The sequence below is a fragment of the Lygodium microphyllum genome, chromosome 22, assembly GCF_053477565.2.
Source record: "Lygodium microphyllum isolate KBCC chromosome 22, Lygodium_microphyllum_v1.1.10, whole genome shotgun sequence".
NCBI lineage: Eukaryota > Viridiplantae > Streptophyta > Polypodiopsida > Schizaeales > Lygodiaceae > Lygodium > Lygodium microphyllum.
The window spans coordinates 64108676-64252854 of NC_141156.1; the positions used below are offsets into that span (position 1 = coordinate 64108676).

The window sequence follows — 144179 nt, forward strand, 5'->3', positions numbered from 1 at the left end:
AAAGGTAAAAAGCCTAAAACCTCCACAAGAAAAGTAGGACTCTTAAACCCTTTACACTTTTTCAAAATTAAAATGTGCTAGTGAGGCAATAATTCCAATAGAGTCCAAATAACCAAGTGAAGGAAGTGTTATGAAGGCTCCACCAATGTAAGTATAGAGACCTACCAACATATTGGACAATCTTGAACCCAATCGTTAGAGGAAAAGAAGGGAAGATTAGGAAATGGTTAAAGGAAGCTCAAAGGGAGTAAGAGCCTATATCAAAGAGAACACAACAACATTGATGACTTTCCAAGCCATAGAGCACTAGCTAACTTGAGGAGTTTTGAATCTCTTAGGGAGGAGAATATAGTACCTCATGAATAAGAAGAGAAAAAGATTGACCCATCCATACTTCAGTGGACCTAGAGAGCATAGAAAACCAATGCACCACAACTTTAAGGAAGTGGGCATTAGGCTTGTTTTGGGACTAAAACTTGTGGCCTTGTAAAGTACAATGTCATCTTTTGGTTTGGAAAATGGGTGAGAATAAAAATTTCACAAATCAAATCCAAATTTATGAGATGTTATGAGGTGTACATTTTGTCATTGGTGCATTATATACTATGTGAGAAGTGTTGTATCCATCTATGTTAGGCATGTGAAAAGTCCCTCTTGAGAGAGGGGTAAGAAGTGTGTCTACTACAATTCCATCTTTGTGCCCAATTGTTGCATGGGGCTCATCCAACTCTTCTCTATATTTAACCTCAAATTTGTTAGCTCTAGGTGGCTAAGTGTAAGTTGAGGATAGTCCTAGCTATAGGCAAATTAGTCGGAGTGCATCTATTGTGATTCCAAGAAACCTCATCCATATACATGTCTAGGGATATCAATGTCGAGCATCACCTTCCTCTACTTGCCTTGCGAATGTGGAGCAAAAAAAAGTAAGGGGATGAACTAAATAGAAGAGAAAAGCACATGAACTCAAAAAAAATGAACTTGGAAAATGGAATCTGTATACCAATGCATGAGAGTGTGTACCAAGGCACATGCTATGGACAACCAATAGAGTGCTTCCAATCTCCTTCTCTCTAGCAAGATGAAATGTGAACATATAAGATAATCATGAGATGGAGGAGAGGTGGCCTATAACTAGGCTAAGATAAAGCAAAATAATGATTAAGTTGGCCAACAAAATGGATAACTCCAAAAATTATAGGTTGGCTAGTTGAAATGTGCTAGCTACTAAAAAATGTAAGGCACTTAATAATATGCTTGTACAACCATGATATGTATAACATTAATGACCTATCTTAGATCACATGTGATAATTAGAATAAAATGTACAATGATAAAAGATGCATCATGGTACATACGACATTGACAATCAAACATGGCCACGGATACCTCAGTAGTGGGTGATTTAGCCACCATGAATGTTGAATTTGCAATGGAAAGAAATTAATGTTGATGTTGATTGTACCTATAACAAACCAACTCCACGAAAAACACATTATTGAGGTCATAGCTAGGCATGATCGGATTATTAGGATGCATGTGAAGCGATGGTGTTTACCCCCTTCTCTTCCCTCTCCCCCCCTCACACACACACACACACACACACACACACACACACACACACACACACACACACACACACACACACACACACACACACACACACACACACACACACACACACACACACACACACACACACACACACACACACACACACACACACACACACACACACACACACACACACACACACACACACACACACACACACACACACACACACACACACACACACACACACACACACACACACACACACACACACACACACACACACACACACACACACACACACACACACACACACACACACACACACACACACACACACACACACACACACACACACACACACACACACACACACACACACACACACACACACACACACACACACACACACACACACACACACACACACACACACACACTCTCTCTCTCTCTCTCTCTCTCTCTCTCTCTCTCTCTCTCTCTCTCTCTCTCTCTCTCTCTCTCTCTCTCTCTCTCTCTCTCTCTCTCTCTCTCTCTCTCTCTCTCTCTCTCTCTCTCTCTCTCTCAATCCCCTAAACTTACTTTACACCACCCTTTGTAATTATTTCCCACAACAACATAATATAGGCTTGCAAGAGAATAGGGAAAACATCAAAATTTCCTTTTAGATTATTTGCATATAAATCCAAAAAAGGATAAAAGATCAAACTAACATTGAGTAAGAGCTCACAAATGCCTATAGGGTTTCCAAAATGAAAATTCAAAGTTGTTTAGTGTTTTAAGAGTTCAAAGAGCTCTATGCTACACCAACACATGTTTGGGTTTCAAGGTGCCAAAAAGAGTGCCTCCTCATGTGGGAACAAACTAGGAGCAAAGAATGCTCGTTCTTACACCTCCTCTCATGAAACTAAAAGGCAAACTAGCTTGAGGATTTGAATCTTCCAACCTTCATTGTTACATGTAGAAAGCCATGCTTAGGGTCCACCACATCTACATGTGGATGAGCTTACATGCCTCACCACCACCACCACCACCCACTCACACTCCCTCCTTGGCTTTGGAGACTTGTGAGGGATGATGGCACCACTATGCCTAGAAGAACAATTCTAGGGACATTATGATCTTTACTGCATGGCCAAAATGTGTGTCAAAATCCAAGCATGATCAAGAATTAGAGGAGTCCTTGCTCTTGTCCTTCCCCTTCTATTTCTTCAACACCCCTAGATTCTTGTAGTCCTTATGGATATGTTCCTTCTTGCCATAGAAGTATCACTAACCCTTCTTCGTCTTCTTCTTTGATGTGTCACACCTCTCTAAAGAACCTAAGACACTCAAACAAGGGCTACTAGAATGAGATGGGAACCTCCCCCCATAAGGAAGGTTCAAGCTCAAGTAGCATTGATGTCCTATGTTGGAAGCCGGTGGGAGCATTAGATGTTTGATCTTGTAAGGTGTTTGCAACGATATCAAGATTTAGAGGAAATTTATAGAGAATAGGACCTACCAAATGAGCTTTCTATAGAGTGATCTGCATGTTTCAAAGTCAATCTTGGATTTCTGTCACTTGGAGAATGAATGATCGAATCATATCACTCACTTTAGATAGGATGTTCTACAATTGGATGTAGAGGTAAATAACATGCATGGTCAATGAAGCCTCACACATAAGCTAGATCTTCTCCCACACTGTAGGAGATGTCCCACATGAGGTAACTATCAATAAATTTTCATTTGAGGGACATTGAAGAAGCACCAATTATGCTTTGGCATCATCATTATCCTAGTGTATAGGATTGCTTTTGTATAATTATCTTCTTCCCAACTGGATGGATGAGAAGAGGGTCATTGGGACTACACAACAAAACTGGAAACAATGTACCAGAGCTGCTTTTGCACAAACTACAATTTCATCATCTCATTCCATGTTAGATAGTCGTGGCATTTAAGGTTACCATCAGTGTTACAACATGGAAGAGCCATTGATAGATGATATGCAAATATGATAAGTAAGAGTATCAAAAAGAGAATATGTGGGGTACACATGGTTAATAATCCCACTAGCATGAGTTCAAAAATTCAAGTAAGAGACCAATTAGATTAAGGGCAAGAGAGAGAAACAATACGTGGAGTGATCCATTGATAGATGATATGCACATACGATAAGTAAGAGTATTAAGAATATGTCTAGAATGTATGGTTAATAAGCCCACTAACATGAGTTCAAAAATTCAAGTAAGAGACCAATTTAGATTAAATACAAGAGAGAGAAACATGTGGAGTGTAATGAACAAAGGCATGATAATCGATGTGTGAATCTTCTCTTTGAGGCATAAATCAAGCTTAGAAAATGAAAGAAAGGGACAATCCAAGAAAAAAAATATTGACATATGGAGAAATACTGAAAATGGTTGCAAAGAGAAGAAAATGTTAGCAATTGAGTGAAAATGATGGCTAAGCTAATCAAAACATAGGGTGCAATTTTCAAAGAATAGGGTAAAATACTAAAACTATAGATTAGATAGGCTATCCAACAATTAGAAACTTCCAGTCAATTGTTGATGATCCACCCATGCTAATTGAATGCCAACAACAAGGATTGTAGCAATCAAGAAGAGTGAATCATACCTAAGACAATAATCAATTGAAGAAAACAATATTAAAACCAAGATACTTGGGTTACAATAGCATGTCAAATGAATGTGGAGTAGTAGAAGCAAAGAGGCGAATCTTCTATAAACATATATAACTAAATAGATAAACAAGAATGTATAAACTCCAAAATAATGAACTCAAGAAACAAAATCCTTATAAGAAAGCATGTGTGTACAAATGCATGGGTGTGGACAACCAACAAAGTGTCCTTAGTCTCCTTCTCTCTAGCACTATGCAATGTGCATGTGTTGGATGGGCATAAGATGGAGGAAAGGTGGCTTATAAATAAATTGAAACGAAGGAAAATAACGATTAGGTCAACCAACAATTGAGAAGGCTAGAAATATACATTGACCAATTGAAATGTGCCACCCACTAAGAATTGCAATGCATTCAAATAATACCCTTGTACATCCATGATATCTACAACACTAACATACCATTCATTATAGAAATCTTTCCCTAATCTATCTACTTTTCCAAGTGGTTCTCTCCTCTTGTGGTAGAAGCTAACCCCAAATCTATGCTTGATAGAGAAGTGTTGGTATGGCTAGTGTGGTAAAAGTCCACACTTTAATGTATGGCTCTTGCAATTGCAAATATGTGCATTGTCTCCAAGCACACCCAGTGCTACAAAACCTATGCTATCTTAGCCCCTACTCATTGGTCTTTCATTATCAATAACATAATCATTAATGCTATTCATAGTCTACAAAATGTGCTACATGTGAAGATCAACATCAAGAGCTCAATAGCAAGTGTGCATCAAGGATTGTCTATATTGATAAGGTAATTCATTTGCAACTTTTTTAGAAGTAGTAATACCCATATCTCGTCTACATTTATGCCAATAGTGAGTTATAAGGGAAAGAAAATATTTTGGACTTTGAAGAAAGAATCATATCAAGCAAGGGTCAAGCTTGCAAGTGCAAATGTATCTCAAGAAAGTGATCTTTATTCTCATCAATTTGAATGATTGCAAAGGGCACCATCTACCCTATTATTTGGTCAACAAGCTTCTTTGAAAGGTTTCCAAGTGAACGTAGGTCTCAAACCCACTTTATAGGCCTCACTTGACCATCGATTGCCAAGCAACAAAATGTAACACTACTATATGCTCATCATCAAACTTCTCCAAGGCCATGTCTTTGCTATCTCTAGCATTATCATCAAGTTCTACGCTTTGATTATTTTCCTAAGGTCATCATCTTAGACTCTATGCATCTACCCTTTCATCTCCATGCTTCATCACCTTCTCCATTTGCTCACCACACTACATCATATTAAGCCCCCATCTCTACTTTACCGTGACATTATTTTGTGCCCCCATCTCTACTTCATTGCCGCATCATCTTGCTCCCACAACCTTTTCTAATACCACTTGTACCTCCATTATCTTTCACTTCTTCACGCCCACCAAGAGCTACGCCAACTACTACTGTTCTCAACCTCTTGGGCCTTTTGATAAAAAGCAATATATATATATCTCTATCTAGACCATACCTAATGATTGCATGATGGTTGCACCAATTTGCCAGCTCAACAACATGTGCTCACAATGCAATATTGTGCTACTAATACATACATACATACATACATACATACATACATACATACATACATACATACATACATACATACATACATACATACATACATACATACATACATAGATACATACATACATACATACATACATACATACATACATACATACATACATACATACATACATACATACATACATACATACATACATACATACATACATACATACATACATACATACATACATACATACATATATACGTGTGTGTGTGTGTGTGTGTAAACATATAGATGACCTAGGAATCTCAATGGGATTGTACCAAAAGTGATGCTCTAATCTACAAACCCATGCTTTGAAATCTTATATAATATGACCTTGTCTCCCCAAGGTTCATTGAGAGGTCTCTAAATGCACAAAAAGTCTTGTAGGTCATCTAGATGTTATTGTAGACAATCTAGATGTTGTTGTAGGCAATCTAGAGAGTCCAAGGCAAGTACGATGTCATTTTTATAGAGTTGAAATTGAATCAAAGGTAAATATAATAGTCCTACATATAGTCAAAGGTAAGTACAACAGTCATGCAAGGCTTTCCTCAAGGCCTCCCAATCTATTTCTGTAATTTTCTATTTCATCAAAACAAAGACCAAACAAAGTAGCTCACAATGGTATCCTTGTTTGATCTTAGTGTCTTGCCACTCAATCATTTGGCATATACCCCCCAAGGTAATCCTTTGACATCATGATACCTTGTAGTGTCCTCATAAACATGGCCCCAGATATAATATCAAAGGCAACAAATCATTCTTCCATGTACACATCCTTCCTCTATGGTAGCTCTAAGTGTGAATATATGATCTAAGGTATTGTACCCTCCTAAAACTATGTACCCTCATGTTGCTATGTGTTAGTGCATCTATACCTAGATACTTATTTCATGATTAATGACGTGTTTGTATAGAATACAGTGCATGAAGAAGGTCTAAAGTGATAAATTGAATTGTTTACAGCTTGTGTCAAAGCATTAATGCCTATCTCTCATCTATAGTCATGTTAAGAAAATGAGCTACAGAGAAAACTAAATCTTTTGGACTTTAAACAAAAAATCATATCAAGCAAAGGTAAAGCTTGCAAATACAAGTGTATTTCAAGAAAGTGATTCTAATTCTCATTATTTTGAGTCATTCTAAAAGGCAGTACATATCTAATTATTTGTTTGACAAGATCCTTTGAAAGGCTACGACCTAGGAATGGGACTTAGATCCACTCCACATGCCATCCACTACCAAGAAAATGAGTGCAACATGAGCATAGCCTCATCGTCATGGACCATATCTTCATAGTCCTCCATCATTGTCATCAAATTCTATCCATTGATTATTATTCTAAGATCATACTTTTAGATTCTATCTATCTACCCTCTTAGATCTCGTGCTTTGTTACCTTTTCCATCTATTTACCACCACATAATATAGCACCCTCTACTTCATTTCCACATCATCTAGCTCCCACAACCTTGATCTACTTTCAAACTGCACGCCCTCCATCCACATCTTCATGGCCCCCATCGCCAATTGTCTGGTGCATTAGTCTTCCAATATATCGACCTCCAACAAGAGTCGCATCCATCCCTATAATATTTCCACCAATTAAACTTTTCACCTTCTCTTTCTAAGGTGGTATTATGTTTCATTCACAAGTCTCATAGCCACAAAGAAATCTAGGACATCCTATCTCACCTCTTAGCCACATCTTATGGCTTCAAAACCTTCTCTTTTTATCTTTAGATTTAGCATCATCCCAACCACTCTATCTCTTGAGACTTTATTCAATATTAGACCCCTTCTCATTGTCCCTCTTCTCATCCACATGACCTACTTGTTACATGTACTTATCTCTTCACTCACATCCTCATTGCTTCTTATTGTTAGGTTTAAGGGGCCAATAAAGTGATGCCTCCCAAAAACAAAACATACCCCACCCCAATTGAGTGATAGTTTTGTAAAAAAGATGCCGCCTTTTTAGCCACTCAATTTTATGATAATTTTTTTTCATATTATATATAAGATTGATATGTTACACAATTGAGCCATCTCAAATTATTTATATTTTGGTTTTTGTAAAACCTTAAAACAATGCATCCTTGAATGCCACTCTATTGTCCCTTGATAGTTACTCTTTTTGTGAACTCTTCATTTATAGCTAGAGCTACTTGATAGAAATATCAAAATGCCTTGAAGTTTTTTTAAAAAAAGCTCCATATGATATACATACTTGGACTATTCAAAAAAAAAATGTAAATCACTTAGAGAAAAAATTTACAATGGAAGATTTATTAGATGACACTCTATTGGCCTCTTTACGCTATATGTATTTTGTATGTCCTCCAACACACATCCTTAATTCACCTATGCCCATTTTCAAATTCATCCTCGACACACATAAAACATCTTCTTCCCAATGCAATTTACCCCCTACATTGCTCAGATTAAACCTCTTCATTTATCATTTTCCTATTTCTTACATCTTGTCACTCATAGTTTATCTCCCCACATTAGAATAATTCTTCAATGTCCTATCTTATCTTTGCATATTCTTCTTAACTTTCCCTCTTTATTGGAAATTCTTCACTATTGACTACAATCATGAGCAAGCATCCTTCATCTACTTTGACACACATGTTTTTACCTAGTGATTCTTTTAATACTTTGAAGGGGAAAAGGATGCTATCTTCACCCATCTTGCAGGCTACTTATGGAAGGAGAAACCCTTAAAACAAGGCTCTCAATGGCTATGATAGTGACTATATTTATCATCAATCTACGGAGGCACATTGATTACTCTTCTAATTATGCTCTAGTTCTTCTTCTCTCCATCTCACATACTTAGAGATAGCTTCTTGTATAAACCATTCACATACCCATTTAGTCGCTTATCGTGCCCACACCTCTCTCTTATACGTCATCTCCCACCACATTCTTGATCCAATGCTTTGAAATTTTCCATCATATCTTGCCCTTATGGCTTGCTAATCTTACATAACTCTTGCACCATGAACCCACGAGATGTTATTGTCACACATATCTTTTTAGGCAATATTTACCACTAGTCATTGCCCTCATCTTTTTTTAAAAGAAGAAAATATATTGAATACTTTGCTTATTTCATTGCCCTATTCAAGTTGCCTGTGCAATTGGCTCTATTGAAGGGGGAGAATAATACTATAGATTATGTTTTTGTGTTTGTCATTCCTCCTAAGCTACCTTGTTCTTTTACCATGTATCAATACATATTCAGTGCATCATGTGTCCATTTATACTCAAGAATGCATGGCATCATAAGTCCACTTCAAGAATAGGAAATTAGATTTGCTTCTTATGAATTGTTTCCCTACCTTATGATATCCTCTCCTCCTATATCCAACTCACCTTTGTCACATGAAATTACACCTATTTTGCCTCTCTTTTCAATTTCTCTACAAATCACATGTATCAATACATATTGAGTGCATCATGTGTCCATTTATACTCAAGCTTGCATGGCATCATAAGTCCACTTTAAGAATAGGGAATTAGATTTGCTTCTTATGAATTGTTTCCCTACCTTATGATATCCTCTCCTCCTATATCCAACTCACCTTTGTCACATGAAATTACACCTATTTTGCCTCTCTTTTCAATTCCTCTACAAATCACACTTTGCTTCACACCCTTCAAGGCTACAACACTATATATTATACCGACCTCTCATGAAATCATCAACCCACAACTCTCTTACCCTCATCCTTGTGGAAACCCATGTCATACCAAAAGTCATTGAGCAAGCTACACATGTCTGCAAGAAGAAAAAAAACAAGGGTTCTACAACAACAACAATAATCACAAGATCTTCATGCATAAGGATGATTGTAATGATTGGAAGAAAAGGGTTATATAACAAAAAAAAAGAGGACATTTTATGTATGATGCATCAATATAATCCTATCCTCTTTACTAGGGGGAGAAATTTCGTATAGAATATATGTTGAATAAAGCAACATACTTTGCATGATATTGTGTCCATTAACATCTAGATATTTTTCTATGGCACATTAGATCTTTGTATGATAGCTATCATGGTCACCCTTTTGTAGATGTACTTATCACATTCATTACGTCTTTGTATACATATCCAACTTCTACCATACAATACAACATATAATTCCATTCACTCTCAACTCTCTCATTATGCCCACTATTTTCTTTTTCATCATATTCACCATGTGATGGAGCCATAAATCTAAGCTTAAAAATGGGTTAATAATGATCTAGTTTTACTAGGAATTTTATGTTTTTTGTTCTTAAAAGTTAGCACAAAAACATGATCCTACTAGAGAGAGGGGAAACCCTCACATAAGGCCATGTCGAGCATGTGTAACAATATTGGTGTCAATGTATCATAGCCTGTGGGCATGTGAAAAGTGCTTAGCTACTAGCTAATCATGGTTGTGTGCTCTTACTATTTACGATTTATACAAGCATGAAAACTATGTTGAGTGTGAAAATGGATCTACTTGTTGGGATAAGTGTCAATAGGTGTGGTATAGCTAGTTGCCCTAGGACATCATATAGAGGGTCCTAGCATAGTCATGCCATGCCTCAATTATCATGTTTGGGGTGGATAGCCTCGTTTTGAAGCCCAAATGTTAGTATATGTGGTACAATTGGTTCCCCTAGTAAGGTTACAAACCATCACACATATTGATGCTCCAAGATGATTACCCTTTCCATCCCTACATATTCACCAATTCCTCACTTTTGTACCTTAAATAGTCATGGCATATGCTCTTTTCAATGTGGCACTTGTGTAGGTGTCAAGTCTTCATCTAGCTACATGTCTTCCCTTTCAAGACCATTTTATTGAATACAAATTCCCTTTTTTCTATGTCTAAAAATTTGAGAATAAGAGACCAAGTTGTGGTGCCCTCACCTACTCTCCAAGCATGTATGATGGGGATGTCCAGTACAGACATTTTCCTTCCAAGTGTAATGGCATCTTCCTTAGGGATCACCTTCTCTTCCATCCTACAAACCTTATGTCTAAAGATCTCATTGACTTCTTATCCAATTCTTCAAGAGTTGTCTCGATTACATCTATGTTGCTGCACAACCAATTCTTTTACATTTCACTACCCTAATCCATTTACATTTCACTACCGCAATCCATTTGACATTCTCTTCTACTTCTATATTTGTTTGTTCAACTACTTCAACAAAAGTTTTGATTTCTTTCTATATGTGTCTTTGTCTCTTTCATTTTATTCTCAAATTTAGGTGTGATGGTGGCCACATTTCCCCTATCTCATTGCTTAAGAATTTTAATATTTTCCTTGCATGCTACTAGTTCCACCTTGAGTTATCCAATAAGTTTTGTTATTCTTAGAAAGCTCTATAGGTTTACCTCCGTTCGCATTAATAATTTTAGTCTAGCTTGCCAAATTAAACTTAGTATATCCTATTGGCGGTTGCAAAAGCTATTTAGGATCAAATGGGAGAGGACCCATGAGAAAGAATAAATCAATGCACTATAATGTTTGTTTACTAGATATTTAGGCTTTAAATATTCTTTGATATAGCTATCTATGTCCTCTAGCTGTGAGCCACAATAGCCCACAATGACTCCTAGTGAAGGGAATGTACTCCTATATTCACTCCACCTCCTCACCTTTATGTCATCCTAATCGAGCTAGGACTCTTGGACCATGTATCGACGATTATAGCATATGCACGTCATTGTAAACGCTTTAGGACTAACAGTAATTAACAACTAATGATAGGATACACTAATTCCAATGTCCTAACCTTTCTCAACACATCCATTTCACTTCGCATTTGAGCTTGCATATCACTCTTTACCATTGCATAAGCTTCAACCAATTGTGCATTCATTACAAAAGTTCTAATATTCTCAATCTCTTCCTATATCATGTGTGCTTCTATCCATGCTAGCTATCTCATCATACACTACTTTATTTATTAATTTCAATTCCCTTCCATATCTGTTTAGTTCTAAAGAGGTGGCTTAATCTCTGCCTTTCCATGTGTAAGTGAACTTGACCTTTGGGTCCTTAATTGGTGTGTAGAAAGATACATTGACCATAATTGGAGTGGTTGCATTCTCAAATTTTTTGCTTGGAATATTTGACCTTTTTATTTCACTATTTGTAGGAGGTGTGTGGTTCTAAAAGTTCATTGATGCATCCAAAGTTGGTGCAATAATGTCATATCAATTTCAATGCATTCATGAGTGTGTTACAAACTAGTAATGTCACACCACCATGCCATGTTTGCATAAATAGCAAAGCATCTTATCCACATCATTAGAGAGAGGACAAAGAATCTAGAGTGTTATGATAAAACATATTTTCATTATCATTGGTGATGATAGATTCGAAAAGAAAGGTGAGAAGGATCGAAGCTTGCTTGGAAGTGAGCTATGGCGGAGAGCAAGAGCAAGAAGAGAGAGAGACACAAATGGGAACTCCAACAACCACAATGTGTGGCCAGGCCTTCCTTTATTCAAACTGTCACTAAAAGAATAAAGAATAAGTGACTGTGACGGGCAGTCGCCACCTGAAGTGTGCAGTGGTGGGTACAATCAGTGTAGTAATACACAGGCGGCTAGGCGAAGGTGCCTTTACCCCCAACAATCTCCCACTTAAAGGAAAATCTGCCCCAGTGAGAAAGAAAAAGAAAAGACAATACAACATGTACACATGTACAACATGATGAGGAAAAATACGTCATCTCATCCAATGCCCATCAATCTCTTGAGGAAAGCAAAGCGGTCGGCAGTGAGGCTTTTCGTGAGCAAGTCTGCAGGATTCTGCTCGGTTGGAATCTTGACAAGGTCAACAGACCTGTCCTCAACGACCTCGCGAATGAAGTGATACCTCACCTCAATATGTTTCGTCTTCGCATGGAAGACCGAATTCTTGGCCAACTAAATGGCACTCATAGAATCCGAATGCAGTGTAGGCATAGCATTTGTCATACCAAGGTTTGCAATCAAATGACCTAACCAGATAGCCTCCTTGAAAGCCTTTGTGGTTGCAATATACTCGGCCTCTGTAGTGAAAAGAGCCATACACTTTTGCACCCTAGACATCCAAGAGATAGCCCCTCCAACATAAGTGAAGACATAGCTAGAAGTGGACTTCCTACTATCTGCATGTCCTGCATAATTAGAGTCAGTGTACCCCACGACTCCTGTATCCTGGCTGCCATAACAAAGACACATATCTATTGTGCCCTTCAGGTAACTCATGATACCCTTTAAGGCATCCCAATGTTTCTTGCCAACTGTAGCCATATAATGTGCCACAACCCCAACTGCAAAAGCAATATCTGGACAGGTGGCTATCATGGCATACATAAGACTGCCCACAGATGATGCATAGGGAATCTTGGCCATCTCCGTCCTCTGCTCATTTTGTTGCAGACAATCAGCCTGTGAAACCTTCACATGAGAAGGTAATGGACAACCAATAGGCTTAACATCTTGTATGTGGAAGCCCTCAAGGACTTTATGAATGTACTCTCTCTGACAGATAGAGTAGTCCTTGAGATCTATCTCGCATAATGCGCATACCAAGTATATGAGAGGCTTGTCCCAGATCTTTCATCTCAAAGCTCTTCTTGAGCTGAGCCTTAAGAGTATCTAGCTCCTCATGAGCTGTCCCTACTAAAAGCATATCATCCGCATAGAGTACCAAAAAAAGTAAAGAACAATCATGGGCTTTCTTCTTGTACAAGCACGGATCCATAGCACTACGGTTGTGACTGCATGAATGCATCAAACTTATGGTACCATTCCCTAGGTGCCTGCTTCAAGCCATATAGACTCTTCTTTAGTTTACACATTAGGTGTTTCTTGCCAAGGTTTGTAAAGCCCTTAGGCTACTCCAAGTAAATCTCATCATGCAAGTCCCCATGTAAAAAGGAAATCTTGACATCCATCTGGTACAAGTCTAGGTCAAGCTATGTAACCAAGGCCAAGATTAAGCGGAGGGTGGTCATCTTGACCATAGGAGAAAAGACTTCATCAAAGTCAACACCATGCTCCTGCTTAAAACCCTTAGCAACCAATCGAACCTTGTATGTCGGCTTGGGGTGTCCAGGGGTACTTTTCAGCTTGTACACCCACTTGCATGGCAAAGCCTTCCTACCCCTGAGGCAAGGAAACCAAATCCCAAGTCAGATTCTTATGCAATGAGTCAAGCTTAGATTGCATTGCCCTCTTCCAAGAGTGACAATCACCTCTGCACATAGCCTCATCATAAGTGAGAGGCTCTCCTACATCTGTAACCAATACATAATCCATAGAGGGCGCAAAACGGTCAGGAGGTCGTCTACCTCTAGTAGAACGCCTCAATCCAGGATCTGCTGCCTAACCAACATCCTGTCTAACATCAGCATGTCTAACATCTGGGCCATGAGCATCAAGTGATGCTACACATTGTCTAGTTGGCCGTGGAGTGGGCTGAACAGGAGCAGGTGGCTCCTCCTGAAAGATAACTCTGCGTACCTCAACCACTTTTTCAGGCTCCATATGCATTTTGTCCTCATGAAAGATGACATCATGATTGCGGATCACTTTCCATGCTTACGGATCCCATAGATGGTAACCCATCTCTCCTTGCATCTCCATAGCCAATGAAAATTCATTTGACACTTTTAGCATCCAGCTTATTGCATTTGTCCTTAGGCACATGGTAGAATGCCTCACATCCAAAGACACACAAATGATCATAAGAGGGGGCTTGTCTGCCCATACCTCCATTGCAACCTGAAAGTCTATGCCACTACTAGGCGACATGTTAATGAGATGCACTGCAGTAGTAACTGCGTCAACCCAAAAGTGTTGTCGTAAGCCAACTTGGCTAAGCATGCTACAAGCCCTTTCCTGAATGGTCCTATTCATGCGTTCAGCCATACCATTCTGGGGTGGGGTGTAAGGGGCGGTCAATTGACACTTAATACCCCGCTCATCATAAAACTGCTCAAAAGCACGTGATACATACTCACCCCCATTATCTGACCTTAGGCATTTGAGCCTTTTCCCAGACTGGTTCTCTGCCAATGCAAGCCAATGTTGAAATGTGGCTAAGACATCGGATTTTCTCTTTATGGGATAAGCCTAAACCTTACGTGAGTAATCATCTATGAAAGTAACAAAGTACTTTGCCCCACCAAGTGATTGACAGGGCATGGGCCCACATACATCCGAGTGCACAAGAGCCAAGGGCTCACCCATGCGTTTCTTACCAGACTTTTTATGCATATTTCTAGTCTGCTTGCCATACAAACAATGATCACAAGAATCAAAATGTGAAGAGTCAAAAGGTGGAAGATACTACAAAGCACGGAGCATTTTCATTCCTTTAAGAGACATATGCCCCAAATGAGCATGCCAAAGGGATACATGGGGAATAGAATCCACAGACAAAACATGATCCAATGTAGCTCCTGATACAAGTAAGGGATAGAGGTTGCAAGACTTGGCACCTCTTGCAAGTACAAGCATGCCACGAGTAATCTTCCATACAGAGTCTCCAAAAGATACGAAATACCCTATATCATCAAGCTGTCCAGTTGACTAAGGTTGTGAGTCAATGAGGTACATGGCATACATCATGCAAAACAAAAGAATTGCCAAAAGGAAACTGTAGCCTAACATCTCCAATGCCCACAATGTCAAGAGACCTGTCATCACCAAGACGCACAGAACCAGACATGGTATGATATGTATGAAATCAATCTCGACAGGGTGTCATATGAAAGGATGCACCTGAATCCAAGAGCCAGCACTGCGCATACAGAGAATGTATCTCAGAAACCTGTAAGGCATTGCATGAAGAAGCTGCAAGTATGTAATCATCATCTGAATCAGTGGCCTACATGACATTAACCTCTTCTATCTTCACACTGGACTTTGCAGGTACAATACTGCGCTCGGAAGACTTTTCCTGCACTTTTTCTTTTCCCTTTTTCTTGCGCTTATCATCATGCATTTTATGGCACTGCGGCCTAATATGTCCTGCTTTCCCACAATAATGACAGGTAAGATCGGACTTCCGTCCACGGGACTTGCTATGACCACGTGACTTGGACCTGGACTTCTGAGAGTCCCTGCTCTTATGATCATTAGCATGCCTGCCATTTCTGCCACCTCTAACGGTCAATGCATGTGAAGAGCGGGAAGCATTGTTTCTCCTGTTGATTTCCTCAGTCAATAAAGCACTCTCAATATCTTTGATTTTCAGCCCATCAAGCTTGTTCGTGCATATGGCAGTATGGAATACATCCCATGATTCAGGCAAGGTGCCAAGCAGAAACAACGGGTGCAAGTTGTCTTTGAACTCAATACCCTGTGACAACAGATTCTTCATGATAGCATGGCACTGACTGAAATGAGATGAAAGGGAGGTCCCCTCCTTCATGCGAAGGTCCATTAACTGCTTTAGCCAATACATCTGTGACGCAGGACTCTGCTGCGCATAAAGCTCCTGAATCTTCTCCCATAAATCCCATGCACTTTGATTCTCATCTTCAACAACATTATGATGGACCTCTTCTGAGAGTGACAAAATAATGGTAGACTTGCATAGCTCATCAACTTCCATCCAAACATCATCATCCATATCTTCAGGTTTAACACCCTTGAAACGCAAGGGTTTAATCTGCAACTTATGTACCAAAACCTGCCATATTTGGAACTTCCAATATCCATAGTTGTTACCATCTAACTTGGCAATGTTAAAGAGAGCTGTATCTTTTAGATGACCACCCATACTGTCCCAAATCAAAGCAAAAAGGAAAATTTGCAGGTTGCTGTAATTAGCAGAAAATGCATTAAAACCACTGCTAAAACTAGATGAAAGGGTGGATTTCACCAAGAGAAGCACCTGTCCACCAAATATGACCAAGATAACATCAAATAGTAAGCATTGCCCTCATAGAAGTGCTCAAAATATGCAGATTTCAATTTGTTGTAATAAATAACAGCAGTATGTAAAATTGTCCCAAAATGAAGCAATCACTGATACATATGTCACTGTAACTGCCAGGTAACCAGATACATCCAACAGTGAGTTTCCAGGGACAAGAAGGTACCAAAAACTGTCAAACCAATAACCTGTCAAAGCAAGAGACATCTCATAGGTCCAAAAGTCATGCATGTAATGGGTTTCGGGGTAAGAGAAGAGACCAAGCACAAGCACAACTGATAGAGCAAGAAGCTCAATACATAACCATCCAAGATGCATACAAAACTGATAAACGTGTGACAGAGATAGGTGCCTTCCTTAATAGTCATATCAAATTAGCCCATAATAGACAAACTGCAGACATAAAGCTCTCAAGAGAGTAAATGCATGTAACTGTCCCACAAGCTCAAGCTCATCTGTAAATAAGACTCTCTGTAGATCCGAATATACCAAGAGGCTCCCACTGGAAGTGAAGTCAGATGCAAAGAGAGCAAGCAACGCTCTAATACATCAAATGCATAGCATCAGACATGCCAAATCCTAGTAGGGTAGATTCAAAGCATAAATCCCAAGCTATCTTAGACCCGTAAAGCATAAGCCTGAAAGCATTCAAAGAGCATGTAATTGACAACCATATGTAATGCCTAGTAGATCCAAAATGCTCAAATACATCTGAAGATGAAGCTCTAAGTAACTGTCAAGCATGGGCAAACCAAGTGGCATCCATATCTGACCAAAGCATAAATGCAAAAGTCAAGCAGTGACAATAGACATAGAGCGGTCCAAAGCATGCCAACTGAAACCAAATGCCAGTAAAAAAACAATCAAGTTGAAGATTTATACAAGCTCAAAAGCATTCCGGAACCAAAGACAAGCTCGATGTCATACCCCAAAGGCCAATACTTCATTGCATATCCCAAAGACATAGCCCGAAACCAATAGGCATAACCAAACATGAGATAATAGGCTTCAGCCCACTGTGGTACAATAGTGATTTACTGTTCAAAATTGAGTATTTTCAGCAAGAAAATCAGTCCAAAATGATGGTATAACATGTGCCTTGCATCCCCCAAACAATCGGGCATCAATAGGTACCAAACCGGTTAAGTAGAAGTGCCCAAACAAGCATAGCATTAAATGCCAATGTTACTTCTGCATAACATGACTGTGGGATTGCTGTAAATAGTCCTAGGAATGTACCGATCAGACCCAAAACTAATGCCAATGATCAAAGAGGCTTCAACCAAAGTTAGAGACCATTGCCAAGTGCATTGCCAAGCCCGAAGAAGCATGACATAGCCATCAATGAGGAGTAGGTGAGCTGCTATAGTGTGTTGTCCAAAATAGCAAAAAAAATGGCACAAATTTGCTTATCCCTTCTTCTACTCCTGTGCATCCACGTGGCCTCAATGGCAGTGGTTGGAGGCTCCGGGGGGTACCTAGGGAGGCCCACAACAAGCCTCAAGTGCCCAAATGCAAGAGGGAGCAAGATCCAAGCTCCAAGGGTTTGAGCTATGGCTTCCATGTTTGATTGCAACCTGAGAACTGAAGAAAAACACTAAAAGAACACTTCAATACCTCTGTAGCAATGCCCTGAGGGTGCCTCAATAGGCTGGGAAGGTGCTTGGAAAGCTGGGGAGTGATGGGAGCTCAGGAAGGTCGGCTATGGCTGCCGAGAAGGAGACCCAATGCTGTAGGTATTTGAATGGAAGCTAAGAATGCCATGAACCAAGCTCGAGAAGTTGGGAAGCCTCGCTCTGATACCAGTTGAAAGGTGAGAAGGATCAAAGCTTGCTTGGAAGTGAGCTATGGCAGAGAGAAAGGGTAAGAAGAGAGAGACACAAATGGGAACTCCAACAACCACAATGTGTGGCCAGGCCTTCCTTTATTCAAACTGTCACTAAAAGAATAAAGAATAAGTGACTGTGAAGGGTGCCCACCACCTGCAGTGTGCAATGGCGGGTACTATCAGTGTAGTAATACACGGGCGGCTAAGCAGAGGCGCCTTTACCCCCAACATGAAAGATAGATGGAGAGAAGAGATAGAGTATGCACTATAGTGACAAAGAGTGGAATCACACAAGATTGAATTGCATTCTCAAACAAGATGGGATATTTTTATATAGGCTTCACAATTAGTGGTATGGCTAGGTTGTTTCAGTAGGGTGCTACCTCACCTAAGTAGTTTATTGGTAGATTCCTCTAATTGAGTGGAGCTGATATGTGAAAGGTGGGTTCCTATGTGCATCGAGTGTGTAGGAATACCTTTTCTTTATTTATGGGAAAAAGCACATGAAAAAATAATGAAATCAAGCTAGTTTGCATCTTGTACACTCCTAAATGCATCTTTATACTTGCTCGGTGGGTATCATGGGTTTGACATTTTAACATTCCCCTTCAAACTCATTATGTACAAAGATTTAGGCATGACCATTTTTTTCAATAACCTAATCATCACATGACTTATTAAGGGTCATGTCTACCCTTGTAGAGCAAAGGCTCATTGGCTTATCTACTCAAGATTCAAAGGCATTCTTAGCTTGATCACATGTGGCTCAAAGGTTTGGATGGTATAAGGGAATTGGGCTTCTAAGCAAGGTGATTTTAGCCAAGGCTTATACATGTAAAGCTAGAAGGTTTTACAAATAGACTTGAGGAAAATTACAAATAAGAATACATACTTTAGAGAAGTCCTTCACCAATCGTAACATCAAGAGGAGCCTATTTAGCTTCTTCTTCTTCTTGAAAGCCATGGTAGAGGCTTCATGATGCTTTTCTTCTTTCGGTTTTGCCTCTTTATCTTCTTCTCCTTCTTCATCACTGTGTTGAACTATCTTCATGAGAACTATCTTTTGGGCTCTCTTTCTATGAAAGTAATCTTTCTTGTTGTGGGTTGTTATGTGACAAAAATTGCACACAATTCTTTGATTGTGAACGAACTTGTTCTTCCCTTTGAATTTAGATTTGATGTAGAGAGGTTCATGCTTATGTATTGCATTGAATTCTTGCTTGAACTTGAGTCTTTTCCTTTCTTCTAGAAGAGAGGCTTCAACTTCAAGTAACCTCCAAGAGGGCATATTGATAGGAGTGGTACTCCTATCAATATACCCTCTCATACTCTTCATGCAAGGATTTTAGCAAGACACTAATAGCAATATCTTCTTCCATTTTAAGTTCAATTCCTACAAGTTGGATTAGCAAGCCTTTCATATGATTTAAATAAGATGTAAGGGATGACTAGGATCTTATTTCTAACTTGAAAAAATCAATGAGTAACTTGAACTTAGAGCTTTTGGATTGAGATCCAAAGAGTTTGTTGAGCTAGTCTCAAGTGTGCTTTGTAGTGTCACATCCACCCATATGATGGATATAGGAATCATTGAACTCTAGCTTGATGATGACTTAAGCTTTGTTATCCCAAGTTCCCATGTAGCTACTTGAGTTACTTCCTATGCCCTCTTCTCTTTTCCATTGGCAATATTCCATAATCCTTTCTTCATAAGGATCAACTTGATCCTTGTTGTTCAAGTATGGAATGCATATCCTTTGAACTTGGTAGTGTCTCCTTCTACATTATTGGATGGCATACTTGCAAATTTGAATTCATAATTTCCTTGACAATATCAATCAAATTTTCAAGACATACATTCTATTAAAGTAGAGGAGAATAGTTCTCAATGTTGAAGGTGGTGTAGCTGTAATAGAGAATACATTCATGGGTAGTGATATCAATAAGTACTACCTAAGAGACACAAAACAGTGTGATTTTCAGCATTGCAATTGGTAGCATTGCCATGATTATCAAGAGCTTGGAGGTAGTAGATTTTAGCATGATTTGAACTAGCATTATGTCGATTATGGCAACTCAAATAAGCTTAGATATGATATATTTTATAAGGAAGATGATCAACAAAAAGTAGAGAAGCTCAATTGGAGTAATAACTAGCAATTGATGATCCCCATGGCACCTATAGATCAACGTGATTTTAGTAGTGCATATGATAGGAACATCACCATGTTTTAAAAAAATGGCAATAGAATCTAAAGATATCAAATGTATAGTTGTAGATAACACTTGACTATACTTCCACAATAGGCACTAGCCTAATCAGAGCTCTAAAGTAGCATATGGGTGCCAAATTTCCAACATAATATAGTAACACAATCTAGTATATGATGTGATCCAGTAGGAGTATGCGTAGAAAAGAAAACTCATAGTGAATGAGTGCTGCTCATTTTGAGCACTAAAGTTTTAATAGTGTGCATCAAACAAGGGAATGGTAACAACTCAACAATGGAGAGAATTAGCTACTATTGTTGGAGATGAGAATGATGTTAACAAAGCATGCCATCACATCAACATGAATAGATGGAGAGAATTAGTTACTATTGTTGGAGATGAGAATGATGTCAACAAAGCATGCCATCACATCAACATGAATAGATGGAGATGGAGATAGTAGTAGATCTCACACTCAATTTCCTAGTTAGTGAAGACAAGTCCTTCCACCTCCCATGCCATAGTAGTAGCCTAGCACTCATCGTCAACTCATAGTGGCTCCAAGGATCCATTTCTTAGAGTTCTCTCAGATACCACATTAATAGGTTTGAAAGAGAGATGGAGAGGAGAGAGAGTAAGAGTATGCACATCAGTGATAAAGAGTGGAATTACAAAAGAATGAGCTGCATGATCAAATGAGATGGTATTCCTTTATATGATTGGTCGGTTCCCCTAATTGATTGGAGTTTATAGGTTAAAAGGGGGTTTTGCTGGTGCATTGGGTGTATGGAGAGCATTCCTTTATTGATAGGAACAATGCATAGGATAAAATAACTAAATCTAGCTAGTATGCTCTTGTAGATTCCCTCAATTCATAGCATGGGTTTGACATTTTAACATAAGGTAATTTGAGATGGTTTGTTTATATTTAGAGCATTAAAAGTCATTGCTATATCAATGCAAAGATTACATAAAAGGCACATTGGTATTAGGTGCTCACCTATGCATGGGAGGAGATTCTACCCATTCTTCTTGTCATATACTCTTGTCTCTATTTTCTATCTTGCAATTTCTGTGCTCTTAATTTTCAACTAATAATTTTTATTGTATGTTGAACAACTACATCAATTGACATGAACGAATACAACAACAAAGGCTACAAGATTTACTACATAAGGTAATGATTCTAAATTAGCCTATTGCTTAGGCTTTTTAAACTTTTCTATGATGGCTTTGCTACCTCAATAAAATGCCCATTTACTCTCTTTTCTACCTACCTTCATCGTGGCGATCTAACCTAGTCATGCTTTGAGTTGTGCTAGTGTGAAGATCATCTATGATCCATGGTTCGGTTCCGGTAAAGCATTTGGATTGCTTAAGTGCTTCAATCTTATCTTGTACATCTCCAAACTCCAAAGTTTCTTGGTTATTCCCCTTGTTGGGTGGATGCACTATGGTGTCACCCAATTGAATCCTTAATTCTCTAATATTGGCTTTATTTTGATTTCTAACTTGTATGACTCCGAACATTCTTGTTGATCTTCATCCTCTAGTTCCTCTTGTTTTTCTTCATGCAACCCATTAGAAAGTCCTTTTGTGAATAAGATTCAATCTTCTTTTCCAATAAAGTTTCATTAACTATAGAAAAACTAGTGTCTACCATACATTGTTTATCTTCTTTCATCCTTGTTTTAATTTCCTTATGTGCCTCATATTGCACTTTCGTTATCATGTCCTTGACTTCATCTTCAATCTTCTTATTAGTTGTAGTTGCCTCCCTTACCAAGTTCTCCTCTAGTTTCTTCTTGGGATGTGAGCCCTTCATTGCCACATTTTTTGCTTCCCATTTGTAAAATCATTGACGTACATATTTCTCCCTTGGGCTTGACTCTTCGGGTTGGTTTGGATGGTGTTGCTAGGATAGTTAAGAAAGTTTAGGAGTATATTTCACTATTAGCGTGAGAATTCAAGTCTAATGCTCTCCCTAGGTTTACAAGGACACTTCAACATAGGAACAAGGTCTTATGTGAGAATTAGAGAAAGAGCTCTCATATGATGCTCTACATGCTAAGTGTGTAGAGTACATGTCCATTAGCTATGCGAGAAGGGAAGCAAGATGTGTAGACAAAATGACTCTACAGAATTATAGGCGAGGAAAGAGCTAGCTATGAGACACACACGCACGCACGTATTTTGTCACTACTCTCAAATTTGTAATCAATACAAATTTTTCTTCTTTAGAATAAATTTCTTTCTTTTTTCAAAAATCATTTTTTCCTCTACAATTAAGGGCTTTTTGGGAGAGGGAGGTTGGAGGGGGTATGCAAGGTAAAGGAGGGGAGGGAGATGAGGGGCCAAGCCAAACATGCATTGCACTTTTGGAAAATTTGGATACTTGAAGAATGAATGCCAATGTTCCAAACATGTTTGTAAAGATGACCTTCTCTTGAGCATTCTCAAAATAAGCTAGCCAAAAGCATCACTTCAAAGAAATCCAAGGATAACTTTCAAACATACAACCCTACTACAAAAAGCCTTGACTCAAATTACATCCACATGAAGAACCATCTTTGTATCCTTTGAGAAGGATGCTTGTAAGTTGTAGGCTTACATGATTCACTTTTATAAGAGATCAAGGCAAAACAATGGTGCAAAGTTGTGATAAGCCATGATAAAGCACCATTACTAGAAAGCAACCAAGTTTGAGGTCTAGACATTGAGATCCATGATATGTTTTCATATTCATATTGCTTGACAAAGATTTTTGTATGTGAGATTTAGAAAGAGGAGGTAGGCCTTAGAGGTAGAGGTGCATGGGACAATATTCATATAGATAAGACCCAAGACAAGGTTGAAAGGGGGTTTCACAATTAGATTTCATAGTGTAATTCATGGTACATGAAGAGTGAGGCCCAATGCCAAATGACCATAAGTTGTAGACCAAGATCACCTTAGCTTGCATGCATATTGAATTTAATCCAATGAGTAGTGAAATTTAAACTAGTAACACCTTAAGCTATTTCTAAATACATACATGATACAAGTTCATTTGAATTTTATGCTACCTTGTGATTACAATTCATTCAATACAATTTATTATGACTAGAATAATGATAGATGTGGGAACCCTTAATTTCAAAGCTAGAGAAATTTACATGGGTTTAAACAAATTACATTAATAAGCTTTGGCTATATAAAGAAACTTCAACACATAGTCCACCAATGTGATAGTAAATGGATAGTAAAATTTGTTAGTTATCCATACACTCTTAGTAAAAATTTCAAGTTTATAAGTATTTGTGAAAATTTTCTCAAGCTCATTTACAATCATTTCCCTTGGCATCTTTCATGAACATAATGAAGTTATCATGATATTGTTCAAGACATTAGATCCCATTGAAAAATATCACTAGATGTCCAAAACTGATCAAAATCTAAACCTCAAGTACTCTACAACAAACAGGATGACAAATGTAACAAGTAAAAGCATATACTAATTTTTTTGGTTTTGCAACACATTATTAACTCATATCTACTTCAAAGTTTGTATTCTTGCAGAAGGTCAATATGCAAATTTGGCTGCTCAAATACCCCAAATCTTGTTTAACTTTTATAGAGCTAAGTGGTGCTCCCAAAACCTTGTGCTTCACATCCAACAAGCCACCAAATATCGAAACTTATAAGACATGAAACTCTTTTAAGGTTTGCTAACCTTTTTTAACATTTGAGTTCTAGCTTGACTTGTGCTTTTGGAGCTAGTAGAATAAGCAATCTTACAGAGGCATAAGCAAAGTATGCATGTGTTCCTAGAAGGAGCATATACTTTCTTTTTTATTGCTGGATTTCCATAACCCCATGGCCAGCCACCATATCTTCTATGTCATGCAAGTAAGCATGCCCACAAAAAGAACTCTCACAAAGAAAGACCCTTTATAAAAGTGAGAAAAAAATGCTGTGAAGATAGGATAGGATACAAAAACTAAGCATACTCCGCACAAATTTGGCCATTTGCAAATGAAGATAGAGGGAAAAAAAAGTATCTTACATATATGGACAGAAAACACAAAATAATCCTGCTTTACCCATCTTGCATGCTAAGGAAGTAAGTGTAGCCTTAATACTATTAAGGCCAAATACACTATGAAGATAGGATAGAAAGGAATAGTAAGTATGTTACACAAATTTGCAATTTGCAAATGATGAAATAGAAAACAATTACATTTTGAGGAAGTAAGCTAGTTCTACTTTTTGTATCATTTTAGCTCATCAGAATGCAAAACATGAATACTTGTGATATTCTATGAGCTTGCTCACTGCAATAACATCACCTAGCCAAGCCATGCCTTCAAAAGAATCTAACCACTAGTGCATTTATTTTTCTCATACTGGTTAGTAAATGATCATTTTGTTGCTAGCATACTACCAAGTGTTTGATGACCACACATGTTGGCAACTTCAGATGGTGTTCTTCCACTTTTATCTCTTGCCTTTGTATCAGCACCAGCCTTTAAGAGTATTTCACATACGTCAACATGTCCCCAACCTGCATGCAAGAATCTTCCATTTAGAAATGCATCCAGAAGATTGAAGGAAATGTATTTACAATGTTCTTCAATTCAAAACCAACGCTTGCTACCACATTGCATGTTAAAAGTAATCCATACCTTGAATGTCTAATCTTGAGCTACCCAACAAATGAGCCAAAAACAGAAAGGGTCATATCATTTCTTCCTATCATGCCAAAACCGGCCTATAAATGTGAATGGATGAGGAAAAAAATTCACTTGATCTTTGATGTAGTACTGTGCCAAATAGGATAAAATAGAGGCACTAGATTGTGCCCTTGTCCTTGCATTTTATTAATTTGACTAGAATGTGAAAAATGGCCTGAAACAAAGAGAAAATAGACCCCCCAAAAAAAGGGAGCATGTTATACTGGGCCTCCTATGACACCAACACAAGCCAAGACATCACTCCAAAACAGGCCAAAATGTTTTTTTTTTAAAACAAAAACAAAAAGCAAGTGAGATATTGTACTGCTAAGCCACCAATGGATCTCTACAATATAAAAGATGAACTGCTACACCAGAAGTGAGAGAGTAGCTATCAAAATATGATTGATTTCTTTGTTTTCACATAAAGGCAGAACAGGGAAGGTTAATTGTCTACAGCCAAAAGTTCATCAAAATAGCACACCTGCTGATACATGCAGAGCAGTACGATAGTGATTACTCGTACAAGCATCTGCCTTTGCTTCATGTACTAGAAACTTCACCACCTCTGCTTGGCCTCTACTTGCAGCCCAATACAAGGGTGTTGAACCGTTCACATCCTTTGCCTCCACATTTACCCCCTTCTGTGTGTGACAGGTTTTCATCGAGGTTAGAGAAGGTCTCCATGCAAAACAGCAGTTTGCAGAGTTCTATAGGGAAAGTCTTACCTGAATCAACCAGCGTAATGCTTCTAAATCACCAACTCTGGCAGCATGATGGAGAGGTGTGCAGCCACAGCCATCACTTGCATTAAGATCTGCACCATTCCTCCAAAGTAATGTCATGCATTGTACATTGCCCCCCATAGCTGCTTCATGTATAGGGAAGCTGCCTCCTTTGTCTGGGACTGATGGATCAGATCCAGCTGAGAGTAGAACCTGCACTGCTTGTTCATGCCCATGTAGAGCAGCTGTATGTAAACTGATTCAAAAGAATATGCACCTCAAGAATTTCCATTCTAGATGAAAAGAACATTGCAACTATACTCAATGCATTATCAAGCTCATTATAATGGATCATTATGTTTAATGCCAACCAACTTTCCTTGACAAGTTTTGCCCAATCAAACTCTCTATAGGCCATTTCAAAACTTTAAAAATCTTAAATGATGTTAAAGAAAAATCCATCATCCACTTCTTACACTCATGCTTTGATCTCACAATTCTCAATTTATGGTTATCATAGAATACCTATGAAGCATCTACAATTCCATGTTCGAGGATATGCTTGCTGAATGTTACTTGTAAGGTTAGAGTGCATCTTACAGATCCTTCCAAGAGTCTTGTTAGTTCCTCATTGACTTTATCCCACTAATTTTGATTTGTATAGTAGTTTAAAGCGGCCTGGGGCAGGGGATGCAGATTTTGTTGCTGTACACCTGGGAAGCCATGGAGGATAAACCCAAGGTGGAAGAAGAAGGTTTTGGCACGGGGGAAATGTTCAGAATATGCCAAATTACGTTGCTATGTTTGCAAGAGAAGGGCGCCTTTCTAGCAAGAGCAGACAAGCAAAGGTGAACAAGGGACAACTCAAGCCACAGCCAGCACGACCAAGACAGTAGAAATAGGTCCCAAGCCTTCTTCCTCACAAGCTTTCAAGTCTCCCTTCAAATTTGTTTCGAAATTTCCAATGCTATGAGCTAAGCTATGGTGAACTCTGCCCCTGCCTTACGCCTTTGGGACTACAGGACAACTAAGAATTCTATTCTGGATCACTCCATGTGGTGAAGTATAAACCAGCACAGTTTTACATAGACCACAGTCAGCATAGCCAAGATTTTAAAAGCATGGCCATTCCCTGCCATCTAAATGAGCAGGTTGCTTAAAGCTACCATCTTGTCTCAAAATTACGCTAGGATGGATGCTTGAAGCTCCATTAATGGACATTGGATATTTATGGGCAGGATGCAATAGAAAAAAGGGGGCAATGACAAAATAGGGGACTAGAAGCCTGCTAGGGAGAAATCAAATAGGTTTTCAAAGAGGAAAGTGTATATATCTAAAAGAGGAGTACGACAAACTCACACTAACATGGGACAGCGATTTTCTAGCTTGCATACTGAATGGGACAAGGACAGGGAATTCTACATACGGAAACCCATCATTGTACTATGGTCAAGGTGCATGCAGAAAAATCCTCCACTTGGAAGAAGAGTGGCCTAGCAGATAAAGGATTGCAAAGAATAAGCTTGCAGAACCGAGTCTGACCAGTAGGTCACTTTTGGACAAGCTCCAGGAATATAAAAAGCCAATTAGATGTGTAGGAAGTTATTACGAACTAGTTCACAGCACTTTGATTCTACTCAAGATGATGGTAGTTGATTATTGGCAGTAAAAACAACTGCCTTGGTGCCCTCTTGTTCCCGTCCCATGCAAAAATCTGCAACTGGCTTTTACTTCTTTGCATTCTTTATTTTTTATTATTGCCATTAAAAACAGCTTAGTGTTACTAGTTAACCTGCCTAGTTCAACAAAGAAAATCTAGACCTGGCTTTCTTATTTATGATATAAAATTTACCTGCTTCGACCATTTTTTGTCCTCAAAGCTACATCAGCACCATTGGATAGAAGAACCTTCAGTACTGAAACTGAACCAGCTCTTGCAGCTAAATCAAGAGCTCTTTCTCCTTTGTAGTCACCTTCATTGACATCTACACCCCTAGAAAAGAACAGGGAAAATTATGAGACATAGCATGCAATAAGTAGATGAATAGTAACCATATTCTTTAGCTTCAGATAAACAACAAAAGTAGTGAATACAACTTTGAAGTCAAAAGTTGCACGAGCAACTCATGGCCCCCAGCAGCAGCATAATGAAGGGGAGTAAAGCCATTTGTTTTGTGGGGCATTATTAGAGCACCATGTTCCAAAAGTACTCTTGTGCATTCCTCATGACCATGAGCACATGCCTGTAAGATGTACGTCTCATTGTAAATCAACAAGCACAACCATTTACTACAAAAATATCAGATCAAGGAAAGTGATGCAACCAACCATACTTCATGCAGAGGTGTTTTGGCCTTCTTGTCCCTTGCATTTGGACTATCGCCCATCTATCCTGCAGCAAACAAATTTAGAAATCATAGTAGCCATGTAGCCCTCTTCAGGTGATACATAACATAAGGATGCCATCGCAATTCCAGATTCCAACCTGTAGAAGTTGTCTAACTTTCTCCAAATTCCCATCCCTTGCAGCCCTGTATGTACAATTGCTCAGCTGTAGATCAGATGGTTTGACTATATATTATGCAATTGTCAGGCATATAAACCCATGCAGACTCACAACCAGATGGATGAGGCAAAACACATCGATCAAAGAAGCCCATATACTTGAACTGTGGAAAGATTTTAAACTAACAAATGTTATAAAATTCACACATTGGCAATCTTTATTCAAAGTTTTTGCTTATCATCAGGGGCATGTAATACCAGTATAAACGAGGTAACGAAGACACTTTGAAGAAGTAATTGAAGTGTTATGCCCTACATTATAGTACATTCTTGGTGCAAACAAAAGATGCTTCAATGACCTATGTGCCAATGTGATTCCTCCATAACATATTGTACATCTAGTTCAGATGGTACGAATTTGTAATTTCCAATTTGCTTGTCAAGTTGTGACAATACAAAGGGCGATTCCTTGTGAACATCCAAATATGCAAGTATGAAAGTGCATGTGACAGGAAAGCTCAAAAAGGCATGAAGGTAATAAATGAATGTGGATATGAATCATCAGATTCAATGGTAGTAAGGGCAAGGGCATAAGAGAGGAACTCACTCACAAGGGATGTAGGTAAACATGGCCAAAGAACACTGGGGCTGGGGCTGCCTATTTACAGCCATATGCATAAACAAGACATGGGAACATAGGGAGGCCCGAAGTGGCCAACCCAAAAATGTTCTAGATCCTCTTGACAAATGTAGTGCACCTATGACATGGCAGCGTTTTCCTTGATAAAACAAACACATTTTGGTGGTAGAAAGAGGTAAAACTCTGTTTAAAAAGTGTTCAGAACATGGATACATAATTGACTAAAACTCTGTTTAAAAAGTTTTCAGAGCATGGATACATAATTGACCAAAGTTTTGAACATCTAAAATGGCCCTACATGATCATTTTAATGATCAAAAAGTGGCTTCTATTTGGCATACTTTTGTATTTATTTGAAGAGTTTCAGACTATTTAAAGCCACTCTTAGTTTCCTATCAATCGATGGTGGTGGATCATCATGGCAATCATCCTAGTGCATTCAGCTATCACAACTTCTTCTGTTCATGCCAAGCTGCAAAGAGCAGTGAGGCTAGAATGCATGTGAGATTGAGGTGAGGAGTATTTTGGCTCAAACGAATTAGGTTCCAAGATGGAAGCTTGAACTCATGAAGGCAATCTTGTGTATCGGAGTGACAATGACAATGACACTAATTGAAAGAGAAAAGCATCATGATATTGTATTCATCATTGTGAAAGTGATAGTCAAGTACAATACTTCATAGAAGTTGGGTTGTTCCACTCTCCTCACTATGCATATGGGATTCAGGACATCTCTTCCTGGAGCATACATCATTTGTTTATTTCTCAACACCCCACCTCAAATGATGAGTCCTTACACTTGCTGGATTTTGCCCCCCCTACATGACATGGCTCGGGAGACTAGCTCATAGGCAGTCTAGTCAAGTTAAAGCTTGAAACTTTAAATCTTTAGTAAGGGTTTTTTACAAAGCAAATCTACTAAGGGAAAAATAGAAATCCACTATGGGAAAAACATATGAAAGATACAATGAAATTTCTTTAGAACAATCTATCAGAGTTGTTGATGGTAGCGGAAGCATCTTCTTCTTCTTTTTCATTCATGAACTGGTTCTGGTAGTGATCATTCTGCATCTACTGTGCTCTTTTCTTGTGGAAACATTCACTTGCTGTATGGCTAGTCTTGCCACAAAAATGACATATAATCCGATCCTTGTTGTTGATGTTGAGTCCTCGACTACGGCCTCTTGCTCCATAAGTGTCCTTGGTGTACAAGAGACTATTTTTTGTGGTGTATTCCTTTGCATCCTTGCTTTTAACTTTGCTTTCTCCATCAAGTAGTGAGTATTCAATATCTTTAAGTAAGAGACTTGGATCATTACTTAGGGTGGACACAAGATTGTCATATGGATCCTTATTTACACTTGTAAGCAATACGGTTATTGCTTCATCTTCATCAATATTCTTCTTAAGAGTTGCAAGCTGGGTTTTTAGGCTCTTGAACTTGTTAATGTGTATGGTCATGGAAGCACTATCTTTTATATCGAGTTTATAAAACTACATGAGTAATTTTACCTTTGAATTCTTTGCTTGGGTACCAAAGATCCTATCAAGTCTCTCCCAAGCAGTTCTAGCATCTCTAATGCCAGAGATATGATGTAGCACATCATCACTTAGTCCCCAAGCAATAATGCTAGTGCCTTGTTATTCATCTTCTTCCATTCTTTGGGTTTTGGTGAAGCTATTGCAAAGATCCCACTTTCTGAATCTTCTTTCCCGTCATCTGCATCACCTTCATCATCTTCAAAGAGATCCCAAAGGTCTTTCCTCATGAGGTGGTACATGGTATTTTCCTTCCAAGCATGGAAGCCTTGTCCATTGAACTTTACTATTTGTTCGAGCTTTACCATTTTTGATCAGCAGCAAATCAGCCAACAAAAGAGTTGTACTTCAATGTGTCAAGAGACACAAGGTAATTAGTGTTTAACAACATTGCATGAGTATTAAAAAAATAGTATCTTGGAGCTCAATGTCGGATGTTGAAGCTTGATCTTTTTCTTGCTTGTTGATTTAGTGTGATGCTTTGCTAGAAATTACAGATCTCTGTGGTAGGAACTTGGTTCAAGTGGCAAAAGTGAGAAAATGTAGGAAAGATGAGCTTGAAGCTTGAGTGGCTATGGAGTCCACAGTTAGGGTTTTTGTACCTGACTGGTTTTTCTCAGATTTCAGCTCATACAAGAGATCATTTAGGAAACCCTCTGAGCTAGAGAAAGCTTGGAGGTAGAGCTTCAGTTGCCCTATGGTGACGGCGAGTAATCCGCTGTGTGCAAGGAGAGCAAGTCGTACGAACATCAGTAGATGCAGTTTCAACAACGAGCTCAAATTTCGTCAATGCTGAGCTATAGCCAGGGCAATGTTAGTGTCTGAAGTGATAGAAAGTTACCTAGGGAGTCAAGAGAGAGATCTCCAAAAGAGAGCTTGAAGAGATATGCTCTGATTTGAGAGATCCACAAGCTCAAAGTCAGATAGGTGCTATTTTGGCTATGGCTGTCACAAAGTCAAGTGGAGATGGAAGTGAGAAATGGAACCATGAGCTGGATTTGAGCTGACCTGAGGTTAAGAGGGACTAAGAGAGCAAAAAGGGGAGTTATGCAATGCATAGCTAAGCTCTGATACCATGTAAAAATGTCAGATCTAGAGCATGGCAGGAGCTATGGAGGTTGGAAGGTGAAGACTAAATTCATGTTGATATGGACAATGAGTAGACAACTATTACACAAGTGAATTAGGTTCCAAGATGGAACCTTGGACTCATAAATACAATCGTGTGAATTGGACTGACAATGACAATGACAATGACATTAATTGAAAGTGGAAAGCATCATGATATTGTATTCATCATTGTGAAAGTGATAGTTAAGTACAATGCTTCATAGAAGTTGAGTTGTTTCACTCTCCTCACTGTGCAATGGGATTCACGTCATTTCTTCCTGGAGCATATATATTTGTCTATTTCTCAACAAGCCAAAGCTAATTTACTAGCATGCTGTGATGCAAATGGTTATCATAATTTCGTTGAAACATTATCTAATATGAAAGACTTGAAGTTGCATGACATTGAGACATCCTTACTAGAAAGAGAGCAAAATTAAATCTGCTAGGAGCACTTCAATCACTACTTGTGACAATGTCTTTATCACTACAAGAAATGCAAGGCTTAAATGCAATCATTGTGGACTAACTAATCATGAAGAAAAGAATTGTAGAAACAAAGGAAAAAATCAATGCACAATTTGTAGAGGATTTAGCCACTTCAAAAGGGAGTGCTACCTTAACCAAGCAAACTATGGAAACAACCTGCTTTAAAATCATGATGTATCTAAACCAAATAAATCCAATGATGTATCTCTATCCAATGGACACCTATTCTAAATCCTACAATTGTAATGTCCACCATTTGCACCGATGATGTAGCCAAGGGGACAACTTTCCAAAACAATCCAAAGCTATTTGCTTACATCCTAGTCACACCACAAACTTATGAGTACGATAGGGGACTCATGAGGGGCAATCTTATTTTGTAATCGCATTCTTAATGATAGTAGCAATCAGTAATGACCAACCGCATATCAAGGGGGGATTTGTTAGCATATTTGATGCATATGGGAACTAGGTCTAAGAAATGTGGATGAATAAGAATAAATGAGGTGGTAATCATAGAGGTCACACACAAATGGATAGAATGCATCCCATAAGCAAAGAGAGGAAAGTGTGTCGAAGCTGAAAAGCTATAAATTCATGTACTTGCTCAACCATAAATCATCATCTTTCTTACACACATTCTTATTATATGAATGGCTCGCTCGCATACCCTCCATAATTTCATCACCAAGCAAATGCAATGTGTGACACATGCCCGCAAAAATATAATGATGCCCTTGAAGTGCTTAGCAAAGTTCATGAAGAGTTATGCAAGTCCTATGTGTGGCCAACCAAAAGTGTGAGGGACATGATAATGCCCATAAAAAAGGATAGATGTACCCTTTTTCTTTTATGTGAACGCGTATTTTTGTTCAAAGGGCATAGGATTAAACCTTAGGAAATAAAGTTTGATTAAGCTGGGCAAAAGCACGCTTGGCTAATGACTTGGCTATTGATGGGCTACATGTAAAGCAAAGATCAATAAGGAGGGTAGTTTGTCACATGGCAGCCTAAGAGTCATGCAACAAGGTAGGTTGAAGCAAGCATAACAAACAAGTCGAGAGGTGCAAGTGAAGCAAGAGGAGGAGGTTGCCAGGCAAGAAGCACGTTGGACAGGACACAAGGATGAGTTAGGTAACATCCGCGGCTATGATGTGGTATAGGTGGTAGCATGTGAGATTAGGTGACCATGAAGGATGGCTATAAGACTAGTGGGCACTTGAGGATTGTTCCCATCCATAATTAAATTGGATAGGCCATTTGCAACCTAGAGTGATACCCAACCTCTATTGACCCTTAGATTCGCATGAATTAGATAATTAATGCTAGTCCCTAGTGTCATCATTCACACTTATTGGCCAAATGACATCCTAGGGTCAAAATTGACACTAACTGACCACTAAAACCTAGTTGGCATAACTTATCACAATTTTTGCCTTTGACACCTACCACTGCATCCTTGGGATCATTGAGGCTGTTACTATGAAATAATTACCATGTGCATCACATGTGCTAAACAATCTTGAGTGGTATCCAACTTTTATTGACCCTTAGATTGGCATTAATTAGATAATCAATGCTAGTCCTTGGTCTCACCACTAACACTTATTAGCCAAACAAATGTCCTAGGGCCAAAACTAACACCAACTGACCACCAAAACCTTATTGGCATAACTTATCACAACTTTTGTCTTTAACACATACTACATCCTTAGGGTCCTTGAACCTATTACCATGAAATAATGGTCATGTGTATCGCATGTGCTAAATAACCTTGTACATATCATTAATAACTTAATCAAATGTTATTGACAAGATTAAAGCATCTTAAAATTTCACGTTTCCGTGACACAGAATTTTATCTCTTTTGATCTTGCCCAAAATTAAATATGACCATTCACAATTAAATTGGCTAAACCATTTGTAACCTTGAGTAGTATCCAATCTCTGCTGACCCTTAGATTGGCATTAATTAGATCTCAACATTGACACTTATTGGCCAAATAAATGTCTTAGGATCAAAACTGACACCTTATCACAACTTTTACCTTTGATAACTACTGCATCCTCGAGGTCCTTGAGTCAATTACCATAAAATAATTGCCATGTGTATCACATGTGCTAAACAATCTTGCACATTTGATTAATAACTTAATCAAATGTTATCAACAAGATTAAAGCATCTCAAAATTTCACATCCATGTGACAGCTTATCTAGATAGTCATCTATGAAAACCAATAGTTCTACTTGCTCTCTGTTCCTAGTTATCTAGATAAAGTTAGTGTCAATTTGGAGTATCTATGACATGGAAGATCCCATAATTTGTACCAAAAGATCATTGCTCTCAAGAGTACATTCATGACTACAAATGATGCCCCTAGCTTATAATGTGCCTAGGTCGCGACACGTTTTAGTAGTCCATCAGGTGTCTGATCTAAAAGATGCCGCCTAGCACTCCCACGGAATGTCACAGGGTTTGTCGATTAGCGACTCCGGAGTCTACCCCGCAACAAAACGTATCGGTAAACCCTATTAGGATCGACATGAATCTTCCTCGGTTTCTAATGCTCAAGTCATTCTACAGCCTTCTAGCGTCGGTCTTCAGACGATCTAAAGCTCAAGTCATTCTACAGCCTTCTAGCGTCGGTCTTCAGACGATCTACTTTGCACAGAGCATCTAAACCGAGGCCGGCTCATATCGCACTTAGTTCAAAGAGAATGGAAAACGAGAGGGATGGATTACTCAACCTATCTACCCGTAGGGTAAAGTCTCATTCCGATCCCCTAAAATGATATGAGCCAGGGTTCTACCCTACATTATCTAAGGTTAATACGTCATCGCAATTTGAATGTTGAGAAACCTCCCAAGTCTCTGGGACCACCTTGTTGTAGGACGGTCGAATCCATCGGGGGTTCCGTCCACCCGCTTCCCTTGATAGCTTTAGTTTCCTACTTACCTAAGGGCACATTAGTGGTAACACATACAAGCAGCTTCCTTAATTAGCCCGTTAGTCACATGTTCCTTTACGTAATTTTATGTACTGACACGAAAGCAGTTCAAACAAATTCCTTGAAAATAAACTTTATATTAAAATTTCAACTGAGATACAAATCCCGTCCATAAAACGATTCCCACAATCCGTAAGGATGCGTCTTATTTTCCTCCAAGTTTCCGCCCTTACACTAGTAACAGGGCCTCGAGATTCCTTCCCGAGTCACATAGACCATCTAAGTAGAACCTGAAGGCAAGGGATTTATAGCCAAAGTCTCCCCTGGCATCCGAGCATCCTCCTACGAACAGAAGTTTCTACGGAGAGATCTCTCACGATGGGTTCGGTCCACATTCCCAATGTGGCTATCAAAAACCCCCTTGGATAGGGTTAGGGGCTAGCTGAGGTACTCAACACACCTTTCCCAGGTGTTTCAACCTGAATCCAATTTGAAGGATTTTCTTCTTATCTTTTGCTTTGTTAGATGAGTCATTTTCTAAACAAGTGTTCCTAAGTATAAACACAAGCAAAAGTGCACAATATGTACTAGACAATTCTTTGTTCTCTTTGCCAGAGAAAATTCCGATTTGATGCGATAGCATCTAGTCTCGGCTTTAACCCCGTTATTGTTTGAGATTTCCAAAGATAATATAATTTAATTTTCTCATTCTTTTGAATGAAGGAGTATCCTTGCAATGTTGATTGCAATTTGGGACATTGGCTTCCCTACAACGAAACCCTACGTATTCATTTGAACTAGGGTGTCGCTAATTCATATAGTTACTTAAGGACTTTGAATTCCTTTCAACTTTAAGCAAGATGGGCCTTGAGAAGAATCCTTCCAACTTCTAACACTTTAGGATTTGAAATTCTTTCAACTTCCTAGGAACCCTACTTATTCTATCACAAGTTCAATCTATGTTTTGTGAGATGTAATAGGATTTCCTATTATTTCAACCAAGCAAATGGATACGGATGCAAAAAATCTATCTGGCTTAATTGTAGTTTAATACGTATTCTTGAAACTTTTTATATATATATTAGCATGAAATTTTCATGCAATTTATGTGCAATTTAACTGCTAAGTGCAAATTTAATCAATCACCTGATATGAATGCGATGAATAAAATTTTCCTAGTACGCTCATTATCTCAAAACATACTCAATTAAGTTGTGATAATTAATGTAAATATTCTTTTCTCCCAATTTATTTTTCTCGATACAACGGGGTGCACCTAATTCATAAGAGATGCGTTTTCCGTAGTTGCGATTCCTTGGTTCGCGGTCCCGTTGGTTGTGATGAGAGTTTCAGCATTTGGAGAGATCTTTCGCTTGGGGGCCATCGTCCGCAAGTAGATTTGAGAGATAAAGAATGAGAAATGAATTTGAGATGTAAGAGTGTAAGAGAAAATGGCTTAGTCGAAGATCGAGATAGGGGCAATTGAGCGAACTCTCTCCCTCGCAGCCTCTCGGGGTAACTCTCTCTCTCTCTCTCTCAAGCTCCTCGCAATCTCTTGGAGGGGTATTCTTCTACCTCTCTCTCACAGCCTCTTGGGGTCTCCTTGTGCTTCTCTAACTACTCCCCACGCCTCATATTTATAGCTAAACAAGAGAAGAAGGATTGCAATTGAGAAGAAGAGCTCTTTATGGAGGGGATCTTAAAAAAATCAGCAATTTGATGCTCAAATCACAAGCTAGTATATTGCAAGCATGTGAGAAATGTTCTGCCACTAGCCCATACTCATCCTGTGCCCTTCCATTAAATTGCATCCCTAACCATGGTGAAGAAGGACGATTGTGTTGATCTAAAGGCCCGTAGAGGCCAAAAAGGTGGTTGTCCTAGCAAATCATAGAACTATCTTCCATAGTCAAGCCAAGTACCTAGTGATGTAATTTGTATGGGGGGTTGTTTTTCATGAAACATCTTCCATGCACTCTTGCTAACCCATCCCAAAAATAAAGGATGTCTCTGCTTCTGCTTTAGTTAAGTACTCATTGCTTATTCCGCACAAGGCATTTGAAGAATGTCCTTGCTTGACAATGTGTCTACGTGCCTAGCTCCACTTCTCTCTGTAAGCTAGCCCAAGTGACTACACTCATAATCATATCAACTATTGAAAGAATAGATTGATAATGAGAGAGAGAGAGTTCTCTTGTAAGTACATACAAATTGAAAGAAATAGATTGATAATGATAGTTAAGGTAAATGTGATGAAAATACAAGTGATAGGGCCTAAATACATGGGCTAGGCTATGTGAAATCAGCCTTCCTCCTCGGATAGGGTGATAAATAACCTGATTAAGCACTATTTACAGCAAGCATTAAATTCACATAAACTGAAAATGCACACTTTACTACACAATCTGGGACATTGGACAGCCTATTGGCCCCAAAATTAGCACTCCTTGTGGTATTTATTTAACTTTTATTACAAATCGATAGAGTACAAGAGAAATCCTCTGACCTCCTCTGCTAATCCAAGTGTCTCTTGCTATTAAAACTGACAAACAAGCCTCCAAACCAATTTTTCCCTTGGTTTACTTGGGGATTGGCCTTTACCTTGCTCCTTGAAAGATAAATTCAACCCTAAATCTAATATTGGCTGGCTAGCCTTTTGAATCTCCCTGAAATTCCTTAATTTTAGCTGCTTGAATTCAAGTTCTAGACCCTCAATTCTGAGCATGCATCCTGAGGTGGTTGTCAAAACTCTAATTTCTGTTGTAAATTAGGATTTATAGCAAAGATTGACTAAAGTCTCTTTTTGCGATGGCTTAAACTACTAGAAAATGTTGAGATAACTTGAGAGATGGTTAGGGAATGAGAGAATGCTCTAGAGAGAGAAATTTCAGAGTTCCATCACAAGAAACACTGAAAAGCTACTGCTGTCCTACTGTTCAAACAGCCATGAAAGTTGTCACCTACAGGTTAGGCCTATCAAAAAGATTGTTGCCCCCTCTTATATGATATTATCAGCACTAGAAGGACCTTGGACTACTATCACCTACTCTTGAAAGGCTCCAAATTGTTGTCACTTGCTATAGGACTGATCCTTGGTGGCTACAAATCACATCATCAACCTCTCCTTGCTCTCTAACAACCTTTTTCTATCTCACAAATGCTAGAATAGACTTCCATCAACCCCTTAAAACGTTTTTTTCACTTGTGTAGGCAAGTTTTGCCAAGTGGCAACCTTCTAATCCCATTTTTCACCATTATCCAACTTATAAGGTTAATTTTCAGAATATTAATTTTGAAAATTAACATAATTATTATTCTAGTGCTCGAAAAATAAATTTCACCAACCAATAATTAAATAGGCTAGGCCAATTTGTCTTTCAAGTATCCCTTAGCAATTATTGACCCTTAGACCGGCATTGATTAATTAATTAATGCTGAGTCTCTAATGTCCATTGACATTAGTAGCCAATAAATTGGTATAGGTCCAAATCTCACACCAAGTACCACCTAGTATCTTTCATATATAACTTATTACAACTTTTGTTTTTAACATCCATTACATCCTTGGGGTCCTTGGCCTGTTACCATGAAATAACTGCCATGTGCATCACATGTGCAAAACAACCTTGCACATTTGATAATAACTTAATTAAATGTTCTCGATAAGATTAAAGCATCTCAAAATTTCACGTCCCCATGACACTATGTAACTAACCCTTTGACCCTTATTTAATGATCAGTGTTGTAAAAGGTGTCCACACCTAAACACACACTTTTACACGCAATAATGTGTGTTCACACATGAGGGTAAGTAAATACACCCAGAAATTGGTTGCCCACGCTGCAGCAGACAAAGTAAAATTGATCACCAAGAAAACAGTTTGAGGGTAGACAGTCCACAGTAGGAAACAGCACCCAAGGCCCAAACATAGACATCTCATACCATGTCAAAAGTGGATGCAACGATGCAAGTGATAGAAGACTCCTGTAATAGACTGCACAACACTAGAGACTGCGACCGAAGATAGAACTAGAAGAAAACAAGAACACTACAAAAAGAGAGCACAATTGAATGCTCAGGAAATGGAATCCATATACCAAGAATTGAGACAATTGTGTATAACAATGAGTTCATAGCATTGGCATCGGCTCCCTCTCTCCGACAGGACTTGCAAGTGACGAATAAGTAAGGAGGAAATCAATGAACCAATAGGAAAAATATGCCAATATCAAGATCACATCAGCCAACATCTAGGCCAATAAAGTAATCAGGTTGGCCATAAGAATAATGACAAAAACCTAAAAAACAAACACAAAAAAAATGCACATAATAAACTATTGTGCGTAGGCCATTAAACCACACACAAACTCACTCATGAGCTTACTAATCTACTAACACCTACTACTTATGAGAAGTAAAAGAAGAGTAAGAAGCTAGGGAAAAGAATAAGTGTTTCACGTGTAAGCAGATGGGGCATAGCGTCAAGAATTGCCCCAAGAATCTTGACTCAAAGGACGAAACTTTCAAGGCAAGAGTCCAGATTATGAAGGCAACCACATCTTCATCCATCACAACTTCTACCATGAAGATAGCACCCTTGGGAGACATGGACTCTTCTTCCTTTGGCCATCATAATCTCATGCTTGCACACATGATGGTCATGGGCCGTTCAATACTTTGCTTGGTGGACGAAGGAGCATCTAAGAATTTGATCCAAGACATGTTTGTTAAGAAATATGGTCTACAGTACTCATTAGTATGGCACAACCCATTGGGCAAGCTTTTTAGCCTTAGAAGAAGACCACAGGTAAGAAATACCACTTAAGGGAGCAAGTGGAGGATGTAGCCAGCCTGATAGAAAATTTGGAGCTTCAAGATACTCAGAAGGTGGCTCCTCTTCTCAATGTTGACATGATTTTAGGGCAGGCATGGCTCTATGACCACATGGGATTGGTGGATTTGTTAGCCAAGTGTACATGTCATGGATGAGTCTATGCAATGAGGTGCATTTCAACAGTTTGTGCTAGTCATATTTTTTAGTGGACGACCTGATTTAGGGCACCAGTTTATGGTTGGCTGACTAGTCATGATGTCTGGCACACTTCCTACATAGGCAGACTTCCTCCTCCAATCAATTACTCCAATTATCCTTCAAATACTGATCCTTCAGTACTATTGCGTCCTAGTGCACACTACTAGTGACTCAATGCATAAGCCTTTGTGCTATTCTTGTGCCTTGGTATATGGATTCCGTTTGCCAACAATATTCTCTTTGGGTTCTTATGTTCTTTACAATGTTTTCCTTTGTTCTTTGTATTCTTGTGGTCTATAACAGCAATGACTTTTTGCTCCCATTGCTGCCCACTATTTTGACACAATAGCAGAGCCTGTTCCACTTGGTTCTAGCACTGCCTACAATTTGCAACTAGTGTTTTCACGTTTGTTCATGAGAAGACTGCACCACGAGCTTGCATTTTGCTGCTGATCACTTTGTGGCAAGTCCAAGTAAATGTTCTTGTGCAAGGCGGCAGTTTTCAGCCCCAGGTGATGACCCGATAATGCTACCAACCTGCCTGCATTTTCCTGATCCTATTTATGCTTGTGATCTACTGATATTTTCCTGTTGTGTTTGTGTTTGGAACATATTCATTGCCATTTTTGATAGACCTGCTATCAATTGCTCATTTCGTTTGTGTTTTCAGCCTCATTTTCTTAGCAGATGGATCACATGTGCTAGTTGTCGTGCTTCTATCACTACTCTCTTCCCTTTTGGTTCCTCCTAACTTTTAAACTTTAGGCTGAGTCTTGGCACATACCTATCTCTCTAACCCTCTTGCTTTATTTCATCTTCTCTACATCTCATCTTCAATAGTACCTCTGTGGTGTCTTACGCATGAAAAGCTTCTCCCTTTTGGTTCCTCCTATCTTTTAAACTTTAGGCTGAGTCTTGGCACATACCTATCTCTCTAACCCTCTTGCTTTATTTTATATTCCCTACATCTCATCTACAATAGTACCTTTGTGGTGTCCTACTAATGTCAAGCTTGAAGGCATTGACTACTTACCTTGGAGCTCTTCTAGAGTCTTGGTTTGTGCAATTTAAGGAGAGGATGTCATTTCTAGCTAGTGCACCAAATGTTCACGCTATTGCTTCAAAGAGGCATGCATGCAAAAGAAGAAAAAAGCACAATATTACCATCGGGGCAAGAAGGGGTATCTTCAAAAGGAATGTAAGAAGGTATTAGTAGCACAGTGGAAGGAGGAGGAGGAGGAGGAGAAGAAGAAAAAGAAGGATTCCTTCGATGAGTCATCATCTTCAAATTCATATTCCAACTTAGACCCTCTAACAAAGGCAAAAACCAAGGCTTCAAAGGGCTCCTCTTCTGTGGTGAAGGCAAAGGTCATTAAGGCTTCCCCTACCACCTTCTAGCCCTAGTGTGTTGGCATCCCTTACGATTCTTTAATGCCAGAGAGGAAGTGTGAGAGGCTGGTGGTAGTGGAGCATCTTAGCCTCGTTGATATGCAAGTGCAATGAAGCTGAATGCGGCTTCCCATACGCATTTTTGAAGTCTAGTAAGTTTTAAAATCCTAGAGCCAGGATTGACATTCAAGTTCATGCTAAGATGTTTCGCTTGATAGAGAGTGGTCTTTGTTCCTAGCCCTAGGTCACATGAAGGGACACTTTGGCAGTCTAGCCAAAGGTGGAGAATCCATGGTCATGATGTGCTTTCCATGAAGCTAGTTTGTGACAAGCATCGAGAGTTATTGTGACTACTTTTTGTGGTCAAGGATTGATAGGATCAACATCAACATCAATGTTCTCCTAAGGCACCTTGGTGGTGGCTTGATCATCCATTCTGTAGGTATCCATGGTCCTATTTGCAGCCAATTGGCTGCTAGTCAGCCGGTTTCGCTAGCCACTCTAATTATTTTATTGGCATATTTCATGCTATTTATGGTCAACTTGCCCATCTCACTTGTCATTCAAGTGGTGGAGAGAGAGATCGGCCCAAGGAGATACTTTGACAGTCCGTTTGTATATCTGACTTCTTCATTTCAGCATTCATTGACTGTAGATTTCTGTGTCCTTCTACCTCTTTTCTCTCTCTCTTCTCTCGTGTTCGTTATCTTTTAGTCTTGTCCATACGCTTCCGTATTCAATGCATTGAGACAAGCTGATCATCAAAAGTTAAGAAAGGCTAGGTGACACCAAAGGAGGTATATGCTGATGTAGAGCAGCTTGCTGAACTTGAAAATGAGAGCAGCATGGTAAAGAAAATGGTAACAGCTGATAGTGTCAATAGATGAGCAACAAATGTAACCTGGTCTAACCGCCAAGCAACTAGCAGCAGCTAGAAACAAGTTGCCTGATGAATGGCACCAATCGCTAGGGCTGGACAACCACCAAAAAGGGAGGCTTGATGGCTAAAATCTGCATGACAAATGATGACATGCAAAAAAGGGATAAACTGAGTGGTATGGGCAGCCTCTATTTATAGATGTGGATCCTCCCAAAGTTTGGTGCTTTGCTTATGGGACATAGAAACTTTAGTAATCTTTGAGTTATCGGGTTGTTTTAATGAGTTGACGAAGATTTAAGGTGGAATGCATATTTTCTGAGCTTACACCTCCTCTCAAGCCCAATTGGAACCAAAAAAAAACTGCAAGCATAGCTCAGCCCATAATATCCTAAAGCATCCCATCCCAAAGCAACCAAGACATCAGTCCAAGGTTGCATGTTGGTTGCCCAAGGACCTACCAAGACTACAAAGGCAATGGTTATCTCACCTTGAGAGTCCAAAAGGTCACCCTAGAGAGATCAAGGCATCAGACAAAGGGTAATCGTCAACTACCCAAAAGCCTACCGGAACTTGTGAAGGTAATGAAACCACCTTGATCTCCTTTTTTTGGGGGGGAAAAGATAATTGTCTCCATGGGGGAAATGAAGGGATGGTCAAATCCAACATCAAAAAATTGAAGACTATATGAACTACCCATCCACTGTGTCAATGATGAAGAAAATGGTAAAAAGGTATGAAAGTATGGTGGTAAGAGAGCCACCAATGGAAATAAGTCAAGATCCACTCAGGGGTACACTACACAATGAGATGCATTGATGAATGCTATATGATAAGAATGCACACATAGCAAGGTTCCACTTGGATAGTGTCCCTCATAGGGAAATTGTTCACTTGCACAAGAGGCCTTTACAATGCTCAATTGTCCAAGAAAGGTACTGCCAATGGATGCAGTCGCGGCCTCCTATTATTTCTTACCCGGAAGAAACTAGGCCTTAGTACAACACTCCTTGTTTACATGGCCCAAATAATGGCAATGTGTGCAAAATCTATTCTTCTTAGGAAGTTTCTACCAAATGGATTTGGTTTCTTTCATGTCTTTGGTTTCATCTGAGAAAGGGGTGCCACTCTTGTTTTGAGTGGCCTTCCTAGCTTGAGAGTTCTTACCACCTCCAATGTTTCCCTTCATAGAAGCGGTTACCAAAGCCCCCTCTAAATAGAGAAACATGAAAGAACTACGAAGATATGCCACGGTTTGTACAGAGAAAACATAGAATGTATGGGTACAACTAAAACACAATAACTCAAGTAATAATGCAATATGCAAAACACAAAAACACAAAAACATAGAATGTATGGATACAACTAAAACACAATAACTCGAGTAATAATGCAATATGCAAAACACAAAAACACAAACACAAACAAAGAAGAAGGAGAAATCTGAAGTAAATGAAGTAAAGAATGTACAAGATGTTCAAGGGTAGAGCTGTCCAACAGCTGGTGGCTCTCATGGGAGCGGGCTGAGGGAGTAGTCAAAGTCTGAGGTCCACTGGAGATGGAATGTGAGTGCTGTAAGTTGGAGCTGAAATAATCCTAAGAAGAAGAGGACAACAGGCTGGTAACCAAAATGCAATTGCCCAGAGGCTATATCTAGCTGAATGCAGTAGTGCACTATCCAAATGTGCTGGAATCTGATCACCTAAGGCTGAGAATAGTCAACCAACAGCTGAATAAGGGGGAGCTGATGCAAGGTGGCCTACTGAGCATGAAAAAACAGGCTGGAAAACTGGCACTGATAGGGCAGCAGCTGACATCATCAAGGCTAGCTGAAAAACACAAGCTGCTGGAGGAGAAAACATGTGACAGCTGTACTGACATGGCAGATCTACAACAAATGCAGCCTATATTGGGATCAAAAAGTGACTGGCAGCAGCAGAAAACCGGTCGCCAAGTGAGGGCTGCAGCCAATGGAGGCTGGAGAGCTGGTGAATGTGGGCTGTAGGCTGAAAAGCAGGTGTTCACAACAGGAGAGAGAGTGTGGATTGATGTGACCTGCAAAATGAGATAGGCTGAATGGTGGGTAGCCTATCTATTTATAGACAAGTGGATCCTCCCAAATTAGGGTTTGGCCTAAGGAACACAAAACTCTCTAGGATTGTGTTTCTTTTTAATGAAGATTTTTGGTAATTACATGGTTTGGGACTGTTTAAAAGTACTAATTAGTTTGTAACACATTTTAAGCTCAACACTCCCTCTCAAGCCCAAAACCAAAACCAAAAAGCTCAAGCTCATTTTGACCCTAAGGCATCCCATCCCAAAGCAGCCAAGGCATCAAACAAAGGGTGCACGTTGACTGCCCAATGGCCTACCAAGATTATAAAGGCAATGTACCAAGGGAATCCAAGTGATCACCTTGGAGAGGCCAAAAGTATTGGACAAACAATGCTCGTTGGCTGCCCCGTGAAACCAGCCTTCCTTCCGTAGATGGGTGGTAATTCCCTGATTACAACCTAGTTACAACAATAACATTTATTACAAAACTGAGAAATGCAAATTAACTCACAATCTTGGACAACGGACATCTTGTTGGCCCCAAAACTCGCACCCCTTATGGTACTTCTTTAACTTAATTAAAGAAGAGGTTGATGTACAATGGGATTTTCCCAATCCCTTTCAGTATTCCAACTCCCTTTACTGTTCAAAATGACCAACAAGTCTTCAATCCAAAATGACCAAATGGTTTTTTCAGTATTTTTCATAATTAAATATTAATTTTCAATCTTTAAATACTGAAAATTAATCTAATAATTGTTTTAGTGTCCAAAAAAATCACCTAACTGATCAATAATTAAATTGGCTAGCAAACTTTCATTTCCAAGTGTCTCTATGCCATGTTTAACCATCAGATTGGCGTTACGTACCATTAAACACCACTTCTCTAGTATCACCAACAACTAACACTTATGGCCAAATGAATAACCTAGGCCAACAACTCGCACCAGATACCACCAAATACTTGTATAGCATAACTTATAACAACTTTTGCCTTTGAAATCCCATGATTTTCTTGGGTCTCAAGCTCATAAATTTACTGTCTTTGCACCATCTTTGACTATCAAATTGACATTAGGTACCATTAAACACTACTTCTCTAGTAGCACCAACCGACACTTATGACTAAATGAATGGCCTAGGCTAACAACTAGCACCAGATACCACAAAACACTTATGTAGCATAACTTATAACAACTTTTGCCTTTGACATCCCATGATTTTCTCGGGTCCCGAGCTCATAAATTTACTCTAACCCCAATTACACCTCACATATGTAACATTTGCTTAATCATGTGATTAAAAATTAATCCACATGTTAAGTGAAGTTTCAAAAATACATGTCCTCATGATAGTCCTCCCCCTTAAAATCTTTGCAATTGTCCTCAATTGCACTGTCAGATACAACAAAAGTAAAATAGTGGATAGGGATTTCTACAAGGCATCATAGTTAACATGACATTGCGCACTATTGCTCAACCATTCCATATACCCAACACATGCTGAAAATTACCAATCAACATAACATAACATAACATAAGACTCACAAAGAATCTTAGAAACATTGCCAAATTATCACGTGACATGTCTATTTCTCATAAGCTCAACTCATCTGGCAAAACCAAACCACAGCATAACATAAACCATGGCTAAAATATCAATGGCATCATAACATATGTTGTTGTCCACAAAACCAACCGAATACCACTAAATATTAATGATTATACACTCAAAACCAGCATTTGTTAACCAATCTCGATGATCATTAATCAATGCAAATGTACAGTTTCAAAATTGCAGTGAAAACCATACCCATATGCATACCAAACATAGTAACTAGTACACTAATGAATAGTGATCTCCTAGCAAACATATTGTCAGCTACAGTATCTTGAATATATGTTAAATACATCTCAGATCCACTACATCTAGAGTTGTCCATCACTAAGAAGCGGAGGTGCTAGCTCTCTCACAAGCATCAGATAATACTCTGGAATCCTCCTTTGCTGAACCTGATTGAATCCGAACTAAAGTCGACTCTAGCTAGAAAGCATCAAGGTAGAGCTCCAACCATTGAGGATGGTTTGCCAAGTCATCCTCTTGTATCCATTTGGCATCCATTGGTGAATAATTGTGCAACTTCACCAAGTATCTTCTAGAAACCTTACCCCTTCTTCAATCTTGGTACTACCTAAGTACTAGTCTCCTCTACCAGCATCCCAAAAATCATGATCTTCCGCTCTTTGTGTACCAAAATCTGCTCCAATACCAATATTTCATTGAGCTCCTCAAAGTTAAACTGAATTTCAACAAATACATCCTCTAGCACATCACCATGAAAAGGCTTAGCCAAGCTCACATGAAAGGCATTGTATATCCGCCAGTTTCAAGGCAATTTCAATCTATAACATGCATCAGTGATTCTCTCCAACACTTGAAATGGCCCATAGTATCTCATAGACAACTTTGGATACAGTCACTTCTCTTTGCCCTTCATTTTTTTAAAAAAGTCGTACCTTTTCAAAATACAACAATACATAATCGCCCTCTGCAAAGTTCAAAGCACACATATGATGATCAACTGCCCTAATTTTCAACTTTACTTTCAAATTTACCCTTTTTCTCAACCTTGGCCTCAATGGCATGTGGGTTGGCATCACTATCTCAAAATCGTACATTCTTTCCACGCAACAATGTATCGGCTATATTAGCAATTTCTATAAGCTGAGACATACTAGAAATAGTGGACTTAATGCAAAAATCCTAAATACCCCTTGGCAAACCACAAATATACTTCTCCACTTGCTCATGGAGGCATATTGTGCGATAAGAAGTAACTGGAAGCAAATGCATCCCAAAACTTCTTATTATAATAAACCAAGTTCTTGTAATCTTTGAAATTCAACAGATTCCAAGCTGTCATAATGTCTACTTCAAAGGTACTTGTTAACAAATTTGAAGTAAACATTTGCTTGAACTAGACCCGAGTGGTAGGTGACTTCCCTTGAATACGAAGTGTAGACCATCAATGCAATGCATTTCCCTTTAAAAATGTGGCTGCCTTTCATATCTTAGATGCCTCTGTGAAGTTGCCTCCAAAGTAGGCTACATCAAACTGCTAAATAAACACAAGTGCTTTCAACCTATCTTGTGCACCACTGAAAGGCTCAAACTTCACACTTTGCCACCTTCATCATAATCCTTTAGCGGACCTATGGAAGTCAAGTTATCATAAATAGGCTGCTGCAAAAAGGGTGCGTTTGCTGTATTTACATAATAGCCCAGCACTATCAAATGCTGCTACATGACCAGCACCAAATCCTTGTGCTCGAACAGTCCCTGGGGTGCATATACATATCCATATGACCAGCTTTGTGCCCCAAGCATCATGCCTATGCTGCCATGCATGGGATTAGGCATTCCACTTGCATCACCCGTATACATTGGGTGTTGTGAGCCATACATTGGCTGTTGCATACCATACGGATTTGAGCCATACATTCCCGTATGCGGTGCATGTCCAACCATAGCATGAAAAATGGTACCACCACCAAAGTATCCTTGTTGTCCCATGCGCAAGTGCATAATTACCTTGCTGCCCATGTTTCTATGGATTGGCACTACCAAGTTGGCCACGCATTTGCACTCGTTGCCCCACAGGTACTAACTATTTGTGCTCATCAGGCATTTTGGGCTCTTCCAAAGAAGGCTTAGGCATTTCCTTCAGTTCTTGTGACTGTCCCGAAGCTGTAGAAGGTGTCTTCTTCTCTTTGCCTTTGTTGTCCTTCCTTGGGGCATTCATGAATCGAGCAAACTAGGGACCCTTTGCCAATTCAACAAAAAGATTTGCTACTGAACGCATTCAATCCTTGAAGTTATCATCAAATTCTTCAGCCCCTTGCTAGTCATCAATCTCTTTATGTATTGAAGTGCCAACATTTGGGTCATTTCCCACATTTTCAGCTTGCTGTCCATGTTGAGAACCATGCCCAACATCGGTCATTGTATTTCCCCCTTCACCTTATGACCAACCAAGGAGCGATGCATCCTCTCTATAAGTGTGGGAAAAAACATGAGAATGACAATACTTTGAACTTAACCAACTTGATCAATTATCACCATGAAAAATTAAAAGATAGAGAGAGAGAGAGAGAGAGAGAGAGAGAGAGGAGTTGACACCATGTTGAGAGCGAAACCGGTCCCCTCCCTCTTTTCAGGAATTTATTGAAACAAAACCACGAGCACTAAGAGTCTAAACCATATACAAAAGGCCTGATTAGTTGCAATTATACAAACTAGAGTTTTGAAACCCTAATTTCTGCAATTATACAAACTAGAGTTTTGAAACCCTAATTTCTGCAAACTCCGAGCAGCAAGTTGATTCTCTTCTTTAGTGTGTGAATTAGATCAAGCTAAGTAAAAAGTGTTGCTTGGATGAGAGATAGATAGGAGAGTACAAAGCATGCGGCTAAAATTTCAATATGAGAGCTTGTTCCAAATTAAAAGAGAGACCTCCAATATATAGGTGTGGGGATTAGGTGCTCAAAAGTGAAAAGTAGAGGCTACAAATGACAAGTGTTTGCTGAAAGTGACAAGTGTACACTTATTTGTCTCTTAAAAAATGGCACATATCCTCTTCTAGATGCCACATATTACTTTTCTAGTGAAAGAAGCTTCCAAACCCTTCTACTCTAAAAATCTCTCAAATGGTTAAGAATTTGAGATAGTTGCTGGAGACAAAATTGTTCCTTGCGAAATCCCGGAGTCTTTGACGTAAATAGAATTTCCATTTGAGCAACTTTCAAAAATAGTAACCTCCTAAATTTTAGGAGTTGTCAAATTAAGCTTTTGGAAAACTTCATTATATAGGTTCACTAGTTCATGGTTTGTTTCTTCGATCATGAGCATCTAGTTTCACTTTTTGAAACCGCTAATTATATAGGCTTCTAGTCAATGTAACTACTTGAGTGTAAAAGTCTTAGTCATCTGAGTCATCTGAGCTTTCTGGTCAATCTAACCACCCGACTAAAACTTTTAATTTCTCTTGGGCATCTCATCAATAACGACCCAAGTATAATTATAGGGCATTCTGGCCATTGACCACACTTAACTAAAAAGATAAACATTTAATCATATCTTAAAATACTTAAATGATACAAATCGCCTTTCAAAGTACATGAGCATCAAATTGAGTTGGAATCATTGAGTCAATATATCTTGGTAATAATTAATATACAAAAGATTTGTTACACTCTCCACTTGATCCCATATCACTATGTGAAGACATGCTTGTTGTAATTCACTGCTGAGAGCAATTTTAATACTAATGCAATAGTCCTAAGCTGCAATCAAGTGTCACAGCCCCACCAATTCAAAGGATTGGATGATATCCTAGCAATGCAACCATGAAACCAGCTTTCCTTCTGTAGATGGGTGGTAATTCCCTATTTACAACTTAGTTACAACAACAACTTATTACAAAACTAAGAAATGCAAATCAACTCACAATCTTAGACAATGGATACTCTATTGGCCCCAAAACTAGCACCCCTTTTGGTATTTCTTTAACTTAATTGAAGAAGAGGTTGATGTACAATGGGATTTTTCCAATCCTTTCAATATTCCAACTTCCCTTGCTATCCAAAATGACCAACAAGTCTTCAATCTAATTTGCCCCCTAATTCAGACAATTAATTGGCCTTCACCTGCTTTGATGGAGATGGAAAATGCCCCAAATTCATTGATTTGTTAGTCCCTCCACTTGAATTTGACCGAAAACACCTTCAATCATTTGAATCCAAGTCTTGGAGCTTCCAATTTCTGGCACACTTCCTGAGGCTACTGCTAAACCCTAATTTCTATTGCAGATTAGGGTTTACAGCAAAGAAATCTGAAATTTCTAAGCCTCTTGTAATCTCAATGCTGTAATCTTCAAAGCAAGGCTGGAGATGAGAGAGAATGCTAAGGAGAGAGAAAATTCAAACTTTCTTTGCATAGAACCAAAGAAAACCAGTCATTTACTGTTGTTACCTTGTCTCAACAACCTATAGATGTTGTCGCCTACTATAGATTCGTCTTCTCCTACCTCTAGCTGCCTCAAAAGGTTCTCCAATGGTTGTAGATTACACCAACAGCATCTTCTCCCTCTCTCTTGCAAGTTGAATGCTCGTGAAGATTCTTGCAAAGAATGCAAAGAACAGAGGTCACCAAGTCCATTTGTACCAACAGCCCTCTCCTCCCCCCTCCCTCCATGTTTCCCAAAAGACCCATCACCTTGGTCTTAAGGTGTCTCCTACGGCACCATCAGTGTGTGTGCCAGTACTTCCTTCTTTAAGGAGGATAGCTTGGACGGTTCCAACTATTCATTATGGCCATGTAAGGTGGTATATATTCTCGACACCTTTGACATTTGGAAATTTGTTTCCCAACCTATACCCCATCCTATGGATGATCCCAAAGTGGGATCAACAATGGATCATCTTGCCTTATAGGATCAACTCAACTCTCAAGCTAGATTTTTTTTTTTATAAGCTTGATGGATTTTGTCCTAGTGCATGTTCACAAATCAAAGACTGTTGCAAAGATCTTAAAGAAGCTAGCATCCCTCTACCATCAAAAGATGTTTACCCACACATATCCCTTGAGAAAAAGCTTTGGATGCTCAATGTTGATAATTCTCCTTCCATGAAGGACCACATCAACAAATTGAAAGACATGAGAGATGAGCTTGTATCTCTCAATCAGACTACATCTTCGAAGGACATGGCCATGATTCTTTTGACTCAGTCAGGGTTGTTACGTCCAATGGTGTCCGATTAATATAGTCTGATGCTAGTATGGTACTAATTGAACTAATAAATCTTGGACCTACGTCCGATGAAAGAAAAAATAAATATAATTTTAAGTCTATGCTTAATGTTTAGACTTAGAAGTTAAAACATAAACTTAGAGATTCAAGTCAAAAGTGCAAAAGAGAGTTGAAACAAGACTCAAGTGTGTAGCATGAATAATGAAACCAACAACTTTATTATGAGCCAAATGTGCAATCTCACACAAAAAGTATACAAAAATGGATTGAGATAAAGGCCATCATTCATGCCTCAATCCGAATCAAGATACATGATTACTCTAGGTGCTCATATAACTCTCGGCATCGAAGGTGGAAGCATCCTTGTTGCCGCTTGAGGAGCCATCATCCTCCTCAACAAAATCACCCTCACTAATGACATTGCCCTCATCATCATACTCAAACTCTCTAAGCTCTACATGAGAGGTAGTGATAGGTATGTCCTCTTGGGCCGAACTAGTACTTCTTGAGCCACTCCTATGCCTCATGTAGCATCTAAGTGTTGAGAGGGTGAGCCGCAATTGAACGAGTGAGCAAGTAAGTGAGAGTGACAGAGGGAGAGAGTGAAAGTACAATTCGAAATTGGGTGCACCAATAATATGAGAATAAAATGTATTTATACTTAGGGCAAGTAAGGATGCATTCACATGTACAACTAAATAATGCACATATACTATACACGGAGGTGAAAAAGGGTCTTTATCCCAACAACCTCCCACTTAAAGGTCCGAAGTGAACCTCTAACTGACTCCCACTAGTCGTATGCAATGCTTATCTTGAGCTTTGCTTAGACCTATAGTGAGAACATCTGCAAGGTTATCCTGTGTTTTGATCTTGGTCAATGTGATAAGACCATCTTTCAGAATCTATTTGATAAAGTGATATCGCACATCTATATGCTTTATGCGTGAATGATACATGGCATTCTTAGACAGATACACAGCACTCTGGCTATCACATCCTAACATTGCAGTACCCATAGACATGCCGAGATCCTCTACAAACCTGCTCAACCATATAGCTTCCTTAGAAGCTTCAGTAGTAGTTGATATGTATTCAACTTCAGTAGTACTCAGTGCTACGATGTTTTGCAACCTGGAACACTAAGAAACGGCCCCACCAGCAACTGTAAAGACATACCCGCTAGTGGACCTACGAGTGTCCAAGTCACTTGCCATGTCTGCATCACAATAACCCTACAGACTAAGTACACCCTGCCCATAGCAAATGCACTTTCTTTGTGTATCCTTTAGGTATCGAAGAATAGCCTCCCAATGTACTTTGTCAATATTTGGCATAAACCTGCTAACAACTCCCATTGCATGAGCAATGTCTGGACGAGTAGCAACCATAGCATACATAAGAGAGCCACGAGCTGATGCATAAGGGACTCATTTCATAGTATTGGCTTCCATGTCATCCTTTGGGCTGTTGGATTTACTAAGCTTAAGGTATGGAGATAAGGGCACCCCAAAAGGCTTAGTTTTAGCCATGTTAAATCTATCCGATACCTTTTCAATATACTTTTCTTGAGATAAAAACAGCAATTTCTGCATTTTATCCCTGCAAATCCTCATGCCCAAATTATGCTCTGCATTTCCCAAATCTTTCATGGAGAAGACTGATTTCAACTGATCTTTAAGAGCACCCAAGCTAGCCTTTCTTTTCCCAGCTAGCAACATATCATCTACATACAAAACAAGTATGATGGGGCTACCATCTGTATCCTTTTTCATGTACAAACAATGATCTGCATGGCTGCGTGTAAACCCATGAGAGAGCATAAAAGTGTCAAACTTTTTGTACCACTGCCGTGGTGCTTGCTTCAGCCCATACAAGCTGCGTTTTAGTTTACACACCATCTGCTCTTTTCTAGGAACTACAAAGCCATCAAGCTGTTTCATGTAGATTTCCTCATCAATGTCACCATGCAAAAAAGTTGTTTTTACATCCATTTGGTACAACTCTAAATCCAATACAGCAGTGAGAGCAAAAAGCACACGTAGAGTGGTCATCTTCACAACATGTGAGAAGACCTCTTGGAAATCAATCCCCTCCTCCTGTGCATGCCCTTTGGCAACCAGTCGTACCTTGTACTTGGGTTTCCCATCAACTATCTTTACTTTGTAAACCCATTTGTTTGGAAGAGGCTTCCTTCCTTTGGGCAATGACACAAGATCCCAAGTATCATTAGCATATAGAGATTTAATCTCTTCCTACATAGCTAGCTCCCACTTACTATTGAATTTGCATGACTTGGCCTCTTTATAGGTAAGCGGCTCACCCTCATTTGTAAGTATCACATAATGCAAAGAGAGGTCATACCTATGTGGTTGCCTTCTTAAATGTGTAGATCTACGTACCCAATGATCTATATTTTTAAGAATTGGATCTACATCTGGAGGTATGTCATTTTCAGCATTTATTGACTGCTGAAAGCCATTTTCAGCATACTGTTCATGATGTACAGCATCTTCATTTTCATTATCAACACCTGCATTTTCATAATCAGCAAGTCTATCTTGATGTCCATGACCTCCTATTTCTATTTCCTATCCATCATCATCTGGCTCAAAAATAACCAGCTAATTGTCAGTTTTAGCCTATGGTAAAGCATCATGAGGCTCATCATTTGAAGTAATAGGTGGCTGCGAATTCTGAAATTTGACATTTTTCATGTCTTCATTGGAGGCTAAAGTACCTTTCAGCAATTTTGCCTCATTAAACACAACATTACGACTACGAATAATTTTCTTAGACTGAGGTAGCACACTCTGTAGCCAAATTCACCCTCATTACCATAGCCCATGAAAATGCCTTTGGTGGATTTTGGGTCAAGTTTGTTCCTTAGCTCATCTCTGACACGCACAAAAGCATCACAATCAACTATGCGTAAATGGTCAGATGAGGCCAATTTGCCAAACCAAACCTCCTCACGGATGCCATTATTTAAGGACCTATTTGGAGAGCGGTTGCAAATGTGAACTACGGTTTTAAGTGTCCCTTCCCAAAATTCATGAGGGAGATTAGCAGTGGACAGCATGCACTGCACTCTTTTACATGAAGTCCTATTATATCTTTCAGCCACCCCATTTGAAGAAGGGTTGTAAGGAGCTGTAAGCTCCCTCTTAATACCATGCAAGTCACAAAAAAACTTGAATTCAGTAGATGTGAACTCACCCCCATTATCAATTCTCAAGCATTTCAACTTTCTACCTTTCGGAGTGGTCACAAATGCATGAAAAGTTTTAAAACAGCAAACACTTCACTTTTCTTTTTCAACAAATAAACCCAAATCTTCCTGGAACAATCATCAATAAAAGAAACAAAATATGCAACACCACCCAACCATTTCACAAGCATACTACATACATCAAAATGCACTAAGTCCAAGACATTGGACTTACGATAGACACCAGAGTAAAATGAATTTTTCATTTGCTTTCCAAACTGACAATCATTACAAAAGTCAAGTTGAAAGACTTTTCCATCAACCCTCTTCAAAGAGATAAGGGCATTAAGCCCTTTCTAGCTCGTATGGCCTAACCTCTTATGCCACAACTCCAAATGACAACCAATTTCAGCAACTACAAGAAACTTGCCATTCAAAGCTTTACAGTGCAAACAATACAAAGTGCCCTTCTTGGTTTCTTTTGCAATCAGCATGGAACCCTTTTTCAATGTCCACAAACCACCACCAAACAATGTAGTGTAACCATGCAAGTCGAGCTGACCAACATATAGTAAACTCTTCTTGATGCCATGCACATATCTGACATCTTTCAACACAAGCTCTTGCTCATTATCTAAAGACAAGTGTGCAGTGCCAATCCCATCAATGTTGCAAGCATGGTTATTTCCAAGATATACTTTTCCATAACTACCTGCATTGAACATAGCGAAACACTCCAAACAAGGAGTTACATAGAAAGAGGCACCAGAGTCTACAATCCAAGTCTAAGTGACACCATCATCGATTGACAAAAGTGCATCAATCACATCAGCCTTGGTAATCTGCATATCCTGCATGTGACATACAAGGGCACCATGGTCAATTGCACATAATACATCACCCTCTGTATCCGAAAGCTCCTCTATGACTACAATGGAGGACACATTGGCCTTTTCCTTGCCTTTGGCTGCCTCACATGCATCTGTCTTATCCTCTTTCTTCTTTTTCTCTGCTGCATTCTTCTTTCTCTCTTGTTCCTTCTTGTAGTACCTGCACTCAGGCTTCTTATGGCCCTTTCGACCACGGTGATAGCAAGTAATGTCACTCTTTTCCTTTCCTTTGCTCTTGCTTCCGTTTCTCTATCCAGCATTTGCATTTTTCTTTTCAGCCCTGCCTCTTACATTATAAGCTGAGTTACTGCCTTCTCCACTAGACATACGTCTAATTTCTTCATTCAAGATTGAACTCTTCACACCATCATATGAGAGATTGGGGTTATTGCTGAGAGAAATCACAAAGGCCTCCCAAGAATCAAACAGTATCATGATCAAAAAGATCACCCTCAACTTATCATCAAAATCCAAATTCGCATCCTTGAGTTGATTTAAAATGCCAGTAAATGCACTCAAGTGCTCAGTTGCAAGCTTGGACTCATCCAGTCGCATATTCACAAACTTGTGCATTAAATGCACCTAATTAACACGTATGGTGATCTCATACGTAGTTTTCAACTTCTCCCATATTGCATAACCAGTATCTAAACCTTCAATGTTTGTCAAAATATCATCAATGACACCCATCTTTATGTAAGCCACAATCTTTTTGTTAACTCTGGCCCAATCTGCATCAGACATTTGTGCGGGTTCATCTTCCTACAAAGCATCCTCACAATCTTTTAAGAACGATATGCCCTACATACGGTCTTTCCAAAGGTCAAAGCCATGACCATCAAACTATTTGATTTCCACCGAACTCTTGATGTCTGAACTGGAAGAAGTTGTAGTCATTTTTATCATGAACATAAGAGTAAATGCACTGAATTGCAGAAGCACAAGCTGAACCAGCAAATACACTGTTGTTCTTCCCCAAACAATAATAAATATCTGTTGTTTATATATAAACCAGCCACCACACGGGAAAATACTGCAGAAATTCACCAAATTCTGCACGAAACCCCCAAATTCCAAGTTCAATAGTGCATAAATGTCAGCTAATCTGTCCCAGCTAAGCAAAATTTCATCAAAATATGAAATGCCCCAATTTTTCGAGGTCCAATGTCAAGACATTTTACTTGAAAGAGCGAAATTCCGACAAATTTGGCAAAATCCCCAATTTGATTGAGGTCAACATGCACAATGTCTGCAATTTCTGACCTTAATGTCACTACCAGGCATAGACGGGATCAAATCTGGGAAAAGCCCCAAATTTTCAGGCTCAAATTTGCACAGAATTGACAGTTGTGCTTCCAATGTGCGAACCCCTGTTAAGGCAAGGGGAAAATTCAGAAATTAGCAAAATTTCTGATTTTAAAAAAATCGGGAAGGGGTCTGTTGACCCGCCAAGGTGTCGCATGACGTCGCCTACCCGTCTACTCTGCGCTGGTCACAGGTCACGCCTATTGCCATCGCTTGCTGCCGTCATTGTTCTGCCCGCTAAACGTCTGACTTCTTGCAGTCGTCACCTCACAACCCAGTCGCCTACACGCCACACGCTCAATACCTTTCAGCGGGTTGCCTGCTAGACGCCTCAACTCCTACTCGACCTATTCTTTGCTCAACTTGTTTGCGAGCTGACTCTCGCCTGTCAGTCTTGCAACTGGCAACTAATGCATGTGGTCTCAGGAAGCGCACACAACCTGTGCTCTGATACTAGTCCTTGATAGGGTGAGCTGCAACTAAACAAGTGAGCAGGTGAGTGAGAGTGATAGAGGGAGAGAGTGAAAGTATGATTCGATTTTGGGTGTACCAACAATGTGTTGGTACCATAGTAGCAATGGAACGGGAACGGGAATGGGAACGCGGGGTCCTAAGGGAACGAGAACGAAGCCCCAAGGGGAACGGGAATGGGAACGCGAGGTCCTAAGGGAACGAGAACGAAGCCCCAAGGGGAACGGGAATGTAAGGGGAACGACTTGTACTATATATATGATTTATATATTTTAAACTATTCATTTATATATTTCATAAAAGCTCTTTGAAAAACACATGCACAATTTGCAAAACATGATAGTCTTTTTCATAGATGAAAGGATGGTTACATTGAAATGGCACATAACTTATAAGATCCAAAATAGATGATAATCTAGGATTATACTACATAAAAGAGTCAAGAAGCATCAAGTAACAAGTATAGTTGACAAAATATGGCAACTTGGAATTTGAAAGTCTCTCAAAGTAACCATTGGATCATACATGGCTGCCACTAGCAGCAAGACTATCCAAAAGAGTATCATCCACATTGTCTAAGAAAGCCATATCATCATCAAAATCAGCATTTGCAAGTTCCAAAGCATCTTGATCATCGGCCATATGTGTAGGCATAGGTGTCTCCCCATCCTCATCATCAGAGGACTCTTCTTCATCAAGAGCTATAAACTTTTTTGCCTTGAGGGAAGCCACATTTGCAAGCAAGCGCAAGTTTGCACTGACAAATATCAAGTCATTCACTTGTTTTGTCCCAAACCTATTCCGCTTTTTAGATGCAACATGCCCAAATACACTCCATAGTTGCTCAATGGGAGAGGAGCTTGCACCTTGAGACAAAATCCGCACTGCCAATGTTTGAAACTCAGGTGTACGTGCCCCATAATCTTCCCACCACAAGGCAGCCCCAATCTTAAACCGATCTATTTGTGCATCAGCTGACCCAAACCTTCCTAACTTGTTTCTATAAAAACCAAGCTGACCCAAACCTCGTCCCACCAACTAGGCTGAGATAGCTTATTGCCCGAACACTTTGATCTCGAGGAAGCCATGACTTCTACAAATTCAAGAATCAAAAGCATTAGTCGACCCTCCATGAGACTCAACCTGTTTTAAGAGAGAGAAAGAGGCTACTGTGAAAACAGAAATGTTTTAGAGAGAGAGCTGTAATTAGTAAAAGAAAATTTATTCTGAAATGGGAGAGGCAGAGAGAGAGAGAGAGCTGTAATTATTCTGAAATGAGAGAGAGAGAGAGGAGACTGCATTCCAGCAGGCAGTTTTCTCTTACCTAGAGGTTGAAACGAATGCACGCAAGTCATAGCACACAGTGCCCTGCTCTCGACACTCCGACAGTTTGCACCCCAATCGACACAATCCGGACACCTCGTGGTCACTTTTGGCAGTCGCAATAGTACCCGTCACTTTTTTAACGTTCCCCTTTGGGAACGGCAGCATCCACGTTCCCTTTCACGTTCCTCCACGTTCCTCTAGCCGTTCCCGCCAACGTTCCCCCAACTGTTCCCCCTTCACAAGCGTTTCCACGTTGTGTTCCCCCGTTCCTTTGGCATTTTTTTGGTGTGGAACGCGTTCCCACGTTTCCAAGGGGGTGGAACGGTATTCCCTTGCTACTATGGTTGGTACACAAAGAATAAAATGTATTTATACTTAGGACACGTAAGGATGCATTCACATGTACAACTAAATAATGCACGTGTACTATACGCAGATGTGAAAAAGGGCCTTTATCCCAACACTAAGGGCCCCATGAGCATCACGAGCAGCTGATGTGCATGCCGAAGTGGAAGCTCCATCACTACTGACACAAGGGCAAATAACAACATGGTGTCGTACCGCTACACAGACACAATGTGGAAAACCTTGGAGTGCATCATCATCCATCTTTCTTATTAATCTAGAGAGTCAATGTCATCTAGTCATTAGTGCTAGTGTCCATAGTATGGCTAGTTTCAAAATATGAGATTTTTGGACAAGTTTAGCCTATTTTTTATATTTTGGATACTATTTCTTATAAATATCCTAACAAGCTACAGAAAACTTCCAAAATAGGGTGATATGTAAAAAGCAAGTAGCTTTTTCGACTAGTTTTGAAGATCTCATGAAAAAAGAAGGCCTTTTGAAATCGCAAACCACGCGATCGCACTTTACAGACAGCAAACAGTACTCCAAACAAGGAGAAAAAGAAAGAGCGATCTAGGAGAATTCTGGCCCAGCATCCCAGAATTTTACCCCTCTTTTGGAGTCAATGTTGAAGGGGTTTTAGTCGAAAGGTCATATCCACAGGGTATCAAAGAGAGAAGGAAGTAGAGAATAGGCGATAGAAGAGAAGAAAAAGAATAGACAAGAGGTACAAGATAAAGACAAAGCATTATAAATCAAAGCACTATGTATTAATAGAACCTGAGAAGATAAACAAAATCCTTGTGTTGGACTACTCAGAAGCAATCTCCAAGCATTAGATCTTCTAGAGCTCCCTAGTAGACTAAAAACACACACCAAACACTAGCTTCTTCTTTGCTGCTCAGACCGTAAATCTCATGGTTCCGTTGGCTCCGAAAGGGAGGTAAAACCCTAGGACACTTAGTCAGAATTCTCCCAGATCGCTCCTTCTTCTTCTCCCTGTTTGGAGTGTTGTTTACTGCCTGTAAACTGCGATCGCACGTCACACGATTTCAGAAGCCCTTCTTTTTTCATGAGATCTTCAAAACTAGTTGAAAAAGCCACTTGCTTTTTACATGTCACCCTATTCTAGAAGTTTTCTATAACTTTTTAGGATATTTATAAAAAATAATATCCAAAATATTAAAAATAGGTTAAACTTGTCTAAAAATCATACTACGAACACTAGTACTAATGACTAAGATGACATTGACTCTCTAGATTAATAAAAAAGTCAGATGATGATGCACTTAAAAGTTTTTCACACTGTGTCCGCATAGCGGTACGACAACGAGCACGGCGTGCACGAGTGCAAGCTCCCTAAAGTTTTGCTCCTTCTCTAAGTCTCTCGCAATTCACACTTTTAAGTGTGCAAGCGGATAGCTTGAGTGAATCCACATTTATCTATACATTTAAAGAATGAAAAACTTAGATTAAACAAACGAAACTTCTCTAAATATTCATAATCTATTAATAAAGTTATGAACTAAAAAGTATAAAAATTGGATATACAATACATGTCTTGCCATAGACATCTATGCATGTTATGTAGCATACGTAAATTGGAGCAACAATAAATTAGTCGCTCCAATTGTCGTATGCTAAGCTTCTTACGAATTTTGGTGTGCACAAGGGAATAGGCAGACCAATTTCTGTCGCATGCACCCGACAAACAATCCTGAATCATGTGAAGAAAAAGTAAGTTTAAACTTTAAACTTACAAGTTGTAACTAGAATTAAATGAATAAAGAAAATAGATTTTCAAACCTGTGCGAGAATGCGTAAGGCCACTCTTTGGAGGTGGGACAACAATTGGTAGCCAAATGACTCCCACTAAAAAACTGACTTCACCAACGATTTCCGCTTCCAACAAATGATAAATGCGAAAGCGATGCCCCTTTGATCACTATAATTGATGAGCTCTTAGAGGAATGTACCATGCTACTCTTTCGCCTAAGCCTTTGGAAGAAAGGTATCACAATCGGCAAGGACATTGGCATCCATGAAGAGAGGGTTTTTTAAAGGCGGAATGTAAGAGTGCCGCAAACCCACGTATAGGTCACTTCATCTACTCCCATCTTTTCTTTGTCAAAAGAGAATATTATCTCTTTTAAGCATGGTATCCAAGATATCACTACAATAGATGTAAGATGATAGAGATGTAGAGGAAGATTTAGAGGTGAAATTTGAAAAGAAAGAGAGTGAGACAATATGAATTATAGATTCTAAAACTAAAAAGAAGTATGAATCTTTTTTTTTTTAAGAAATTAAAACAATACCATGAAAAAGAGGCCTCCCCATCCAAGATGGTCAATGATTGTATCTCCTCCATCACATCTGCCATAAGATAATAGAGAAGGCCAATAGTAGTCCCCCTCCATGTCCATCATGCGAAGCACCTTGTAGATAGGAGTAACAACAATGACAAAGCCTCTCACATCCATCCAAAAATCCTCCTTTAAGCAAATCCTTTGAACGGCCTTTGCTTTCACTTGGCGTGATATGGACTCCCCTTCAAGCCACTCTTTAAACTCATTTAACACGACCATTTTTTGTAGCTTATTGCAAACGTCATAGAGACGCTCAAGGAGAAGCCACATGACCGCAAACCGGGTCTTCAAGAACTTCTTTAATTGCAAGTCTAAGTATGGACAATAAATCGCAAGAACTTAAACCTTGTAATTGACAAAGCTAACGATTGTGCAAGCATCGTTGACAATCCTTACCACCCACTCCAACTTGCCTATATCTTCCATAAGAAGATCTTGACAATGTGTAGCACATGGTGTCCATACTATGGACAGAAACTCGGCCTCAAGTTTTCGCCCTATAGATGCACAATTGAAGGCATTGTCCATGACAACTTACACTACATTTGTAGCCCAACCTATAAGATTATACACGATGAAATTAGAATAAATTTAGGAGGTTAAAAGAAAAAATGGATTTAGAAACATTACCTCAATGATGGCTTGCCGTATATACCAATACATGAACGAGCCCGTGGTTCTTCTCCCCCTTGTGCCCGCATCCACTGCTTATAGAAAGTATGTGCCAAGTGGACAAGAGACGAGGATGTTGATGATCCCTCTTTTTTTGCGGTCACTCCATCTATCGAATAGGATAGAGCATCCATACTTCACCCAACCGGCACGCACACGCTCAAGGGACTTGTCAATCCTCTCTCTCTCCTCACCGAGTTTCTTGGTATGCATATCATTGTATGTGACACTGTACCATCCCTTGCATGGACTAACGGCAGCAATGTCTTTCACCATCCGCTTCCATCAATCCACTCTGAGAATATGGAAAGAGAGATTGCACTCAATTATGGTGTGTGTAATCCCTATTTCCGCTTGCCTTTGTCTCTCCTTGTGAAAGGAGAGAAGACCGGCTAGTCTCTTGGGCATAGGTGCACTGTCAGACATAATAACCTTCGGCCGAGCAAGTAGCCCAAGACGGCCATTAATTAGTGTGTCCCGGACAAGGGCAAGAAATGCCAAGGTCTGAAGCTCGGGGGATACCCTCAGATTTCTTACTAAATTGGGCACGACTTGTCTATTTGGGAACACCGGTCGGGTGCACCATGAAAACAAGCCCTAGAGACCCAATTAGAAGGTGGAAAGAGGGTATATTTGGTTGGGAGGTGAGTAAGACACACAAGAAATCTTCTTCTCTCTCATGTTTGGTATCAGAGGGCGCGGGTTTCCAAAAAAAAAAAGATTTGGGTTTTTTTTTTTGTTACGACACACAGGTGAGATCGTGCGGTAGTCGTGAGAGCGCACAAGAGTGGGCAGCGTGAAGGCATCTCTGCAACACGCCACAGAAGATAGCGCAACGCCTCTTTCTGGCGGCACCCACCACAAGGCCGAGCAGCAGTCCAAAATCACACCAATAGCACCACCAAGGCCAAGGCACACTTCATCACATAAGAGAGCTTTCTCTCTTTTACTTGAAAGAATGACTATCTCCCTTTCACCTTTTATCCTTAGTAAATTCCTTGTGGCACTCTGCATGTGGGATAGAATCCCATTTTTACCAAGCTTGTGAGCCCTCCATCCCCTTGTTTTTAAAAAAAACGGTGTTTTTCTCCTCTTTTTGAGCACATTTTCTGAGATCTATAACTTCTTGGTACGACATCCAAATTGCAAACCGATTTCACGAGCTTCGAGAATGATTTGAAGACAAGCTTTTGAAGTATTATCATTGCCAATTGAGCTTGGGAGCACTTCCAAAATTTCGCGCCAAAGTGACCTCTTGAGCGGGCAAGAATTGGGATTTCTGGGCTCCAACGGACTCCGATTCAAGTGCTGCCAGTTCCTGTGGTTTTCTTGCATCGATGTGTATCGAATTTCAGCATATTTGACTTCTGGTTTTGACTGGTGAGGACATTTCAAATTGCCTTCGTGGTGCCAGATACGCATTATCTCTACGTTTTGGGGCTTAAAATTCACTGCTTTGAGTGCATCTATGTATGCTTGAGAGTGTGGATTCTATACATTTGGATGTTTATGCATGGTTTCAAAGAGGATTTGGTGACTTATTCAGCTTTGCACTTTTGTTCGAAATGTACAAAGAGGTTTGCTTTTGACATGTATGCTTCTTGTGGATAGTACTTGTACGGAAACATAGCAGTTTTCTGAAAGTACATTGTATTTACGCTTGCCTTGCTTTTGTTGGTTTGAATTATTAATCTATTTTTAAAAAAAACATATCAATTAATCAATCATGTCAGGCACTAAAGATATGCCTTTGAATGAAATTGATGTAGAGGAAGAACCTCTTATGCATGATGATGAGTTGCCCTCTTCATCTAATGATGTGCATAATCGTCTTTCTAGTTTGGAAGGCACTATACAAGTTTTGCTTGAACAAATGCAAATTCTAACTCGAAATGCTTTGGATAAAGGAAAGAGACCTTTAGATGAGAGTTTACCTGATGCATGTATGCCTAACACACAAGTTGTACATGACTCCTCCGTAGTCGTTTCTCCGTTGCCAAAAGCTAAGTGGCAGCTCAAAAACTTAAGCCACCTAAGTTCAATGGCACGGCAGCACAAAGGACTGCAGATGCGGTGGAATAGTGGCTCTCTAAATGGGAGCAGTGTTTTAAGTTATGCCATATTCATGAGGATGCTTTAAAGATACAACAAGCTACATATAATCTCATGGATGCCACTCACCGTTGGTGGCAAAAAATTGAGCAGGATCATGCAGGGCCGTCTACTTGGATTGCATTTAAGACATTGTTTTATAATAATTGTGTCCCTCCAAATGAGCGGACAAGGGCTCTAGATGCGTGGTTCTTCATAGCTCAGAAGAGCTACTCTGTCCAGGAATATGCAGACAAGTATAGAGAGATTCTGTTAAAGGTCCCTGAACATATTCCTGACTTTTTGCAAGTGCATAAATTTGTCGTGGGCTTAAAAGAAACCTTAAGGCCACTTGTCAAGAAGGAGAGATGTAAAACCTTGAATGAGGCAGTGGAGCTTGCATTAGTCCTTGAAGATAGGAAGACCTAGAGATTTCCTTGGACTAGAGGTGCACGCCCTGTCTTTACTCCTGCAGTTGCACCTAGTGCTCCCGTGCGAAGGACACTAGAGAAGTGCATATGATCAAGACTGTGACAGGTAACAAGAGGAAGGTATCTGCTATGGCTGAGAGAGCCTACAATAAATCCATGCTCACTCCACATCAAAGGGAGAAAGCAATGAGAGAAGGACTCTGTTACGGATGCCTAGGGCAGCATAAATTTAAGGCTTGTCCCAAGAAGGCAAGACTCAATGCTCAAATGGTGCTTAATCCAATACAGGATGTGGATAAGGCGAGAGATGACCTAGATGAGTCACCTCCACATGACTCTGGTTATCATGAACGGATCCTAGCCATCACAGTAACAAAGAAAGTACCAACTGTGCCAGATGCAGTGTTATCGCCTGAGGCACAAAATGGGTACCAGTTTGCTGACACTGAGCTCATTGTAATGAAAGGCATAGTGGCAAGATAACATGTGCGTATTTTATTTGATACAGGCTCTTCACATAATGTTATTAGCTCTAATCTCGTCAAGAAGCTGAAGCTCAAGACTACGCCTTCATAATATAGTTATTCGGTAGAGCTAGCTGACGGGATGGGTACAGAGACATGGGATCAGCAAGTTGTTTAACTCCCTGTACAGATCCAGTCCTATAAGGACAGATTGGATTTTGAAATTACATGGCTTGCAAGATTCAACCTAGTGTTGAGCAAGCAGTGGCATGCAAAGAAGAGACCTATCATTGACTTCTCTTCTCATATTTATCAATTTGAGCACGAGGGCCGACGATTGTTGATTCGCGGAGAACCAGATCTCCAAGAAGCGAAGATTCTCTTGATGACCAAGGCGCTCAAGATTGACTGTAAGTCTCTTTACTTTTGTTATATTTTAAATATTTCTAAATGTGTGTCAAAGGATGGCACGGCCAAAGGTGGAAGTTCCACAAGTATCCCTTCGGCCTTATCAAGTAAAATGAGCCCAATTTTCTGAAAAAGTGGTTATCACCAAATTAGAGTAAGAGATGAAGATATTTCTAAAACTGCTTTTAGAATAAGATTTGGTCAATATGAGTATTTGATTATGCCTTTCGGTTTAACAAATGCTCCTGCTACTTTTATGATGTTAATGAATGATTTACTAAGACCATACATGGGCAAGTTCGTTGTAGATTTTATTGACGATGTGCTTGTGTATAGTAAGAGTATCCATGAACATGAGTCACATTTGGTGACAGTTTTTGAAACTTTGCGGGAAGCAAAACCCAGACAAGACGATTCTATGTTTAGCAAAGATAGAGTATTTAAGTCATATTGTATCTGCTGATGGGATCAAGATGGACCCCAAGAAGGTTGTTGTGATACTTAGTTGGCCGACACCCCAAAATGAAACAGCTCTTCGTTCCTTTTTGGGATTGTCAGGATTCTATAGGAGATTTATATACGCATACTCGTATTAAACTGCTCCTATGACAGATTTATTGCAAGATATGGTGCCCTATGTGTGGACATCAGTGCAGCAAGAAAGTTTTGAGGCTATGAAACAAGCAGTTTCTACTACCCCTGTTCTCAAGATAGTTGATCCTGCGAAACCATTTATTTTAGAAACAAATGCAAGTAGCATCATGATAGGTGCAATCCTTAGCTAAGAAGGCAGGCCTGTAACTTTTGAAAGAAAGAAGCTTTCCCCAAGCCAACAGAATTGGCCAGTTCATGAACAAGAGCTTTATGCTATTGTTCATTGCCTTAAAGTTTGGCGGCACTATTTACATGGTGCAGATTTTAAAGTTTATACAGATCACCATACCCTTAAGTATTTTTATAGTCAACCAAATCTTCGAGGGCGCCAAGCTCGATGGCCTGGAATGATGCAAGAATTTCATATGGAAATTCTATACAAAAAGGGTAAGGATAATGTTGTTGCTGATGCATTATCTCGTATAATGTATCAAATGAGCTTTACAATTTTAGAAAGCTCATTGCTTCAAGAAATAAAAGAAGCACAGTTAGAGGACTCTTATATGGCAAAAATTTATCAGGCCATAGAACGATACTCTTTCATTAGGGATGGACCAAATACTTTTGTTTCATTATCTACTGTTATTTCTGATAAGGCAAGTTTATTTAAGAACTTTTCAATCAAGAATGGGTTTCTTAAATGAAAAGGCAAGATCTGTGTTCCTAGTGCACGGGAACTACGAAAGAAAGTTTTGTTTGATAACCATGATGTGCCTTGTGCAGGACATCCTGGTATTGATAAGACCATACAGCTTGTTAGAAGGACATTTTGGTGGCCAAAGTTGACCAAGGATGTCTGCCAATATGTCCAACAATGCTTTCAATGTCAAGTTAATAAAGCAGAAAGGGTTAAGCCACCAGGTCTGCTAATGCCATTACAAATTCCAGAATCTAATTGGAAAAGTATTTCCATGGATTTCATTGTCAGCTTACCTAGAACCCAGAGACAAAAAGACACTATCCTAGTGATAGTGGATCTCTTCAGTAAAATGGCTCATTTTATAACCACTCGCGAAAGTGTGGAAGCTTCACAAGTCGCAGATTTGTTTATTGATCATGTGTTTAGATTGCATGGTCTACCTACATCCATTGTGTCTGATAGGGATGTCAGGTTTACTGGTCATTTTTTGCGTCATATCCTTGGTCGTTTAAAAGTGTCTTTAAACATGTCAAGTGGTGATCACCCAAAAACAGATGGTCAAACAAAAAAGAGTCAATCAGATATTAGAAAACATGTTGAGAGCATATGTATTTGATAAACAAACAGATTGGGATACGCATTTGTCCTTGTTAGAATTTGCATATAAGAACAGACCTCATAAGGCGACAGGTTTGTCTCCTTTTGAAATAAATTATGGAATGAATCCAAGTTTTCCTAGTACAGTAAGGTCAAATGAGAAATGCCCAGCTATGGCAGAATTTCTTACTGACATACAGGCTAATATTAAAATTGCTCAAGCCAAGCTACACCAAGCTGCTGATAGGGTTAAGCATTTTGCAAATAAGAAAATGTCAAGTAGGATCTTTGAATTAGGAGAAAAAGTTTTTCTCCAAGTACCAGCCAAGTCGTCTAGTTTATCGACTGGCAAATGTCCAAAGTTATCTCCAAGATATTGTGGACCGTGGAAAATTATTCAGAAGCTAAGTGATGTAGCTTACCGATTGGAACTTCCTCCTGGATGCCGTGTTCATCCAGTGTTTCATGTTAGCAAATTAAGAAAGTATATCTCACATGATGATAATCTAATTGATGGTATGGTATCTTTGCAGGAACAGGATTCAATTGTTGACTATGGGCCAGACAAGATACTAGATCGGAGAGAGAAACGATTGCGTAATCGTACTCTCCATGAGTATCTAGTTGCCTGGAAGGGTCTACCAGTTACTGATGCTACATGGGAATCAGAAGCTCTGATTCAACGACACTTTCCATCACTAATCATTGAGGACAATGATTTTTGAAAGGGGGAGAGAATGTCAGACATAATAACCTTTGGCCAGGCAAGTAGCCCAAGACGGCCATTAATTAGTGTGTCCCGGACAAGGGCAAGAAGTGCCAAGGTTCGAAGCTCAGGGGATATCCTCAGATTTCTTACTAAATTGGGCAGGACTTGTCTATTTGGGAACACCGGTTGGGTGCACCATGAAAACAGGCCCTAGAGACCCAATTAGAAGGTGGGAAGAGGGTATATTTGGTTGGGAGGTGAGTAAGACACACAAGAAATCTTCTTCTCTCTCACATGCACCACTCGAATGGCTTCTTCTAGATGGGATAGAAAAGGCCCCTCCAATGGAGGAAACCAAGACAGTTGGACAAGGATCGTCTTCCGCAACTGAGACCTCATAATCAGAACACATCACCTCCTCACTCTAGAAGTACCCCCATTTGAAGCCCAAGGAGGGGTCCAAGGATTCGAAAGCTACACCCGCTATCACCAAGTCCGTCTTCACACACTTGTTCGAGATGGAGGATTTTACACTTGCTTCTTCTTCTGAGGAGAAGCCGTGGCTCGTGGATAGTGGCCTCTTCCCACATGACTTACCACCAAGATTAGCTTCAAGACATGAGATCTCGAGAGGGATCCATCACCATTGGTGACAACTTTTCCATTTCCATATGACTAGGGACCATTCCCCTATTACCCGATCAGCATACTTCTTCGGCCAAAGTCCTATATGTACCAGAATTGGGCTTTAACCTCTTGTCATATGGTCTTACACAACTAGGTACTCGAGTCATCTTCACCCAAGATGCAATCACCATGGAGCTATCAGAGTGTAGCAGTGCAGAAGTGTATGACCAAGACTGAGAGATAGAGTGAACACAGAGAGGAGAGAGAGAGAAATAGACAAAAGAACGCAGATCTACAATATGAAGAATGTTGAATAAGGAATACAAATATGTACATGGGCACAATTCATATGTCTACGTATCTCCACCTTGATGATGTCACCCTGTTGTACACTTCGAAGTTTGCCGCAATCAGCATGATCTCTGCCCCGAACTGAGCCTGAAATCTGCGATCAGAATATGACTGAAAGTGTGCTGGAAATCTGCAATAAATAGGCCGAAAAACTGGTACATGTGGGCTGCATTAAATGCAGCTGACTGTGCAGAAAACTGTCCGACTACTAATGTGGCGACCTGCTGACATGTCCAACTGCTGATGTGGCATCCTGCAATAAATGTGATGATTGTACAGGGGCTGATCAAACTACTGCATGGACACATGATTGTCCAAGGGATGACCAAATGACTATATCTCTAACACCCCCTCTCAAATCCTGGACACAGCATGAGGTTGAGGGATCTAGAATGCTGACAGAGTAAAGCTTGGGAAAGGACCTTCGTAAACAAATCTACTAGGTTGTCCTATGTCTTGCAGTAAACCACATTGATAGCCTTATCCAAACGTTTCTCCCCAATGAAATGGTATTGTATCTCAAGGGTCAATGTGCTTTGTCCTAGCATGAAATATTGGGTTAAGGGCAAGGCAATGCAACTTTCATTGTTGCAACAATGAAGTGTAGTAGGACCAGTTGGCTGGCAGCCAAGCTCTGCCAACAACCTCCACAGGCACACCATCTCACATGTGGTAGAAGACGCCGCTTGATACTCTACCTCAAAAAAAGATAAGGCAATCGTGGTTGCTTCTTACTACTCCATGAAATAGCACCTGCACCCAAGGTAAAGCAATAACCTATCGTGGACCTCCTGTGGTCCACATCACCAAACCAAGCTCAATCAACATGGGCTATGGCCTTTCAATTCGAATCCATAGGAGTCCATAGGCACTTGCATAGTCCATAGGGACTTGCATCCGTCCATCTCAAACGTAGTCAAGAGCTCCTACACATACCACTGCTAGGAGATGACCCCCAACAAAGTCCGATAGATCTCATGCCCTAAGAAGAAATGGAGAGGTCCCATGTCCATCATCTCAAACTTCTCATGAAGTGCTACCTTGGTTGCCTTGACCATCTGTACATGGTCACCAGTCAAAATCAAATCATCCACATAGAGCATAAACAAAGCACGTGCCCCCTCTAAAACGTGGACATTAAGTTGTGGATCGTGTGTGGAGTACCAATACCCCAATCTTTGCTGGAGAAACGAGTCTATCTTCTTATTCCAAGCACGAGAGCCTATTTGAGGCCATAGAGGGCCTTCTTTAACCTATATACCTATCTGTTGGATGAGGAAAAGCCAGGAGGCTGCTCAACATAGAATTCCTCCTTCAAATCACTATTGAGAAAGGCGGTCTTCACATCAAGCTCACAAACTGGCCATCTGCTATGGCTAGCTAAGGCAATAAAAGCTCTAATGGTAGCCATCTGAGCTACAGATGCAAAGGTATCATGGAAATCCACCCCTAGCTATTGCGCGAAACCCTTTGCCCATGCGAAGGCCGCAAATGGGTAACACCTGCAGAAGAAGGGTTCGTATGCCAAGAGGCACCACTATCAACAATCCATTCACAGGGGTGTGTCAAGATTGTGGGAGAGAAGGAAGGAGTCTCACTTGTAGCTTTCTTGCTTGCACAATGGGGGAATACACACAAGGGTGGAAGCTGAAAACAGTTTTCCTCTTCTTAGTTGTGTAAGCCAAAAGAACTCTCTTACAAAGAAATAGAAGAATCCTATATATGGGTCTCAAACCAAACTCAACTAACTAAGGTGGCATACTAACTGAGCCACGAACTAGGGTAGATAAGGATAGCTGTCATGTAGCTATTATTCATGGGCGGTGTACCAACCGCATCTACAACTGACAAGTCGGTGACATAAATACACAACGGTCACCCTGGCGTATCACGAGTGGAGCTCGATATCTCAACACTCCCCCTCGAGCTCAATCCCAATTCCTGCACACCAAGCAGGTCTCTGAACTTGCGTAGCTTCTCTGCGCCCAATGCCTTCGTGAATATGTCAGCTACCTGATCCTCTGTGCTAACATAAACTAGGTCAATAAGACCTAGTAAAACCCTCTCTCGCACATAGTGATAATGCACCTCAATGTGCTTTGTTCTAGCATGATAGACTGGGTTATTTACCAAGTGTATACTACTCATGTTGTCACAATAAATGACAACTGGCCCATCTGTAGGTTGATGCATATCATAAAGTAGCTTATGCAACCAAGCTACCTCACATGCAGCCATTGCTGCGCCCCTGTACTCAGCCTCTGTGCTCGACAAGGCAACTGTAGGCTGTTTCTTGCTGCTCCAAGTGACTGCAGCACTCCCAAAAGAGAACACATATCCACTGGTAGATCGTCTATCAGAAATACTACCAGCCCAATCAGCATCAGTGTATCCATGCAACTGTATCTGAACCCCAGTCTCATAAAATAGTCCATACTGCAATGTGGACTTCACATACTTGAGTATGTGTCTAGCTGCATCCAAATGCGGTTTCCTTGGAGCCTGCATAAATTGACTTACCAATCCAACAGCATAGCTCAAATCTGGCCTGGTAATAGTCATATAAATCAAGCTTCCTACTATGCGTCTGTACATAGTACGGTCTTCCAGAAGCTCACCTGCATCTGCGCTCAACTTCACATTCTGCTCCAAAGGAACTGAAATAGGCTTACAGCCTGTCATCCCATATTTGGACAGCATGTCCAATCCATACTCCCTCTGCAAGAGCTGTATCCCACTTGGTGATCTAATCACCTCAATGCCCAAGAAATAACGCAGCTCTCCCAAATCCTTCATCTCAAACTTCTGCTTCAATAGCATTTTCACATGAAGGATATCTTCATCACTGTCACCTGTCATAATCAAATCATCAACATAAATGACAAGTAGCATAATACATTTCTCTGTTTTTCTCACATAAAGTGAGAAATCTACCTTGGAAATCTGAAAGCCAATAGTGACAAGATACTGTCCTATCTTGTCAGACCATGCTCTAGGTGCTTGCTTCAAGCCATACAAGGCTTTCTTCAACCTGCAAACAAACTCAGGATGAACATCATGCACATAACCTGGTGGCTGCTCCATATAGACCTCTTCTTGCAAATCACCATGCAAGAAGGCATTCTTTACATCCATCTAATGTAAAGACCATCCCTTTGATGCAGCCATAGCAATGACTGCTCTTACGGTTGCCATCCTTGCAACCGGACTGAATGTTTCTTCATAGTCAATGCCATATGTTTGTGCATACCCCTTGACTACTAATCTTGCCTTGTATCTGTTCACAGAACCATCTGCATTGTGCTTCACCTTATAAACCCACTTACAACCAATTGCATTTTTACCTTTAGGCAAAGGTACCAATTCCCATGTAGCATTTGCTTCCAAGGCATCCATTTCTTCATCCATGGCTTTCTCCCATTTTTCTTTTCCCATGGCTTGCCCAAAAGAAGTGGGTTTTAGTTCCTGTATCACTTTGACCATATATGCATAGTGAATGGCTGTAAATCCATCATATTTCAGCCTATCCACAGGATACCTAGCTCTCGTAGACCTGCGCAAAATAGGTTCACTTCCAGGTGCTCTCAAAACATCCATGGTCTTCCTTACTCCAGGTGTAACAATAAAAGGAATACCTAACTCATCATCAATGCTCTGTTCTGAGCCACTGGATTCACCATCCACATAAGAGTGACCTACATTCACATCAAACATGGGCTGATCAACCTTCTCTTTTCCTTTTCGTGATACCTGCATACCACTATCTGCATTGCTTTGAGAAGATTCTCCTGATCTCAATCTGCCTGTCCATGGCGAAGAATGTGAACCACTGCTAGAGGATGCTCCAGGTCCACTAATATTTTGTGACTGCTGCTGTGAATTCTGTGCAGCATTACCATTTTGTGCATCTACATCATCAATCACATTTACTAGTTTATACTAGCTACTCATCTCATCAAAAACATCTCTGCTCACTGTAAACTTACGAGTAGAAGGGTTATAGCATCTATACCCTTTTTGCTGCAGAGAATAACCAATAAAGATGCACTTCTCAGCTTTTGGATCCAACTTGGATCTCAACTCATCTGGCACATGTACATAGGCAATGCAACAAAAAATTTTCAAATGAGAAATATCTGGTTTCCTACCAGTATACCTCTCCTCTGGAGTCATCCCATGTATTGCTGCAGTGGGAGTCCTGTTCATTATGTAGACTGCTGTAGCAACTGCCTCAGCCCAATAAAAATCTGGCAGGTCTTTTTCATTGAGCATGGCACGAGATACCTCTCCAACATGCCTGTTTTTCCTTTCTGCAACTCCATTTTGTTGTGGGGTATGACTCCATGAATATTGTTGCTTTATGCCATGCTCCTGCAGGAACCTTGCAAACTCATTTGAGAGGTACTCTCCCCCTCCATCTGACCTTAGGCATTTTATTTGTAGGCCTGTTTCTTTTTCAACCATAGCTTTAAGAGTTTTGAAATACCCAAAAACTTCACTTTTCTTTTTCATAAAATACACCCAAACTTTTCTGCTATAGTCATCAATAAAACTGACAAAATAATGACAGCCTCCAAGAGATGCAGCTTTAATAGTCCACACATCAGAGTGGATTAATTCCAATGGCTTCTTACTCTCTTGAACATGTCTAGGAAATGGTTTCCTTGCCTGTTTTCCAAACTGACAGGCTTCACATACCTTATACATTTCTGCAACCTTGAATTTAGGCAATCCTGCAACAATATTTTGGGCCTGCATTGATTTAAGTCGCTGTACATTAACATAACCAATGCGTTTATGCCAGATATCAATATCTGCAACTACACCGGTCCCATGTGCAAACATTGCTGCACTCAATTCAGACATGTCTGCATCCAATGTAAACATTCTGCCCTTCTTCTTTCCTTTTGCTATCAAGCGACCTTTATTTTTCATATCCTCAACAAAGCATCCATGAGGATTAAATCTGACCTGCAAGCCCTGCTCAACCATTTGACCAACAAAAACCAGATTCTTGGTGATATTCGAGACATGAAATACATCGGACAGGTATTTCTTTTTCCCATCCTGCATAGACAAAGGAATTTTTCCAATATGCACAATAGGATATGCAGTATCATCACCAGTCTCCACAAATCCTGGTTTTTCCATTTTCATTGCATCCTCCATCCATTCTGCATGACCTGTCATGTGGTTTGATGCACCTGAGTCAACATACCATACATCATTGCTTTCTTCTGCACTTGTCACAGAATTGTTCATGTGCTGCACCATAAACAAGTGCTCATTTCTGTCATCACCCTGTCTACTAGAAGATGCATAATTCCCTTGTTGCAATTTCCCATTCATGATGTCATTCTGCTTTTTATAGCAGTCTTTAGCCATATGACCCATTTTACCACAGTAGTAGCATTCAACATTGCTGTTTGCATTTTGGCCTCTTTGCCATCCACCACGATCTCTTTGGCTCCCCCTGCCTCTAGAGTTACCACGTCCTCCTCCATAGGACTGGTTTTCTTGAGTTTGCTGCATATTCTAATTTCTACCACGGCCTCCAAATCGGCCTCCTCTACCTCTGCCTCTACCTCTTCCAGCATTTGAGTAGAAGACAGCTTCCTTTGAAGTTCCTCCTGAAGAAGATGCACCACCATTTCTCTGCTCCTCAGAAATTAAAAAAGCAATCAACTCCTCAAAATCAGGAAATCTTTCACGAACTGAAATGGATGTTCGAAACTGTGCATAATCATTTCCTAGACCATTCAATGTCACAGAAACTAAATCATCATCTTCCACTGGCGACCCAATGGAAGCAAGTGCATCTGCAATCTTCTTCACCTTCATGTGGTAGTCATTGATGCTCATATTTTCTCTTTGCACATTATGCAACTCTTGCTTGAGCTGCATTTTCCTGGCTTGAGTATTTGTGCTATACATTTTTGACAAAGTATCCCATGCCTCCTTTGGCGTACTTGCATCTTGAATATGCACAATCATAGAGTCTGAAATGCTGATAGACAGTCAGTACATAACTTTTCTGGCTCTCTCATGCCATGCTTTGAATGCCTGCATTTGCTGTTGATTGGAAACATCAAGAAGAACTGGTTCTTCTTCATTTCCTGCAACAAATTCCCAATATCCTTTTCCCATAAGAAAATTCGTCATTCTAAACTTCCATGCTTGAAAGTTGTTCTTGTCAAGCTTTTCAATTACAATCTGTGAAAGAGAATCAGACGCCATTACAGAACACTGCAAAAAATTCTGTCACTGCAAAGAACACAGCTTCAGCCTCACAAGGGCAAATCTACAAAACTGGCGAAAGTGGTATTTGACCACACAGTCACTTCCTAGTGACGATTTTGTATCAACAGGCAACAGGGATGATTCTGTAACTCCCAATGTCTCTGCGCACAAGCATACGATGCAATTTCTACAGTAACTTTTCACCGACCTGTAGAACAGTGGCTGCACAGCAAAAAAACTGGGCATTTTCCTGAGTGCGTGCAGAAAACTTCCACCTCCAAAACAGGCCTCGAAATGGCCTCAAATCAAAAAAACAGGGTCGCCGCGGGCTAAAGCCCTTTCCCGCATTATATACTGTCCTCTTGCTTCACCGCGAAGGGCGTCTCAACCTGAGACAATGCACTCTTGCAATTTCCGACTGTGCTGCCTGCAGAGATCTACTCCCAAAACAGAAAATGAAAGCAACACTGCTCCTCTTACCAAAACACCGCGAGCTTGGCTTGCTTTCTTGAGCTCCTTACCACGAACAAGGCTCTGATACCATGTCAAGATTGTGGGAGAGAAGGAAGGAGTCTCACTTGTAGCTTTCTTGCTTGCACAATGGGGGAATACACACAAGGGTGAAGGCTGAAAACAGTTTTCCTCTTCTTAGTTGTGTAAGCCAAAAGAACTCTCTTACAAAGAAATAGAAGAACCCTATATATGGGTCTCAAACCAAACTCAACTAACTAAGGTGGCATACTAACTGAGCCACGAACTAGAGTAGATAATGATAGCTATCATGTAGCTATTATTCATGGGCGGTGTACCAACCGCATCTACAACTGACAAGTCGGTGACATAAATACACAACGGTCACCCTGGCGTATCACGAGTGGAGCTCGATATCTCAACAGGGTATGGGGCCATCAACGCAGTATCAAAAGCCTTCAAGCACTGCCTGAACCACCTCCAAATAAAGGAAAACGTTGATGAGGGAGCAACCACTGCTCCAAATCCTTTAAAACCTTCTCCTTCTTGGTGTTCTTCTTATCCTTTTTGGGCAATCCTTCTTCTGATGACCTGTCTTGCCACAAATGTGACAAGTAGAGTCCTTCTCTTTGTCCTTTTCTTGGGTTTGTCGTTCTTCTTCTTACTATCCTTCCCCTTCTTCTGAGAGGAATGACCTATCAATGCCTCTAACTTGGAAGCATTTTGCTCTTTAAATTGTTCCTCTTGGTCTAAGACCATAGGAACCAACTCCTTCCACTAAAGAGTCAACTCTTGCCTTGAAGTAATCAAGGCAGAGTAAAAAGAACTAAACCTAGGCGGTAGCTATGACAGAAGAGGCATCGCCATGTCTTCAGATGTGATCACCTTCCCTGCATTTTGAACTTGCATTTGAAGTTTCCGTAGCTTGTTCACATGCTCCCGCATAGAAGATGACTTGTTAGGGTTCAACATCCACATCTGGACCTCCAAAGACAACTGTTTCATAATTTTCATTCAATTGTTCAACTGATCGAGCTCCAACCATATGTCCCTAGCCACCATCAAGTGCTTAATATGGAAAATCACGGCTGAAGAACATGAAAGGAAGAGAAAAGAGCATATACGAGCATTCAGTTTGTCCCAATGTGCTTGAACCTTTGCCAACTGTGTACGATCACCCACACAAAGTTTGGACTCATCTCTTGATGTAGAATGGTCAATGGCCTCCATAACAAGTTCTCCCAAATCATAGGACTCCAAGATGGCAAGCATCATAACACACCAGATGTGGTAGTTCTCACCATCAAGCTTTTGATCCGATGGAAGAGCCAGTAGGACGGGGGCACCTCCCGATCCATAATCGCCTTAAACTCCATGTCGGCCTCAAAAGACATCTTCACTTGAAATGCCTGCAAAAACACAAAGGAGCCCCCTCTGACTGTAAAAATGCAACCTGTTAGGACCCTTCTGTGCTCGACTCGCACCTTCTTCACCCATTAGAGGTGATTAAAAGGTAAAATCTGCAATCAAAGGCTCAAAATACAACCTTCCTCCTTGTACAACAAAAATCTGCAACAAAATCAGCAACTTTGCTCCTTTCCCACACACCCACACTCGCCTCAACCTTGTTTTGATGTGTAGCCCTCCCCCTCGCCCTCAAATGTTAAAAATGCGCCCTTCACACTAAAAACTCCTCTTCAAGTCTGCCCACAATCAATCAATCTTTGCGCTACTCTGATACCATATCAGAGTGCAACAGTGCAAAAGCGTATGATCGAGACTGAGAGATAGAGCGAACACGGAGAGAGGAGAGAGAAAGAGACAAAAGAACGCAAATTTGCAATATGAAGAATGTTGAATAAGGAGTACGGATATGTACACGGCCGCAGTTCGTATGTCTGTGTATCTCCACCTCAAAGATGTCACCCTATTGTACACCTCGAAGTCTGTAGAGTAATCAGCACAATCTCCGCCCCAAACTGAGCCTGAAATTTGCAATCAAATATGACTAAAAGTGTGCTTGAAATCCATAATAAATAGGCCAAAAAACTAGTACATGTTGGCTGTAAACTGTACAGAAAACTATCCAACTGCACAACTGCCATGTAGCGACTTGTTGACGTATCCAACTATTGACGTGGCATCCTACAATAAATGTGATGACTATAGAGGCTTATCAAACTATTGCATGGAGAGACACATCCCTGTCTAGGGGATGACCAGATGACCATATCTCTTAACAGGAGCATGCATCTACAAGAGCTGCTCTTTGGACAGGCACACAGGAGGGTGGACTTTACACACTTACAGCCCTTGCTGCATGGTCTTTCCACAAGCTTGGATTGCTTTGGAATAAAGAATGCACAACTCACATAGACAAACATGCTATGCACTAGTCCAACCTAGCCATGTCAACTTCCCTTCGTAATCCAAAACCACCATCCAAGTAAATCCAAGGGATCAAGGTTCAATGAAAGGAAAATTTACCCATTAACCAAATAGAACCCACCATACCACCAAAGAGCTTGGTGATCCTCTATGCCCATCACCACCATTAATTGGTCACCATGATCACCACCAAAGGCCACCAAAAAGCAACCACCAAAAAAATCAATGAAGCATGCCAAAACCTCCAATCTCAAAAGAAGCCACTAGAAGAACCAAAGATATAGAGTGAATTCATGAAGCTCAAAACAAGATCAAAGCAAGAGATGAAGAATCTATAGCTATGATTCAAAATCCAAGCATCCACCAAGCTTGAAAAGCACTATGGTTAGACCATGGTGACGAAATATCAAGCCAACCAAATAGAACAAGATCAATTTGGAAAGCTTGGCATTCAAGAGAATATGAAAACACTTTCAAACCAACCTCACCAAAGCACTCCCCTTGAGAGCCTGCTCCTAGGAATCCAATTTCACCCTCTTTAGAAAATCTAAGGAAGTAAACTGGGGATGAAAGAAAATACCTCAAACACAAGGATTACTATTCCATGTTGCATGAAGAGGATTGTGAAATCTTCAGATGGAGAGAACAAAGGCAGTCAAAAGAAGCAAGTCATCGCTCTACAACGAATTCACCTTATAATACTCCTCCATTACCTTCCACATAAAAACCCACGTCTCCAACCTATAGCCAAGAGGGAGGTGCACAAATGTAGGGGCTAAACACTAGCAAGAATTCAGAGCTCTTAACTAAAAGAGCACAGTTTGATAGCGATAGAATGGCTTCCACCGAAGTTGATGCAAGGTGATATGGTTTACATTCTACTAGTTGTTATTAATTACTCCCACAATGACATATAGGCTATGGGCACAAGTCACCATGGAGACCAAAACCCATGCCAATATGGAAATATGAGAAAAAGTGGTTCTAGAGATAGGAAACGTAATACTTCTCAATCACATAGCATACCTATGCATTCAACAAGTTCCATTCCTTCAGGCACAAACCGCAAAGATTAAAACTCCTAGCTATGAGCTAGGTGTTGAAGGTGCAATAGTGGTAGTTATTCCCCTCCCAAACAAAGCACAAACAGCACATATACCAATATTTAGTGGGCCATCTTCCCTTTTTCAAGCAAATCCCTCTTTCACATTAAAGATATGGTTATCTGGCCATCCCCTGGACAGGCAGCCACGTCAGCAAATGCCATGTCAGTAGCCATGTTAGATTGGCATGTCAACAACAGTCAGCCAGTTCTAGTATAGTCAGCCAGATTTGGCAGGCTGACTGCTACCTTTACTGTATTTTTTCTGCTATCTGCTACAAATAGCCGATTTCTAGCACACTTTGGCATCATTCTGATTGCAGATTCGGGCTCAGTTGAAGCCAGAGATTGTGCTGCCTGCTACAGACTTCGAGGTGTACATCAGGGTGACATCATCAAGGTGGAAATACACGGACATATGAACTATGCCCATGTACATATCTGTATTCCTTACTCAGCATTCTTCATATTACAGATCTGCATTCTTCTCTCTCTCTCTCTCTCTTCACTCCATGTTCACTCTATCTCTCTCTTGGTCATACACTTCCACACCACTACACTAACATTTCACCAATCATCCCCCTAGAGTGCAGATGATGAGCACCTCCATGCCACATGTGGTGCCCACTCTCATCTTCTATAGTTTTGTCACCCATTTCCCCTTCATCTCACCCTTCTTCCCACTCAACCACTACAATAAAGTATGCAACTAGTGATAAGACTGAATTTACCAATCGCATCATACAACATGGTCTAACCTAGGGCAGCATGTGTTGGATTCGCATGATCTATGGAACCTCATTCAAGGACAAGAACCCTAACATGATCCATAATTGTCTTTGTTTGACCTGGTTCGTCCTAGAAAAACCATAATACAACAGTCATAGTTCAGCTAATGCAAGTTCTCATGCCTGAATTCCACTTACAATGATAAGACTTTGACCTTGCATTTAATCATTGACAACATTCAGTTGCCTGGGATTCAAGTCATGATTGAGCACATTTCGTCGCCTGCCATTCAAGTCATGATTGTGTTTGTCACATCCACCTTAACCATGAGCTCCAAGAGTTCAAAATAAATAAGAAGGATGACTTGAAAGTCAAATTGGCTGATCATCAGCAAATACTTGCCCGCTTTGCCATAATTGGCTCTCAGAAGCTAGATGATGACCAAGTTACTCTATTCTTCAATAAGCTACCACCTATATACTTTGATTTCATACAACAAAAATCTCACCATCTTCTCTGAGTTTGAGAGCCAACTCTTATGTTTTGCAAGATTGTTGGACCAAGTTCACAAATAGTCGAGCAAGCACTTCTCATTCAAGACTAAGTCTGATTGGTAGAATATTCCAAAGAAGAATAGGTTTTTCTAGCGTTGCCAACTAGCAAGCCATTTTAATGACGAGTTTCATTCAAAGGCCAAGGTCATACTGCCCAAAATCCCTTCTCAAATCTCCACCCTATCTAGACTCGGTAACCCCCTTCAAGGGAGGCAAAGTGGTGGCAACAGTTCCATCTCCCCAAATTTAAGCAGTCATTGTAGCACAAGAAGATTTGTGGGTAATGTGGCTACAAGACAGGCTACAGCCATCACAGTCCTTGTCCTTCTCCACAATGGAAGGGATGTCTCACTAGGCTATTGGATTATCGATGCACTTGAATCCACAAGTATCCCTAGAGACTTGTTAGAATAAGTGCTTGGTCCATAGCTACGAGATGACTCTAGATGGCTCTACTCTACTAGAAGGCCACCTCATGCTTCCATGCGGTTGTGCAATGAAGTGGAACGTGACAATAGAGCTACACATCACCTGTCTCCTATTCAAGATATTTTGGGACAATTCAGTTTGACATTGACAAGGACCCAAATCTCACCTCGATAGAATAACTAAAAAGAAATCTTTCTCGGCTCCTTCAGTACAGCAAGTTTCATTGCTACGATCGATTAAGCACAATAAGGTTAACGGATGGACGAATAACAGCATTTGGAATGAACAAACGAGCCCTAGTATGATCAAATCTTGTGCACTACCACGCTGGATTCATCAATCAATCTCTGTGAACACGAAGTTTTTCCAGCCACCCGTCTTTTACTCAAATGGGAGGCTGCTGCCCCGTATTGAAGTGGGAGATTCCGATTCAAACAACCTCAAAGGAAAGGAAACGATGCAGAGAAGCTTGCTTGCCTGTGAAGGGCACTGGTTCCATCGCGATCGTCCATTGCCAGGACTATCCAGGGCTTAGTCAGACAAGAGCTAAGGATTGGTCACATATAGAGAGCAAAAGAGTCTAGAGAGCTTATAGAATAAATCTGCACGTAAGATGTGATGGTCCAACCCTCAGAGACCCGCTCGGGACCCCGTCTAGGCCCCGAGGCAGCACTATACCCATTCCATAAGTTTGCCATCTCGACACGTCACGAGGCACCCCAACACGTCACGGAACGTGACATCAAACATAACACGGCACATGATTTACCAAAGGGCCTATCTTGAGGGCTTCACGTCATATTCATAAGTAGAAAGCATTTACAAGTTTATCAGGGGCTCAGCAAGGGACTATGTCACAGCGGGTCTAATGCTGCCCCGGGGCCTAGACGGGGTCCCCAGGGGGTCCCAAGCGGAATCGTAAGTGTTAAATATTCCTAGGCGTCTATTTATTGAAGCTTTTGTGGGGAGAGACATATACCCATTGCTAGATTTGTATTCAAGTTATGACCAGTTTCAATTGGCACTCAAGAGCAGAGATCTTACCACAATGAAGACTTCGTTGGGTTTAGTTTGCATGTGTACCTTGCCACAAGGGGCTACAAACTCTTTGGCCCGTATGATGAATGTTATGAATAAAGCGCTCAAAGATTATACCCCATATCTAACTATGACCTTCTTGGATGATGTACCCATCAAAGAGTGTACAAAAGAAGAGAAGGATATGGAAGTGGATGACCAAGGATGCACGAAGTTTGTATCTGCTCCCATGGTTGATTATGACAATATATTAACTAGGCATGAAGAAGTAAAAATGATACTTTTGGGTCAAAAGTTAGTTTTTGGAGTGAACAAAGTATTGATAGTTGGTCATATGTGTGGGCCTTGTAGAAAAAGACCATCCCTAGTAAAAGTGGATGCCATAGAGAAGTTTGAGGAGTCTTTTGTATTTGAAGTGAGAAGGTTTTTAGGTGTTTGTGTGGTTTGCTTGATTTGGATACCTCACTTTTCGTATATTGATGATGAATTGTACCAGTTGTGCGAGGGATAGAAATTCTATCGGGATAGGAACCACAAGGAGGTGATGAGAAAATTTAAAAATTATTGACGACTATGCCTACTCTAAGGCAATCAAATTACAAAGGTGGAAGACATATTATCATTATTGTTGATACTAGTCCAATTGGTATCGTATGAGCTTGGACATGATGATGATGAGGGTAGCATGTATGCATTGAAGTTTCGAGCAAAGGTATTAAATGAGAGACATAGAAGATATCCACAAATAAAGAGAGAGACATGGGGAGTTGTGATAGCCCTAAAGTGTGGAGACAGATTATTTGCCTCTCCTAGGGGCAATTATCGATTGTTCAACTCCAAACATAGATATGCTAAGATGGATTGCATCAATGAAAACAGAGTTTTGGACAATTGTAGGGAAAAAAATCAAGTCACATGTTATCCAGAGCTAGATATGAGGATGAAGAGAGTTTGTTAGTAGATGATAATGAGGTTAAAATTTCAACAACTTTAGTTTATCATGAGTGTTATTATCTTTAGTAGAGATCTTTCAAAAGAATTGTATGATGGTGAATGGTTACCGATTAGCTAGTATTTGTGCACTTTGGGTAAAGGAGATAAATGGACAAATATACAAATTACAAGAATCAGAAGAAAAGCATATTGTTATTTCTTAAAGAATGGTTTTTTATGGAAGCATCTCAAGAATAAGAGAGGTTCCCCACTATGGGTAGTTTTGTGATAGGGATATGAAAGTGCAAGTTATGAAGGACTTTCATGAAAGCTTATGGGTTGGTCATAGGGATGTAAGTGCAACTTTTGAGAAGATCAAGAAGTGTTATTGGTGGAGTACTATGTGTAGTGATATATCTCAATTTGTGAAGTCTTACAGGATGTGCTAGTTCCCGAGGAGATCAGTCAAATGTATGTATGTATCACATGGGTTCAGCATATGGAAATTTTAAAATACCATTTTTACATATTTTTTACGTACAAAAGGATCCCATACAAAGGGGTTACTTGCAGATTGAATAGAAAAGGGTTATGTTTTATTAAGGAAAAATTCAGTGTTATTGGTGGAGGGCTATGTGTAGTGATGTATCTCAATTTGTGAAGCCTTATAGGACGTGCTAGTTCCTGAGGAGATCGGTCACAAATGTATGTATGTATCACATGGGTTCAACATATGGGATTTTAAAAATATCATTTTTACACATTTTTTACGTACAACAGGGTCCCATATAAAGGGGTCACTTACAGATTGAATAGAAAAGGGTTATGTTTTATTAAGGAAAATTTCATAGATATGGATATTTATAAATATGCCTTGAACGCACGTGATATAGAGGGTATACATATAGTGAATTCCCCAAGTGCTAGATATACTCTTCAATGAGGCACATAGATGGTTTGCATCCTATGTATCCTCTTTTCATGAATTATAAGTGGGTTTTTTATCTTGAGACTATGCCTATAGGTTTGCAGTAGATGAAATACATAGTTGAACGAGAGGACCTAACTAATCAAGTTGAAGGCCATGCATTGAGAACAAAAACAACTAGTGCAATTTGTATGTTTCTTCTAGAGGATGTATTTTGCAAGTTTGTATGGTTGGGAAAGTCAATGCATATAGAGGAGAGCTTGATGTTGATAAAGCTAAAGCCTTTTTCTCTAGATTGGGGATTAAATTGGTATTGACATCACTATATAACCTAGAAGGAAATGCTAAAGGTGAAAGATGATATCCTTCCATTGTTAAAGCTTTGGCAAAGACATGCAAAGGCAAAGTATGAGAATGGTTGCATTTGCTTCCTTATTCATTATGGGCTAATCAAATTACACATATGCTACTATAGGATACATGCCAGCCATCCTAAAGCTATGGTGCAACCCCATAAGAATAGTTAGAAGTTAGAGCACCACCAGAAGTAATGGTGCACATAGCCTTAAAGATAGTACAACTAAGTCATGCATCCAATGTTACTCAACACCCCATCTCTATCTATGTAAGCTAGTAGCTCCTTGTCTCTAGTTGAATACATCCAATTGTTGCATTGCCTCTTTTGATTTTGTAGCCTTAGACAAAATTACTATGGCTTGGAGCATGAAGATCCACCTAACTTGTGATTCATGTTTGCTTCACAAAAGCCAAATATTCCTATATAAATATTTGCTACTACATGGAGTGTTTTGCCATGGGAGGAAATCATGAGTAGGAAAGAACTAGCTCTTAGAATTTTCTAGTTAGAAAGAATATCTAAAGACATAGATATTGCAATGCAAAGACTAAAGGAAGCTAGACTTCACAACAAAGAGAGGTTTGAAAGAAGACATAGATTGAGATCGAGAGCCATTAAGGTGAATAGGTACTAGTGTATGATAGCATTCTTGATAATTAGCACAGTACCATTGGAAAGGTTTCCAAAAGATGGCTTGAACCATATGTTTTGAAGTGAGCTTATGATAATGCCACATGTGCCCTATGTGAATTGGATGGGATGGATTTGAAGGTACCTATTGTAGGGGAAGAGGATCAAGTTGTTCAAGAGAAGGGAATCAAAAACCTATGAGAAAGAGGAGCTTAACAAAGAGTCTATGCAGGAAAACATTGAAGAGGATGACGATGATGGTTTTGTGGAAGATGTGGAAGACCTTGAGCTTGCAGAAGAGTAAGACAAGGTGGTATATGATGCTAGAGGATGTGTGGGTTTAGAGGGGGTAACTGTTGTGACACTTCTGCATGTTGAAATCTTACATGATGTCTATTTCTACCAGAATTTCATGGCCATAAGTGGATGCTAAGTGTTTAGGACCTTTTGCAGGTAGTCAAGTGCCAATTTAAGTGGTCAAGGATAAGATGTAAGTGGGATTTTGACATATCAATGGGCTAGGACTTTTCTTCATGATTTCTCATGATTTGCAAGTTGCTATAGGGCACCTTACCTACTAATGCTTTTTACTAGAATTACATGCTTTTTGACCTTGGGAAAATATGAGAAGGTAGAGTATGATTGAAAATCATGAGAAAAGTCTTGATGATGCTTATGGATGCATGAAAAAGGATAGTTATGAGTGTCTTTGGACTACTTTGGATAGATTTGAGCAAAGTAAATAGGCTAATCATTACTTTTCATAGCTAGCATAGGGAGTTTTGCCTTGATTCGGGTGCTAGCTCTTACATATTGAGTACTCAAAAAGAGGGTTTTGGTGGATAGATTTGGATCTCTCTTCGCCTATTGCTATAAATGAATTGATGCAAGTATTGGATGCTAAAATTACAATAATTTTGAAGCTTTTTCTCAGGGAATACAGTGATAGTGTTCCTTGGGCTTCTTGGATTCAAATGTGTCATAGGGTTATATCAAGGCTATTTTGAGGTCCTACTTGCATTGTTTATGTAGAGATTGATATATCACATTCACCAAGAGCTTTTGGTTGAAGTGTTTAGGTTTGAGATATCATCTTAGAAGTGTTATTTGATTGAGCTTCCATCTTGGACACAGTGTTGTAAGTTTGAAACTATTAGTGAAGTTGTATAGAGATTGAAGCAAAGGTTCGAGCTATCATCTCAAAAGTTTTATTTGGCTAAGCTTCCATCTTGGACACAATGTTGTAAGTTTGAAAGTGTTAGTGAAGAGATTGAAGCAAAGGTTCTTTGCAAGCAATACAAGATAAAATGTGATTTCTCTCTTGCATACTTCTCATGTCTAAAATTTCATTTTTCTCTCATATGTAAAATCATATTTTGTGAACCCTAGTAGCTTAGGCCTGACACTTAATCCCCCACATCAAACAATGCCACACAAACCCCTTGCACTACTCTTGCACACCATTGTGCACTATACCCTAGTACACTATGCTAGTACAATGTATCTTAGTGCATTGACCCCATCCTTACACACTAACCATAGTGTAGTACTCAAGTGCACATACCTTTGTGTATTAGCCCTATCCTTTTACATTAACCATTGTGCACTATTGCACTAAAGTGTAATGTGCTTGCATAGTGCACTCAAGTGCGCGTGCACTAGTGCACCCATCCTTACCTAGGGAGTCTCAACTTGCCTTAAACTTGGCTTAGACCTGTCTTCTTGAGTCACTTACACTTTTCATCCCCTCATTTAATTCATCTAGTTATGTGGTTGATCTAACCGAGAGCCATGTGCTTCAAGAGCTACTTGGATTGGACTCCAACTTTTGTTCTCATCCTACCTTTTAGGCATTCACTATGATCTTCTTCAATTACCCTTTTTCTTCATCAATGATAATTTTTTCAATCTTCATCAGTTCAAGATTCCTTGTTATATCAATCCTCATAATTAGTAGACCCCATGAAGTAGTCTTCTAACTATGTATTAGTCTATGTACATAGATGCATGAACAATATATTTACACCATAATCTATTCACAATTTTGGATCCTCAAGTGTGGGACAATACTTCAAGCGACCCATCCCCCAAAGTTACAGCATCATATGTCTTGTGCACAATACATAAGATTAGCACATTCCTCTAGTAAGTGTATACCCGTTGTCAAGTGTTTTTCTGAAAACTGAAAACCCCTAGTCAAACTGTAGTTAGGCTTGGTTTCTGTTAGCCTAGTTGTCTGCATGACTATTTTTTTGTCATTTCGTAATTGGATTTATTGTGTTTATCTAGCTTAGAATTTGTTTCTATCATTTTGTTTGATTTGTTGAGTGTGGAAACTTGATAGTGAAGGGAATGCAATAGTAGTGGAGAAGGAGAAGAGGAAGATGCGGGAGAGAAGAGCACACATAATGTAGGTGTTGTCCAACTGAATTGACAGCCTTATTGCACTATCATATTATATATGAATAAAGAATGGGCAGTCATAGTGTACACGGGTAGGCCTAGAGGCCTTTTACCCCAACAACCTTCCACTAAAAGGTCAATGTGGATGGGGAGTGAAAACAAAGAAAAGAAAAGAAAAAAACAAGGTGAGGAATCATGACATCTCACCCAACACCCAATCGAAAAGCGAGCTATGCAATAAGTGTCGGGAACCTTGAAGAGTCAAGTATCCCCAAGTCCATGACATCTAGGAGATAAGCGATCCCACAGCTCCATACAATGGAGCAATCCAAGAATGCTTCTCATGAAGCAAGCACAACTCATCAGTGCATGGCTGTAAAGCATCAGAGTCATGCATACAAGACAGCAGAGAGTAGTCAAACTCTCCAAAGTCAATCACTGAAAGAGAGCCAACATCCTGGACACTCGTCCAACGGGGTCTTAAGACTACATGTGGCCTCAATGAAGCAGAAGACTGACATATGGCTGGCTGTCCAGCCTGCAAAACTATAAGAAAACGGCTCTCATGAGCCTGCAAGGGGTCTAGCAACAACTGACCACCAACATCCTGACCCTGATTGTTATGCATAGCTATGCCATCTCGGCCAATAAGTGCCTCACTTTTAGCATACACAACTTGCTGTAATGGCACTATAATTTCTGTAAAATCAACCATAAAGAGTATTGAACGCTCATCAAGAGGCCCGAGAGGTGTCTGCGTCTCATAAAAGACAACATGACGGCTGCGTATGACTTGTTGGGCATCTAAATCCCATAATCTATATGCCTTAAAGTCACCATCTCCATAACCAAGGAGGATATATCTACATGACATAGGCTCATGTGGCATACGTACAGATGCCTAGCAGCCAAACATCCTCAAGTAATCATAGGAGGGCTACATGCCACTCCATGCCTCATGGGATGTAATACCATCCAAGGTCAAGCACAACGTCTTGTTAACCAAATAGACTACCATCATAAGGGCCTCAACCCAAAAGCCATAAGACAACCTAGCTGTGGTAAGCATAGAAGCAACCTTTGCCTGTAAGGTCATGCACATGCCATGAGCAATCCCATAATACCGTGGGCACAAGAAATCAATGCCATACTGTTGACAAGAGGTCTGAAAGCTAGGAGAGAGAGCATGACTCTCATAATCTATCAGCAAGCACTTAGGCCTGCTACCAGCAGAATCCATAAACCTGTTAAGCATAACTGCAACATCCTCAATTTGCACCAAGGGAAAAGCCCAAGCACGGCGGGTAGCATAATCAACAAAGGTCACAAAGTACGATGCTCCACCAAGTGACTGGGAAGGCATAGATCCATATACTACACAATGGACAAGATCTAGAGGAGCATGCCTTGTACGATTGCCATAAGCCAAGGGGGCTCTGCAAGGACCAAGAGTACAATCAAGGCAAGCATTAAGATTTATAAGTGACATAGGAGGCAACAATGAGTCTGAACGAGACAAGATCTCCATCTCTCTATGGTGCATATGGCCTAGGCGATAATGCCATAACAATGCATGCGGTGTCCGGATAAGTGCAACCATAGAATCTCCCACATGAGAGACATGAACTGGGTAATGAGAACCAATCTAGAACCTCTGGCCAAAACCAAGCAACCACGACAGATCTTCCATGACCTATCCTAAAGAGAAATAGTACATCCTGCATTATGCAACTGATTGATAGAAATCAAGATCTTATTAAGCATGGAAACATGTAAAACATCCCTAAGCATAAGAGAAGTCCCATTAGGCAAAGCTAGGTGTATGTCCCCTATACCGAGAATAGCATAAGTCTACTCAAGGCCCAAAGAAATGCATCCATCAAACTCCCTGTAAGTAGAGAACCATGCTCTATGTGGAGTAACATGACAAGATGCTATAGAATCCAATAGCCAATCTGAGGCGTAGGCCATATCACTAAGCAAGAAAGTTGTAGGAAAACTAGATGATAGGAGTACATGCTCAACTGCATCATCATGGGTAACAACATGTACCTCACCACTAGTAACAGTGGTAACACCCGCTGCATCTCCTGTATCTTTGACTCTCTGCTCATGTCGAGTCCGTCTCTGTCTCTGCTGCTCGCTAATCCATCTGAAACATTTTCTTTTAACATGCCCAAGCTTCCCACAATGGAAGCATACATCTGTAGAAGAAGAATATGTAGAAGACGACAAGGAATCCAAGTCATCATGAATAGGGCTATCCATAGCATCCACGGAGCTCAAGGAGTTGAGGGTTGTCCCAACATAGGGAACCTGCTCATCAAGAAAACTATTAGTAGAAGCATAAGTGGTAGAAGCATGATGTTGCAAGTACTCTTCCATCCTCACTGGAGAGGGAAGCATAGAAGCATCAACCAGGGATGCAAAAGCTCCCACATGAAAAAGACTCGTAGCTAAGTGCATGACATAACCAACCACAATAGTGTAAAGGCTAAGACATCTATCAAAAGAGCATACAGTATTCAACCATGAAATCAGCTCATAACCATAATGGCAACCATGACTCTGTAGTACATCAGACCACATAGTAGTGTCCAAGTCAATGCAAGATCAGTAAGTGGCATAAGATCCTGCAATGGTCAAGCTCCAGGAGAAGCCCAAGTATCTGTACAACAACATTGAGATAAGTGGCTCTGTAAAGTACATGATAGTAGACAGTGTATAGCCGGGTAAGCATCAAGAGCAACTGCTCTCTGACCTGTATGGGCAAAAGCAACCCAACAAGCATAGAAGCTAGGCAACATAGAAGCAACAAAGCCATAATTGCTAACACAAGCACTATCAAGAAGTCCACTGATCAAGGAGTAACCCGCAAAGAACCAAGAATCAATGAGCAATGAAAGCTCAATAACCAACTGCCAAGACAATGGAGCAAGCATTGCTCAAACATGTATTTGCATCCAAGTAAATCCAAGATCCATAATCGAGGCATTAAATCCAAGATCCATAATCGAGGCATTAAGGGCCAAATAGTATCCAAGCTGTGTAAGTGATAAGCCAACCAAATGCAAACTGCTCCACAAAATTCTCAAATGAAAGTCGATTTAAGCCCAAATATCTACCATATTGCAGCTGAACCCAAAAGCATCCACATCAGACATTAGTCCCATAATGGGTAGCACAGGGCATAAACCTTGTCAAGTGAAATGCCAGCTGCAAAGAAAATGACAGTGAACCAAGAATTGAGCTCTAGTCTTTTCTAAAGAAGCATCCGAGAGCATAAACATCAAAGTGGCATCATCCAAATACATCAGCATATCATCCCGAGTAGTCGGGAGCACTCGTAGACCATAGGCATAACCAAACAGGAGGTAAAATAACCTATCAACCAAGGTAGCATAAATCCCAACCAACAACGAAGTGTCTGCATCCAAATCAAGGCTCAATAGCTCTCAAATAGCATATCCGGGCATAAACCATGATGATAAGCATCAATACATCCAACAGGACATCCGAATGTCAACAAAGAACATTATCCATAAGCCGTCCCTGATAAAATCTTGCTGCCTAAACAATGTACATCAGTAAGTCCCTGCATAAATCGAGCTATGGAAGCTCAAACCAAGTCCCAAAGCATCTCAAAACATTAGGTAAACATCCCCAAAGCATTTGGGCATCAAATACCAAGCCTCGAGGGAGCATCACATAGCTAAGAGCAATTTCTTGTTGTAAATCAATTCAGATCTGTTACAAAAAATTTTGTGATCAGAATTTGGTAGATTTGATATCACCATTGTATCCGGAGTGTGCCAAAACCCCAAGTTAAATTCTTACTTTGCCTAAATCTTGTTCCGGATGCCTAAGATATGAGAAAAAATGGGATTTTTGAGCCAGATTTTGAAACATGCACAAAAAAATGTGAGCTGCTACTATGGGGCCTACTAGTTACGTTGAGGATAAGGGGGCAAATGGGGGCATACCAGGTGCCCAATGAAACCAAGGAACAACTACAAAGAGCCTATGAGGGTCAGGGAGAGGCGGGATATGAAATCTTACCTCGGGGGGAAGAAGCCATGGTTGGCATTGAAGCTCCAAGCTCTAGGTCTTCAATCCAAGCTGAAGTAATGCCGGGCCAAGGTCCACGATCAAACTCTGATACCAGTTGAAGGGGATGCAATGGCAGTGGATAATGAGAAGAGGATGAATATGCAGGAGAGAAGAGCACACATAATGTAGATGCTGTCCAACTGACTGACAGCCTTATTGCACTATCGTATTATATATGAATAAAGAATGGGTGGTCATAGTGTACATGGGAAGGCCAGAGGCCTTTTACTCCAATAGATAGCCTTGGTCGAGCTTGGTATTTTTTTTGGACAGGTTGATGCTAGAGTTTGCTAATAGCTACCGAACATTGTAGAACAAGGCATGTTTTCTTACTAAGATTCTTGCACATCACGAGGATTATGGATTCACGAGCACTTCACGATGCACCTATTTGATGCACTACACTCGGGGGTCATCTCATGTTCTTATCAAATACTTCCATGCCATGGGTTGGGTTTATGCACATTTTGCACCATCATTGAGCACTTGCATGGCATGAGGCTTGCTGCAACTATATGCAGTAAGTCCTAGTTGCATGCACACATGCGAGAGCACTTATCATTGAGCACACAAATTTCTTGCATGCACAATATTTGGGATGTTCATCACAAAATTAGGAACCTCTGGTTGAGTGTGTCAGGTGGTTGGGTGAGTTAGAGGGTCATGAAGGATGCCGCCAATTGTGAGATGGATTGTTCTTATCTGGTCAACATCTTGAGGGCCATCATTTCTTGAGAGATTGTGAGAGTTGGATGGGTGGAGTGGAGTTTGATATCTTTTCTTCCTGCTGAGCATTAAGAGTGTGAGGCTAAGGATTAAAATAATCAAGGAATTTTGTTTGCACTTTGCATGATGCACGATCCCATATAGATAGGCTAGGCACGCTCTTCAGTGCATACATATTTTTGTGTGTAGCATCGATTGAATGGTTGCATATCATGGATCCGACATTGTATATTTCTTGAATCATGAGTTGTTGAGCACGAAGTTCTATTTCAAAGCATATTCTTGCTAGGGCACATTGCATAAATGAAACCAAGTACATATGGGAAATGTTGGTCTTTGAAGACTCAAGGGAAGAGAAGTAGAAATGGAGTTCCATGGGATTATGCCATCCAGAAGTGAGGTTTCTTTAGATAGTGATAACTTGACAACAAGGGTCAATGTCAAGCCTTTTCTTGGAGTGAAAATATTACCACTAACTGCTACACTAAGTTATCTAAAAGCAAGTAAACTATGGATCAAACTCCTCTCAAGACCCTTTGGAGGACGTAAGGTGTAAGGGTTTGGAGTTATGAGAGCAAGATGTATTGAATTCTTCTTTCTTATTGAATTCAAGAAAGAAGAGTGTTGATGGTAATACCAACAAAATCTTCTGAGCAATTGGAAATGAGATCATCAATGCTTGAGTAGAAGGAAATATTTATTGCGTATTCCTGATGGCATGTTGACAATTTCAAAAACAAAAGGCTCTCATCTCATCTTTCAGACCAGAAAAGCATGGATGATACAGTTGTTAATTTTGGATAGGAGGATAATAATTTGAAATGGATTGGCGACATAATGCTGAGAAGGTTATCAAGGTGACAGACGACAGCGCAGATTCGGCAACTACTTCCATACTTCTGGGGGGACGAAGGATTGAAGCTTATGATATATATCCTGGTTATTGAGGACGAAGGAGTCGGATCTGCAGAGGACGTTGGCAGGATGTCGCCATTGTGGTCCAAAGCTTCTTAATCGGGAGTTTCAATGGTCATGCAAGAGAGGTGGATCATGCTTATTGGCATGCTCGTGAGTTTAATCGAAGGAAAGCTCGATCTGGTGGAGGCTCGTGACAATGATAATACATACATAAACATTGGCTAATGTGACGGCTTAGTGCTGGATGGCAACTGCGGATTAATGGATGTAATGGCAATTATTGCTAACGGCGAGCAGACAGAACGGCCCATGAAGTGAAGACGCTCATCGAAATATTCTGAAGAATGATAGCGACAATGGAGCAGGATGGCAATATAATCATATGCAGGCAATGGCCGTCGTTAATTGCAGGTACAGGTGGTGGCCTCATTGACTCCCAAATTCCAATCTTGACAAGATGACGACTGTCGATTGTGACGACAGGTTCAACACGCAATATGACTGCGGATTGTTGAAGACATATGGCGAATTGAACGCGATGTTGACAGCGTTTTCAAAACGTAGAGAAGGCTTAAAGTATAGCCTTAAAGGCAATACGTCAAAAAAGCCTTAGTTTTTTAGCCAAAAGCTTAAACCACAACGTGTGCGTGAGTGTGGATGAAAAACTATAAAAAGGTGGGTGCGAGGAGTCTTCAGGGCCTTCCCTCTCAATTTCAATTTGTACCTTGTGCGAGAGGTGACAAGAGGGTGGCATGTGAGAGGATACTCTTGACGTGCTAATTCGGAAGTTGAAGAATTTGGACTTTGTGGTGCAGAGCATCGGCTCAAGGCTTTCAAGGTATGAGAATACAATTTACTTAGCTCTACTCACAACACTCATGGACATTGTATTATCTCTCGTCGCTATATTTGTCACATCCACAACTATTGTATGGATTGCACACATGTATTTATAATAAATAAAGAATAGGCTAGGTCTAATTAGATTAAGGTTGAAGCATGCTTCAAGGTGCCTAGACTCTACAAAGTGGGTAGGATGTCCAAAAGAGGATGCAAGCTCTAATTCATATGGATGTAAACCCTATTTCTTAAGGGTGTAGATCCTAAAATGTAAAAGTAGTACAAACCCTAAAACACAAATTGGGTGCTAACCTAGATAAGAGACCTAAACCTAACCCTAATTTTGGCTCAATGTTGGCCTATATAAGGATGGAATATCTCAATTGTATTTACCCTTTTGATGCATCCATGCTATGGAAGCTTTACTAGTGCAACTAGTAAAGCTTTCTATTCACTTCTTTTGTTCTATCTTCTTGTCTCCATTGTTGAGAATGAGGGAGGGAGAGAGTGAGAGGTGTGTTGAGTGAGTGAGTGAGGGAGAATGAAGCTCTATATCTCTTCTTGATTTTCTTCTTATTCTTCCCATCCATGTAAGAGGTTTGAGTTTGGAGTTGTGTGTGAGGTTGCGAGATTATGAGAGAGTGAGTAATTTGACATGGTGAAACTCTTCTCTATTTTCTTTCTCTTCTTCTTCTTCTCTATTGTCTTCTCTCATCGTTGGCATACTTGGTGGTGGATGTGAAGGAGAGACAACATTAGATTATATTCAAAGCTAGTCTTGTATTCTTGCTTTCTTGCGATAGAGAGAAGGATGGATGGTTACTTAGAGTAGAGTGTTGAGAAGACAAGGTGAGAGATTGTTGCCAAAGAAACTTGTAGCTTTTGAAAGCCCATTCAATGTCTTGACTATTATGCATTTAGCTCAATAATACTTGAGTGTAACACAGACATTGAGGAGTCATGGTAGCTTTACTACCAAGGGTAAGTATTGTTTTATCTCTTCTATTTTGACCAAGATTTCTTACCACAGTACTTCATGGAATGTGGAAGTTCTCAGTACTCTTTGACTTCAATACCTGATATTGTCCTATAATATCATCTAGAAGCTTGCCATTGTGTTCACTGAGATGTTCTTTCTCCTCTTGCATTAACAGTTGTGCCAATTATTCCTTGTGTTCCTTAGGTAACTTGCCCATGTCAGCATGGATATGGACATGTGCAAATAGTCTTAGCCTTGCATTCAATTTCATAAGACACTTTATGGCATTTCTTTCATAGCTCTAATTGTTGATTTAGACTAGTTTCGATGGAGGTTAGGTCAAGATGAGCATGAGTGATTGAGAGTTGGATTACTTATACTTTTGAGATTTGCATTCTTATCTTGATATACTATAAGTATCAAGGCTTGTTTCTCATGAAATGTGACAAGGTTAGTTGCAACTAATGATTGTGATGTTTCAGTTCCACTCTTGATTAGGCATTACGAACTTCGTTACCAATGGACCAAGCTTTTTCAATACTAATTGAAAGTAATTGTTTCTTGGAATCCTTGTAACCCTTGGAAGTATCCATAAGCTTATCATTTTTTGGAGATGTGGATGTGGCAATATTTGTAGATTGATTTTGTGACAAGTTTACCAACTTCTCACTTTTATCCATGGGCTCTATTTTGATGACTTCTACACAGTCACTTGCAAGTATTGCTATTTTCCTTTCTTTCTCTTCTTTCTCTTGGACAAAGAAGATGTAGACTTAGGAGATTTGGGATCCTCAATTGGTTTGATAGTTGGATCACCTGGCTACCCATCATTAGCCTTGTTTTTTTTTCCCTATCTCCTCCTAAGTCTAGGTTATGCTAATCTATTTTACTAGTTTGTAACAATTCAATTATCTCTCAATTTAGAGGGTTCAACTTTTTACTTATTTATCTTATGTTAAAAGCTTTATCCATTGATGTTAGTGGTTGCCCTTGCTCAATAGTTTGCTCTAGGGTTTTCCCTTGGTTGGTTAAGGTTTGCCTATCCTTAGGTGTTTTAATCAATGTTACTAGCCTCATTGATTTATCTTTTGGTTTAGGTTTTTTTTTTTGGGTTTGGAACTTCCTTGTTGAGAGGTAATTTGAGTTTTTGTATAGCATGATGAGAAGGTGATTTAGGGAACCATAACCAATGATTTCATGCATTTTACCCTTGAGCATGCATGAAGAACTTTGGAACCCTTCATTGCATGTGCTACCAACCCTATGCATGAGAAGAAGACTAGTACTATCCCTTAGTGAGAGACTGCATGAGAAGTTTTTCAAGTGCAAGTACTAAAGATTCCAAGGAGTAATGTGCCGTCAACTTCTTTTCAAGTTCTTACATCCTCAACCTACTACCCTTTGATTCACCATGTAAATTTACCAAGAGATTAATCGCCATCAAAACCCACCAAGAGAATCCCAAGAATACCACCAACTTTAGCAACCGGGTCACCTATCACCACTCCAACTAGAACTTACCTTACAACAAGGAGCTTCTACACTATCAGCGACTTGAAGGACTCTTCCAAGGACAACACACAACGGTCCCTAGCATCCACATCTTTGGTGCAAGTTGAAGCATGCCACCTACGGCCGAGAGTGCCATGGGACTAGCACTCTCGTCTAGGAGGGGAATAATGTTAAGTGCAGCAACATGCAACGTGCAAGCAAGCACGAAGAAGGAGCCTAATTTTTTGGAATAGTAGCCACACCGTAATGTTGATGTCTTTGTCTTTAAGCTTTGGGTTTTTTTCTACTATTTTCTATCAATTTGTTGTTGCTTGGTGGTAGTGGTTTTGGAGATCTAGCTTGTATTTTTGGCATCATTCATTGGATCTTTTGTTTGGAAGTGACCATGCTAATTGGTTTTCTCTCTTTGTTGTGCACTCAAAGTAATTCAAGAATTTCCTTACTTCCCTCAATAGGTATCTCTTATAAGTTAGAGGTTTGCTCCGTTCCTTTCTCTTGAGATTTGATGAGAGGACCCTTGTTGAAGGTCATGATTATCCTCATATTTGGGAGTCTCGAATGCATTTGTTACATAGTCAACCTTGCATTTTGTTGCTAGTTGGAAAGCTCTATCAAGGAAGACATCCTTTCCCACATTGTCATATTTTGGAAGCATATGGTATGAGATGATTAAGCTTTTTATTTCTACGGTGGTGAGGATCCTACATTTACCTAGGAAAGAACATAGTCTTCCTTTGTTGGGATTTAGAATTGCATCTATTGGAGTAAGGTTTGATTGACTAATCTTTATGCAAGCTTCATAGGTTAATATATTGAATTTATCTCCTTCATTGATGAGAGCATCATTGGTATGCCATCTTTTTGCTATTAGTTTGATCCTAAGATAGGAAGGTGGTATTAGTTCTTTGTCTTCTCAATCTAAGACTTTTTAAATGTGACCACTTGAATGTGAGCCATTAAATCATTAGTTGCACTTATGGATATGGCTATTCTCTTAAAATCATGGCTCATCCATGCAATGCTACACTCGGAGAGTATTCAAGGTTACAGTTCTCACTTGTCATCTTTACAAGATACATTTGTCTTCTGAGAGGATTGTATATTGTTCAAACTAAGTGTAGTCTAAATAAGGTGTTGAAGTATTCTTGTGTGGCCTACTCACCCTCGATGGCTAGCAAAACTGTTTTAAGTCCTAAGGTGTATTTAAAAAAAAAAACACTTGGATATGGGGTTCCCTTGCAGTTCTTGAATATTCTAAGCCCTTGTTCTATTTACTCAACTAGTTGGGATCCCTTTGAGTTTTGCTCAAGCTGATTAAGTTTGCTTACATTTTGTTTACTTGCTAATCCACTCCTCTAGGGATTTCCATAATCTTGTCCTACCTTTTCTCAATTTTTCTTGGTGATGTGTTATTTCCTCATGTAATTATGCTTGTTTCAGTGTGGTTTTGTCATTTTCTTACTAATGAACCACAATTTGGCCATGATTTCCCTTGTCTATTCTATGTTATAGCCATAGGTCCAATGGTTTCAATTACAATTCAAGTGCCCTAAGGTTAACTTGCAATATGGCTTTCCACTTTCCAATAAGTAATATGTCTATCTTGCACAAGAAATTTTTTAGCAGAATGCTTTGTCATTTCTTTCTTTACTTCTAAGCACAACATTTCCTCAATTCAAGATGGCCTCCTTGGCTCCTTCAATCTAGCAATGGGGTGGGTCCTAAATGCAATGCAAGTTCTCTAAGGTCTAGTGTGGCTAGTTGAGGTGATGGGGCATGATTCACTGTGATGTTGAAGATGTGAACATGGCCTAGGATTTTGTGGTTGTGCATTAGCATGTAGCTAAGTGTAAGGTGATGGACTAAAGAGGGTGTATCTAAGGCACTATGGCTCCAAGTGAGGCTCTCTAACAAAGTCACTCGGTTCTTTTGATGCATTAAGTTCTTCCTTATGATTTCAAATAATAGGAGATTCTTGTTCTTGATCGAGTCCCTTCCACACTTGTTAATATGTCTTTAATATAGACAATGTGCTCGACAATCCCAAATTAGGCATAAGATATTACGGTCAGCTTTAAGCTTTTGATGCTCCTCAGGGTTCACTCACTCTATAACTTGGTGAGGGTGTGCTATGTGCTCATGAATTTCATCCTTTGAATTGGAGTCTATTGATGGGCATCTCTCACATGTGGAAGTGGCATTGTTATGCTCCTATGAGATATTGTAGAGTGTGTTTGGCCCTACTTCCTACGATGCAGGGGGAAGATAACTAGCTCTCTTCTCTTCTTTGATCTTGCTACCTTGATCATGGATTGTGGAAAGTTCTAGGGAACTAAGCAAAAAGTTATATGCATCCCTTATAGAATTCCTAAATGGGTGCATGTATCCTCAATAGGTCTTCAATTGCAAGGTAGTTCATGGTTTAGAATATTGCTTGTAGTCTTGGCTAGTTTGATAGATCTAGGACATTGTGAGCATGTTTGACTATTACAATTCTAGGTAAGGGATTGGGGTTCATTGATTGTCCTTGAGCAATCCCAGTTGAATGTCTACTCTTGATGTTAGAGAGTTACAATCAATCTCAACTCATAGAGCACTCAAGTCAATTGTTTGGGAATCCTTTTAGTTAAGCTTTAAGGTAGGGTTTTGGGATGGCTTGTTATGCTCTAGGTGTGATACCTTAGATTGATGGTTTTACTACACGAGGAATGGAAAGATCCTATTTGTATGTGTGTGATTAAGGGTATGACAAGTGTGGCTAACTTGTGAGTTGTGTTTTAGGTGATTATGCTCATATATATTATAATGCTCATTAGTTGCCTAAGTGAAATGTGATTAGGAGAAGGGATCCTATAGTGGTGGGTGTTGATAAGGGCCAAGGGAGTTCTAATCTATCACATAAAAGGGGTGGTTCTATTGGGTATAGAGATGAGGAGACATCCTCTTGTGGCTATTTACTAATATATGCCTTAAGCATACTTTTTCAAAATAAGTGATATTTGAGAAAGATTGACATTCAAAAATGATTGAAACCTCAAGATGTCTTTTTGATGCTCAAGGATTGAATGGAAAAGCTCAAGCTTACACTTGGATGCTCCACCCTTATCCCAGATGCCTTAAGCATACTTTTTCAAAATAAGTCCGCCTCTTGAATCATGTGAGTCATAGCAAGGCAAGATTCTTCTAATGGTTGGTAGGATGTTCCTCTCAATAAAAAATCCTCTTCCAATGATATTTGAGAAAGATTGACATTCAAAAATGATTGAAACCTCAAGGGGTCTTTTTGATACTCAAGGATTGAATGGAAAAGCTCAAGTTTACACTTGGATGCTCCACCCTTATCCCAGGTTTGACAGCATACATGGGTGGTTTGACATACAAGGTCTCAAAGTTTTGAATCCAAGAAGCACAAAGCTAAGGGTATTGATGCCTAGGACATCTTATGAATCATTGGAAGGGGTCCCTAATTAATCTCAATATGGATCTATAGGTGTCCAACTATAAGTCCTAAGTGTAGAGGGCAAGGTGGCATGCAATACATGTGTGTGTGAATTGACTAATTGCATGGAAAAGGAAAGGGGGCATGTGATACGTGTGTATATGAATTTACTAACTGTGTATGATTTTACTAATAAGTGTGTGTATCCGATATGTGATACATGTGTGTAGAGGTCAAGGAGGCATGCGATACATGTGTGCATGAATTGACTAATTGCTGTAATTTAACTTATGATGGTTGTGCATCCTAACTCATGCATCCAATGCACAATCCATGTGTGTGAATGCATGTGATGTGTGATAATGTGTGATTGTGCATGTGTGAAGAAGTAAATAATGTGGCTAACCACTGTGTAACTAGGTATGCAACTTATTATGTGATTGATAATGATTAATCTACACATTCTCATGCACTTGCCACATGAGTGAATGTGAAGAGCAAACCGTGCATTTGAATTGTGTATTGTATGATTGCATGTTTGCACGTGACTAACTTAATGTAACTAGCTAACATAAGCATGTGGCTTCTATATGGGTGTGTGTGTGTGTGGTCAATAGGAGTTTGTTGTGCGGCTAATTTGTATACATGTAATCTAGTTAATGAGTGACAAGTGTGTATGTGTTGACCAACTAATGTGCATGTATTGTGGCATTTGGTGTGTGCTAGGTGGAATGTAGCATAACATACATGAGTTTGTGCACTTTGTGTGTGGAAACTTGATGGTCATTAGATGGATGCTTGATACAAACATGTCCACTATTGAGCCTTAGCATGCCTAAGTGTAAAAATTACACATTGCAGCAAATCGAATCTGAGCAAGGAGTAGAGAATACACAACAAATATGAGAAGAATAGAAACTTTTTTAATTCCAAACAAACTAATACAAAGATGGCTTTATCCACTTGTGTGCTTTCATAGTTGGTTGCTTCTTACTGATCCAAGATAAGATTTTGAAACCTAAAGAAAAGTAATATTTGAAAATTGATTTCATGGAATCATTATCACATGTCTAGCTTGAGTCACAGTTCTTCCCTACAAGAGAACTTTCAAAAATGTATGTGATACCATAGTCAAGAGTTCCCTTCACGTAACAACACATGCATCCTGACTTTCAAATGACTTTCTCATGGTTTGTTTGAGAGCCTACTCAAAAAAGCTACAATAAAATTGATATCTAGTATGGTGTTGCACGAATAGATGAGACTACCAACCAACCTCCTATACCTCCCAATGCCTCCTTGTGCCAATGTATCCTTAATGAATAACTTCACATTGACCTCCATAGGTGTAACTATCTCCTTACACTTAGTCATACCAAATGCTTTCAAGATCTCTTATGAATACTTCTTTTTAGAGATGAAGATTTGCTAAGCTTAGAATTCAATTCACAAACAATAGTGTAACAAGCCCAACTTTGTCATTTCAACTCAGAGCTCAAAGATTTTTGAGTTTGATGGATTATACCTTCATAGTCACATGTAATAAGAAGGTTGTATATATAGGAGAATTACAATAGACTTTTTATCATCCCTATAAACATACAAGTTATCATCTATGACACATCTTTTGAAGTTTAAGCATAACAATAATTTATTTATTCGTTGGTGCTCTAGGGACTTGTTCTAGTCAAACTTTGTTCTTGGAATGGGGGGAGTCAAAGCTTGATGATTGGGCCATATACATCTCCTCCATGAGATCATTATTCAAGAATGCTGATTTAATATCCATTTGGTAAAATGGTCACTTCTCATGAGAAAGCAGTATAAGTATTGTGCGAATAATGGTCATTCTAGCAGTTTGAATGATGGATTTTTCAAAAGAAAATTATTTAACACGTGAAAATCTTTGTGTAACACATTTGGCTTTGTACTTTTCTAAGTTGCCATTAGATTTGTACTTTACCTTCTAAACCTACTTGTTGCCAATAATCTTCCTCTTTTCTAGCAGCCACTCCGCTAGCTCCCAAGTGTCATTCTTTATTATGCTATCATACTTCGGCTTGCATAGATGCTCTCCATGTTGGATTAGAAAGTGCTTCTTTCAAGTATATTGGCTCCTTGAATTTTCTCATAATCTCAATCATCAAGGCCATATTGACTATGTGACTAGAAGCCTTTCTTTTCTTCTCTATTCTTGAAGACCTCCTTAGTCCATTTGCTTTTTCTCAATAGTTCTAGGCATAGGATTACTATTATCATAGAGCTTCTTCACCCATCATGGTGATGGCTTTTTTGATGGCATGATTACTAGTTGGTAAAATTTCTCCTTATCATTCAAATATGATGCTTTCTCCTTCTTGAGGATATGGATAGCTCTTGGGATATGTTCATAGTGGACTGCTTGTTCACTGGATAATAAAGTGATAGAACTTGCATTTTCCTCCTCCATTGTATGTGGTTTCTCCTTGAATACCACATCATGGCTTGCTATGATCTTCTTTGTCATTTGATCATACAACTTGTAAGCCTTTTGCTCATCACTATAATCCAAGAAGATACATTTGCTACTTTTTGGTTTTAACTTATTCATCTTATCCTTTGGAACATGTGCATAACATTCACTTCCAAAAGTTCTAAAGTATGGGATATATGGTTTTTTACCAATATAGGTCTCATATGGATTTTTAAACTTATTAATAACCCTCATGTAACTCCAATTGAGAATGTAGGCTATAGTATTAATGACACTAGCCCAAAATTAGTTAGGCAATTACCTCTAACCATGCACCTTGTCATTTCTACAATTATGGTGTGATTTTGGCATTTCACAACACCATTCTACTAGGGTATCTATTTTAAACTTCTTTACACTTTGCCCTGTTTCATTCTCAACAATATATTTTAGCCATTCTTTAAACTTGTCAAAAGCTTGAGCCTTATCATGAAGGAAATGTACCCACATCTTCCTACTATAGTTATTGACGATCAACATTAAATAAGAAGATCCCCCTAAGGCTTGTGTAGGCATTTTACTGCATCAGTCTATTGAGATGGTAACCTCAATATGTGCAGACATTGATGATGGACCACCTAGCTAGATGGGTTTGCACATCTATACTTAGCATGTCGGTAGTCATTATGATCCTTACATGGCCATTGACTTATCACTTATTATATTTAATTTAATGTACCTATCTACAGCTAGCACAATTATAGTGCTAGTCGATTCGTAGAGTCAATTATGCACTGTTTGACTTACTATGCTACTTTTCTTTATGTTGTAACTTATCTATTCTTTGTGTACATTTTGTTATGTATGAAAGAAGAAGGAAAAACTAATAAGAAAACTTTTTGGCCTCCATCTCTTTTCTTGTGTTCTTGAGCGAGCTTCCTTTTGTGTTTTATAGTGTGTATTTAGCACATCAGCTCAAGCAAGTCCTCCCACCACATGATTCATGACATGATGTCAGAGTAGCACCACTTAGAGAGGCTAGTTTTAAAGGTTGAAGTGAAGGAGAAGAAGTAAGGATTTGAGTAAGTAATCAACATGTAAGAAGCTCTCCCATTCTTCCACCCTTTCTCTTGGATAGTGCATGTGGAGGCACTAGAAGCACAATAGAGAAAAAATCTCAAATTGCTATGATATTTGGTGTGCAAGTAGAGAATTGTATATTTTTCACATAAGCCTTGCAAAGCAATCTTGCTTGTTTTTTGGCTATCTAATTTTGTTTTGGGCCCTGTTTTAGAGTTTCAAGGTTGATTTCAAGGTATAGTATGATTTCGATTATGTTGATCGAAAGTGGATGCATAAGTCATAGATTTTGAATCTGTAAATCTTAAAGTATTTAATAGGAAGAAAACACAAGTTTTATATGCAAATAGGTTGCAAATTGCCTATACTATCGAGGAGTTTATGAAAAAGGTTGTTTGGTGTATTGTTGTGCACTCATTGTGAAAGGTGGAGAAGACTTGCTTGCTATTTTTATCAATTTTATGATAATGACAGAGAATAGTGAAAACCCAATCATTGAGAAGCTAGAAAAGAACAACTACCCATCATGGAAGTTTCATGTGACGAACTTTTTTATTGGAAAAATAATACTTAATGAATCTGTGATAGAATGATGATAGACCAAGAAATTCTTTAAGTAAAGTAGTAGTGGTAGGTATTGGCCAATCTCTAACACAATGCACCTTCTTAGGATTAGCTTCCATCCCTTTCTCACTAACAATATGGTCCAAGTACTCCACCCCAATCTACATAAAAGAATACTTCTTTTCATTAGCAAAGAGTCTGTGATGCCTTAATACATAAAAACCTTCCTCATATGTGTTAGATGATCATGTAGTATCTTGTTGTAAATCGGTATATCATCGAAGAAAACAAGAAAAAACTGAAAGAGAAAGGCTGTAAAATCTTATTCATTAGACTTTGGAAGGTAGTTTGAGCATTAGTAAGCCCAAATGGCATCACGAATAACTAATATAACCAAAGATCAGCCCTAAAAGTGGTTTTAACTTTATTACCCTCTCGCATACAAATATGATTATATCTTGATCTCAAGTTAAGTTTGATAAAGAACCTAGCCCCCTTAAGCTCATCAAGCAAATCATCTACTCTAGGGATTGGATACCAGTTCTTTGCTATAATCTTGTATAGATCCCTATAATCAATACACATCTATCCATCTTTCTTTTTCACTAACAAGACTAAAGAAGCATATGGTGAACAACTAGGCTCAACGAATCCCATCTTTAGAAGCTCCTTGATTTGCTTGTCTACTTTTTCTCGCGCTCACATTTAGACAATCTGGTGGCTTATTGACCGACTTTGAATTTGGATCGAAATCTATAGGGTGATCCCTTGCTCTCTTAAGAGGTAATGAAGTAGACACTTCAAACAAATCACTGTACTCCTCAAGAAGAGCTTTCAAAGCTAGATGATTAGTTGAATTCTTAGAGTGATCTTCAACCTCTTTATTTAGGTGTAAAGCAAAAATTTGAGAGTACCTCTTATACTCCTTCTTGAGTTGTTTAATGGTAATAAGCTAAAAATCAGTTTTACTAAATGGATAGGCTGCCCATCAATGGAAAACTCCATATACAATTGTGAGAAATCGATAGTAATCTTTTCTAAGGTCATTAGTCAACCATACCCAAGTACAACATCTATGGGTCCCATTTCCAAGGTAATTAAGTTTGCCTTTGCTTCATAATTTTCAGCGAATAGTAAGGAAATTTATGGGCATATTTGAGTGTTGATTGCTTCTTCATCATTTGCTACTTGAACTCTTATGAGGGATGCTGTAAATCAGTGGGAAGAAATTTCAACCTATGTACAACTGACTTATTCACAAAACTATGCGTATTGCCACTATTTAGCAAGATAAACACATCCTTCCCATGAATGGTACCCTTCATATGGAGTGTACTACGGCTCTTAAAACCTATCCAATAATCTTTAAATAGTGGCAACATGTGTGACATCAAGAATCCCTCACGGATCAAAAGTAATACTATCATTGGGATCAAAAGGAAAAGTTTTAGGATCATAAAATTGTTCTTGCTTCACTTTTTCATCAATATCCTCATTTTCAGTGGTAGTCATAAATGCATTTGCCTCATTGTTATCATCCTTTGAATCTTCAAAGACTAACATACTATGGACCTTCGCTTTTGCATTCTTGTATACACACTTTATTGCATGGTCAATTGTATACTTCTCTTCACATTTGAAACATAAGCCTTTTCTCTCCTTTTTTTGTATCCATAGAAATAGACTTTGGATTAGTTGAAGTAGTTCTAAACTTCTTGTCCCCTTGTTTGAAATCCAATATTGTACTTCTTACTATCCTGAAATTGCCTTGAGATATTGAAGCATTGAATGATAGATAGGTTAGGGCTCTAAAGCTCCCACTTTGGTGCATGATTGTTGCCATAAACATTGCCAACATGTCGCTATTATAAAACAGTCATTGAGTGTCTAAAAGTAGGTTGAAATATAGACTCTCTTTTATACTTCCTTCCATATTGTTCCACAAGCTCAATGGCCTTGAAAGAGTGGTGGGTTTTTGTGCCATAACATCAGCTGCTAAAGAAGGTTCTAAATTGCACATGTACTTGTGGAGTTTAACTTCATCACTTATACTCTCTACATACATGGCAAGGCTGAGGAATTGAGTTGCATAATCATGCACACTTAGGATTGTTTACTCTAGTCCATACCATCTCCGGCATCCACCTTTTTTCTTGGTGGGAATCTCAACATGGAAAAGACATGCTACTCTAATTAATCAACATGATATGCATTACTAAAAATATCCATTCAGCTCATTCCATGAGATGCAATAGGATTGGAATTGGCAAAATGAGTAGGAAGAGAGTCTTAGCAAATTTATGAATAACCATGGAAGAAGCAAAGGTTCGCCAGGATTTTCATAACCATTTTGCACCAAATTGAAGATGAAATTGGTACCATGCAATGACTTATTGCTACTTACTCTTTACAATGGATTATAACATATTTTATCATGGATCAGATAATCATGAGTAAATCATTGGATTAGAGTGAATAATTCAACCAATGAATTGGTTCTTTTACAAATAGAATTGAATGTAATGCTGAAAGCTCAAGCAAAAGATTCTAATTCATTGTTTGAATCAAGAGAGCAATGCATTCCATAAATGCACATATTTAACCAATGGAGGGATGAAATTTGATGGGAACTTTTCAATTCTTAAGTCTCTTAATCAAATGGATGAAGCTTAGCAATTGGATGGATAAGAGATCACGAATTGAAGAAAAATACCACTTGGATAGTTTGATGAGGAGTTGAATAATCCCAAGTGCTTGAATTAGCCATTGATTGCTCAATGTTGTTAAAATAACATTTAATCCTCATTGCTTGAATGCTTGAAAGCAATCTTGAAGCCTCAATAGCTTGAGATTCAAGCCTTGAATCCATTTTTCCAAAATCTTGACTCCATGGAAGCTCTTAAGATTGAATGTTGGCCAAATCTTGTTAAATCTTTGCAACTTCTTCAAAGAATCTTCATAAGGATGAATCCTAGGACTGAAATGATGAAGAATCTTCAAATATTTGAGAGAAGTTGAAGCTTGGACTCAAGATTTCATGGTTGCCATGGCTAGGGTTTCTCAGAAGTGGAAGAAGAAGGGAATGCCAGTAATCTTGACAATTTATTGAAGCTTTCACTTGCTAATGACCAGATGAAGGACCACATGCAAGATGATGACCAACAATAGGAGAAATTGAGCCTAAGTTAGCCTAAAAATGACGCCACAATTTTCAGGATTGTTTGCTACTCCTTCCTGCTTAACTATGACTGAAGATTGGTATTCAGTGTAGAGAATGAAAATCAGAGTAAGATTCAACTGTTTAGTGCTTGAGACAAGCTAGGACTTGTAAAAGGTAGAAGGAGATCTTGGTTGAAAACTTCAAGAAACCTACAAGAAATCTTCAAGAAAGGGAAAAGAGAATCCTCTCTTTGAAAAGTAGCCACTATTTATTCTTCTCCCAAGTCCAATTAACTCCTATTTTACCAAGTTACCTTCAAATTAGCATGTAGTAATGGATGCACACCTACTATTTTAGCCATGATTTGGCTAAATCTCTCCAAGATCTTTGTCAGAGTCTCAAGATTAGTCTCTACTCCAAGTAGAATGCTTGTAAGTACCTGCCATGTGGCTCATCTACTTGCTGTCCAAGACTAAATGATGGAAAATTAGAGAAAATATGTTTGAAAATGAGAAAATCAAATGTATTAAAAGCCTAGACTCTAATACCACTTGTCAATGGGAGAGCTAAGAGGTGAGAGAAAAGAGTGATAAGGAGAGAGAAAGACTAGAAAGATAGGAAAGAAAAGAGAGAAGCCATGGAAGTTGTAAACAAGGAGGCGAGGTGAGAGACAATCATTGTATTATTGCCAAAAAGATATCAAAATTTACATGTCTCATCCCTTTATAGCTATGTCACTGTGACAAGATATTATTAATAATTTCACACTAAAATATATCTTCTTCCTAGCTTCTTACATGAGCACATAGCAACACTTTGGGAACCCATTGCGGCATTGCGCTAACTCTTTGTCAACATTTATGGTGGTATTTCCATGATCTTAGTCTCTTTTTGCAAAAGGGTCTATTTCTAGCAGCAGTGAGAACTACTTGGGAGCTATTAGATATGTTGACCGTCACACTAGAACTAGGGAATTGCCTATTGATGGGATTTTTCTTTTGTTATTGTGCCTTTAAGAGTTCCCTAAGAATTCCATAACTCTCTTCTCTGGGATTTTTATCTAGCTCTCAGAGATTGGTTAATTGCCCTTATCTTGAGAAATGGCAAGGTTGCCTTTGCTAAATGTTGTAATTATATGCACACTGGGTAGGTTCGAGTGTATTCGGTGTGCTTCATAGTCTACATCACACTTAGTTTCACACTTGAAAGATCTTCCAAGTAGGATTTCCTTTCCGACATCCTCTATATTAGGAAGCACATACAACATAGTTAGCAAGGTTTCAATATCTAGGGTCATTAGAATCTTGCATTTGCCTAGGAGGGGTTATGGGGCTCCCCCATATGGGTTGACTATGGTGTTGGTTGGCACAAGTTCAGGTTGTCCTATGTGAGTCCCAACATCATGGGTGAGGATATTGTAATCAACTCCTTCATCAATTAGAGCATCGATTACGTGCTCTCTTTTTGCAACTAATTTGACCCTAAGATAGGAATGTGGGATTAGCTCATCATCTTTTGAGTCTATGGTAATAGTAGTGGCCATGCATGTGGAAATATTTCATGTAGATGGATTGCTACTAAGTGCCTTGTGTTTCAGGACATTCCTCATGTATGCAAGTTGCACTCAAATGCATTGGAAGTTATGGGTTTGTTGCTTTGGATAGTAGTGAGTCAAATGGCATGGCTGGTGGCAATTCCAGCAAGCTTTGAGCTTGCATAGCTATGGCATGGGGGGTTATTGGAGTCAATCATGAGATGAACCCATAGCAATTGGGGGTTGCTTGAATGGGGTACATATGTTTTGCATTCTACATTGTAGTCGGGTTGTCGTGGTGTGAAGTTGGAGAAAAAGTTTGGCATTTCTAAGCATGAGTTCCCTCTCCAACTGTTAGTCCTTCTGTTGGCACTAGGGTTCCACTTTTGATGAAGGCAATAATTTTTTTTAGGAAGAAGATGGTTGAAGGCTTTAGGTCCCCCTTTTTGATGTTCAAGTGTACTTTGCTCTTTGAGTTGTTCCTATGTTCATGCTCTATGCCTTGTTATGGTTTTGAGAGAAAACAAATGTTGGCTATTCAAACTAAAGATTGCACCTTTTCTTGATTTCAATTATGTCCAAGTGCATACTGCATGATGGGACCTCAAATGGGCCGGTACTGGCTATGGCACTAGTCGGACCTCATGCACAAAATAGACAACCCCACCACACGGCTTTGCAGGCTAGGAGCGTTTGTACTACACCGATGAACACTAGATAGACTTAATTATGCGTTTGTAGCTGATATGTAGTCCAATGTTACCTTCCTTTCTCCTCACAGGGATATCCCATAACATATAGGCATAGTTCCTTGTAACACAAACATAAGGAAGCTCCCCTCGGCTGACTGCCACGGCTCCACTGCGACTCTCCTACACCTCAAGGATTGGCCCCAAGATGCATCGCTCCAACATATAAAACATAAGGCACAAACTCTACTCTCTTTTTGTTTTGCATGATCCAGGAATATATAAATCCTCACCAAATAGTCCCAAGGAAAGTGTACAACTGACCTATAGCAAAGGCTCCTTTCCACTCAGCATGTAAGTCATGTCCTATATAGGGAGACAATTGCTATGCAATCCAAGACTGATACCATGTCATGCGTCATGCATAGTGCATATGATCCTAGTGCACAAATAATATTTATCCAATCAGCATTTTGTGATGTGGAAAAAACAACCCTTTCATGATTTTTACTAAACGTATGCTTTGATGTACGGAGACTAGCATCGATATCTCGTGCTACTAGCCCCTTAAACTGAATTATCACAATTCTAAATGGAATGCACAATCAAATGTTTCAAAAATTCAAACCCCCTTAGCCCTCTTAATCTCTTAACATCAGCCTTTCCCTCTAACGTTTAGGTTATGCTGCATTGCATAGGTGTAAGGGTATTATTTTGTATGCATTTTTTGCATTAAACGGAAAAAACATGAACTATGCCACATAAAAAAAACCAAACTGAAGCCAAACTTCATGCCTCAGCTTTTTTATACAACCACAACCATGAATCATAATTTTCTAGATTTTTATAACGTGAAAATCCTATTTTTTATTTAGCTAAATTTCTCTATTTATTTGTGCATAAAATAGATTATTTTTAAATTTATGATTAGGGATTGATTATGACATAGCTGAAATATGTTTTTTCGCAAAATTTTATCCCATGCACATCTCTTTTTCCCACTCAAAACCAATAATTCCTTTATTTTTACACTAAAAAGGCGCTTTTTGGGTCATAATTTAATTATTACAACTATTTATCATTACGGGTCTGCAATTTTTTTATGCACAGCCCTCAATCATAATACAAAGAAGCTCCATACAAATTTTTGTTCCATATGAATTCCATTTCAACCATCAATCATAAAAAAGAAGCAAATTTCCTTTGTAAAAATGGCGCATACCGCTTATTTGAGTGTTGCAGGTTTTGTAATTAAATTTTTTCGGGTTGCCAATGGACCGACCAGCAATAAATCTTCAATGTTGAACATCTCCCCTCAGCCTCCTCTTGATCTCGGAGCAATCCGGGGCAAGCATCCTTCAACCGGTCTTCATTCTTCTTCATGGGCATGAACTGCCCCTTAAGGGGAGAGAGAGGGAGGAGAGAGAAAGACTAAAAAATGAGATTTTTAAATCCTCTGTTAAAATGGGTAAGCTTGCATCCATCTTGTTCCTCTCCCTACCCTGATCGAGAATCTCCTTCTCTCTCTCCAAACGAGTTCGAATTGGAGAGGCATCGAGCAAAAATGAGGAGGCGCACTGACACTTCCTTTTGTTCAACAGTTTTTGCATTAGTTTCAAGTCTTTTATTAAGCCTAAGGTTTAAAACATTAAAATAGTAGGTTCATCTTTTTGTGCTCACACTATCTTGCAAGTGGATCTTTCAATTTTGAAGGCCCAAACGAACTCCGATTTGCAATTCGACACTGGACAGGTGGCTTCATGGTGTCGAACTCCATCAACTTGGCCTCTGCTACGCTCTTTATGGATTTTCGATCCGGTAGCTGCTTTATAACGCTGAACGTTGCGGGGATTAAATGAGGGGTCAAACGACCTTTGATTGACGAACCGAGACTTGCATTGGATTCTTGATGTCGAAATGCATCTAGGAAAAATCTAGCTTGGCCATCTACCACCATTTGATTTTTCATGATAATTGGCTCGTTAATGCCTCTCGGGCACTTTTCGGCTCCAAAAGGGGCTTCAACGCTCCAAGAACGGGTCCAAATCAGCTCTCAGTGCACAAGCAAGCTTTCTTCTATTCAAACACTTGTGGATCTTGCAATACTTCAAACAAGCTAACTATAAATCAACAACGATATTAAGGATTGTGGTACCTTCTGTTTTTCTTAGCTCTTGGGCTTTCAATATCCATGGCTTGTATTCCAACATTTTCTTCCCTTGGCTTCTTGGAGTTCGGCTTTTGGGTACTTGGCTCTTTGTATTGCAAGTTTTGGCCCAAATTTTTTATCCTCTAAGCTCACCTGCACAACAATGTTTGCAGATGTAATGATGCATTCTAATCTACGACCCTAATTGTATACACGTGTGAGTATGAGATGCAAAGGTGAATGTTAGGCCACGGATCCTAAGATGAGTGTGTGGGTGGATATGTGTGCATGCAACCACCACTAGTGCTTGAGTGTGTGGGCACTAGAGAATTGCCTATGTGTGCATGCCTATATGACTAGTACATACTAGGTGCGCACTAGTCATTGTATGCAAGTGGGTGAAATGATGCAGTAGTGCAAGAGGTAAATGCATGTGTGTGATGAAAATGTGTGCTATCTTAGTGCACGTATTTCTTGGATGTTGCATACTAGTGTTGTCCACTAATGCGCAAGTTTAGTGCCCCAAGGGATTATAATGGTACGTTGGAAGATATTTTAGGGTTGGGAATGTGTGCACTAGGCTTTGAATCCCAAAGGACTACATTAGGAAAACAAGAATGGTGCTTAAGATTGTACACAAGAAGTATTGATGATGTTTGCACATACTTGTATTACACTAGTGCAATGTGTGTGGATGCAATGGTAGAGTGCTCCTAGTTCGTGTGTGTGCTATGTGAACTAAAATGTGCCTAGAGAACTTGGATTTGGTCTATGTAATATACCTACGTGCGTGCATGGTGGGGTTATTGGGCCTCTAGTGCATTAATGCACTAGGTGAGGGTAATGCGCAAGCGTACTTTGTGTAAGCATGTGACTAGGTTCTATTTGTGAAGAGGTGCACTAGTGTCTTGTGATGCATTTGTGTGTGAACAAGATAAAATTGGCTCACAAGCAAATGCAATGTGTGCTAGGGTGATTGGTGGACTAGGTATACTATGTGAGTGTGTGCCTTAAGATGGGTGGAGTGCACGAGGTGTGAGGCAGCGTGAGGCTACTACACATGTGTCCATGTGTCTACATGTATAGCTATATGTGCAATGTGTCTACATGTGAAACCGTGTGTAGATGTGTAGGTGTGTGGTGTGTTTGTGGTGGGAGGTGTGCATATGTGTATAAGGAGTGCATGTGTGTAGTGCATGTATGTCCACCTAGAGTGTATGTGTGGGTGAGGTGTGAGGTGTGTTCTCGTGTGGTGTATATGACAAAGTGTGTGTGTGTGTGGTGTCATGCACACATACATGTATCTATGTGTATCTATGTGTGTCTATGTGTATGTGTGTTATGTGAGTGTATGTAGATACATTGTGTGTGTGTGTGTATCTAATGTGTGCATAGTGTATAAGGTGTATGGTAGAATGTAGATAGTGTGTGTGTGTGTATGTAAGGTGTGTGGGTGTGTGTGTTATGTAAGGTGGATGTGTGATGTCCATATATGAGTGTCTATGGTATGAGTACGTATGGTTGGTGCATGTAGCGAGGCTTGTGTAGTGTGTATTTATGTATATTCATGTGTGCCTATATATGCATCTACATGTACATGTGTTGTGTGTATATGAGGAGTGTTTAGAGTAGGTGGTATGTGTACTCGTATGTGTATGCGTGTGTATGTGTAGGGTGTGTTGTGTGTGCAATTGTGTAGGAAGTTATGTGTGTGTAAGGTGTGCCCTTGTGTGCACTCCATTTGTATCTCAGGTGTGCAAGTGTAGTATGTGTGTGTGACACTATGTGGATCTACATGAATGGATGTGTGCACATGTATGTGTCTGTGAGGGTGTGTAAGGGTCCATGTGCACATGTGCATGGGTGTTGTGCAATGGTTGAAGTGCCAATACCTAGGCATGATGACCTATGTGCATGTGCACATGTGTGCACACATGCAATGGATTTTATGCATGTGACTATGTGTGCAGGGGTCCTTGTGCATGGGTTGTGTGTGTATGTACATGTCTATGTGCATGTGTTTGTGTTTATGTACACGTGTGCATGTGTACGTGTCTATGCCTAAGTGCATGTGTGTACATATGCATGTGTCTATGTGTAAGTGATTGTTTACACAAATCTATGTGTACATGTGTGTTGTGGAGCATATGTTTGTAGGTAGGTATATGTCTATATGAGTGTGTGTGAAGGCCTATGTGTGTAGAGGTGAGTGCATGTGGATGTTAGGGTGTGTACGTGTATGACATGCCCATGTATGTGAGTGCAATGTGGGTGGGATGGTGTGCATAGTATGTGGATGTACAATTGGATGCACTAGGGTGATATGCATGTGCACATGCAAGTGTCACTATGTAGGGATGTGCATCACCATGTGTATGGATAATTGTACTTATGGAAGCCCACTCCACCTTTACTACCTACTCTCTATGTCCTTGTACAAGGGGAATTAAGTGGAGTTAGGGTGGATAGGCATGTGTGTGTGACTATGTGTGCATATTCATATGTAGTGTGTGGCATGTATGTCTCTTGTGTGTGTATGTTTGTATGTTGCATGTGCTTATGTCTACTTATACATGTGTGTATTTCATTATATGTGTGTGTATAGATGTGTGGTGTATGTGTATGTGTAGTGTTGTGTGTGTGTAAATGTATTGTGTGTGATGTGGGATGTGTTTAATGTGTGGTGCATGTGTGTGTGTGTATGTGTTTAATGTGTTTGTGAGGGGTGGGTTTAGTGTGAGGGTGTGCATCTGGGGAAGTGTGTGCATGTGGGGGATGAGTATGATTTGTATGTGTGGTGTGTGTGGTGTGCATATGTGTGTTTTTAATGCATGTGCACATGGGGGTGATTTATGTGTGTGGTGAGGTGTTTTTGTTGCTGTGGGTGGTAGTGGTAGTGCTGGGTGGTAGCAATCAACTAGAGGTGGACAAGGGTAGCAAGAGTCCAATCAATGGATGGTGGTGGTTGAGGATAGAAAGAGGGAAGGGAGGGGAGGTGGGAAACTAGAGGTGAAGGTGATGGTGGCCCCAATGCAAGCACTTGCGGCTGCATGGTGGGAGAAGATAGGGAGATTTGGGGCCAACAAGCAATGGGCTATAGGCAAACAAACAAGGCAACTAGGGTAGCATCCCTAGAGAGACATAGGTTGGCCATGGGCGTGTAGTGAAAACCTGGAACTTGTAGATAAGAGAATACTGTGCACAATAAGGGAAAGAGATAGAGGCAATATAGAGTTGGAGTGAATTGCAGTTAAACATTTCATTCCTAGTAGTTGTTTATATACATGGTACATTAAATGAGGTAGGTGAGCTTTATCTCTAAATATATGAGATATTGACAAAGTGGATATCTATGAGATCCTTTTGTCCACATACTGACTTGTCCTTATCTTATGGACCAAACTTTTATCCTTATCCACAACTTTATCTTTACATCTCCCCTCAAAAGGATTCCATAGGTATTTGTAGAGAAATAAAAAATTACATTCAATTCATCAATTTAGCTAGAATGTTTTCCCCTCCCCATTAGATCATGCAAAGGATTTGCATGGCAAATTTGTGCTTCAAGTGAGGAACTGATTTGCTGAGGAAATTAGAAGCATTATCACATGATGGTACTATGGAAATTTTCAACTAATTCATGTACAAAATGATATCTCATATCAATATGCCGGAGTTTAATACTTAATTTTGGGCCTTGAATGACAAAGATTGATGCTTTATTGTCGGTGAAGGTTGGAATTTGCTGAGGTTGATATCCAAAACTGATGTCTTCCAAGAGTTTCTTTAGGTAAATCATTTCTTGGGCAGCCATGCTGCGTGCCACATATTCAACTTCAGTAGTAAGTGCTACGGAGTGTTGTTGTTTGGTGCTCCAAGAGATGGGACCTCCTACTAGAGTAATGATAAAACTAGTGAGAGATCTTCGGGTAGGAAGGTCACCACCCCAATTTGCATCGCAATATGCTTGTAAAAGAAAATCATTTCTGTCTTTTGTAAAACAAATCCCCACATTTGATGTTGCCTTTAGATATCGTAAGACCTGCTTGAGCTGCTTCCAATGTTTATAAGTGGGCTAATGCATGGCTTCGGAGAGAATGTGTCCTACATAAGATAAATCTGGATGAGTACAAGTAATTAGATATCAAAGATATCCAAGTGCTTCCATATAAGGAATAGTCTCCATTTCACAAGCTTGGTCAGTTGAAAGAGAATGGGATGAGGATGATTTCAATTGGAGATTTTGGGCAAGTGGAGTGACCATGGGATTACATTTTAGCATGGAGTAACGGAAGAGAATAGACATAATGTAGTATATTGATGCATTTTGATGGATGTGGGTGATTGGTCAATTTCAATGCCAAGACAGTAATGCATAGGACCATAGTTTGTGATAGCAAACTATGAAGATACAATAGATTTGGCTTTGGACATTGCGTGAGGAGAGTTGGTAAGAATAGGAATGCCATCAACATAGAGACCTAGGATAATGATGGTGTTGCCATGAAGAAGAGTATAAATGTTATGATCTATTTCTAGCCGTCTAAAGCCATGGTGTACTAAGTGAGAACGAATACGAGTGTACCACTGCCTTGGTGCTTGTTTTAGGCCATAAAGAGCTTTATGTAGTAGATAGACATGTGTAGGAAATTTTGGATCAACAAACTTTGGTGGTTGAGACATATAGATTTTTTCTTCTAAGTGACCATGTAAGAAGGCAGTTTTGACATGAATATGGTGAATAATTAATTTGAAATGAGTAGCTATGGAGAGTAATACCCGAAGGAGGCTAAAGATAGTACGAGAGAGAATGCACTTCTATAATGGAGGCCTTCAATTTCTTCAAAACCACAAGCTACAAGTCGAGCTTTGTACTTGTCAATGGAGCCATCTGGTTTGAGCTTTTTGCGAAGTACCCATTTGCAGATTGCAGATTCTCCAAGAGGAAGGGGAACCAATTTCTAGTGTTATTGTGAACAAGAGCTTTGTATTCATCGAGCATTGTAGCTTGCCATTGAGAGGCTTCATGACTTTGAAGTGTTTGAGTGACGGAAGGGTAGATTAGGGGCTTGGGAATAGTGATTGGAGGCAAATCTTGAGCTTGTCCTAGGGCAATGTTGGCTTGAAGATGAAAGTCATGTAAGATTTTGATGTAAGGAGTTGATTGTGATTGTACCTCTTCAGTGTTGGAGTCAGAAGTGTTGAATAGAGTAATGGGCATTGATGGAGAAGTTGGAGATGGAGGCCGTAGAGTGGTAACAATGAGAGCAATAGTGGAAGAATTGCTTGAAGTTGAAGACATTGCTGCTATGTGAGCAGACCTTTGAAGTTTGTGTCCTTCAATGGAAGAGGATGGAGGTAATTGTTGAGAGGAGGCATGGAGAGAATCATAATTTTCTTGAGGATATTGAGCTTGTGGGAGTGAAGGAATATGAGATTTCTGTTTAAATAGAGTTCTAGTTGCTAGTGAACTTGAATGCTTTGGAAAAGTGTTATCAAGTTGAGGTGTAGTGTGAATATGGCGGCTATTAATCGTGACTGGTTGTTGGCGTGGAGGATGATTAGGCGACCTTGCAGATGTTGTTGTTTGCTACTGCGTGGCATGGATTTCAGTTGCCATGTGGATTGGATGCGTGATTGTAGAAATTGATGGCGCCATGTGGACTATTCTGGCCGCCTCAAATGGCGTGATTGGCATTGCTTCCTAAGTCATCATTTTATCCTCATTTGGATTTTGTTTTGATGAGCTGTAATATAAGGTATTAAGGTTGGACTTTGTTAGATTTGGGGCTTGTCCATATGGGACAGATAACTTGGACCTTTCTAGATGAGATAAGGGAAACGATAATGGAGAAGAGCATGAATGGAGAGAAATAGGAAGAGAGAATTTTGTAGAAGATATGGTGGGCCCTGCCATGTCTAATATCGGAAATGTGTTATCATAGGGAACAATGTGATAAAGTGTGAGAGATTGAGGTTGTGTGGTGTTTATGGGAAAAAGATTAATTTCATGAAAGATGGCATGTTGGCCATAAATAAAAACCTTGTTGTTGGGATCATAAAATCGATAGGCTTTGTGACCATGTGGCTCACCGTATCCTGTAAAAATTAATTCTATGGCTCTGGGAGAAAATTTGGATTTGTGATCTTGCTTGACAAGAAAGGCAGTGCATCCAAAGACTTTTAGATGTGATAAGTCAGGAGGGTGACCAAACCACAATCCGTAAGGAGTATTATTGTTTAGAGAGTTTGAGCACAACCTATTTTGAAGATATGTTGCTATAGCAATTGCTTCCTCCCAATATTCTTTTCCCAAACGAGTTAATAATAGCATGGCTCTTGCAGCATTAAGTAGTGCATGATTCTTACATTCGGCAACTCCATTTTGGTTTGGATGATGTGGTATGGTAAGCTCATGTTGAATTCGAAAAGCCTTGCAATAATCTTCGAACTCATTTGAAGTATATTCTCCTCCATTGTTTGTACAAAGAGCTTTGAGTCGTAACTCGTGCTTATTTTCAACTGTTTCCTTATATTCTTGGAACTTGGAGAAGACTTGACTTCCTTGTGAGAAAATGTACAACAATGTATCTTAAATAATCATCAATAAGCACCATAAATTATTTTGCGCTAGTGAGAGATACAGGATTTATTGGACCACAAATGTCGGAGTGTACTAATTGAAGTGGTTGAGTTGTAATGGAGTAAGATTTGGGATAAGGAAGATTTGTAGCTTTACTGAGAGCACAAGCTTGACAAAATGGAAGTTGAGAGAGGGAAGGTGGAATGCCGTGGACAAGTTTCTTGTGAATAAGTTGTTGAAGAACATTTTGCGAGGCATGACTAAGTCTAGAGTGCCATAGGAGTGTGTTTTGTGGTGTATTTGTGAGTGAAGTGGAGTTAGCTGCAACATTTGAAGATGGTTGTAGAAGTGAATACCCAAGTGTATAAAGCCGACCTAGTTGGGACAGGTAAGTTTGAGAGAGGGTGAGAATAACTGTAAGGTGTAGTGGTCTTTATAGAAGTGAGTAGTGAGTGAGGATTGAGAAGTGAGCTCACTGATGCTTAATAGATTTTTCTTAAGATTGGGAACATAATAGACTTTATGGACCTTGATTATGTGATTGGAGGGAATATCCACTTGAATGGTGCCATAGCCTTGAGCTTGTTAAATGTTGTTGTCCCCCATGGTGACACTAAGTGAAGTGGAGATCTCTTTGAAGCCGATTAACCATTCCTTGTGAAAAGTCATATGATGAGTAGCTCCAAAATCTAGAAACCATGTATATTATTCTTTGGAGTTTGAGGAAGGTGCCCAAACACTTGTGGCTAGGTTGATGATAGTTTCTTGTTGCTCTTCTATGTCATAATTGCCGATGCTAACAAAGTGAGCTTGACCTTTTGATTGATATTTGTTGAATCTTTTTTTTTAATGACAATCCTTTTCAATATGACCTTGTCTTTTGCAAGCATTACATATGAGATAATAACGAGGGTTTCTTGTTAAGGATAGAGATTGAAAAGACTGGTAAGAGTTGGGCTTATGTTGAGGATTACCAAGAATCCCTTTGAAGTTAGACCGAGAAGAAAACTTGGGCTTTTGTTGAAAATGTTGAGCTCTTTTGTGAAGATGTTTTGGGTTGTAAGCAGTTACAGCTAGAGCCTTGGATTCTTGATTTGAAGAAGTAGAAAGAGTATCTCTCATGACTGGCTCTGCTCTTGCTTGATTCTATTAATAAGTTGGCTAAAGCTTGAGTTTATCAGTGGAGGTTTGAGTAGCAATAAGGGCTCTCCAATATAGAGGCAAGGAAGAGAGGAGAAGCATGGCTTGTGATTCTTTTGAGATGAGTAAACCATGTATTATAGTTTCATCTAGCAAAGTTTGCCATTGTTCTAAGAACTTAGTTGCAGACTGATCTTCATGCATAGTGGCAGTAGATAGTTTTCTAAACATGGTCATTTGATAAACAATATCTATGTGTTTATTGTATTGTTGAAGAATTCCAAAATACCTTTTGCAGTGGGTATTGTTCTTACTAGTTGTATTTGTCGATCTCCACAATGGACAAGTATTTCCATTCTCGCAGCTGCATCTCTTTGCATCCATTCTTCCTTGTCTGCTCTTTCTTGTTTAGGGAAGTCTTCCTTGCCATTGATAATATTCCATAGGTTTGCTTGAGATAGGTAAAGGTCCACAGGTAAAGGTCCATCCTTAGCTTCCACACTTGATAGTTGCTTCCATTGAGTTTGTTGATCTTGATGTGATGGTTGTAGGAGGTAGTGGCATTGACGAGAGCCATTGGAAGAATGAGAGTAAAGGAGGATGAATAGTTTGTGAATTTGAGGAGAGTATGATAAGCTAGAAAGATAGGACTTGGTGCTTTGATACCATGTAGTGAAAACCAGGAACTTGTAGATAAGAGAATACTGTGCACAATAAGGGAAAGAGATAGAGGCAATATAGAGTTGGAGTGAATTGCAATTAAACATTTCATTGCTAGTAGTTGTATATATACATGGTACATTAAATGAGGTAGGTGAGATTTATCTCTAAATATCTGAGATATTGACAAAGTGGATATCTATGAGATCCTTTTGTCCACATAATGACTTGTCCTTATCTTATCCAAACTTTTATCCTTATCCACAACTTTATCTTTAGAGGGTGGTGATGGCAAGGGAAGATGGGTAGCAACATAGTGGGAGAAGATGGGGAGGTTGGGGGAAGCGATGCCTTGAGTGGCCAAGGATGGGAGCCAACTGGCATGGTGGCTACATCACAAGAAAGAACAATGGCACGTCACACATAGTAGCACTTGCAAGGCAAGGACTTACCCATAGAGGTGGCCGGGGAAGGGGTTAGCCTGCAAGGGGCCAAGTGGGTAGGTTGGGAGGCCCTACAAGGTGGCGTGGGAGTGTGGAGGTGGCATTGGACAGGGGCAGGGGAAGACATGGTAGGGAGGAAAGCGTGGCAGGAGGGGCACAGGGCAAGAGGGGTTAGCAACTAGGAGAAGAGAGAAATGGAAGTGGAGCTAGAGGTGCAGGGCGGTAGGGTGGAGGAGGCATGCAGGTAAGGGGGAAACTCTAAATTTATTTTTTTTTCGAAGGGAGGGGAGGGGCCTTTTTTTTCTTCTCTTGGTTTCTTCTTTTCCCTTTATTTCTTGTCTTGTTTTTTTCTTTCTCTTCTCCCTTCTTCTTCCTTTCTTTCTCCTGTTGTTTTTTTTCTTTTCTTTTTTGGGCCTCAAGACTATAATCTCTTATTGCACATTTTCCCTATGGTGAGAACAAACTAGAACCTTTGCAATTTTTCCTTTGAGCCTACTCTAATATTGCAAATGGCATGGGATCATGATTGGCTTGCAGATTTACATGATAAATAAATACAATTATCATGTTTGCATGCTTGCATGTTGCACAATGCTTACTTCTTGTAGTTAACAACAACGATGATGGGTATCCACAATAATGTTGAATAGTATGGCATAGATGAATAGGGGAGCTAATGAGGAGGGAAGTCAAAAGACAAAGCTGACATTCCATGATTGATAGCATGCAGTCCCCTCCCTTCTTTCCCCAAAAGCATGTCAGGAAGTTCCCTTTTTTTCCACCTTTCCCTCTCTCATCAAAACACACACTTTTTAAAAAACATGATCTTTTCCTTGTTGAAAGATAAGCATAGGAACTCTCCCTACATTAGAGAGGATAAGGGTAGATAGGTGTGAAAGGGTTGGAGCATAGGGGAAACCCTAACCCTAACCCCTCTAGTGGCTATATAAATAACCTCAAGTACACACTCAATTGAGAGGAGAGTGTACTACTTGTACTTTGAGCAACTAACTAAACAAGATCTTGTCTTGTACTTGAGCTCTCTCTCTCACCCCCTTGTGCACACTCTATCAAGCATCCAACTTTGATCTGCAACATGGTATTAGAGCCTTCTCTGATCTCTTCAGCTTCCTATACCCTTAGCTTCACTAAGTGCACATGATATTTTTCCATCATCTTCATCTTTTACTTCATGCCTCCATAGCTAGCTAGACCCCCCTGACCTTGGAGGAGTTGGTGTGGGCAATAGAAGCAATTTTAGCTCCTGATTCCTTATGGAGATCTTCTTCTCAGCTCAGGACAATTCAGCCTGGCACAACAAAGCCTGGGATTAGTCGACATGGTGGGCAGTATTCTCCAAAACGCAGAATCGGTGCTGTTTTTGACAACGTGATGCTTCCAGGCTTAGTGTGGGCAGCAATAGGTGGCACAATATCCTTGGCCACCATAGGACTTTCATAGCCCCCCTAGTGGGCCATCTCCCCCTAAGAGGTCTTGGGGAAATTCGATCTCTACTAGCTGCTAGAAGCCAAACTCTAACTGTCAGTTTCCTGGTAGCCATAGCCAAGAAGCTTCAAGCTTCTTCAACTTTCAGATTTCTCAATATTTGGTCATTAACAGTGATTTTAATCAAGACTGACATTTACCATCTCTAGCAACATGAGCTACAGATGAGTGCTTGTAAGCACTAAGGCACATTGTTTAATCATCATTGTTGCTAATACTTATACAATCTGACTATTTTTATCAGGAAATTAAAACAACTGAGTGCTTTTCTTCAAGTTGTAAGGCTATGTGTACAATTATAAACACATAGACCATCATACACTAGAATTGTATTGCATATGTTGAGTGACTTTTTCAAGTACATTAGTCAATGAAATCAGAGGGATGAGTGTCATTGTACTCTCCTTAGAACCATCAGCAATAAGCATTGAAATCATAGACCATCCTTGTGCAACACAAGGTTTATCCACTAAGCCGTACTACAAGGAGGAGCCCGAAGTCCAGTCTAGGTTTAGATCATTGAAGCCTAAAAAGACCATTAAACCTCGAAAAAAGACTACACATCAGAAAGGACCACCAAAGTCATATTTTGAAATATTACACATGTATGATTTTCAACCTTTCTCCTCATTACAACTTTGATATCAAGTGTTTGATTTGCTTCCACATTCAGTGGAAAGGTTGTAAGGGACTAGACACTGCCCTTGTTATAACAAGTGGTAATACCTTCCCAATGACCACAACATATGTTGATGTCGGTCCTCAAATTTGAAAATTTAATGGAAAAGATTTCCATCCTTGGCAGGCTTTGATCAAATATAAAATGATGGAAAGAGGATATTGGCCCTTTATACGAGGAACCAAAGTAATTAACCCATTTAATCCCCTTGATATAGAAGATGATGAATGGGCTCAGGCCATCATCATGCTTCATTTAGATGAATCCTTGATTCATCACATTGACCAGCTCTTAACTGCAAAAGAAAAATGGGATGAGCTCGAAAGACTCTACGGTGCTACAGGGAAGAACTCCAAGATATTTCTTAAGATTGAGTTTTTTTTAGCTTGGAATACAAATAGGGAGAAGACCTAAGCAAGTTCATTTCACATATGAAGGGGCTTATGGCATAGCTTGCCTCTGTTCAAGCACCTATCCATGATGAAGTTGCCATTACCATCCTGGTAAAGTCTGTGAAGAAGGTTTTTCCAACCTTGGTAACTACCCTAGCTAATATCCCAAACCCAACTTAGCAAGTACCATCCAATCAATGCCTGGATGAAGAGAAGAGAAGCCATATTGAAGGGCCTTCATCATTTACTTCCCGTGAGCAAGTGTTAGTTCATACAACCTCTACTAGGTGTTCTTTCTGCCACAAAAAGGGGCATATTATGAACAATTGTTGGAAGAAATATCTAAAAAAATGAAGTGTAATAAATGCAAAAAGACCAGGCATATTACAATTAAGTGTCCTGGTGTTCTAGAAGTACCTAAGGAATTGGAAGTCAACTTTGCCTCCCAATCCACAGGTGACCGAATTTTTTGAGTCTTGTAACACTCTCTACCTATAACCTTTTTCTTGTAGCATGATTTATAAAGGCATCTCATTGAGAATTAAGGGGAGGCATCCTATTATGTTTGTATCCAATGCCACTTGGCATTGAGGGGGCAGGGGAAACCCTAACCCTAACCCCTTGAGTGGCTATATAAATAGCCTAAAGTACACTTGCTTATGAGTTCATAAGCCAAAAAGTACAAAGCAAGACACCCCATTAGCATGCATCCAGGCCCCATCAGCAAGCATACAAGGGTTCTGGGAACTCTCTCCTTTGCAACCTGTTCGAAAGGCAAACAATTCTGTTAGAAAGATGAGAATGTAGGGCACAAACTTGCTACTCTGTGACACCTGATCAAACATCTCATAAGTTCAGAAGCGACTCAAGTGAGAGGAGAGTGTACTAGTTGTACTTTGAGCAACTAACTAAACAAGATCTTGTCTTGTACTTGAGCTCTCTCTCTCTCCCCATTGTGCACACTCTATCAAGCCTCCAACTCTGATATGCAACAATCCTATCTCCATTGCATCCAAATTTATGCGCACCTCAAGGGAGCCTTAGACATTGCATTTCTCACCTTCTTCACTTGTGATTTTTGTGAAGCAATTACATTGAGCAATTTAATCTGGGTGCCTAGCCCTTTCTCCTATATGCTTCCTTATTTCTTCACGCAAATCACACGAATACTTTTGATATTTCAACTCCAAAGAAAGATCCATAGTACATCTCTTTGCGCTAGAGTCTACCTCATGCCTTTGCAAAGACCTCTCAAATTGATGACCTCGAATGTGACATTGACTAGCTACAAATAACTACACTTTGTAGAGTAAGGTCATTGAATGGGTGTATTACTTTGTATAATCATCCTCCAAGTCACATTGAATGTATTCTTTAGTCATGTAAAGACACCCTCTCCTCTATCAAGAATATTACGCTCTTCAGGCACCTTTTACACTCCTTGCCATAGCATTCCAAGGTCCCCACCTCGAGTCCTTATTCTCTCTAATTGACGAAAAGTAAAACCAAAATATGCGAATAGTGATATTGACTTTGTTCCCATTGAACGACTATCAAACATCCTCTTTCTAAGGTTTTTCTTGAGTGGATGTGCAACATCATAACATCAAAATATTGCCCAAGACTTGAGGACCCAATTGGTGTGAGAGGAGGCAGTGTAGTGCAATGTTTAGGGTGACAAGTCTATCAAGTGGCCTAGGTTATCCTACCCTTGATGAGCCTTGAGTACTTGTTTTGGAGGAAGGGCTAAAGAGTTGGAAGCAAGGTCGATCAATTGAAGACATTGAATGCACCCAATTTGAGAACCTCTAGATGCAATGCTTGTGCAATGTGTGAGCTATTTTTCTTATTTACAAATCTCTTTTTCTCTCCTCTTTTTTATTATTTATTTGTTTTTTCCTTCGTTTTTTGTTCTTTTTGATTTTTTTGTTCCTTAAGTAGTTGGAACATCCTCATTAGAAAACCTTCTCTTAGTAATCTTTCACTAAAAACCTCAAATTGATTGAAGCTTCTAGATAGAATGGATGGATGCATTTGACAAATCAGTTGTCTACCATGACATCCAATAGTCCTATACACTAAGGCAATAAGAGTAGTGTGCAAAGATGTAATGATGCAATAGCCACCTTTTTCGTTCTAGCTAGCATTCACATCAAATAATATAGGTGCAAGGTCATCTTTGTAAGGGGTGTGTCATTGTTTCAACAAAACATCACTAGCAACCATAGGTAGTTACATGTTGTGATGAAAGATACATCATAACAATTACTGAATCTTTTCACAAATTCAATGAATGAGGGTACTAGGTCAGTGGGATGGAAAAGGTATGTCTTCTCATGCTCAAGGCCTTGCATATTAGGGATCTTAGGAAAATTGTGCCTGCCATATTGTTTCTCATTGTACTTTATGAGGATAGAGACAATATGTGGGATTAGCTTGCTCATCTACATGTGCCCAAGAAAACTTTTCATTTTCTAAAATAGGGGACCACCATTATAGCTACCCTAGCCATGTTCTCTAGGTTGTTGCTCAATGAAACCACAGCTCCTTCTAGTACCTACAAGCCTACATTTTTTTTGTAGTGATACGACATCACATTGGTCAAAGTTATTTTCATCCCTATCTTGATGATTCAGAATCTCTTAATGAAGAGGCCCTTAAGGGTCAAAGTCATTACATTTAGCATCAGAAAGGATTGTAAACCAAGTTCATCCTTCCTCTCATTAGCCTTGCTCCTTTGACATTGATAGTTTGCACTCAATTTTAAGTTTTCTATTACACTCTTGGGGTCTTTTCACCTTTCCCTCATGATACTTATAGTACGCTGCTTTGATGCAAGTTTTTAGAATTCTCAAGTAATTTTTTGAAATCTATTTTAGTTGAAAAGACGAAACTTTTATCATTTTGGCATTGGGCACATCTCAACCTAAATAGTTAAACCACTTCACTGCATAATTGGATGTAGAAAGAATGTGAAACAACCATTGTTTGGTTGGTTTTGCTAGTAGATGGCATTTTAGTTTCTATCCTTGAGCTATCCCCCCATTTTTTCACATCGAAAAAAGCAAACCTAACAATCCTAGCATTCTAGCTCAATTTATGCCTTATTTATCTATTTATTTTATTTACTATATTTTTGACCACTTCATAATAAAAAAATCTTATGTGCAACATCTAGCATCTTGGAGATTGTTAGCCTCACAAACCTATTCAAACTACTCCACAAAGCTATATAGATCATCTCCTAATTTGTACTTCTCAAATTGCTTCATGACTATAGGGATTATTTCCTAGTTTTTGGTGTTGGCTACTATTTCTAACTTGGGTAGGATTGAGATAGTTAATGCTACACTATTTCACTCATTGGCCAAATTATCTAATAATTTCTTTGGTCAAGAGTTCAAGTGTAAGCTTTGCTTCAATATATATTTTCTTGTTGATATTTTCTCCTAGCTTGATCTTTCCTATGAATGCTAAGATGTAGTAGACCCAGTTTAGTCAAGCTTTATCCTTTTCCTATCAACTCTTTGTACCTACATGAACCTAATGTCTTGTTATAATAGACCCTTCCCTAATCACCTTTCATCTTCTAGGTCCACCATTATTTCTCTTATCATTCTTTCGTTGTACACAACCTTTGTAAATTGAGCATGTTTTTTAATTAATTATTGAATATTTGAGGAAAACTTAGCATTGTTTTAGATTTCTCCTCCTTGATTAAGGCTTCAATAAGACTAATGATTTTAGATAAGGGGAAAGAAGATCCTAGGGATGACATGTCTTACTAGAAAAGCATGTGGTGGGCTTAGTGTTGTTTGCACACACTACTAATGGGTTATTGCTTGACTTGTCCTTGTAGATAGTATAGGTACGATGAACTCTTTGTCTTCTCATGTTGGTTATAGTCTTTACTATTCAAGGCACTTTTTGGCACAATTGGTTTGTGTGGTCCTATGGTGTTTCCTTCCTTTCTCTCATTATATTGTCTTACTCCACTTATGTAGTATGGTTCAGTATAGCCTAGCCAATTCCTCCTTTGATTAAGGCTTCAATAAGGCTAATGAGTTTAGACAAGCGGAAAGAAGATCATAGGGATGACATGTCTTACTAGAAAAGCATGTGTTGGGTTTAGTGTTTTTCATGCAATATGCTAATGGGTTATTGCCTAGTTTGTGTCATTGTATAGATAGAATGAACTCTTTGTCACCTCATGTTGGTTTTTATTGAATTAGTCTAGTGAAGGTTGGTCTAGTATGGCCTAGTTGGATTCCTTGTGCTCGATTAGGGCTTCAATAAGGCTAATGAGTTCAAACAAGGTAAAGAAGATCCTACAAATGCATGATTTACGAGAAAATTATGTGGTGGGTTTAGTGTTTTTCACATAGGGTGTCAATGGGTTATTTAGCGATTTGTCATTGTAGATTGTTTTGGTATGACGAGCTCTTTGTTTCCTCATGTTGATTATGGTCTCTACTATTTAGATCACTTTTTAGTAAAATTGATTTGTGTAGTCCTCTTGTTGTTTCTTTCCTTTCTCTTATTATTGTCTTACTTCATTCGTGTAGTAAAGGTTGGTCTAATATGGCCTACTTGCCTGAACACTATAGGATTCTCTAGGCAAAGCAGTTTGGTCTTAGGCTAATGATAGCTCTTGTCAATGATCCTTGCTTTGGTTTGTTATTTATTCTCTTTTCTTCTATATCCGTGTTATGATAATAATACCTATGTTCCTTTTGGAAAGATGAATTCTTCATTCCAAGGGAAAAGCATAACTATCTAGCTTATGCATGTGGTGTAAGAATATTTAGGTCCCATACATTAGGAAAAATTTGGACAAAAAAATGGGCCCTTAAAATATTATAGTTTAAGATGTGGGCCTTTTGGATTATCCCATAGGAAGGCTACTACATATTGACATCCATGGAGGGTGAATCTTCTCTCTCTAAATATTGAGTTTTTAATATAAGAAAGGAGTAGTGGGAGATTTAGAAAAGGGTTGAATGAATAGTAAACAAAATTCTAGTTTCTCTCACCTTGTATTTTCCTCCCTTTTTTGTCAAAATTTTAACTTTACTTTTCTTTCCTCTCACAAAATCAGTTTGACCCAAAAGTTTAGCAATAAACTATTTTCCTCTGTTCTTCATTTTGGTAAATTTTGTCTCCATTAAAGCTCTCTGGTGAGAGTAATTAGGGTTTTGAGCGTTCTACTTACCTCTTCACTTTCTTCTCCTTGCAGCTCAAAAATTTGGACAAAACATAGGTGTCCATCTCTCTTTTCCTTTTCTCTTATTTGCTAGTTTTTCAGTAGGGTTGGATGTTGTTTCTCACCAATATTATTGTTATTTTATTGCAGAGGTTGTTTTGGGTAGGAGACACATATGCTCATCTCTCCTCCCCCCTCTCTCTATGTGTTCTTTCTATTTTCTATTGTGTTTTCAATAGACCTTAAAATTGGTTCTAATTATTATTGTTTTCTTGTTGCAGAGTTAATTTAGAGTAAGAGGTGAGGTGCTAACCTCTCTCTCTCTCTCTTTCTGTGGATTTTCTTTGTTGCTATCTTTTTACTCCATCATAATGTTGGTTCTAACCCATGTTGTTGTTTTAATACAAAGATCATTTTGGGTGAGTTTGCATAAGTACTCATCTCTCTCTAGCTCTCTCTTTCCCTCTCTTTGTGTTTTCCTCTTTTCTATTATTTTTGAAGTATACCTTCATGAAAGTACTAACTCTTGCTATTTTCTTTTTGTAGAGATCAATTTCGACAAGATTGGATAGGTGCTCATTGCTTTCTCTCTTCCATTCACACACACACACACACTCTCTTTCTTCCTCTCTATGCTTTTCCTTTTTTGTTATCTTTAAAATAGGGTTTGATGCTAGTTCTAACTTTTGGATCAATTGTTGTTGTAGCACTTAACATATGGTAGAGCAAAGATTCTATAGCTCTAGGTTTTGATCAACAATGATTCAATCTTATCTTCAACACATAAGCTCATAGTTAAATTCACCCAAATTTGTGTCATTTTCATGCAACTATCTAGATATTTTTTGTTAAAAGAGATTCATCAATTGAATAATCAAGTCATAGTTTTCTCATGGCTATGATTTCAATAGGTTTTGATGATCATAAATTTCAAATCTATTGGTGTCACTACAATCAACAAAGTAGTGTAGATATTTTACCTTTTATAGGTAAATTCTCTATTTTATATTACAAGAACTCATGAATATTTAGTTATTTTGGTTGTTATTGAAGTGCTATGTTTCTATGACATGTAGATATTGTGTAAGGTTTAGGTAAAGCACAAAACTCTTGATAAACTATTTTGTTGTAGTGAGTGATTCCTTTGTACTAGACAATATGAATTTATTAAAAGTTGAGGTACAAAAGTCCATTCCATTTCGATCTCCATGATAATTAGCTATGAACCATGAAAATCTTGTATTATATCATCTATATAATGCACAATGTGTTGAGTCATAGAATATCTCAGGTGTCAATCCAATGTGTCTATTCAGATTTGCATGCCATGTGGCTGGCATCCTTGTATCAACTACTCTTTAATACTTATTTTTTAATGCAATATATTGAGTTATATCAGACTTCTATTCATTACAATTCAATTCTTTCTTTGAAATTATTTGAGTAGTATTCTTGTACTAGTCTTTCCATTCTATTTCATGTAAATGGTATGCTTAAAGTGATGCCTTAAAAGTGAATCCTTACTTTGTATCAATGTATATACTTATATGCATTTTGATATCAAAATTTGTGTTTATTTAGAAAAATTTAAACATATCTTAATGCCTTGTTGAGTATGTAATAGGATAGATGAAGAAGGAAATTAGATCATAGATACATATCATTGCTTATCTTGGTTACATATGCATTCAAGTATGAAGGAGCTTTTAGGGTGAAAGCATCTATAATTGTAGATATATTAAAGCATTGGAAGGAAAAAAGTTTAGCTCTCAGACAAAGGAAGGTTGATTCTTACCTTGTAATAGAGGCAATAATATAACATGTATTCATGAAAAAGCAAATACATATTGCACCCATTGTAATCGTTCAACAAAACATTGCAAACAGTAAGTTTTTATAGCACATTGAGAATGAGAAATTTCATGATGTCCACGAACTAATTGTCTTGTATTTATAGAAGTATACCCTTCGGATTTTTGTGAGTGAAAAAATGTTGAGAGGTTTATACATTCTTTTAAGTATTACCACCTCAAAATGGGTAGATTGCTCTTTGAGGGACATATTGCCAAGCAACTCGCAAAGAACCTTGTATTTTTCTACGACTCCAATTACATATTGCCCAAGGGGGATTGAGAATATTACCACCTCAAAATGGGTAGATTGCTCTTTGAGGGACATATTGCCAAGCAACTCGCAGAGAACCTTGTATTTTTCTACGACTCCAATTACATATTGCCCAAGGGGGATTGAGAATATGAAACCCTTGAGTCTATACATGTATCAAATCTCAATAGCATAGAATGGCCATAGGAACATTTTGCACATGTGTAGCACAAAAAAGTTCGATAGACATATTGAACTCTATGAAGCCAAGTACTCACTCAAAGAATGTACACCTAAGTTAGTTCATATCAATTGTAATTTTTACACATATGTTCAAGGAATGTGAGGGTATGAGATGTACCAAAAGCACATATATCATGAAAAGTATATCGAAGGATCATGTAATAAGGATTCTAAGAAATACTTGGACATAAAAAATCACCCATAGTCCTGACATGATAGAGTGTTGAGTCACAACAAGAGACATGGATTTTACGTAAAGTTTTACTCTCTTGGTTGACTATTTTTTTACTTTGGGATCTTTCCTTCCCAATTATAGGTACTTTGTCGCATGATAGACTTTATGCCTAGTGTTTAAGTATCATGGATGGAGGATGCTCAAGGGTGAATGGTTGTGCCTTGATCACACGTGAAAGTACATTTGTGGATGTTACTATCATTTTTGAGGGTTGTGAGCCCCAAGTGTTACAGATGGAGGATGATTGGCCTTTGAGTATAATGGGCCAAGAAATCACAATGCTAGCAGAGAATCCACTTGGTAGCTTCTATTTAAAATTAGATGGTAGGAAGATTTGAAGCCAAGCTGAGGGTACTATTCTAAGTGAAAAGTACATGGCTCCACATATTTTAGAAATTGTAGAGTCCTTGTAAAATTCAAACTTTGGAAGTTGTAATATATCCAACACTTGTAAACTTTCAGTTTTTTTTGATAAATGGAATATTATTACTTTGCAAAATCATACACTTATAATATTTTTTTTAATTTTTAAACTTGTGTGTTTATGTAATTATATTCAAAACTATTCGAACATGTGTATGTATATATGTACTTTAAATTTTGAGATAAGATGCATGTGCCTAACTATACACCGAGAAAGAGAAACACCTATCCTAACATTGATTCTTTTGAATGCATACACACATATTTTGAATCAAGAAAAGACACATACATCCAAGCATCGACCCATGGATGGGGACAAGATGCCTCCCTTTCCATGTTAATTGATAGAGAGTGTTTGTATTCTTGCAATTTACAATGAAATTCTTGAACATATATAACACCCCTTTATTGACATCCGATATACACATTGTCAAGTGTTTTTCTGAAAACTGAAAAGCCCTAGTCAAACTGTAGTTAGGTTTGATTTTTGCTAGCTTAGTTATGTACATGACAGTTTGTTTTGTTATTTCGTAGTTGGATTTCTTGTGTTTGTTTAGCCTAGGATTTGCTTCTGTCATTTTGTTTGATTTGTTGAGTGTGAAACTTGATAGCCTTGGTCGAGCTTGATATTTTTTTGGATAGGAGATGAAGCTTGTATTTGTCAATAGCTACTGAACATTGAGGAGCTAGGTATGTTTTCTTGTCGAGACTTTTGCACATCACGAGGATTATGGGTTCACGAGCACTTCACGTTGCACTTGTTGATGCACTGCACTCGAGGGTCGTCTCCTGTTCTTATCAAATACTTCCATGCCATGGGTTGGGATTATGCACGTTTTGCACCATCGTTGAGCACTAGCATGGCATGAGGTCCACTGCAGCTATATGCAGTAAATTTTAGATGCACGCGCACATGAGAGAGCACCTGTCATTGAGCACACACATTTCTTGCACGCACCATTAGGGATGTTTATCACAAAGTTAGGAACCTTTGGCTGAGAGTGTAAGGTGGTTGGGTAAGTTCGAGGGTCATGAAGGACGCCGTCAATTGTGAGATGGGTTGTTCTTATCTGGTCAACATCTTGAGGACCATCACATTGTGAGATTATGGATGGGTGGAGCGGAGTATCTTATATCTTTTTGAAGAGAGTTGAGAGGTGAGGATAAGGAATTTTAAATTAACAAGGAATTTTGTTTGCATTTTGCATGATGCGCGATCACATATAGATAGGCTAGGCACAGTTCTTTAGTGCATCCATATTTTTGTGTGTGAGCATTGATTGATTGGTTGCATATCATAAATCCAACATTGCATATTTTTTCAAATCATGAATGATTGGGCATGGAGTTCATTTCAAAAAACCATAATCCTTCTAGGGCACACTGCATAAAAAATAGGTTCATATCCAGAGAATGTTTATTTCGAAGACTCAAGGATCAAAGAAAAAGATTGTACGTTTTACATTGCCAGCGAGTATTTCTTGAAGAAAAAGAGGATATGTGTGCTGAAAGTGTGTGCAATTACAAGAACAATAGGCCAATGAAGGGAATAAGTCGTCCAAGATAAAAGATGGAGAAAAATGATGCGATTTACAAAAATCAATATTTTTGTCTATTTTTGATGGATTTTCGTAATTCTACCTACTTTGACTTGTCGATTAGATGTGTTCCAATCGTTTTGAGTACTCGAACAACTATATTCGGAGTTCAAATGACGAAGTTATGATCCAAAAAAGTTGCAAACAAACATAGAGCAAAAAAAACAAAAATAGTGAAAAGCAGTAGAAAAGCAAAAGCCAAAAGCTGAAAGAAAAAAAGCCTAATGTATGTGAGTGTGCATAGAAAATTATACAAGGAGAGGAGATTGGAGAGTTAAGGGCCTTCCCCCTTGAGTACAATTGTATTTTGTGAGAGAGGAGAGAGGAGGATCGCATGCTTGAGTGAGCTCTTGTCATGCCAATTTAGAAGTTGGAGCTTTTGGGTGTCAAAGCACCGAGGACGGCTCAAAGTTGTTAAGGTACGAAAATATATCTCACTTGGTTTGTTTTCGAATTGTTGGTATTTTCGTTGTGTTGTGGTTGTGTGATGCTCTACCCACATTCGAGTTTTTAGTTGTTTTGAGCTTCAAGAGGCATTGTGTTTTGTCTTGTTTTTATATGTGGCTTGTGGTATATTATTGAATTTTTCAAGTTGTGTTGTGCATTCGACAAAGTCAATTACCCCAACCGGCACTCCTTAACGTCTCCTTATCGGGTTGTGAGTGAGGCTTGCTCTCGATCACCGCTCGTGTAACAACGTGTACACCTACATAATGAGGGGGGCTCCTTCTATTTCTAGCTAATACAACATGCAATTGCCATATCGACACGTTTATATATGTATGTGAACTTTACAAATACATTAAGTAAAGCCATAACTAAATATCATATGCAAATAGTCTTTTAATGGTTTGAAACTTAGGGCTTTTAAGGTAGAACTACTTAATTCTTGTTTCTTTGTTTCATTTCACCTCTTCATCTCTCTACATCCACCACATCCCTCCTTCTTGCTACTATGATGGATGCTTGCATACACTTTGACATATGGATCCATGAGACTCTAGCCACCAAGGTGATGAGATCTTTGAGGTCTTCTCAAAGAACTTCAACCTTGAACACATTCTCTCACCACTGAATCCCTCCCTTTAGGTCTTGGAAGACTTTGTGACCATTGTTGCCACTGGCACATACTCCATCGAGGGATCTAACATGATTTGGGTGCCTCTAGAATAGCTCATGGCATTTTAAGCAGGGAAAAACCACCAAAAAGTGGTGAATAGGTGTTTGGCCCATGTGGATTATTGAAATATCAAAGTGGCAATATGGAGACATGTGCACAAGAGGGAGAAGAAAGCTCAAGTACAAGAAACGATATTGCTTAATAAGTTGCTCAAGTACAATTAAAATACACTCTCTCATCTATCTTTGGGAGTGACCTTTGGGTTGTTTATATAGCCACTAGAAGCTAGGGTTACGGTTTCCCGTATCCTCTAGTCCATTCACACCTCAACTTTTCTTATATATATTTACTTACATAGGGTTTCCATGCTATATTTATAACCACCCCCTCAATGCCAAGGTGGCATTGGATTATATAGCATGTAAATGGTTCCCCCCCTCTCATGTAGATGTGAAGAGTCAATGGTGCAAACTCTTAGTCCTCAATTGAGCTCCATCCAAACCATGATGGTAAGAAGATTACTCAAGGCATGTGACTAGGACCAAGGAGTTGCTCTAATGTTATGTATGGATGTGTGCTTAGGCTAGTGGCAAGGTCCGATTGAACTATTCTTGGCGTGAGTGGATTTCCCTCTTTTGAGCCTTAGATGCAGCTTCCTTCCTTTATCGGCAAGCTCTTAGCCTCTCTTATGGAGTCACTCAGGATTTGTGTGTATCCTCCCAACCATTACTTAGTGATTGCTTAGGATATTTTTTTAACAATATTAATTGGTGGATCCATGTATATAAGAAGCTCCTAGCTTGCTCTATGTCCCCTAAAAGTGTATTTTGTGGTTCAAGGTGCATGAATTGAGAGGCACCTCAATGTGGTTTTTCTAGACAATAATGCAATACAATCAAATCCAATCATTTGAGGTTCCACAGTCTAAAACTTGAGCAAGGATTTGGATCTCTTGATGCAAGCCTCTTTGAAATCCCTTTGAACTCTTGCTCTTGATATGTATTACACATTAATGGTTATGAAAATTACGCATTATATAGTAATGGTTATGAAAATTATGCATCATACACTAATGGCTATGAAAATGATGTTGGAGTGAAACAATTATGCTTTTTCCTTTGGACTTCCCTTTCAAACACCACAGGTCCACTTGGCTGGAGCACTCAAACTACAGTCTCACTTTGACTTGGACTATAGTCCCACTGTCGTGCCTCGAAGGTGTTGCACACGATGTACTGTTTTAGCCTCGACTATAATGATTAGCTTGGCCCACATTGATAGTCGCCCTACATGGTTGGGTAACTATATCATCATCATGCTCCATACCATCACTCATGGACCCATGTCATCTCGCTGTCGTGCCGCTACGCGAACATCATGTAAAGAAAACTAGAGTGTGGCTTTCTTATTGATTTAGAGAGCCAATGCCATTTTAGACATTATTGTTAGTGTCCATGGTTCAAAAATATTAGATTTTTGGACAAGTTTTAGCCAATTTTTGATATTTTAGATACTATCTCTTGTAAAAATCCATAAAACTATAGACAACTTCTAGATTAGAATGATGTGTAAAAGAAAGTATGTAGCTTTCAGCCAAATTGAGAGGATTTTATGTAAAAAGAGAGATTGGCAAAATCGTGCGATGCACGATCACTTTTTTTTAGGTAGTGAACATCAGTCCGAAGGAGGAGATGAAGAAGGAGTGATCTGGCAAAAATCTGGCTAGGTGTGCTGGTATTTTACCCCCCTTTCAGAGCCAATGGAAGCATCATATTGGTGATCTGAGTAGTATAGAGGAAGGTATTATTTTACACACGTTTTTGTCTATTAGAGTTTTAACTTCTCATAATGCAGGAATAAACTGACAGGCTTTATCTGTGTTAGTATTCTTCTACATTTTCTAATTCTTTTTGGGAGAATTCTTCTATGTCTTCAATTTCTTCGAACCCCTTCTCTTCCGTCTACTCCTCTCCCTGAATCTACATTCACTCTACTGTCTCTTACCCTTGTGGTGGACTCTCGACACCAAACATATCAACACCGTGTTAGGGGAAGTTTATGCTATCATCAGAGGTGAATTCTGGAAGATATTTGGGCTGATATCTTCAACCATATTCAGAGAATTAGCTACAACATTGTTCTTTTAATTCATGTCTTACTCTACAGAAGTCATCTTGTCAAAACATGTAAGTATTATGTACCCCTATGGCAGAGAAATGTTTGTAGATCATTCATAGATGCTTTGAGTTGAATTAAGAGGAGCTTTTTCTCTTATTTCTTGGTTGTCGTAACTTATCCTTATTAGGAACTCAATTTAAAGCTCTCTTGAAGCAAGTCTCTTTGCCCTACAAGCCTTGTAATTGACTCATAAGCTTTTGTCCCTAACAGTCTACATTGAATGTAATCATGCAAAGTTGATTCATGCTATGGCATCATGTATGAATGATGGGATGCAGAGTAGTTTATGATACATGACATCATATTTTACTTGATTTTACAATTTGTGATTGCTCTTACAGTCAAGGAAACAAGCTTGATTTGAGTTAGAACTTATGAGATAATACTCTTGTGATCTTTGCTAAGAACATGCAGTTGGAAGCTCTATCAACATCTTCAAGAACTTGGCTTGAAACCTTCAACCCTTGTCTTATCTTTACCATCTCCAGAGTTTAAGCTCTTGAAACCCCATACATTCTTTTCTCTAAAGCCCCTGTGATTGACTGTGAAGTACCTCTTGAACCTTTAACCATTCATTGTAATCTACTTATCTCTTGAAGATACATCTCCATCTATCTTGTCCAGTTTTCTTGCCAAACCCCTGTGGTGACCTTTAACTCTATGCGCTGCGACATTGGTAAACCCTACATGAAGGTCGGTGTAAGAGAACTCCAAGAAGGGGGATTCTTGATGAGATACTCTACAACAGTTGGTGCACATACTGCAGCAGACTCAGCAACAACAAATCCAAATGTTACAACAACAACAATAAAGGCAAGACAAAGAGAAGATTGATTCCATAGCTATCAAGGCCCTAGAGGAAGTTGGGTGGGAATTAAAACAATTTAATGGTTAAAATGTCTCTGTTTTCATTCACTTATATGTTGAGAAAATGCTCTTCTTTGGTGTACCGCAACATGCATGGAGTCGCTATTGGGTTGCATTCAAAAAATCCCTACGTGAAGAATTCTTCTTAGAAGACTTTGGCCTAATGATGAAGAAAAGTTTCACTGATTGGGTTGAGAAACCCAACAAAGGTTTAGTTGCAACAGCTTTATACCATTGGTGAGAGATCGAGCTCCACTCGTGATATGCCAGGGTGACCATTGTGCATTTATGTCACCGACTTGTCAGTTGGCAGATGCGGTTGGTACACCGCCCATGAATAATAGCTAGATGACAGCTATCCTTATCTACTCTAGTTCGTGGCTCAGTTAGTATGCCACCTTAGTTATTTGAGTTTGGTTTGAGACCCATATATAGGGTTCTTCTATTTCTTTGTATGAGAGTTCTTTTTGGCTTACACAACTAAGAAGAGGAAAATTGTTTTCAGCCTCCACCTCTGTGTGTATTCCCCCATTGTGCAAGCAAGAAAGCTACAAGTGAGACTCTTCCTTCTCTCCCACAATCTTGAAATGGTATCAGAGCCTTGTTCGTGGTAAGGAGCTCAAGAAAGCAAGCCAAGCTCGCGGTGTTCTGGTAAGAGGAGAAGTGTTGCTTTCATTTTCTGTTTTGGGAGCAGATCTCTGCAGGTAGCACAGCCGGAAATTGCAAGAGTGCATTGTCTCAGGTTGAGACACCCTTCGCGGTGAAGCAAGAGGGCAGTATATGCTGTGGAAAAGGGCTTTCGGGGCCTGTTTTGGAGGCGGAAGTTTTCTGCACGCACTCAGGAAAAGGCCCAATTTTATGCTGTGCGACCACTGTTCTACAGGTTGGTGAAAAGTTACTGTAGAAATTGCATCGTATGCTTGTGCGCAGAGACATTCGGAGTTACAGAATCATCCTTGTTGCCTGTTGATGCAAAATCGTCACTAGGAAGTGACTGTGTGGCCAAATACCACTTTCGTCAGTTTTGCAGATTAGCCCTTGTGAGGCTGAAGCTGTGTTCTTTGCAGTGACAAAACTTTTTGCAGTGTTCTGTAATGGTGTCTGATTCTCTCTCACAGATTGTCACTAAAAAGCTTGATAAGAACAATTTCCAAGCATGGAAGTTTAGAATGACGAATTTCCTTATGGGAAAAGGATATTGGGAATTTGTTGCAGGAAATGAAGAAGAACCAGTTCTTCCTGATGTTCCCAATCAACAACAAATGCAGGCATTTAAAGCATGGCATGAGAGAGCCAGGAAAGTTATGTATTGGCTGTCTATCAGTATTTCAGACTCTATGATTGTGCATATTCAAGATGCAAGTACGCCAAAGGAGGCATAGGATACTTTGTCAAAAATGTATAGCATAAATACTCAAGCCAGGAAAATGCAGCTCAAGCAAGAGTTGCATAATGTGCAAAGAGAAAATATGAGCATCAATGACTACCACATGAAGGTGAAGAAGATTGCAGATGCACTTGCTTCCATTGGGTCGCCAGTGGAAGATGATGATTTAAATGCTGCTTGTCATTTATGTTGATGATTTGATTATGACAGGTGACAGTGATGAAGATATCCTTCATGTGAAAATGCTATTGAAGCAAAAGTTTGAGATGAAGGATTTGGGAAAGCTGCGTTATTTCTTGGGCATTGAGGTGATTAGATCACCAAGTGGGATACAGCTCTTGCAGAGGCAGTATGGATTGGACATGCTGTCCAAATATGGGATGACAGGCTGTAAGCCTATTTCAGTTCCTTTGGAGCAGAATGTGAAGCTGAGCGCAGATGCAGGTGAGCTTCTGGAAGACCCTACTATGTACAGACGCATAGTAGGAAGTTTGATTTATATGACTATTACCAGGCCAGATTTGAGCTATGCTGTTGGATTGGTAAGTCAGTTTATGCAGGCTCCAAGGAAATCACATTTGGATGTGGCTAGACGCATACTCAGGTATGTGAAGTCCACATTGCAGTATGGACTATTTTATGAGACTAAGGTTCAGATACAGTTACATGGATACACTGATGCTGATTGGGCTGGTAGTATTTCTGATAGACGATCTACCAGTGGGTATGTGTTCTCTTTTGGGAGTGCTGCAGTCACTTGGAGCAGCAAGAAATAGCCTATAGTTGCCTTGTTGAGCACAGAGGCTGAGTACAGGGGTGCAGCAATGGCTGCATGTGAGGTAGCTTGGTTGCATAAGCTACTTTATGATATGCATAGATGGGCCAGTTGTCATTTATTGTGACAACATGAGTAGTATACACTTGGCAAATAACCCAGTCTATCATGCTAGAACAAAGCACATTGAGGTGCATTATCACTATGTGCGGGAGAGGGTTTTACTAGGTCTTATTGATCTAGTTTATGTCAGCACAGAGGATCAGGTAGCTGACATATTCACGAAGGCATTGGGCGCAGAGAAGCTGTGCAAGTTCAGAGACCTGCTTGATGTGCAGGAATTGGGATTGAGCTCAAGGGGGAGTGTTGAGAGATCGAGCTCCACTCATGATATGCCAGGGTGACCGTTGTGCATTTATGTCACCGACTTGTCAGTTGCAAATGCGGTTGGTACATTACCCATGAATAATAGCTAGATGATAGCTATCCTTATCTACTCTAGTTCGTGGCTCAGTTAGTATGGAACCTTAGTTATTTGAGTTTGGTTTGAGACCCATATATAGGGTTCTTCTATTTCTTTGTATGAGAGTTCTTTTTGGCTTACACAACTAAGAAGAGGAAAACTGTTTTCAGCCTCCACCTCTGTGTGTATTCCCCCATTGTGCAAGCAAGAAAGCTACAAGTGAGACTCCTTCCTTGTCTCCCACAATCTTGAAAACCATATGTTTGAAAGTAAATTTGGACAACTTGATGCTGAAGACCAACAAAGTATGGAAGGTTAGAAGATTGAATTATTCCTTAAGGCTGCAGATCCCATTTTGCAAGAGAAGCTTGCTAATCGCCTAGAAGATGCTACCTCCAAATCAAGAGTCAAGACTGCATGGACAGATGTTATTGATGCAATTAACATGATTGCTTGAAGAGAGCGGATGCGACTAAGATTGGGCTCTATTTTAACTTCAAAAACTCCATTGATGGAGTTTGTTCCACCTTCAAAATACCCTATTTCTTTGACTAATCAACCAACTCTTTCTTCTTCTCTTCCTTCTAAAAATGATGTCATGGATGAACTCATTAAAAGGATGCGTGACCTTCTTTTGAATCTTACAGAAATTAGTTCCAAGGTGGAGAAGCTGGATGTCAAAATTGAAGAATGAGGACAATCATCAACTCAAAGAGCCATGAAAGTAGGCTTTAAGAGGCGCTGTATTTGGTGTGATAGCCAACAACATGACAAGAGGGAGTGTTTTGCCGTCTGTGAGGCTGAAGCACAGAAGCTCGTCTTTTGGAAAGACAGAAAAATTCATGCAGTTGAAATTGGTCTTCCACTGGAGCCAAATTTTGGCAATGGTGGAATGAAGAAAAGATTAGAAGATTTATTTGTAAAGAATGCTTATCCAGCAATTGATGCAGCTACCTATGGGTTGCAAATTAAGCCAACTAAATCAAATTTGAAAGCATGTAAAGCTAATGTGCAATCTAAAGTATGGATGCAGACACTAGATCAAATGGAACGTGGTAAAGCAGCCAAAGAAGATTTGGCTAACACCAGTCAATGCATTCGAGGAATAACTGATAGATTCTTTTTCCACTTTTGCACATTTAGCTAACGTCAATCATGAAGAAGTCTTGATTGAAGAAAAGAGAAGAAGAGAAGATGAACTAGGGCCTTCCTCTCTTCTGGCCCTCTGAAATGGGTAACTAGAAGAATGCTTGAACAACCAAAGCTTGCTGAAAATATAACCCCAAATCAAGAGATGGAAGATGCACCACAAACAAAGAAAATCAAAGGAAAGAAGAAAGGCAAGCAGCCAGGCTACAAATTGCAGTCCAACATAGAATCTGCCAACCGATCTCAAATGAGTCTTAGAAGAACGAATTCTGGGATGCAAAATTGAATTCACCTTAGACAAAATTCTTGGAATTGCCAAACGTGAATTCCATGATGTAATTATTAATGTAATCAAAAGGAAAAGACAATATGTTGGTGATGAAGCTGAAGAAACAATGCATGCTTTTTTGCAAGTTCTTTGAGTTTTTGTGCAGGATGAAGAGAAAATGACTTCACAATGAATTCATCTTCAAGCAGCTAAAGCTCTAGTTGCAGCAATTGAAGCTGAAGATAAAGAAAGCATAGCATGAATGCAAAAATTAAAGAAGTGAAAGCTGAAAATGTAATGGTTGGCTGGTCTAAACCAGTTGGGCAGCCCACCTCTCAAAAAGAAGGCCATCTATAGCACATGCATGAGGAGGAAGAGGCTTGGTTCATTCCAAGCAGTCACTACTCCTGTATCCATTGGGTAAGAGCAACAAGGGAGACAATCGTCAAAATTAGAGAAAAAGAAACACCATGTATTGCACTCTTAGACCATGGCTCAGAGATAAACCTCATGGCAAGGAGTCTCTATGAAAGTGGCGGATGGCCCATAGATGTTGATCCAAGTTGGCGAATGAGAGCTGCAAACAACTCTTTTGGAGAGTTATATGCTACATATCCTAATGTGCAGGTAACTGTTGGAGACATAAAAGACAATTTTCACTTTTTTGTTCAAGACTCTTATAATTACCCTATCATTCTTGGGCAACCTAACATTTTTGAAGCCCGCTTGGAAACAAAAGCTCTTGATGATGGTTCTTCCTACGCTCGAATCCGAAGCAAGGATAATGAACGAGCTATCCAATTTCTTACTGTGTGTGTTAACCATCATTGAAACAGAGATCGACTGCGTGATTATCCTGTGCCTCCTAATGCCTGAGAGTTCAAGGGTTTTTGGGCTACACTACTATAAACGAAGACTATGGCAGTCCGTCATGTAAAAAGATTGAACCTCCTTATGCTATAGAAATTGTATCTCTAGCAATTCTGTATGTATGTACAACCAATAGTATGGGTTGTTATAAGTCTCTTTTTCTAGCCATGATTAAAGCTAAAAGAACATATTTATGTCATGTAAAAAGGGAGGTGAAAACTTATGACATGATGCAGCTACTCATACAGAAAATCAGGCTGAAAATTAGTCCATAGAAGTATGTACATTGGATTTTATCAAACAATTCAAGAATTTGTTGAGCATGAAGACATTGGTTTACTCAACAAGATTGAAGCGCAAGTGGAGACAAAATACATGACGATGGATAAGAAAGTCAAGCCTATGGTAGTCCCATTGCCTCCTGAAAGTGAATGGCTGACTGATAGGGCAACAAATCAGCCAAGTCTTCGTGATCCTTCCAACATTGGTCACAAGTTCACATCTAAAAGTATAAAAGGTCTCAAAATAGGTGAAAATTCTTTCCTTTCACTCGCTGAAAAACACTCTTTTATGCAAATGCTAATGAAACATGGAAAATATTTTACATTTCAACCAAGTGAAATAGGATGTGTTGATCCAAGAATTGTGGCTCCTATGGTCATTTTTACGGTCCCACATGTGCCTTGGAACCTCAAGCCCATTCCTGTTCCAAGGGCGCATTTGCCCAAATTATTGGAACTTCTAAATGAGAAGATTAGAATGAAGATTTTAGAACCTTCTTCAGCACCTTACTCAAATCGATGGTTTACTGTACCCAAGAAAAATGTATCTTTATGATTCATCCAAGATCTACAGCCTGTTAATCGTGTAACAATCCGAAATGGTGGTTCGGGTCCAATTGTTGACAAGTTTGTTGAAGCTTTTGCAGGTAGAGCAATTTATTCTATGGGTGACCTATATTCAGGATATAACCAATTTCAGCTTTATTAGAAAGCTGAGACATTACCACAATGAAGACACCTCTTGGATTGGTCCGCATGTGCACTCTACCACAAGATGCAACAAACTTCGTTGCCCATATGATGAATGCGATGCACAAAATCTTAAGGGACTTTATTCTACAACTTACTCTTCCATTTCTTGATGTTGTATCTATCAAGGGATATGAAGTCAATGAAAAGAATGAGGAGCTTGATGAAAATGGCTGCAAGAGATTTGTAGTTAACCATATTCATGATTGTGACAGGATTTTGACAAGGCTAGAAGAGGTACATCTTACCCTTTCTGGAGCTAAGTCAATTTTTGGAGTAGAAGAAGTCCTAGTGGTTAGACATCTGTGTGGCCCCTACGGACGTAAATCTTCACCAATCAAGATAAATGCCATCAGCAGAATGCAAGAAAAATGCACAAATATCTTAGAGGTGAGAAGATTTCTTGGCACATGTGTATTCTATCTCATATGGATACCACATTTTTCTCATGTAGCTGAAAATCTCTATGAATTATTAAGAAAAGGCCAAAGATTTTCTTGGGGGAAAGAGCATACTCTCACTATACACAAACTAAAGAAGTTGTTAATTTCAGCCCCCACTCTCAAAAGGGATGATTATTCAAATGGCCAACCCATCATCCTTATTGTGGATACAAGTCCCATTGGGATAGGATGGGCTATTGGCCAAGAAGACCTTGAAGGTAACAGGTATGCAATTCGTTTTGGAGAAAAGGTTCTCAGTGAACGTCAAAGAAGGTATGCACAAGTAAAAAGGGAATTGTGAAGAGTTGTAACAACATTAAAGCTGATTGTGAATACTTTATAGGTGCTTCCGTAGTGGTAGAAATTGATTTTCTTCCACTCTTTGGCATGATTGCCAATTGCTATACACCCGACATTGCTATGCTAAGATGGATTGAATATATTAAATCTCTCAACCCCGAATTAAAGCATATTGTAAGAAAGGAAAATCTAGTTGCTAACATGCTATCACGTGCAAGATATGACAATGAAGAAGAGCTGATGGAAGAAGATGTAGCTAAAGAATCTAGTAAGAATAAGAAAAGTTACTGTTGTAAATCAACATACAGTAATAAAGATCAAATATTTATCTATGGAAGAAGGGTGGTCAACTAGAAGCCAGCATGCTCATTGTATTGCTCAAGTTCTAGTTTATTTCCTTGAAGAAGATTATGTAAAAGCTTGGTTGAAGATTGGCCAATATTTGAGCACAAGGAAGAAGGAGTCTTGGGCTGATGAAGAGTTCAAGCACATTAAGAGGAAAGCTTATGGATTTTTTCTTAAAGAAGGGCATCTATGAAAGTATGTAAAGAAGAAGAAAGGAGTGGCTAACCGAGTTTTGGGTAATGTGAAATA

General features: G+C 39.4%; 1 protein-coding gene across 8 annotated transcripts; it reads right to left on the bottom strand.

Annotated features, from left to right (window-relative positions):
- Positions 1 to 24784: 24784 nt before the first annotated feature.
- On the bottom strand, positions 24785 to 81711 carry LOC148017235 (uncharacterized). Of its 8 annotated transcripts, none has more exons than XM_087663233.1 (9): positions 81562 to 81645; positions 46347 to 46411; positions 28698 to 28743; positions 28546 to 28604; positions 28310 to 28455; positions 28065 to 28205; positions 26216 to 26468; positions 25972 to 26131; positions 24785 to 25318 (listed from the first exon to the last, which is right to left on the bottom strand). In XM_087663233.1, the coding sequence occupies exons 4-9, from the start codon at positions 28597 to 28599 to the stop codon at positions 25176 to 25178; spliced, it is 897 nt and encodes a 298-aa protein (XP_087519359.1). In that variant the 5' UTR covers positions 28600 to 28604; positions 28698 to 28743; positions 46347 to 46411; positions 81562 to 81645; the 3' UTR covers positions 24785 to 25175. The 8 variants fall into 8 exon arrangements, with proteins under 8 accessions (XP_087519359.1, XP_087519360.1, XP_087519363.1 ...); XM_087663234.1 differs by having other exon boundaries at positions 28546 to 28599; positions 81562 to 81638; XM_087663237.1 differs by having other exon boundaries at positions 28541 to 28604; positions 81562 to 81637.
- Between the last annotated feature and the right edge of the window lie 62468 nt (positions 81712 to 144179).

Excerpts from the sequence above, each read along its gene's own strand:
- LOC148017235 (XM_087663230.1), bottom strand. The coding sequence starts at position 60,858 with ATGCGACAGAAATTGGTCTGCCTATTCCCTTGTGCACACCAAAATTC. Across the intron at positions 28,456-28,545 it reads CCAAAACACCTCTGCATGAA|GCATGTGCTCATGGTCATGA; the intron begins GTATGGTTGGTT and ends TACATCTTACAG. Across the intron at positions 28,206-28,309 it reads GTGCAACTTTTGACTTCAAA|GGGTGTAGATGTCAATGAAG; the intron begins GTTGTATTCACT and ends GTTCTTTTCTAG.